The following is a 144,179-nucleotide window of genomic DNA, read 5'->3' on the forward strand; positions in this document are numbered from 1 at the left end:
TAGAATATGCATGTACTGTATGGGATCGTTACATCAAACATAACACTGACGCATTAGAAATGATACAACGCAAAGCAATAAGATTCATTTTCTCCAAATACCGTTCAACTGATTCCCCATCAACCCTAATGCTAACTAATAGCATTCCAACATCACAACTACGGCGTAAAATTCTCAGACTAAAATTTATCTTCTTGCTGAAAAATAACCGTTTATCCCTTAACCCGCAGCCTTTCATAACTCCGCTCGAAGCACGCCGGACAAGACATCGCCACGCTGAATCCCTAACGCCTTATAGCACTAAAACCAATGTATTTAAGTATTCATTTTTTCCGCGTACAATAACTGACTGGAACAACTTGCCTTGTGAACAGCTGTCCAATATTGACACTATTGCTCAGTTAAGATGTTAAGTTTTTTATGCTTTGTATATGCCTTGTGTATGCCTTTTTGTTCTTGCCTTGTGTATGCTTTGCATATGCTTAGTTTATATGCCAACTTTTGTATTGTTTCTTTTCCCGTTCCATACTTACAATGTTGTTTCCCTCTGGTTATTATAATTTGTACTTCCCATGCCCCTCCTGCTTGGGCCCTTACCTGGGCCTGCAGTATGTCATAAATAAATAAATAAATAAATCTGGGTAAACTGGTGTGCGCAAATACAGACAAATGACAACAGAAAAGAAGAGACAGGGAAAAGCGCAAAATTACTCATAGTTAACAGAAGAGAGTGCCCAGCACTCGTGTTCCGAGTCCTCTTACCTTGACCTCCCCACCTTCAGTACGTTCAACATCAGTCACAGTGGTCATGGTCACTTTAGTTGGAGCATAATACAAAATCACTAGGCACGTGAGAATGTTCAAAAAGTTTGAATATTCAAATTACTATTGCAGTATTCGAATTCGCTTTGGCAAGAATCTAAGTTCTAGGAAGTTTTGAAGTATTCGAAATGAACGAATAGGTGGTGCATGTTACACTTTATGTAACTGACTGAAAGGTGTTTTCACTGCAGCTTGGAAGTGCTATGTTGTGAAAATGTCTTTCCAGGAAAAATTGCATTGCCACAGTTTTATTTTAGCGTTGAATGAACATTTTTTTGGTCACATTGATAAATGTTTTTTTTTTTTTAAGTATAAAAGCTTTTTATAGTGCTTATATGCTCGAATTATTGTAAATTTTAAAACCTAACGTATTTTACCGGTTATCACTTGCATCCTATTGAAATTGAAATCCTGCTATTCAAATTCGCTTCCACTTCACTTTGAAGAAAAAAGAAAGAAATTCAATTATTCCCTATTTCAATATTTAATAATATTGTGCAAGTTAGTTTTGTCATGACAGATATGATAATTTTTAATAACATGTGGAATACAAATCATTGGATTTGTAATTATTTGACCAGGTCAGTATTCACTTTGAATTTGCTTCGAAACTAAAATTTACTATGTGCATATGCCTCTGAAACACTCTTGATTTAAATACGCATTAAAAAAATCTCGGAAGGCCCCTTCATTGCGGCATGCATCGTAATTATAACACAGTTCTGACACATAATACCCCAGAATTCATTTAATGCAATGAACTTCATCAACTTTCAATTTGACTCACTTTATCATGTGTTTCTGAATCTGCTTACAGGAAGAGCGAATCAGATGTTGCATCCGAAGTACCAGACAAGTTCATCTGTCTTCTCGGGAATGCAGCCATTCGTGTGCGGCCAGATAAAAACCAGATGCAAGCAAACATTGTCAGGACACTTGGGTGCATACTGCAGTTCATTTCAGCTAAAAATTTAGGTAATTTTTTAGTTGTACAAATAATTTAAATTTCTACATTGTAGTGGTTTTCACAATGCATCACTTTCAGCTGTGTGGCATGTATGACGTACAATTCTCGGCTATTTGCAAGTGTTGCATAGTATTTGATGTTTTACAGACCTTTCAGAAGTGTTTTCCTTGATTAACTAGTTGGTTTTGAAAGAATACAGCTTTATTAAAGGAACGAAGGGGGTAACCTTTCTACTAAGCTTGTGCGAATAGTGAATTTTCGGTTCGAAGCGAATTCGAAGTGAATAGGGATCTTGACCGAATAATTTGGAATCGAATTCGAATGGTATGTATGACATATAAAAAAAACAAAGGAATATTTATCATGACTTAACTCACCTGCACAAAATTTCTTTCGAATTGAAATAGGGGCTCTATGCAAACGCTGTTGTTTTTTTTTTTTTTTTTTTCGTTCAGATGAAGACGAAACAACCTTGAGTAGTAATTTGGGTAAGATTCGAGCGATAAGATACTTACCGTTCTAAAATTTATTATACTTGGATCACATAAGCCATCATAACAAGCTTAATAAAATGAAGAATTGATTTGAAAGTAACATGTTCTTCTAAAGGGGCCCTGCAACACTTTTTCAAGTAGCCATGCAACCAGTAAACATGCTTCTTGCCTCACAAATTTACTGCCGCAAAGTTTCTAGAATCTGTTCAGTACGAGCGGAGTTCCAAAAATTTGTCACATGCTGCAATTGCATTCCCTCTTCTCGTCCCGACAAAATAGCTGGAAGGTATGCAGGAAGGAATGGCACGGCGAAAGAAAATACTTCACACGCACCTCGTGGCCTTGAGCACCTCTTTTTTTTTTTTTTTTTTTTCTTCAAACACGCAGTTTTTTAGTGCGATCGCGCACATACTCATGGACAAGCGGCGGCCCCGGTAAGGACGAGCGTGCCATACTCAAATCGGCCAACGCCTGCGACCAGAGCCGTATATTCCTTCGTGACTGTGACAAGCGATTTCTCAGCTTGTAGTGTCATTTGCCGATGAAAGAAAGCAATTTTTAGCTTTGAAAATCAATTGCAAATTACAGGCTACGTGCTGTGCTACAATATTTGCTTCGCGTGTTCTCGGTAGCCTCGACTACCGATCGGCGGCGTTTTCTGACCATGTTCAGCAAGTGTTGCAGGGCCCCTTTAAATTTGAAGGAAGGGCTTCACGGCAAAGCAAATTTTTTAGATAGGTGTTTTTACTGTTTAGCACTTCTACATAGCAGTGAAATTACTTTTACAGGTGTTGACATGCGGACTAATATACACCTATTCGTTCATTGCAAATACTTTGAAAATATTCGGTAATTTAAATTCGAATTGAAGTGAATCCAAATACTCAACTATTCGTTCGAATATTCGAAGCATTCGAATATTCGCACAAGCCTACTTTCTACAGTAGCAAACAAAATCTAGAACATCATGGCATTGTATGGTATGACACATATTTAATAGAAACAGTAGGATTTAATGTTTTGTTCATTTTGCACCAAAAGTAAAGACCATTACTCCATCTATATAGTTGTATATGGTTCCAAATGTAATCACTTCTTGATTGGCTCAGTGTCGTGATTTTCTGGGGGAATTCACGCTAATGTTAACACCTCTGTTTCTCTCCCAAATCTTCCAACTCAGAAAATGAGAACATCAGAAAGCTTGTCATCAGTTCAACGTCATGTTTGATCCAGAGCCTCAGTGCAGGACTGATGAAAGTGCGCTGGAATGCCTGCTACTCATTGGGCTGCCTATTGGGGAGCAGAGATGTTGTCTCTGCGGACTACATTGATGTGGTATGTACTGTAGAGAGTGAAAAAAAAAAACATCTTCAAACGAACTTTCCGCTTTGACACTGTTGTGGAGAGTTATAACTAGGGCTTCGTGTTTTCGGGCAAATTTGAAAAAAAAAAAATTATAAACACTTGCAAGTAAAATTTTTGGCTATTCATATTTATTCGATAAACTCTGATTTTAACCACCCATACTGTTCCATTCTTTAACCAAAGAGCAGGTTCAAAGCATATATTGGTTTTTCGGCCCGTTTGGCCGATATAAATTTTACCTCACAACCTGTGGCATAGTCAACAATGGGCTCATTGTGCACAGAGGGAGAGATTTCGATGTGTTGGGCCTTCATGGAGCATAGTGGCACTGGGGCTTGCCTGACGACATCGAATGTACGCACCTCATAAAGTAAGTATGCTTGTATCTATTACGACAGGCTCAAAGATTGTAATGCGCGCAAACATAATTTTTTTGTATACCAGTAATTTTGCTTGTGTGTATTATCTGAATTCGTGCACTTTAACCTTTCAGATGACTAAAATACACTTACTGTGTTCTGAAGCATTTGTGTTCAGATATCATTTCATCAAACATATTGTGGTTTTGAGAGTAATGCAAAATAAAATTCCAAGTTTCTGCCAACAAATAAACCCTGAAGAATAACTTTGAATTTCAAGAAAAATAAACTCGGGAAAACACAGAGCCCTAGTTACGACTCGTAAAGCTTGACCACTCTTGAGTTATTAATGTTTGCAGAAGTCTGATTGCTTTGGCATTATATACGTTATTTGAGGTTCAAGTTAAATAAGGATGCGGTCAAATATTTTTGAATCGAGCTTGGATAGTATGTATTACATATTATAAGGAAAAATGGGCACATTTTTTATGACCCAACTAACCTGCACAATATTTTTTTTAATTGAAATGCATGTGCAAAGGCAATTGTTTTTAGTTCAAGGGAAGCGTAAACAACTTTGAATAGTAGTATGATTTTAATTTTAGTGGAATGCAAGTGATAACCTGTAAAATATGTTCAATTTTAAAATTTACTATACTTAGAGCACATAGGTCGATATATCGAGCTTTCGAACTAAAAAAAAAAATAATGAATAGATGCAAGGGTAACGTGTTCATTAAACCTTGAAGTGGGGCTTAGCGGCAGTGTGGATTTTTTTTTTAGTAGGTGTTTTCACGGCATGCACTTATTACTGCAGTGAAACCACCGTTACAGGAGGTTACACGCAGACTGATATACATCTATTTGTTCATTTCGAATACTTCGAAATTTTCAATAACTAAACTTCAAATCGATGCGAATTCAAATACTGTAATATATGTTCGGATATTCGAGGTCCTCCAACATCTGAACAAGCCTAACGATCAGCACAGCCGGGATGGCAGCCCTGGCAGAAACTCGAGACAGGTGCTGAGTGTATCTTTAACTGTGAAGAGCACCCAGCCTTTACATCATGGACTGGACAATGCGAATCTCCCAGTTGTTACATGCAGCCGAATTTCAGTGTATAAAAAATTTCATCCAAATACATTTTTCGTGTTGCTTCGTCACACAGTTTATAGCAGTGATAAAGAATCTATAAGGACAGATAGTTTTCACATGGAAAAAGAAAATTTTTGCATCTGAACTAGAATAGATCCAACGTCAGTCGTAATCACTCTTGAACACTTGCTTGGTACCAGTGGCTTAAATACCCTGTGAAGTTCAAAGTTACAGGAACTATGCTAGTTTGAACCTTTCAGAGCACCTTAACTCTGTCACTGTCACTGGCATTTGAAATAATCCACTTTTTTTTTATGGCTTGTCCACCACAGCGGCAACTAGGATTGAACGTATACTAACCAAGTCTAAAGGGGTGCCAAAATTACAATGTTATAAAGCATTTATTCACTATATACTATCTCTTATTGCCCTTTATGACTGCATATTGCCAATAAAAGGTGCAACTTCGTAAATACAAGCAAAATAGAAGTACTACAGCCCACTGAACTAAGGGAATATTCAAGGACCAGCACACACACACACCTGTGCTCTCAAAATTTTTGTGTACAATGAAAGACGTAGTAGGAAATGGATTTTTGTAATACCTGCCTGCCTAGCACCCACTTCAGAGTCAAGGGCGTCCCCCTCCCCAAAAAAGTTCCTGGCTTGCAGCATTTGCTGTTTCACTGAGTTCCTGTACACTGCCTCGTGCTGTTGGTAATTAAGGCTGATTCTGTGCTCTAGTGTGGCACCCTCTTGTGTAGTAAAAGCGAAAATGTGTGAGGTACTTTGCTGCTTGTATGTTGCTCAGGTTTCCGTCTTCAGTGCCCTGCTTTCGAGCCTCAACAGCTGCAGCAACTTCAAGGTGCGCATACAAGCAGCCGCTGCTCTGGCTGTGCCGAAAGTGCGCAACACTTACGGAGACCAAATGCAGACTGTGTGGTGCGGTACCCTCACCGCTATAGAAGGCACAAAGCAGTCAGTGGACTATCGAGAACTGCAGCACCAGGAACAGCTTAGGGAGCAGGTGCGTTCAATTTCACTTTGTGGGGCATAGGTCAGTGATTTGGTTTTTAGCACATGGTCACTCTAACACAATGCATTGACCGTCCTGCTGGTGCTCGTCCGTAACGTCGTTTAGCTCAACAAAACACTATAAGAAAGACCACAGAACACAGCACTACTCTCAACTGACATAATTTTATTGCATCATGCACCTTGGTTTGCAGTGTATCAGCACTGCACTTTAAATTTTCCAGCATGTAATTTACTTTTCTGGTTGCTGCCCATTGACAGTGCTGTTTGACCATGGTAATGGTCACATGAACAACTGACACTTACGATACTATGTATACATGTTTTGTTGGTTTGGGTATGAAAATCTGTTCAATCAGAATGCTCCATTGTTAATGTGTCATGTCAGTTTTCAAGGATAGTACTTACTGCACACGGTCTTCACATCTGTGCTTTCTCATAAAGATATACACTCCAATAAAATTATGTTAGTTGAGAGTAGCGCAGTGTCTTGTCATTTTTCTTGTTTTGTTGCACTTATAGTTACTATGACATCAGTGCTCATTTGTTTTGAATCTGAACAACACAATATTTATATATGGTACCGGTGTCGCACGTGTACATTTGATCGCAATCAGGTAAGATCCGGATCGGGCTTCATCCAGATTAGTTCATGCTCCGCCACTTTCAATTGCAAGCATGCCCCATCATGATCAAGCATATTGCGATCTGACTTTCAGATTGCGATTTGACAGATGTCTGCGCCAAACTCCTTATACCAGGCACTTTCAATCATGATCAAGGCTAATCTGGATCTGATTTCTTGATTGTGATCAACAACAGTTGCTCCTACACGGTCCAAACTTATTCATATTGAGTTTGTCACCGACACCAGTTAAACCACCATTCGGGAGCAAGATCATGATCTTGATCAGGCCTGATTGTGATTAAAAGCGAGGTTGTAGCAGCACCTGATCCTAGATTTAGTGCGGATCGGACCCGACTGCGATTGAAAGTGTCCGTGTGACGTCAGCCTTTTCCATCATTGCCCAATTACTCTGATGCCTTTGAAGTAGGGCCAACTACTCACGAACCCAATCTCTAAAATGTGGAATGCTTAAACTTTATATTGTTTGATTTTTTTTAACGTTTTGGTGCGATTGCAGGTACATAAACGCATTATTTGACACCTCTGCTGCCTCTACGTTTATTATGGATATTAAAGCACAGTTGGAACCTTATACCTGTGTCACACGGGCGCGCAAAAAGTCTTTTAAGTAAGCGATCTTTTACGAAGTTGAAAGACTTTTAACAAAGAGGTGTTTGCGGCGCAGACACACGGCAGCAACGATCTCCTTTTAGTGTTTTCGTTCGAAGACGCTAGCGAAAGCGTGGCGCTAGCAGTTAAAAGAGAAGCAATGAAAATTAAATGATGTATCACGATGTACAAATTAAAGACTTGTTGCACTGCTCGTTTCTTCAAATAAATTTAAGAATAAGCGATGAAGAAACACCAATGTGAAAGTTTTTTGCACTAGATAAGGAAGCATTCCCATAACTAGCGACGTGCACAAGTCCGTCTGGCACCACTGTGCTTTTATTTACCGTGTTTGTTTTTCGCTGCTCTCGACTGCTCTCGACACGTTATGGGCGACCGTACGGGAGAAAAAGCGAGGATCGCAAGCCTCACGGCTTGCCTTCTCGTTCTGGAAAGCGAGGCAAACGCTGCAAAAGCCGCCAAGGAGAGGATAAAGCAGCGCAAGACCGAGCGTGACCACGTGATATTGCCGACGCGTTGTAGCTGTTTACGAGAGTAGAAAAGGAAATAACCATTAAAAGAGTTCATTACACCTTCTGCAGGATAAGAAATTTGTTTTTACAAAGAGTTTTGGTAACAGAAAAATAAGCATTCGCTCTTTTTTTCCCACCACTCGAAAATTGCTGGTGCCCACTGGTTTCGAAGCTACTCATTCGGAGCCGTAAAAGAGATCGACGAACGCCGTTTACGAAAAAGACCGCTTCTGAAAAGGAGTTCGCTCTGTGCCGTGTGTCTGCTGTCAGGAACTCCTTTTCGGAAAAAGACCGCTTGCTTAAAAGACTTTTAGGTGCCCGTGTGACAGGGGTATTATTTATCTAGGAATCTAAAAGTCTAGTCCTTTTTTATGAGTACACATGTTGACTACATGCTGATGTCTGAAAAATGTGTAATGTTCATTACATCATAGCAACAAATCTTATATTCTGTTCATTTTATTGACGTTTGATTGGCGTAAACAGTTTAAGAGTATAGCAGTCGAAAGGTTAGGACATACTGAAGACTCTGTAAAGCTGAAGCAGCAAACATGAAGAATTTGTGTTAGCAATACGTCAGCTGCATTGTGCATTGCCACTTGTAAAGTGGCTGGGGCAGTTTTGAGTGCATGCCATTTTCAGTATCTGGAATTCGTCATACATATACGGCGCATTTCATCAACTAATGTGCAAGCAATCATCAGAGTAGACACTGTCTGTTTCAGATCTATCTGGCTATCTTTTCGCACTAGTATTTAACCTATTGCAGACAGGTGCATGTTAAAGAACCTCAGGTGGTCGAAATTTCCGGAGTCCCCCACTACGGTGTCTCTCATAATCATATGGCGGTTTCGGGATGTTCAACCCCACATGTCAAATAACTTATTACAGACGAAACCCTTTATAAGAGACACTGATATAAGAGACAAATTGGTATATGAGACACCAGTTTGCCTACAGTAAAATACAGGTGGATAAAATGCTTACGAGGTACCCTGCTTATAAGAGACATCTCGTATAGAAGACGGGAATAGCTGCCCGGAGAATGCCTTTTATAAAGGGGTTCATCTATATTACCCAACTAATACTTGTAATTTTCTAAGATACATCTCATGATAAGTCGACAACAAAGTATTTTTTAGAACTAAGGATTACTTCATATATTTGTTGTCCTAGTTTTTTTTTTCCACATATCTGATTTGAGGAAGTCGTATGTACCTTCTACAGAAGTCCAAGCCTTTGACATCCCACCTAATCAGACTGCATTATATAGGAGCTTTACAACTTGTCATTTTTGGTGCAGTCTTATTAGCCCAAGATTTTTCAGGCATTTTAAATTGGCGTTTAAAAAGAAAATTTTTTCCAAAGGTAACACACATGCTGTTTCAGCTGCCCCCTTTACGGTCTCACTCTCTCCTTTCATTTGTACAGTCTGCAGCCTTTCAGTTATTATTTAACTTTTTTCTTTTAAGAGGGAGCTTTAGATGAAAGAAATTGTAAGTAGCACTGATTATCGTTTGTGTGCCTTCACCGATGTGTGCAATTTCTTTGTCCTTTCTAGTTGTGTGCCACAATATGTCACCTCCTCTCGCTGGCAGAGCCTGCAGACTTGCCTGGCATGGCACGAGCTGCATTGGAACATGAGTGCAATATATCTGGTGCCTTTAAGAGGACACAAGGAAAGCTATCACTTATAGGTATGCTCTTCAGGACTGCAGTAATACAAAATGCAGGTCAAAGGCAGTCGTAGTTGAGCCTGAACTGCAACACCCCTCAGAGTCATGATGCCGACTGTGAGGTTGTATTGCCTAGCGATTCTACGGCCACAAAAATTTTTCAAATATGTCATGTAAAGGTAGAGTTGCAGGTAGTTATTGCAGGCAGCGAGTGCTTTTTTTCTGTTTTCATCGTAATCTGTGAAAGCTAGATGTCAATATGACAAGGTCTCCACAAGAGTTAAGATCAATGCTTGTTATAGCCTTGACCATTTTCATCTTTTTTGACCAGTTGGCCATTACCTCTAGGTCATGCCGTATTTTATTGCATATAACCAGCACGAAATCTACAGAAAGGTAAAGCTGGAGTTGGCTTGCATTGTATGTTCGAATTTTGGTGTGCAAGTTGTCTTCACCTCACTTCTTTCCAGTAATGCAAAAAAGGCTATTTCACAGCTGTACAGATGATTTTTTTATTAGTGTATATAATTTTTTTCGTGGTTTGTGGGTGGGGTGCGAGTTTCATGCAAGGGCAAGTTATACAATAGAAGGTACAGTATAAGCACAGTGTCAGCTATATATCGCAACCGTGGCAGCCGAAGACAATGTCACAGTTGATTGTGGGCTTGTGCGCGGCATTCTGGTCAAGCTGCATGAGAACTCGGTGTGGACCAGCTTTGCCAACTGAGAGTAGCCAAATCCCAATTGCAAATTTTAAAGCACTTTGAGTTGGCTAAATACGATGTTGGTCAAGGCAGCGCATGTAAAACTAGTGAAGCATTTATAAGGCAGGTAGCATGCATTGGCAGGCGTGCCAGTAGTTTTGGATGTGAGAATTACGTCATGTTGTTCTCAGGATAAAGAACCGTGCAGTGAAACCAAATTGATTTGCTTATTATGTGAACCTGTGCCCAGAATAAGGAACACCTTAAATGAGAGCAAGGAACATTCAGCTAATAACAGTGAGCGAGTGCTTAATCATTGATAATCTGATCAACAGTGAACGACATTGGGCTTTATAGATTCGTCATTGAACAATCCAGCAATACTCGTGTTTCTTCCAAAATTAACTCAGCTACTGGTGTTGTGCGCTGAATTCCCCGGCGGTCTAGTGTAACCTGTGCCAAGCAGTAGCACTTGTTTAGTCTGTGATACGCAATCAAAATGAAAACTAAGTTTGCACGTGTAACAGTATGCACAGCAAGTTCAGTATGAGGCAATCAACAGACTTGAAAACATGGTGTTTCGAAATGCATGCCTGTAGGGTACCAGGTCGTACCTTGCACGAATGTAGCAAATTACAAAATATTAAGCAGACGACCATCAATCAAGGCTTCAAGTTTGAGTATGAAATACTTTTATGATGTTTTGGGGGCTGGGGACATATTTTTTGCTCATTTAACTCGTGAAACGAGTGGTATAGGTATTACTCAAAACGGTTTTACACTCGTGAGATCAGCTAATGCCTGCATCGCCCATTCTGCTGTGCCATGTATGACAACATTTCGGATAAGAATGAATAATCTATCTATTATTATGGTTCTTGATTTGAAATTGTAAGTTCTCTGGTGCATGCAGTGCGATAATATTTGGCTCAATTTTTCACGGGAGTCTTGATTAGAGACTACAGATGGGTAATGTTTTCTTACCAAGCTAGAGAGTTGTTGCAGGACTTTTAAAGAAATATCATGTTTAGCTTATTTACTTGTAGAAAGTGGCTTTGTCAGCAAACAGAACTTCATTTGAAATCAAGTCAGTCTGATATCACAATCCTTGTCATTATTTTTATTGTGCTCAACTCCTTTATGCTTGGTATGCAAAGGTTGCTATGCCGAAGTTTCTTGTTCCCTAATTCAGTGATAACTACGGTTTTGTAATTGACAGCTGTCTGGTCTCATTCGGTAACAGTTACAGTATATTTTTTGTGTTTACATTTTTTTATTTATATAGTGTCTCTGCTTTAAAAAATGACAAATTCATTGTTGACTGCAGTTTGCTAAACCAGCTTTACTAAGTGTTAATCGAGCTAATAAGATTGCCTTTGAATGAATACGGTTTCGAGGCTTTGATATACAGTAATAGTTTGTTAATTCGAATTCGGTTAATTCAAACTTGGAGTTAATACAAACTGACTCCCTGGTCCTGGCACAGCCCTTTGTGTTTCTACGGAGGAGAACACTTGATAATTTGGAACGCGTTTGTATTGCAACGGTGAATTCGAACTGGGAGCCCCTGCTTTCCATCTCATATCGCAGAAGTCGCCCAGAGTGACCACAATGTGCTGCAAAACCAAACCAAATTTACTAGATATGCACAACAACGAAACAGCAGCATGTCTCAACAGATGAGAATTTGAGCGCTGAACTGGATCCCGTGATGGGCAAGCTGCAAGTGATTCTCATAGAGTTGCGACTGAAGGAACCCAAGTAAACGCAAATTACTGAAAATTTTCAATTTTATTCCGTTTACTCTGCCATGTAAATAAACGTGTCTTGAAGTATAAACAGCATCATTGAGGCTCTCTGCTCATATTAATGCATGTCAGTGCTTTTTTCTGTTCACTGTTAGAGCTCTATGAACTCAGTTAACAAAATCACTTTCCACAAACGTGTTGTATAGTATCCTATTTGCAATAAGGAATCCAGAGGTGGCTTCCTTGGGTTGTGCCCACGTAGGGTTGTGCCCACGTACGGTTGTGCAGCGTTCATTGCTTCTAGTGTCTGCCCGCTAATTCGTACTCCACTTAATTTGAACGATCTTATAGCCCCTTCAAGCTCAAATTTACGAGCTTTTACTGTGTTACAATATAGTATTCCACGCTACTTTATTTTATTTATTTATTTACAAGAACTGCTGTCCCATGCCTGGGACATTGCAGGAGCGGGTACAGAAAAATCAATGAAAGCACAGAAACAAACAATAGTGTGCACAAATTTATGTGACTAACACATAAATTTTTTCCCGAACTCTACAGTGTTCAGTCTACGCAATGCACCATCAAGCTTGTTCCAAATTTCCACCACACGCGGAAAAAAAGAGAATTTGAAACAATCCAAACGAGACCTGAAGGGTACAAGGTTCAAAGCGTCTGTACTACGTGTTGTACGCGCTGGTATATCAGCGAAAGATAAGGGCGCGTGAATGCGGGTCATTTTGTGTACAATCTTGTGCAACAAGATAATACTCTCATGTGTACGGCGGTGTTCCAGTGAATGAAGTGACAACAAATGAGCATGTGAAGACGGGGAGAAGTCCCGATCATAACGGTTAAAAACGAACCGTATAGCCTTATTCTGCACAAATTCTAACCTGTTTTTATCTTGCTCAAGATGAGGCAACCAAACCACAGAGGCATACTCGAGCATCGGTCTCACTAGTGTCTTGTTGGCAGTTAACTTACAATCTTTTGTCGAGTTTTTCAATCTTCGCTTTAAGTAACCAAGTTTCCTTAGAGCTTGACAAGTTATCTGATCAACATGTTTGCCCCATTTAAGGTCATGTGTAAAGGTGATGCCTAGGTATTTGAATTCACTCACATGTGCTAGGGTGGACCCATTGTAGTTATAACTGAAACTGAGAGGCTGTTTTTTATTTGAGAAAGTCATAACTACAGTTTTCTTGTAATTTATGGGCATTTGCCACGTTGAGCTCCAATCACAGAATAACGAGAATACGTTGTTGAGGACTGACTGGTCTTGAAAGGCAGTAATGCAGTTATACAGTACACAATCATCAGCATACAGACGTATGTTCACAGGGGTTCCAGAGATGACATTAACAACATCATTAATAAATATAATAAACAAGAGAGGCCCTAGCACAGAGCCTTGCGGCACACCGGATGGGATTTCAACAGGGGATGACTGCACCTGGTTGAAAGTAACGAACTGAGATCGAGAATGCAAGTAATCCGCAATCCAACCGAGTAATTTAGAATCTTTAAGAAAGGAACTAGGTTTTAGAAGAAGTTTTTTATGGCATACGTTGTCGAAAGCTTTCGAGTAGTCTATGAAAATTGCGTCTGTCTGACCCCTTTTGTTAAGTGATAGGGCAATGTCATGGGTGAATTCTAGGAGCTGCGTTGTTGTAGAAAATCCAGCTCGGAAGCCATGCTGACACCGGGACAGAAGGTTGTTTGCGTCCAAATACTCAACAATATGTTTATGAATGATATGTTCCAGTAGTTTACAGCTTGTTGAAATTAGGGAAATTGGCCTATAATTTGGAATGAGCTGCTTATTGCCAGATTTAAATAACGGGACAACATTAGCTGTCTTCCAAAGTATGGGAACAGTGGCCGACGCAAACGATTTATTAAAAATGACAGTCAAGTAACGAGCGCACCATTAGGAGTACCGCCTCAAGAGCGTATTAGGAATGCCATCAGGACCGGAACTTTTAGTCACATCTAATTTTAGTATCAAATTGTGAACACCTGAACAAGAGATTGTGATGTCTGGAATTGTAGACTGAACAAAGTTGCAAGCATAATCTGGGATAGTGCCATCATCACGAGAGAAAACGGACTTGAAATAGTTGTTGAAGCTTTCTGCAATAGTGTTAGAATCGGAGCATGATTGGTCATTTATAAGGAAGCAAGACTGAACAGATGACTTCGGGTTAATAGACTTCCAGAATTTGGTCGGGTTTTCTACCATAAACCGTGACAATGTATTGTTGAAATAGAAATTTTTCGCTTCCTGCATTTTCGCCTTCAAAGTACACTTCAAAGAATTTAGCAGTGGTGATCGCGCAACTGACAAAAGAGGACGACCTTTGCGAAGTCGCTTTATACGGCGAGTTGAATAATTTTTCGTGTGTACCACGGATGTTTTGGATTGCGTTTAATGCACTTTTGAGGCACAAACTTTGATATGCACTCCTGCACAATACCGTGAAAATGACCAAGGAGTACATTTACATCACTGTGTTCACTGCTAGGAAAAAAATCTTCAAAACTAGATGCCAGCGTATCCATAATAGAGTTGTCATCGGCACGACTAAAATCAAGCACACGCTTAAATTCAGGTCGTTTTGGCGGGCACACTATGTTGAGGCACGCAATTACAGCATTGTGGTCAGACAAACCTGTGACAACCTCACTGTGGTATCCCTTTTTGCAAAATTCGTCGCTTATGAAGACAAGGTCAAGTATTGAATTTTCACGGGTAGGGGAAGTGACAATTTGAGTGAGGTCAAATGACAGTGCTATGTTTACGAGCGAGTCACAAAGCTTTTTGTCACGACCGTGGGATGTAAAATTGTTCCAGTCAATGCACGGGGCATTGAAATCGCCAGTCAAAATTAATTTGCCTAGGTGAAGCTTGCGATCTATAATATAGTTGGTAATATCAGAAAAAACGTCGGAAGTTTCGTTTGGAGGGCGATAAATAGCTCCTACAGCAATAGCCTGGCCAGAAATTTTTAACTTGCACCAGATAGATTCTGTGTTTGGCAGATCAGGAAGCAAAGAAAAGTCAATGTGATTTTTGATAAAAAGTGCTACACCCTCTCCACGACCACTTAAGTCTGTCTTTGCATAAAATTACATAACACGGGGGCAAGATTTCAACATCTAAAACTGAATCATTTAACCAGCTTTCGGCGACGCAAATAATTGAGGGCTGGTGACACTCAATGAGCCAATTGAAGCTATCAATCTTGTTTGCTAAGCTACGTGCATTAATATTTAAAATGACCAAATTTTGATCAATACGCAGTCACTCTGGAAGTCGTGGTTGACGTGAATGTAAAGGCGCATGCGCGGGCGGCCGCTCAGGCGCGTGTTGAGAATGTTTGACAAGGGTGCCGCTGGCTTCGTCCCAGCTATAACGGACGCTGTCCACGATAAGAGCATCGTGGCGAAGTCGGACTTTATCTGCATTTTTTCTGATGTCAACCGAGTGCTGCCACAAAGACTTGCGTATTTGTCGAACACGTGCCGAGAAGTCTTCATTTATGTATATTTTTGATCCTTTAAGTTTTCTTGTGTTTCCTAAAATTTGTGTCTTGGTACGAAAATCAATGAGCTTAATAATAACAGGTCGTGCACTACTATTCTTTCTTTGCGTTCCTAGCCTGTGCCACCGCTCAATGTTTTCACATTTGACGCCTAATTTGACATTTATGAGTTCATGCACAGTTTCCAGTAGCTGATCCGGAGTCTCTTTCTCCGTTTCCGTCAATCCGTAAATGATCAGGTTGTTCCTGCGAAGGCGGTTTTCCAAGTCGTCGTTACGGTGGTCAAGAATTTCAACCGTGTTTTTTAGGTCCCTCAGAGTGCTTTCGAGCTCGTTCAATCGAGGAACCAGCTCCGCAGCCGCAGCTGTCCTTGCCTCTACGGTATTTAGCCTACTATCGAGAGCCGCTACTGTAGTAGTGAGGCTGGCTATGTCCTGGCTAATTTTTTGCTGACCGGCAAGCAACTCCTTCAGCATATCTTCGATTTGGGGACCAGGATTAGACTCGACGTCTCCAGAAATCAAGAGTAGCATTCTTAGCCAACACAAAAATGAATTCACAGCGCATGCGCAAGGCAGGGGGTCCGGCAGCAGCAACAAGAAACGGTCATCGCTTCTGTAACACTTGAAATGGTAGCGTACCTGTAAAATCAAGCAAACTAGCTTGTAGCGATCGGACGCCATGCCGCCGCCGGACCCACTGAAGAAGAGCTGTCGGGATGTCGTTCTTATATCCACCGCTGATGCCGTAGACGTCACTGCTGCGCCGTGCCATGCGCCGTAGAAACAGTCCCATTCAAGTCCGTAACCGGTGCCCGTGATAAACGCCGATGATAAATTGGAAACTTGAAAAGCAGGATCGGTCGAGGCGTACACGGCCCAGGAATCGGGAAACTGTGATGGGAGCACGCGCACATCGGACGACGACGAACTGTATCTGCTGGTAACTGCGGCCACCTGTAAAATCAAGCAAACTAGCTTGTAGCGATCGGACGCCATGCCGCCGCCGGACCCACTGAAGAAGAGCTGTCGGGATGTCGTTCTTATATCCACCGCTGATGCCGTAGACGTCACTGCTGCGCCGTGCCATGCGCCGTAGAAACAGTCCCATTCAAGTCCGTAACCGGTGCCCGTGATAAACGCCGATGATAAATTGGAAACTTGAAAAGCAGGATCGGTCGAGGCGTACACGGCCCAGGAATCGGGAAACTGTGATGGGAGCACGCGCACATCGGACGACGACGAACTGCATCTGCTGGTAACTGCGGCCACCTGTAAAATCAAGCAAACTAGCTTGTAGCGATCGGACGCCATGCCGCCGCCGAACCCACTCAAAAAAAAAAAACTTTAAAATGAAGTACATTTTTCTTGGAAACTGATCGAAGTTGCAGTGCATGGGATTCGCGTGAACTCCGTGGAACAAAGTGATATCGTGTTAAGCACTCTTATTTTACTTCAGTGTTTAGCAGTTACTGCAGCTGTGCATATCATGCTGCACTTTTTTGTCTCATTTGTTCTTGTTTTTCTTTTTCAGAACTGTTAAACAAATCTCATGAAAATGTTGCAAAAATATACAAGGAGTCCTCCGATAGCTCAACCGCCAAGCTGCTAAAGCTGCTGGACAGCCTGCTCAAGGACAAAGAATTTAGTGACTTGTTATCACTGAAGGGGCTAGATATTTGTTAACTTTTTGTTGTTGATATATTGTGCTAGGATTGTTTACTTGTTAGAAACTATTCAAATTTAGTGGATTCTTGATGCACTTTTGCGTCCAGGAACCAAGAGCAGATTCACTGTGTTGGCCGTGTTGGTCTGGACTCTTCAATATAGGCTAGCTAAATTTATTGTATAAAATCGTGTGCTACAATTGTTCTTCAAAAGCGCGAGCGGAGCCTCCTTTTTGGGGCCATTTTTATCTACATTCACGTGCTCTATTGCACATATATTGCATTTCATGAATAAAACATTTTCATATTTACATATTTTGTCTTATCGATGCCCTGCTCTCCTTTAAAAAGTAAGCCAAGCTACTTACAAAGGTAATTGCTCACAGAATTAAGAACATTGGAATTCAATCAACCAAAGGAACAGCAGGATTTCGAACAGGTTCCAGCACCAAGGCATTCATAAATCAGGAGATCCGCTATCCCCACTGCCGCCACCAGTCCACCATCCTTATCAATGCCTATGACCTACCAGATTGCGTTTACATAAACGACAAGATCATATTTTGAGCCTGCCTGACTATATGTCATGAGAATAAGAAGTTTGCGAGTATAAAGTGGCAGCAGCAATCACAGGACCGAGTTGACTGGCAAAACATGAGAGGCCTTTGCCCTGCAGTGAATGTAGTCAGGCTGCTGCTGATGATGATGACTATACACCTGGATAACATCAATGCACAGCATAGCTAAGGCATGCATTACAATAAAAAGAAAACGTGCTGCAAAAAAAAAAAGTCCGCAGTTTTTGCGCGAACGTTACAAGAGGAGCTGAAGACTGTAACGAAGAACGCGAATAACACATCGGCGTGAAAGATTAACGTCTCCACTTCCTCTCCCTTTTCTCATTTTTTTGTTTACATAAGTGTCCAAGACCATCAAACAAGTTCATGGCCACAGTGTATTACGGCCAGCACACGAATACTATGCTGGCTCTAGCTTAGATAGGCACGCAGAGGGAAAGGGGTCACCAGCAGCACCTCCCCCTTTCAACTGAGAAGGTAGAGTGCAAAGTCAGTCCCATATATTCACACGATAAGGGGAGGAGGCGCTGTGACGAACCTTTGCCCACCCTAAAAGGGCACCCTCCGCACTCTTATGAGTTCTGATAACATAGGATAGGCTTCGCATCATGCACTACTGCATGTTTTATTTAAAATGCAAACTGCTATGCAGACTGCTACGTATGTTCAGAGTTAACAACGGCGCAAAAAACACAGGACACAAAACGGTGAGAACACAAGGACGGACACTGTTTCTCACCTTCTTGTGTCCCGTGTTTTTTTTTGCCGCCCATGAACCTACACCACCTCGCCCAACTGTTATTGGTACTATATATGTGCCAGAACCGCAAAACTTCCTGCCAGTGACGCCAACAGTCTTTTTGGTACAACGTGTGTTTATTGAATTACCAGCACGTAATTGAACAAGGCAACAACATACAAGTGATAGAATAGCGATATTTCATTTTTTTTTGTAGTAATCACAATACATGAGTCATTTACAGTCATACACGTATAGTGCATGTATTATTAAATATAAAACTATACTTCATTTAAAACTGTCACTTCATACACAAGAATGTGAATTGAAAGGCGATGCACAGCTATATGACTGGGAACAAAACAAGCAAGTCTGGACAACAAGCGCATCAGATGCTTTCAGTGGTTTCGACGCTTTCGGTGGTTGTTAAATTGGAGATGAATTAATCGCAAGAACAAGCAGGTCAGAACCACAATGCAATAAATAATAAAAAACGTTATACAAAGCATGAAAAACATTTCAGACAAATTTTCAACATATTTTGAAGAAGTATACATCACATTGTGAACAAAGTAATTATGCTGTGCATGAAACAAAACATGAAAATCTTGCTTTTCATAACACTTTCACGCTCAACCCTATTCCAAAATATGCAATCAGTGCTGCGATTTTCGCAGCACTGATTGGAAAGACACATACCAAAACATTAAACTGCTTGTGTGCAAAAAAAAAGCTGCAACACAGCATACATAGGTGCTCAAAAAGGGCAAAATGGCTGCGAGTGCGCACTGCGTCTGTTTCGGTACCCAGCTTTCATTCGCAATGAATGTATAATTCATAAACAAGCAACAGGGAACATCATAAAAAAAAAAGACCTGTTCAAAAGAAGAGCATTGAGCGAAAGGAATTTCCACCAGCTACATTTCGCGGCATATACCTGACACAAATATATAAGCAAAATAAACACATGAGAAGCATACGCAAAATCTGAGAACTCAATATTCTACAGCATTTGCACTATCTGTGGTCTTGGCACTCTTGTGTTTCAACTTTTTAAGCTTTTCACGCAGCTGTACACAGATTTGGTGGTTGCATTCACACCCAGCGCCCGAAGTTGTGCGCAACTCTGCCCTGTTTGTTTTCTACACTAAGAGGCACTTCTGTTTCACTGTCTTCATCAGCACAGCGGCGTCTTTTGGCCCGAGTTTCTTGAATGAGGCCCTCATACCAGTACTTAGCACCCAGTTTTCGATATGCTCGACTGATAAGGACGTAATCGGCTACCTCTAGCCTCTTGGCTAGTTTCAAAGCATCTTGAGCTGTATTCCACTTGTTCGTTTTCGTGTGGTGCAAGTGTTTCAATGTGTCATTTTTTTTCTCCATTCCCTGACTAGAAAACCATCCCAAGCATTTACACGTCTCATGCTTGCTTGTGGCATGGTGCACAAGTATGTACACGTAAGGAGTAACACGCTCGGGGCCGTACCCTTTGCACTCTTTTCCCAATTCTAGGAAAGTTTCAAAGAACTGATAAGCTTTGTTTTGTACACTGAGTCCGTCTACATTTTGTTCGAAGTGGTCTAGCACTTCCTCGAAGAGTTTCCAAAGGCGGACAGTCTTGGCTTCTGTTTGAGCGGGGAGACTGCCAGGAAGCTTGTCCGGTAAGAGCTTCAGAGGGCGCTTCATTTCGCCACCTGTCAAACTGGTAAACGTCATTCCTATGCGTTCATCGTGCCAAACGTCAAACTTGACGCCGCAGTTGTTGATCTCGTGGATTATTCTCTTCAGTGCTGCTCGGGGCTTTCGGATTAAGCACCTTTGCTCTATTCTCGTGGTCTTCCGCATCCACCAACAAACCGCCGATTAAGCGGTTCATAATACGGATTACCATGTGCATGACATCAGCTATGAGGAAACTCTGTTCTTTGTTGAATAAAGGAACGTTTTTCATGCCATTGGCTTCGTTTAAAGGATCTTCTCTCATGTTTTTTGCCGTACAAAGAAGTGGAGGAGTATTGAACTCCGTGATGCTAGCACCACTTTCAACATGCTTTTTTGGATTGGCCCTACAAAATGGACATGGAAACTTCGACGATGCTGACATGAGCCCTTCAACAACAAGCAGAAATTTCATATCTTATCCGATACAGATGCGTACGGAAATCTCATGATCACCTACAAGGATGCTACCCCTTTCGGCTACCACGTTTATATCACGTATTAGCTTACCAAAGGGTTCTCTAATGCTAAAATAACTTTCTTGTATTTCCGCTATAGCCAGGAGACGATGCAGTCTATGGCTCTGCAAGTTCTTGTCACTCTGAATAATGACAAACGACAGCGTTGTCCACGTCTTGTGTCTGTTCACTACGCAACCATCCCCTCCACCTTGACTAACAGGTGTTTTTGCCAATATCTTCTAAAGTAGGCCCTTTAGAGGCAGACCTGAGCACCAGCGGACTGCCCAGACGTCCTGAAAATTCTAACGAGCCCGTCGAGTTTCTTCCTGTTGGAGTTTATAATCCCAAGTGTTGGCAATCGAACTTCAAGTACGGCTAAAAGCTGATCCCAGAAAACATTGCTAACGTAATGATTATCTAAGAGCGCCGCAACGCTGCGTACACACCATTGGTCAGAAGAAGTGAGGGTATCATACTTCGGCACGCAGCCACCAGAAAAGCCGCGTTTGACGTTTCGCTTGATGTAGATCTGTCCATTTTCACCAGCTGTGATGTTGTTAACGAGGCCTTTGAGGTCAGCGACGAGAAGTTGACAAATGTTAAGGCCATAGGTCTCAAGCACGCTCTCTAGAGCTTCCGCTATAGAACTTCCTGCAGCGAGGAGGAGGAGGTAAAACTTTATTAGACCAAGGGATTTGGGCACTTACGTCCCAGGGTCCCCGCACGACCCCACTGCGCCATGCGTTCATGAGTTCGTGCAGTTCCATGACGTGGGCGGCCCGGTCAGTGGCGATTTTCTGCTTGGCCGGGTCCGTCGAGCGCAGCAAGGTCTCCCATTCCTCCCATGTGGTCAGTGGCTCCGGGCCCCGCGGGGGAGGGTCCGCCGGGCATTCCATGAGAATGTGGGTAAGGGTAGCGTGGGGGTGAGTGCATTGAGCACAGGACGGGGCGTACGCTCTCGGGTAAATGCGGGAAAGAAAATAGGGGGAGGGAAGGGTGCGGGTCTGAAGGCGACGCCATAATATTTGGTGAAAATTTTTGAGGGATCGGTGGGGTGGTGGGTATAGCTGGCGTTCGGCGCGATATGACTGGGTGATCTCGTTGAACGAATGCATCCGCTCCCTGGAAGAGCCCGACTCCGATTCCGCCGCCGCCCGGTTGATGAGACCTCGCAGCGAGGATTTTTCTTAGATCGGTCTTCCAACACCATTCAGTCACCAGTTTCCCTTTGTTGAGAGGCATGGGTGACGGGCTATAGCTTGCAGTTTTCTCTAAATGTGCACACTTCTCTTCAAAATATGTTATTTTTTGTCAGAGTGACTCAATAGTTTCCGTTGACGCAGTCTCGACTTGGTCTCGACACGACCTAACTCTTCTTCCAAAGCACTGATGATGATTTACACTGCGTCCTGCCGATGCGCACCTTATATTAATCCGCACTGTTCTCTCAATCTTTAAAAAGCTCGGCTTTGCGCGACCTGCGAGACCCTTGTAACACCTCTCAGCACATCTGCTCAAAACTTCAAAGCGGCTCTCTAAATGGTCGTTGTCAACCGGAATGACAGATCCGACTGGTAAATAGCGCTTAACGAGATCCGAGTATGGCCTCTGCAGAAGCATGGCAGAAGCTCATTTTCGTGGTGAAGTTTGATGGCTATTTCATTAGTTAATTTTAAGGTCACGCCTGAACTCTCAGACCTCCTCAGAAGCAGCTTCCAGTCGCCGTGGCAATGGCTTGCTTGGGTGCTTGATTTCTCGCAGGCGGGCTTCATTCAGGAGCGTCTTAGGTTCCAAGGTGCAGTGCCATTTGGAGTAGCCTTTCCATTTGATGAGGTACCCCTTGCTCTGAAAAAAAAAATATATGGAAAGCTATGATGACGGTGGTACAAGCAACAAAACACATATACGTGCAAAAGCGAGAGAATAAGCTTCATACATGCACGCCAAAAAAAAAAAAAAAAAGCCAAAGGCACTTTTAAAAATCTACCTCCTAAATATCCGGCCACAAACAATGAATGGTAACTGATGCCATCAAACTAACAAAAAGGGCTTGACTGTGTCGTTATGTCGCATATGTCTGCTCACTGCTTAGTAGTACCCAAAGATATATGCCAAGAAAAAAAAAAAGATTTTATACAAGGGCTAGTGTGAAAATCACTTGCCCGAAAATCGCGATCTTTCAGGAAACGTTATTTCCTCCACTACAAACGGCAGTTTTTTTTTTTTTATTCTGTCATGCCTTTGTGCAGAAAACAGTGCTAAAACATGTGGCTTTTCATTTTGCTCATTCAACAAAATTTTATGGATGACAGCACACTCTGAGAAGACTCGATAACGAAAAATGTCAGGTAGACATACCTTTGTTTGTCGAATAGTGAATGTAAATGATATTATTTTGTACTTGTTTCAGCATTAAGGTTGTCGCCATATGTCCATTGTGTGCAACCAATCTGGTAAATGGTGGGGATATATAAGTTTGCTTAGTTTTTATTCGCTAACCTTAGCGACAACATTTCGATGTAAACGCCACAGGGTTAGTCTAATTAGGAATACCATTTTCTGTTGTTTTCCTACGAGAGTAAACGATGCAGAAGTTCACGCGAGAAGAATTTGGAAAATATCTGTATTTGAACAATTACGAACGTCATAGCCAAACACATAGCTTCAGTTTGAAAACATGAGTTAATATACATATATGTATGTAAAATACTTAAGAGATACTTAAGATATAAAATACTTTAGAGATAAACACTTTAGAAATAATGAGAATGTTATTCTCTGTTAACGCTCCACTAGTCAAAATTTTGCAGACTACGTGCATCCTTTGTTTAAAGCTAAAAAAAGTTGAAGTGCCCTGCATGACTTTGAATTAGTACCTACTTCTGCAACACTTAGTTTATTTAGTGTTCATAGTCAGATTTTCTTATTGACATGCTAAAATTAGGCTGCACAGTGCCAGCCAGCACTGGTATCATCTGATCTTAAGCGACAATTAAATTTAAGTGGTTCCCGAAGTCAAACTGGAACGGGACAGAAATCATTCTCTCGCAATGATACGAAAAAGAGATTCCTTCTTTCTTTATAGTTAACCAATTTTATGCTTACAATAGCACATCGAATGTATAAGAAAAAAAAATAACACTGTAGAGGCTATATACGTGGCATAATCAGAGCATGCACGCAAACCTCCCGGTACCTCAGAGAAAAAGACGTATATGTATGGTATCTTGCCATTTTGGTGATGACTCTCTCAGCCCGATCGAACATCAGAAGGCTTGCAGAAACAGCACGGCGGACTTGGAGAAGTTGCCAGCCAGATGCAGTGGATGAGGCTGCAGCATTGGTCGATGGTGCCAGGACGCGCGGTATTAAAGATGTTCAGGAGGTGTTGAGGGCAAGGGGGATTCGTATGCAGTACATTGTGAAGAATATTTGTGGTGGTGGTGGTTAGAAGATGAGAAAAGGCACCTAATTTCTGCAACCCGGTCTGGAGCACGGCGCAGTGCCTAAATATTTGTAGCAAGGCACTCTCCTATGCATCATCATCACGGCGCAGTGCATAGGAGAATGCCTTGAATATTTGTAGCAAGGCACTCTCCTATGCACTGCGCCGTGATGATGATGATGATGATGATGATGATGACCTATGATGGATGGCGCTCACCCACAGAGGAGGATGGGCCAAGACCCGGGTGGCAGGATACTTAAATGAAACTAAAATGAAAATAAAGCCAATCTGAAAAAGTAGTTTAGAAATAATACTACCAGTAAACAAAAATGTTTGCTGGGCAAACGGTCAAACCATCTCTTGTTTTTGACATACATAGCGACGAATTATAAACCAAAGATCTGAAAAGGTTAGTGTTAGCACTAGCACGGTAATCTTTTAGTTGCGTTGATGTAATCAAACACAGTGGAGCCTATATCCCTGTGGCAGTAACCAAATGAAGTTCCGCCAAGTGATAAAATTAGTGGTAGATTTACTTGTATTCCTAGCTTTTGTAATGGGGCTACCAAAATATTTTTCTCTGATAAGAATAACGATGACAGAATAAAAAGAAATTTTCAATTGTTTCCATTTTGTTGAACCAATTGCATAACGGTGACGCCCTGAGTCGAGCTCTGTTAAGGTAATAATTTAGTTGTGGAACTGCACAGCGCAATCTGGTATAAGTGACCTCTAACTGGCGAGATACACACCACTGTTTATTCCAGCAATACCTCAAATGCTCGAAATCTTTTAATTTATCCAAATTACCTTTTCCCCATTGCAAACAAGCATGCATTTCGGAACCTTAGCCCTGTCACGTAAGCCGTATCGGGCAAAACTGGGATGGTGGGCCCACTCAGGGATACTGCTGCTAAAGAGTCCGCCATTTCGTTCAAATATAATCCGCGGTGGCCCGGTACTCATAGCAAATGCAGTTTTCTTACGTTTTTCGGTACTAAATGCCGAAACGTATTCATCAGCTCTGCATTTACTGCCGCAGAAAGTGCATTACATACTGATAACGAATATCTGTAATGATAACTGCTAATGATTCACTTGAGGGCAATATGCGTAGGGCAAGAACAATAGCCAATAATTCTGCAATGAATACAGGGGTATAATCTGGGAGTCGAATCGAAAAGGACCAGTCCAAAGAAGGAGAGAAGATGCCAACCCCAGCCTTTTCTTTTGACACAGATGCATCAGTCGCAATGATATTGCTTATCTCTAGGTGAGCTAGATAATCTGCTAACTGGTCATTTAAGTACCTATGTGCCAATTGTTTCGTGTTATGAGGAAATTTATCATCGAATTGTATGCTAAGAATTAACTTCAGGTTGTGTATTGGACCAATATGTTTCCTACTGGGCAGTGAAATTAGGCGCCTTCTTCCTTTTATAACAACTACCACTCTCAAAGTTTTAGAAGACTAAAAACTTGTTTTACACATTCCATCTGTAAATGCGCACCAGCCGCCCAAGAAAGTCAGTTTGTATCTTTTCGAGAACTTTCGCGTTTTTGGAAAGGTTTTTCAGCTTGTCTTAGCAATTGTCTGTTTAAAGCCTCACGTTTAGCCATGACGTACAACACTTCAACAAGGCTACTTCGTTGAAGTTCGTTCCAATCATCCTTCTCGCTGGGTTGTTGCAAACATACCTTTTCCCTTCCACCTCCGGAACTGTAGAGCACAAGCATTTTGACAAAATACGCTGCAGCAACGCAGTGGCAATTACGTCCATGAGCATTCCTTTCCTGATTTCTAGTTTTTAGGGGCGAAGCTCCTTAGGGCGTGGGCTGTGCGTCCCCTGTAGCCTGTATGTAGCCACCTCTAGTTTAGTTCTTGCAGTGTTCACTAGATGGCGGTACCGTCCCCTGTATGGTACCGTCCCCTGTAGGAGAACTTCAGAACGGATTTCGAGTCGACAGGCGGTTAGACGATAACCTGTTTGTTCTCACTCAGTGTATAGAAATATCTAAAATAGAGAATAGGCCCTTGTACGTGGCTTTTCTAGACATCACTGGGGCATACGACAACGTTAATCAGGAAATTTTGTGGGATATATTGAAAGGAATCCCAGTCAAAAAAAGTGAATGGGTCCAACTGGTCATACCAGTTCCCATGAATTGGTCCCAAATGGCATTAATTGGAAGCCAACTGGAATGCTGAACTTCAATAGGAAAGACCAATTGGACCTTATAGTTCCAATTGGCCAGTCCAATTGGTTCACCGCTGACCATTTGATCTCCAATTGGAATGCTTGTTAGTCCAATTGGCTGCCCACATTCCAATTGGAAAACCATTGGAACAGTGCATTCCAATTGGCCTCCCAATTGGCATCCCAAATGGTGTGCTTGTTGGTCCAATTGGTTGTACAACTACAATTTGGGAGAGTGTTGGAACATTGTTCTTTCAATTAAAATTTGTTTCATATACATAAAAGTTGATATTTGTTATTTACATGGCAACTTAATTTGCTATAGGCCAGGGCAGAATTCCAGGCTCAAGTAATTGTCATGATTCTTATATATTGGAGTCAATTGAGCCATGTATACATATTTTGAATTGAAAACTTCATTGTAGTGTGCATTAGGTTATGTTCTTCAGTCATTTATGTTCCTTATAAGCAACTTTTTTTTCTAGAGCTGTGGCGTTTACTATAAGGTACATTTTAACTCAAAACAGTGGGACAGTTATAGCATTAACAGTTAACATGAGTTTGAATATGGTACAATTAAAAATGCAGCTAGTTCTGCTGGTTTGTGACCTATAGCTGTGCTCATAGAAGCAGTACTTTCAGTCTCCTGCTGGGTGATTGCCTGGACAAAAATAGGCCCATTGCTACATGCAAGCTTCATCACTTGTTTTTGTCATTTTTTTTTCTTGGATATTTTGTGTAGACGAAGTAATAGTCACTGATGTGGGTATAAAATTAAAGGTTGAAGTTGGTGCACGAAAGCTGTAGTGCAAACGGAGTGTAAAAATCCAGCACAGCACACATGTTGTGGGAATTAGTCATATGCGAAGCAGTCAGCATGCGTCAGCCAATGCTGGAAATTTCATTTTGAGCCTTCAGCGTTACGAGGTGGATAGACATCTTTGTCCCAATTGATTAGCTCTGTGCATATTGTAGACTTTCCAGGCACATCAAGTACACTGACGCGTGAAAGGTAGCTTATGGCACAACATAACATCAGTGTTCCCATTGGAGCTTGCACTTCAGTTATATTACCATGAAGTGCATGCTATCGAGTGATGATGTGCTTATATACAGACAAGTGCAACCCTTGAATATTGCTCGCACAGTCCTAAGTGCACATATGTAAAGCTTATCACATTGATATAAAACAGGAAAGCCAACTCTGCAACTACTTTGTCCTGACAAGGTATTTTTCATTGTACAAGGTATCTTTCTAAAGTAGTTTGAAGCAGTGACTGAGTGGAGGCTGCCATGCAGAATTCCAGGGTTTGATTCTGGCTTCACCCACGATTTTTATTTTTTGCTGCCATCTGGATATTTCGCGACATGAGCTCATTCACACTGTTGTGTTAAGATTTCCAATGTCTGGGCTGATATAGCCTGTGAATCACTCACAGCTAGTGGTGTGTGAATAGTGAAATTTCATCTTTGATTCTAATGACGCCGAATAGTGGCCAAAATATAGAATACGTAACATTTTATTGAAAATTGAAAGGAAGAACAAATTAATGAAGTCAGCTTGTATCCTCAAGCACATAACGCAGTAAGTGAATGCTGCCGAATGACAACAAATTGTCCTATAATAATACTGTTGTCCTTCATCGTTCCAAGTGCTTCATGCCCAAAAATGGCAGCATTTCTTGCCTAATTATAGGTCTTGATATATCTTAATGGATAGACTATGCAACCTCTTTCTGCACAGTAGTGCTTTTGAAATTAATGAAATCACAGCAGTATAACCTTGGTGCTGTTTGTACAACAGAAGACAACCACGCATTTCCGAGAAAAGCTCGTGGCATTCCACCACAATATGTTTATTAAAATGGGCAAAAATACAACAAGTCCAGGCATAAGAACACTCAAACAAAACACAAAAATAATAATATGCATGAAATATATGTACATATGTAAAAAATAATACACAAATGCACAAAATTTGCACATAGTTGCATCTGAAATTAAATTACAAATTAACAGTGCACATAAAATTTCACAAGGTATAGCAACTTGAATGACATATGCCACTCTGACAAAACTGAGTGCCGAATACCCACTGCACACTGGCCATGACGTGCTTGCATTTAGGCAACTCAGACAATTTTAAGAGGTCAATGGATTTCCGTAAAATTTGCTGGTTAGCAATTTCCTTTACGTGACCTGCAGTTTCTGAGCATGCATGATCTTAGTTTTTCCTACGTTTAATTTAGTTTCAATAAAGTTCAATTGTTAGGCGGCGCTCATACTGTGTCCTCGTCCTGCGAGATGTCGTGTTCGCACCAAGTTTCAATGTACGGTCACTCACACCAGTGTCACTAGAGCTGCAATGCTGCTCATGTGCACAAACCCAGCTTGTAGTGCTATTATTTCACATAATGATGCCACAGAAGCATGGCTTTCATTATATATGTATCAAGAGTACAATGAGCAGCCACTGTACCTGCTTATGCAAACAAATGCACCAGTTGTTTTGCACTATCACTAGCACTCTTCCAAGGAAAATGAGCAAATGGAGAAAGCAGTGCCCCATAATCTCTTAGTGATTACACCTATGGCTTACTCAAAAAGGGCTAAAACACCTAAAATAGCTTGCTTAATTTTGAATGGCCTGGCAAAACAGAAAGAATTTACGATCGAAAACGATACATTCGAGAGTACACAAGAATATGTATACCTAGGACAACTACTCATGGGAGAACCTAACCACAAAAAAGAAATTCACTGAAGAATAAGAATGGGCTGGAGCACATTCGTCAGGCACTCTCAAATAATGTCAGGAAATCTGCCACTATCATTAAAGAGAAAAGTATACAACCATGGCATACTGCCAATTCGGATGTATGGTGATAAACCATGGAGAATAATGAAACAGCTAGAGCGAAAGCTGAGGACCACGCAGCGTGCAATGAAACGTAGAATGGTAGGAATAACAATGAGAGACCGGAGGATGGTAGCATGGCTAAGAGAACAGACAGGAGTTGCAGATGTCCTAGCTGACATCAAGCGAAAAAAATGGACCTGGGCTGGTCTTGTAATGGGCTGGAGCACATTCGTCAGGCACTCTCAAATAATGTCAGGAAATCTGCCACTATCATTAAAGAGAAAAGTGTTCACCAGACAACTGGTGAACAATAAGAGCAACAGAATGGTTACCAAGCGATGGTCAACACAGTTGGGGAAGGCAGGGAGTTAGACAGAGCGACATAATTCGGAGGTTCCCAGGAATAAAATGGAATTAGCTCGCACAGGATATGGTAAACTGGAGATCATTGGGAGAGGCCTTCAACCTGCAGTGGACTAACACAGGCTGAGAATGATGATGATGCCCCGCCGCGGTGGTCTAGTGACTAAGGTACTCAGCTGCTGACCCGCAGGTCGCGGGATCAAATCCCGGCTGCGGCGGCTGCATTTTCGATGGAGGCGAAAATGCTGTAGGCCCGTGTGCTCAGATTTGGGTGCACGTTCAAGAACCCCAGGTGGTCGAAATTTCCGGAGCCCTCCACTACGGCGTCTCATAATCATATGGTGGTTTTGGGACGTTGAACCCCAAATATCAATCAATGATGATGATGATGATGATGAATTAGGGAACATAGAATTGTCGAAGAAGACTACAGAGAAAGAGTGCTGGGAGGTGCACATACATATGAAACATTTTCCACATTGATTAATACACTAACACTTCTTATTTCTAGAGGCTGAATAATTACTGTAGGAGACTGTTTGAATAACACTTTGTGCACATGGTTAACGGTCACCAAGTCATACTTTACTGGTCGGCACCGAAGTTTCCAGACACATATGCATGTGTTATCACCACTTGAAATGATCTTTTCAATAATGGCAAATGATCCATCCAAGAGTTGAACAACTGAAGTATTAGTCTTTTTCTTTGACGCGTACAAGCAGTCTGTCAGGATTGAACCGTTTACCATCATTCTTCTGTACTTTACAGAGGGTGGCAGAATTTCTTGCTCAGGTGATGAACAGGCTGGTGGAATACAAGAACCACTTCCAAAAAAACGGGTGCCATCACTGCTGCTTTTGCTTTTGTGAGTGACCTTGGCATCAAAAGAATTGCAATACAGCACCACGCTAGGGCTGGCAGTCAGATCCTGCAGCTCCATTACAGTGTTTTCAATCTGCAGAACTCTACACAGCTGGTGTGGAATTCCATTTGCAGCTTTGATGGCCTCTTTGAGGCTCCCATTTCCCGATTCAAATGGAAATGCGGAATGTGCCCACAGGGGTCCCCAGTCGTGGATACTCTTGACAATATGTGTCAGCTGGTGCATGTTATATGTCATGAAAGCTTTTCCAAAAAGCATTTCTGAGCGCACATGAAACTCTAACAAGAGTTTCTCTGCTCTGTTAACTTCAGCAGTTTCGATACTGCGCTGCAGCATAATATGTAAAGCTTCCACCAAGCATGCCCAATGCTCAAGGTATCTTCTCTCCAGAATACCATGGAGCACTGGGATGCTGTAATATAGTATCCAATTCTCCAGCTCTTTAGCTTTCCACCATCTCCGCTCTTTTGTTGCTCGCGGCAATCTTTTCACGTCTCTCGGTGGCCTGATAGCCAAAAGCCTCTCATCGACCATGTTTTGCTTGCGACTGAGGGAGTAGGCATAACCTGATGACTCAAACCACAAGTCTAAAAACTGCCGTGCTACACCGAGTAAAATACAGTGCATGTAGTCAGGGACAAAGCCTGATACGATATTAAAATAGGGCAGGCCGATCAACGGAGATGCTGTTTTAACACCATTAACAGTCACACCTTCCCTAACTGCAGTCATCATATCTTCGACCATCTGGCTTTCAGTGCGCTCAGTGGGGTTCAATGGTTGAACAGGGTACTTAGTAGAACCACCAGCTCGTTCACCTTTCTGCAGACACCAGTTACATCCGAAATAACCATTAAATTGTGTGACACCTTGCATAGGTGCCCTGGCAACAGAGTCAACTGCACAACAAATGCAATAAGCTTTGTATGTCTGCAGTTGACCCTTCCGCTCCAACACAAAGCCATTTTCACTGAGGTGGCTCATTTCCTTTACAAATGTGTTCTGAAAAAGCTCCATATTTGGTTTCTCCTTCCAAAACCACAATGCCGCAAGGACGAGTTTTGACATTCTCTGTTCAGCTGGGATCTCATTAACAATTAACTGAATAGGCCAAATGGACGTGCCACTTGATTTGAACAGCGGTGTGCCATCGGCATTTAGGGTGAAGGTGATTCTGGGCCCACACTGCTGTGTTGAAGCTGCGAATTTGTGGTACATTTCACCATCACATAGATCACCCAGTGAGCCATCATGGTGAAGTGGCTTTGTTAGGTCAAGGAGTGCACAGTCTTTCAACAATCTTTGCAACTGTGATTCCACATCAAGAGTCACAAAAAAAGGCATATCAGATAGACTGGAAACACTCGTTCTGTGCCCACACTGTATGCACTGAAAAGAGGCATTTGTTTCAGCATTTTCTATATGTGTGAAGCATTTGGGGCAAAAACAATAATATGTCATGGTTGTGCCAGTTTTGCTCAAAAGTTTGGAGAGCTGGTACCGTGAATCAGGCAATATTGGATGTTCGAAAATTCTGTTAATAAGGTCCAACATGCTGGTCAGCCCAGTGAATGACAAATTATTTTTCACAGCGTGCTTCAGCACCATGAGGAGAATGTCACCTCTGGACAAAACCACTCTTTCAGTGATAACATCAGTAAATAACTCTCCAAACTGCGACTTGCCACCATGACTCGGCCCCGTGGGACTGTTAGGCATTTGCTGCTGAAAGGAGAAAAGAAATAATTGTTCAAAATGGCAGCACTCGACTGAGACTTCACAATTAATTATCCAAGTCAGCTAGAAATCGATCCCTCTTTTCTCGACAAATGATGCCATATATCCCAATTTCTGTGCCACATACCCACGTCCATGACGGTTGGCTGATTTGCTGCATATAGTTACCGTGGCCGCCGCGGGATGCCGCCATGTACCCCCCTCCCTCCGTGCACTTGTGATTACACTGACAGTAAGCCACGCATTTGAAGAAAAACAAGAAGGTGCTCAAGGTCATGATGCACAATGATAAAGGGGCACATGTTCTTGCCCCCTTGTCATCCCCCTCCCTGCACTGCTTTCACAAACATAGCGCTGTGTGTGTGTGAGCCTTCATTGTGTCTTCGTTTTCAGTGAGCTCTTACCGTTCATAAATTCTGCATTTCCAATGCCTAAACAAGCTAAGTGATCCCCCAGCAGTTAATGACATCAGCCATGTTTGTGTAATTTTTGCAACTTCCGATGGACCTACCATGTCATCTTCTGAAGGCAGCTCTCCAGGATCATGTTGCTCTGAACCATCCTCATCAGACATGGACAGCTGCAAAACAAATAGAGCAGAGAAAACACAAAAACGATGAAACCAAGAGAAAAGGGAACTCGTCAGAGATCGGCACCACCTCGACGTGTGACAAAGCCATGTTCGATTTTTAGTGCAAAATCTGCAATGACACCACATATGGAGACACAACAGGCACAAGTGCTGTCATGCCTCTGCGATGTCACCGCATATTACTAAATACTCCGAACAACCACTTCTGTTATACAAAAAAATACCCACATAAATATAGATATGTGTGCATACCTCTTCATCATTTAGCAATGTGTCATGGGAAACCATCGGGTTGGCATGCTGTGGCCTATCATTGGTTGCTTGCAGTTCTGGAGTAGTGGGACTGACCGGAGCAGATGTCACCCTGGAGGCTGCTGTGCTACAAGCATCGCTTGAAGTTTCCTGCAAGAAAACAGCTTATTAATAAAAATGCACTTAACGTCTCGAACATACTACCTCACCTGTTCATCCTCACTACTCAACGTATCAGTTCGAAGTATGCCATTTATATCTGTCGAGACTGAAGCTTGTCCTGCTGCTTCATCATCAGACGAGGATGTGTCCATAGGCACCTCCTGAATGCGAAGAAGTATCTTAGACATATGTGCACGCCTTAAGTCGAAGCTTTACTGTGTAAGCTCCTATCTAATGTATCGTAATAGAGAAAGGTTTTTGTTTGTTTTTGAGAATGACAGCATCAGTTCTCATTGGGTTTGTTGCATTTAAACCCAATGCTAATAATAATATTGGGTTTACTTAGACAAAAACTTAACTCAATGACTGACTCAGCAATGACAAGTGACATCACAATTTTGCTAATAACAAACCCAAGGCACGCAAAATCGATTAATTACGCATTAATGTAAAATATAACTAACCTGTAGGCAAGATATTCGCAAAACTCCTGCGAACATTGTTACCATTTTACGTAAGCCGTGAATTCAGACAGAAAAGTCCGCTTTAAATGTTCTAACAGATGCAATGTACTGAACTGCTACAACTGCTTTCAATGCCCTATTAGAGATTTGTTAAAAAAAATTTTAAGTCAATGTTAAAATCGGTTACAATGACCCGCTCAAATAGCGGCTGCCATTCACAGCCGCTTTATTTGTACTCAAATGTCGCAGCAATACCAGTTTGCTCACTACCAGTTGTTCACTAAACAGTAATTTACAGCGTGGTTCGGTACCGCCAAGCGAGCGATATCTGCCGTCAATATTTACGTTCACCCTCGGCAACTACATGTGCGGACAAACGCAGGTTGTTCGCCCACACAAACTGTTGTTAATACGCTAGGCGTGTTATGCGAACCAAGACATGCAGTCTCGTGTGAGTCTTGAACACCAGCGCCAATTGAAGGCGTTAGAACAAAAACAAAGGTAAACTTACACGCTGTTGGCAACCCCTCTCAGTACTTCTCGGTAGCACAAAGTCCGATCCATGGTTGATATATCGTTTATATGGGCCTCTCTTCTTTCTCTTTGGAAGTTGATACATTATGACCGCATTAGACGATTTGTTGGTGCACGTGTGGATGCTCCTCAGATTGTTGTTGAGCGCACAACCGAACACCACTTCAGCACAACGGCAACCATGGCACATCCTGACTGGTCAGCGTCACAAAAGATGTCCAGTTTCGTATTTCAATATTTCATTTATTACTGTAATATCTGTACATCTGGTAAACCAATATATACTCATAAAACCTAAATAAAATGGACATATTAATATTGAAGTCATATGCGTCTATGTAGCACGATGTGTTTACGTGGAAACCTGTATCTGCCAGTCGGCTTGAAGTACGAGCTCGCGGCTCGCGCGTACGTTTACATTCAGCACGTGCAACGGCAGTCTGACCGCTGGCCGCAGATTTGCGTGCGATCCTGCGAAGTGATCATTCGGCTGCGTATCCTCTTTGTGTTTTTTTCGTGCACTAACGGCACAGTGTACTGCAGAATGATCACGCACGCTAAAGTACGTTACGAAGACGATCGGAAACTTGCGATTGTGGATGTTGGCGACATCGAAAACTTCAAACCAGAGCACGCGAAGGACTTCAAGTCCAAGTTCTTCTATTCTGTAAAGTGGACCGATCCGGACGGGACCTCTGATTACTACCGGGCTCGGATCCTAGCTTTGGGAGGTAAGCTCTTCGTTTGCGACCCTGGCACACATTTATTTTGCCTTGTCAAGTTCAACATTAAGTGCATTTTTGTGTTCCGCGGTGCGCATATGCCTATCGTTGATGCTATCCGGTGCGTGCGGTCGGTCGGCAGGTATAATTTGATTAATGAAACATAATTTTGTCTTGAAATGAGCGTAGTTCAAATATAGTCTTGCAACTTCCGTTATTTATAAATAGGCCTAATGAAGCTAGTGTATAAAAATTACTATATATACTCAACTGTCTTTTGCGCTCTTGCAAATGCAATTAATATGCCTAAAACTTGTTGCTAAGTGAGATGGATATCTAAGGGATCGCCTTTCTTTCTATTCTTCATGCGGTACAGCACAACTCGATAATATTCCTTAAAATGTATGCACTGATCCAGATCATAGACCCCTCTCCTCCAACTTTTGACGCTATTGTCTGCGAAGCTTCCAGCGTACGGCACGTGGCAAACTTGTTGAGTCCTTCCCAGCTGCCTTTATGTTTTCAGAATACAGTAAAAGCTCGTTAATTCGAACTCGAATGGGACTATAAAATTGTTCGTATTAAGTGGAGTTGAAAAATTGCGCAGGCGCTAGAATGAAGACATTGTTCCACACTGTGTGGAGAACCCAGAGAAGCCACCTCTGGACTCGTTCCCGCAAACTAGGTGATACTACATGTTTGTGGCAGGTAATTTCATAAATTAAATTCAGGCTGTGACAGCAAGAGAATTTATTGATCAGTCAGTGATACACCAGAAACAAGCATAGACTACAAAGAACAGACTACAAAGAACACAGGACAGAGTTTAACAGAACGAGTGCAACCGTCAAGTGGTCTTATTTTCATGCGTAGTGAATAATAAGGCTAGTTGATGCTTGCGCTCAGTCTGTAAAACTGCGTTCTTTGTAGTAGTCTTCATAGCGGCGCCCTTCCATAAGTGCATTCAACTATTATGTAGGTCAAATAAAATAATTATTTTTGATCATCTGTGTTCATGCAATAATCATTAATTCATTATCTTCACCATAGCAGTCAGATCCCCCCTCCCCGAAATAAAAAAAAAAAAGGAACCAGGATTTGCGTGTATATATATATGTATATATTGCGTATTTGACCTCTCCTTACACAAATGCATATACGCAAACATCTAGAGCTCAGTTATACAGTATATACAGTAGTCTTATGCAAAGACAGTTAATGAGCACATGTTTTATGGTTGTGATACTACGCACATATATATTCTCCCTGCTTCTGTTTAAGGCTTACATGCATATAGAGCATGAACTTTTTTAATATTGAAACAAAGACTACCGGAAATTTCAAGGATCCTTTCATATAAGTAGAAGGCTTATTTAAGTGTACACTTAGCATAATATTCCTTCCCACTTAATCTGTTGTCACTCTTCTGTGTTTTTCTTTATACTTGCAGTGCAGCCTAGTCGCACATCCATGGCTTATAATGAAATTATTTCCTCGTAACATTTTTCAATGTGTACGACCTCAATATTTTCCAGAATCTGAAGACGACTTGGAGGGGGAGGGAGGAAGCCGGCAGAGGCCTAGGTTTGAAAAAATGGCTTATTCACCTGACGGCGGAAGTGAGGATGAAGATGATGTCCAGCCAGAGGTACTTGTTTATGCAGTGCCATATCATTCTTTATGCATTGCACAACTTAAACAGCCTCATAAGACATTTTTTTGTTTGTGTACAGCGTCCCGTGAAAAAGCCCTCTGGCCCAAAACAGGAGCTCTTGGACATGCTGAAGAGAAAAAAGGATGACATCTGCCGAAAGGAGGAAACAGCTACAAAGAAACAAAAAAAGAGGGAGACCTATGACGATAGGGGCAGCCTAGTCAGTGAGCTCAAGAACAAGCTACAGAGGCTTGAACAACTGATGGATAGAAAGAGCAAAAAAATAGAGCAGCTCCAAAACAAGAATAACACATTAGAAAAGGAGGCCATGGAGCTGAGGCGGCTTAATGTGAGGCTGCAGGAAAAAATTCTGACAGCCTTAGATGAAGGCAAAGGTATGGAATTCGGCTTTTCGTAGTTTTGTGGCTTCTGTGGCTGCTATGTACGTAGACTTATTTGTAATTTGTATGCCAGTAGCATGGTCACACATTTTTTTTTTTTTTTTTCAGGTTTGGGGGGGAGGGGGCACTCAGCTATGCTTTATGTATGTTTATGCATGCATTTGTATGCGCGTTTATACACATGCCAAACTGAAATTTCAGGGGGGGGGAATTATGGGCTTCCTTAAATTTAAAGCTATTCCTTACAATTTCAAACCACAAAATCGAACGAAGTGATGTTTGTGCATACTACCATGTTTACACATTCTTACGATAAGGAGCGAGTTTGCTTATTTAAGAAAATTACAAAAAAATATAGGGTATTGCAGTTATAACATGAGCTCGCCATCCTATGTTGGAGAGCTTCTCTTCTGACCAGTGGTGACGACCTTGCATAGGACCACAAAAGGCTTTTCAAGTCAGCGGAGCATGAAAGAATTTGTCGCACTTCTTCATCACCCAACAACTATATGCTCATTTACGCCTTGATGCCACTGCCTATGATTTTCGAATATCTTTGGACAGTTTATTGTTTTATTGTTAAGCAAATCCTTTTGCATTTTCTTCATGTTTTACCAGGCAGTGGTTGCATGTGCAAAACATTGCATAGATCCAACACGTCCATTGTCACTTAGAATGCTCTTTGAAGGTGCTTTGAAACAAAATAATAAAATTGCTGTTTTATGTGTAGCCTGGTTTCACATCTAATATGAGGTGCATTCTCAAATTGTTAGTTACAAAAAAAAAAAAAAAAGAAAAAAACTCAAGTTAATACAATACTTGCATTTGGTACAATTTCTTTGATGTAGCTATATTTTGGGTGAGAGCCTTGATATTGAAACTCATATGTTTTGAATGTTGATTGCTGACAATGCTGTCTTCTTAAAGTGACTTGAGTTCTGCTGTTTGTAGTGAGCCTCGCTTCATGTTGATGGTGCAGGCAACAGTAGAGCTGCGTGCTCAATTAAGAGCAAACCGGAGCACTCAAGGATGGAGCTCATAGATATTGACATGGATGTGATTCCAAGGGAGACAACACCGCCACCAGATGATTGCCCAAGAAAAGAGAATGCCACGGTAATGTGCATATCTAAAGGGCAGCTTCAGGAATTTTTAGTTTTGCATACAGTTGTCGTTGTAGGTGAAATTTTTTTTGTGCTTGCTTAACTGTAAATGCTGCTTTTTCAGATGGTTGTTATGATTTTTTTTTTGCAATACATTCCTCTGATGCAGGTGGACATTGGCAGTGGCCTTCGAATAAATTCTTGTGCGTGGAGTCACATCCAGGGCCATCAAAAGGATTCTCTTTTTGTGAAAGACCTGCTTCTTGGAATTTGGCCAAAGGAGCAGCTGAAAAACCGCTCTTTGCAAGGTATGTTGCTGTTCTATAGATTTTTTTTTTTATAACGACAAAGCTCTTTAGGCTAGCCTTATTCTGTTCAAGGCAAAGAAATTCCTAGGTGGGTATGTGCCACAGGAATTGGCCAATCCCCAATGCAAGTTCAGCAGGTGCAAGTGTTAAATGAAAACTGCTTGACGGAGTGGAGCATGTCAAACATGGGAGAGGAAGAAAGAGAACTAAGAGGAGTAAAGGCATAAAATGATCGAAAGACTAGACTCGGAGAAAGAGATAGAAAAGCAGAGAGCAAGACAAAGAGAAACAGGAAGAGAGTGAGAGACATAGATAGAGGAAGTAATCAGTAGAGAGAGAAAGGAAGGGAAGAAAGAGCAAGAAAGAAACCGAGAAATTAAAAGGAGCAACAAGGAAGGCTGCCCCGCTCCGCTGTTTCTTCAGGCTTGGCACCACTAATGCGAAGCTGCCATAATTTTTTTTAGCGCTGTGAACTAGAAGTAGCAGTATTATAGTTAACCACTGTTCATTTGTGTCTTGCAGGAAAGCGGTGTCCACGATTTCCGGATCGGCCTGCAAAAACTCCACTGACGCCTTGGAAAGTGGAAGTGATGCGGGGTAAGTGTCCATGCTTTTTAAGATATTTTGGTGTAGACTGTCTTTGTTCATTCTGCCTCAGACCATATTCTTATAGACTCCATTTTTGTTTAAGAACTGTTTCTTCTTGCCAGTTAGTGATGCCCTGTGAACCTTTTGTTTTAGATTGTTACAGACGGCGACTGCAGCGCCAAGGTATTCCTGAAAACCTTGTGCCTGCTGCACTCAAGCAGCTAAACCATTTTGTGGTGGAGAAGCTGGCAGACCTTGAGAGGATGGCAAAACGGTGAGATGCAGTTGTAAATGTGTTTTGATGAATTTCAGGAAGGTTCTTGTATGTAGTTTTAAATGACATGCAGCCTTGTAAAAAAAAGTGTTCAAAGCATCATACTGATTAAATGCCATGCCAGTGCATTTACTCACACCTGTGAAGTATGTGTGAGATCATGTGGTAAAAACTAGTCTTGAGCTCCTAGCACATCAAGTTAGCACTTTACTCACATCTGAGCAGGCCCAAATTCTAGGCTGACCCCCTAAGGTTTGAAGCCAGAAAAAAGAAAAGAAAATGTTACCTCAAATGTAGACCCAGCAGGAAAACGTTTACAGTATGCAAAAAACTCAAAACACATACAGTAGAACCCAGATATATATATAGAGCCATAAAGGAGATTGCAAAATAGTTTGATATGGCAGCAAAGCAGACAACTCGTCCAGCTTTCTCCTGTGTGTGTTTGTGTGTACAATGATTCTCTGCTGAACAGTGCTGTTCTCTTGAAACCCGGCGCCTGCTACAATGTGTAGCCTGCTATGTATGGTCACAATATTACTGCACTGGGACCCCTTTCCGTGCTTGTTTACTATGTCAGTGTCTGTGCAGTAACATTTTCTTGTGCGTAAGCGTTCACTTCTGACAATAAGCGGGTGTTGCGTGCATCATTTTGGGCCAATGTGGCGGCTATGCTTTTTTGTGCAGTTAAGGCGGTTTTAGCTATTCCACCATGGCACCAACGCATTTGGGTTGTTGCATATTAGCAGTATGCAGTAAGTTTAAATGGCGCTGTGCCTTACATGCTGCTAAACAGGTAGTCGAAAATGCCTAGTGCAATAGGGCTGTCGGCAATCCGTTGCACTCTCATGTTTGTCAGTGGCTGCTATCACATTTGCAGCCATCGCCACATGTGCTTAAGTCTTAATCGATGGCCAGCCGGTGCGTCCAAATGAAAATGTGAAATATTTTGCACAGTACAGCATGCTACTGGCCACACCTAGAGTTGCGGGGTGCACCTTGAATCAACAAGCTTATGAGCCTTGATGGCATGATCAATCCATGGTTATTATGCTGGTGGAAACAATTACTGCTATCACTCAACTGTAACAATTTTTTAAGTACTCAAATATAAACCAACCCGACAGTATTTGAGTTTGAGAAAGACTATTGGCCTAGATTTGCGTAAATATGATACACACTCTGCCTACAGCAATAAGCAATGTCATTACCTATCCCTAATATTCTGACAGGTCCATTTCTAAGGATAGTTCTGCAGCAGGCTACCATTGAAAATGTTGCAAAGGGCCAGCTCTCATGCCTTGAAGTCGTAGTGTGGTTCAAGCACCACAATGTCGTTGCATCATGTGTATATGTAACATTAGCGATGTGAACTTGTAACTTTCATGCACTTGTGTATTTTTCAACACTTTCAGGGAGAAGGACAACCTTAAGCCACAGGAAAGCTGTGAATAAGGCCAGCAAATTCCAAGGTCAAGAGTAAGCCGTGCCTGCAAATTTGGTCTAGTCATTTTCCAGTCAACTTTTGCAATACTTGTACAAGTAATAAATTATTGTAAATCAAGTACCTTCATTTTATGGTTTTTATTTTATGCATGTGCAATACACATCACTCACGACCAAGCATACCGGATCATTTTGGTCAGGATGAACATTTTTGCTTTAACAATTTGGTGTGCTCTTTGCCCATGTATTTCAGCCAAACACCAATTTGTAATGGAAGAATGTTAGGTTCAAGCTAGACCAAGCTAGAAGTTCACTTCAAATGGTTGACCAGTTGCACACCAGCCAGCTCTAACTGGATGACCATGTACATTCAACTGGCTGACCAATGGCGCACCAATCAGCTTCAATTGGATGACCTGTTGGCACCAGTTGGCTTGAACTGGATCACCACATGTTTTCAACTGGTTAACCATTTGGGCACCAGTCAGCTTCTATTGGATGACCTGTTGGGTGCCAGTTCACTCTAACTGGGGGACCATACGTTTTCAACTGGTTAACCAGTTGGACACCAATTCACGTGAGCTGGTTAACCGGTTGGCTTTAACTGGATCATTATGTGTTTGACTGGCTGACCAATGGCGCACCAATCAGCTTCAATTGGATGACCTGTTGGCACCAGTTGGCATGAACTGGATCACCACATGTTTTCAACTGGTTAACCATTTGAACACCAATTGTCATTGACTGGTTGACCAATTGCACTCCAGTATCTTTAATTGGATGACCATATGTGTTCAACTGGCTAAACAGTTGAGCACCAGTTGGCTTTAACTGGATCACCATACGTGTTCAACTGGTTAACCAATTGGGCGCCAATCAGCTTCTATTGGATAACCAGTTGGCTTTAACTGGATAACCATTTGGACGCCAATTTACATTGACTGGTTGAATAGGTGGACACCAGTTATCTAGAATTGGTTGACCAATTGGACACCAGTTAGCTTTAACTGGTTGCAGTGAAAAGAAAGCTGGGCACCAATTAAGATTCGGTTACGTCCAGTTAAATATAATTGGAAAACCAATTGGCCACCGGCACTGTCCAAATGGTTCACCAATTGGACGTAAACTGGTCTACCAATTGGATATAATTGGTACGCTCCCAACTGGTGGCGAAATTCCAATTGGTCGAGAACCAATTCGTAGCAATTGGTATTTGTCCAATTGGACCCATTGATTTTTTTTGACTGGGTGGTAAATACTTAGAAACTAGCAGGTGGTCAAACCAAAAAGAACTATTGGTTAAGAAGAAATTGAAGGAAACGGAGACTGACATGTGGAGAATTGGCGTGATTAACAAGTCCGCACTAGAGATCTATCAAACTTTTAAGCAGGAAATTGCCAAGGAAAGGATATATGAGAATACCCGATGTAGTTCTCTTCTGTTTGAGGCCAGGACAGGAGTATTGCGAACCAAGACATATCGGGCCAAATACAAAGGGGTAGACATGGTATGCAGTGCATGTGGAGAGGAGGAGGAAACTGCCGAACACTTGATAATGTTCTGTAAAGGGCATCACCCTATAGTTCAGGATGATGGTACGGAGTTTTTCAAAGCACTGGTGTTTAGGGACAGGGAGGGCAAAATAGACTTCAAGCGGGTAGAATTAACTAAAAGAAGGTTGTCTGATAGTCAAGGCACGAGTGAAAATTAAACCCTTCACTGCAAAGTACCAGTCCTCAACTTTACTATTTAAAGGGGAAAAAAGATAAATCTAGTGGTTAGTTCACTAAGTATAATGGCTAGGAGGCGTTAGCCGCTGCCTTATCTATAGGGTACAGCCACATCCATCCATCCACTCCAGAGCAAGGAGGAAGGAAAAAAAAACTTAGGAGCACGGAGGAAGGACCTTTCCTTCCTCCGTGCTTAGGAGAGGGCCTGACGTCACTCATTGTGAAGCCGGAAGTCAGCCATATTGACTGGGCAAATTCTTCTCTCTTGTTTACATCCGAATGTAAAGCAGAAGGCGCGACTCTCTCTCCGGCTCGGCAAGCACGTGGGCTGCGCAGCGCCCGTGTCGTGACGATCCGAAACTAAAGGAACGGCGCTCAACACTCTGGGCCAGCGTGACACCTTCGGCGAAATCATTTCGTCCGAGTATTAACAGCGAGTAACAGCTCGACGACAACGAAGCAAGTACAAGAGAACACGCGCTAGATGCACTGGCAACGGCGAGTGTTCTCAAGTCATTAATTCACGCACTGTACAGACATCACGATTGGTCGTGCACCTTCTTCTAAGGTTGCATTCCGACACGAGGCCGACGCAGCGCCCGGCCACTGTGCCCGTGTTCCGCGTGATACTCACCGGCGTCAGTATTCTATGACCGTGGTGACTTTGAGCACGGCAGAAGTGGCACTTGAACGTGGTTGCTCTAACGTTGAGATTATAATGCTGGGGGCGAGTATAACAAGCGGAACAGAAAAAGTGTTTTATTACGCACATGCAAGTTCATGGAGGAAGGAAAAACTTTCTTCCTCCATGACTAAAAGTGTTGAGTGGCGTGACCACGCGACCACATCTCACCGCCTGATCCCTTCCGCGTTGCCCAAAGCGGCGGAACTGCAGTCGAATATTACTGAAAGAGCCGCGCACCTCGTGCAGGAACTGCTATGCGCTTGGGCTCCTCCGTGGCGCTTTCTTGATTCATATTTCTTCGTACCTGCCCATCATTCATGTCTAGTACATGATGCCATAGCATTTGAAGTATGACAGGCCAATCTACCGAACTTGAGCTCCATAAAAGCCCTTGTAGAGATCAAAATAATTCAGAAAGGAGGTGTCTTATACTGATTTCTTCTGTATAAGACACAGAAGAAATCATCGTTGGTTAGGCATCTACAATATACAGAATAACTGAGCCGATTTATTGGAAGTTAGCTGCACTCAGAAAGCTGTGAGAATAAAAAAAATTCCGTTTCAAACGCACGCAGAACCAGGAGGCAGTTAGCAGAGAGGGGAGAGGGAGAGAACCTGAACCCTTTTCACCACGAAATGTTTTCGTAATGTAACTTTTTAGGGTATACTTAAACATCCTTAGACATTTGTTAAACCCGGACGGGAACAAGTTGGCAGAAAGGCACAATATTTATCGGTTAATACAAGCGTATCAAGGTACAGAGCTGGATTTCCTGAATGAAATCAAGTAAACATAGATCTCTCGAGCGCTTCCCGTTACACACCCTTATTACACAGGGGTGACAAATTATGATTTAGACAACGGGATCGGTGAGGCAGGAGTGAGGGCCGCCTTGCAAAAACTCAATACTAGATCAGCACCTGGACTAGATGGCATAACTAACAGAACGCTACGCAACTTGGATGACGAGTCCATAACTAAGTTAACTGAATTCATTAAGAAATCATGGAAGGCAGGACAGATTCCGCAACAATGGAAGACGGTGAAAATTGTGTTAGTACCTAAGCCAGGCAAGCGACAGCAGATTGCGGACTTGAGACCCATATCTCTCACATCTTGCGTCGGGAAACTCATGAAGCACGTAATTCTGGAGAGGATAACTACCTATCTCGAGGACCGGGATGCGCTCCCACTGACAATGATATAAGGGTTCAGGAGGAACCTCTCAAAGCAAGGCACAATGCTACAGTTAAAACATCAGATTATAGATCATACGGGAACAGCGACAAAGGCCATTCTAGGGTTAGACCTTAAGAAGGCCTTTGATAATGAAACACATGCAACGGTGCTAAAAACGGTAAATGATCTAGGTCTGCGACAACGGACAATTACGTGCGTAATTTCCTGACGGGAAGGAAGGCAAAGATCATGATAGGGGGTCAACATATTTGCACAGCGCAAGACTACGAATAGTTACGACGTAACTACAGAAGAAGAGAAGGACAGAAAGAGCGCTTCTGTAGTTACCTCGTAGTCTTGCGCAGTGCTACTCGTAGTCTTGCGCTCGTAGTCTTGCGCAGTGCAAATATGTTGACTCCCAATCACCAACTAGCACAAGCATCTGTCTTATGATAGGGGGCCTAGTTTCGGAGGAAATTGAGATGGGCAGTGCAGGTACGCCGCAAGGCTCGGTATTATCACCTATGTTATCCAATCTGGCCCGAATTGGACTGCCGACAAAGCTCCAAGCAATCGAAGGACTGAATCATACATTATATGCAGACGACATCACCGTATATGAGTGAGAAATGGGAATGACGGGCAAATAGAGTAAACACTTCAAACAGCAGTCGAAACGGTCGAGCGGTATCTGGAAGGTACTGGGCTAGCCTGTTCTGCGGAAAAATCGGAGCTGTTGATGTACAGACCTACTGGTAGAGGTCGCAAACCAGGCAACTGCCTGTAAGATCTCGCTCATAGAGAAGAAATACAGATAAGAACAGCCAATGGAAAAACCATACCCATAGTCGACAGGATCAGGGTACTGGGTCTGCCCATCGAAGCCAAGGGCAACAAAGGAGAAACCCTCAGACGACTGAATGCAACTGTAGCCCAACTAATGAGACTCATAAAAAGGATAGCAACTAAGCCCAGTGGCATGAGGGAAGAAAACACGATAAGGTTCATACAGGCATTCGTGATAAACAGAATATTATACGTAGCGCCGTTCATAAAATGGCAAGTCGCGGAAAAGATCAAGTTAGACTGCCTCATCAGAAAAATATTCAAACTAGCCATAGGGCTACCGATTAGCACAAGCACGAACAAACTGCTACAACTAGGCCTGCACAATGCCATAGATGAGCTCATTGAGGCGCAGCGTACAACACAATATGAACGTCTTTCTTGGACGTCTCTCTAAGAACGTCTCTCTAAGCAGGAAGACATATCCTACGGCGACATAGGCATAGCGTATCACTCACAACACGGCGCCAAGGTGGACTTCTCAAGAGAAACCAGGGAAACAATGATGATACCCCTCTTGCCAATACATGTACCCAGAACACAATAAGGCCAGACGAGACTCCAGAGCAAAGCAAATACAAAAAAGTTCGGTAATGACAAGGACGCAGTTTTCGTAGATGCTGCTCGATACAAGCGCAGACGGGGGTTTACGGCAGCCTTAATCAATAGCAACAAACGCTGTACGACATGCGCGACGATACGCACCACAAGTACCGAGAGAGCGGAAGAGGTAGCCATAGCGCTCGCAGTAGCTCAAACGCAACCGTGATAGTCAGCGACTTTTAAACGGCAGTGAGAACTTTGCCAACGGCTGCATCTCTCAGGAGGCACTATATACGTATTCTACTTGGAGGGTGTCGAACAAGCCCGAGAAATACATACATTATATGAAATTATATGTTAATTATATATGGACACCTCACACCATCGCGGGGGACAGCAACAACGGGGCTGTATATGATGCCGCTCGAGGGCTCACCGACCGAGCTGCCCTCTCAAGTGCCGCCCCAGCATCTTCCGGTGATGACGGCGCTGCAGACGAGTGGGAAGATAGAATGACCAGATACAATAACATTACAAAACATTATAGATTACAGAGGGGCATATTACCGCCCACTCACCCAAAATTAACAAAAAGACAGTCTGTCGAAGGGCGGCAGTTACCAACTATGACGTATCCGAATCCTGCACTCTCGCACATTATATATCCCGATATATAAAAAACGGACAGGGGCAAGTGCTGTGACTCCAGAGCCACGTCGGAGCATATGCTATTGGAATGTACTTAGTGGATGGATGGATGGATGGATGGATGGATGGATGGATGGATGGATGGATGGATGGATGGATGGATGGATGGATGGATGGATGGATGGATGTGGCTGTACCCTTAGATCGGGCGGCGGCTAACGCCACCTAGCCGTAATACTTATTGAACTAACCATTAGATTTATCTTTTTTTTCTTTAAATAGTGAGGCTGAGGATTCGTACTTTGCAGTGAAGGGTTTATTTTCACTCGTGCCTTGAGTTTAGCCACCAATCAAATAACCTCCTTCTAGTTAAGTCTACCCGCTTAAAGTCTATTTTGCCCTCCCTGTCCCTAAACCCCAGTGCTTTGAAACACTCTGCGCCATCATCCTGAACTATAGGGTGAAGCCCTTTACAGAACATTATCAAGTGTTCGGCAGTTTCTTTTTCCTCTCCACACGCACTGCATACTGTGTCTACCCCTTCGTATTTGGCACGATATGTCTTGGTTCGCAATACTCCTGTCCTGGCCTCAAACAGAAGAGAACTACATCGGGTATTCTCATATATCCTTTCCTTGGCAATTTCCTGCTTAAAAGTTTGATAGATCTCTAGTGCGGACTTGTTAATCACGCCAATTCTCCACATGTCAGTCTCCGTTTCCTTCAATTTCTTCTTAACCAATAGTTCTTTTTGGTTTGACCACCTGCTAGTTTCTAAGTATTTACCAGTCAATTTCCTGGTTCGCTTCCTCCATTTTGTATCAACATTCTTCATGTAGAAGTAGCTGAAAACCTTCCTAGCCCAACGCTCCTCCCCCATTTCTCTCAATCACTTCTCAAATTTTATCTTGCTGCTAGCTTCCCTGCCCTCAAATGATGTCCATCCCATATCACCTTGTACTCCCTGATTTGGTGTATTCCCGTGAGCTCCTAAAGCAAGCCTACCTATTCCACGTTGCTTAATTTCTAATCTTGCTTGAACTTCTGATCTCATGCACAAGACCGCATTGCCGAACGTCAGCCCAGGAACCATGACCCCTTTCCGTATTCCTCTCACAACAACATACCTATTGTAATTCCACAGTGCCCTATTTTTCATCACTGCTACATTCCTGTTACTTTTAGTCGTCACGTATATTTCTAGTTCCCTTAGGTACTCGGTCCCATTGCTTGTCCATACGCCCAGATATTTGTATTTATCTGTTATCTCTAGCGTGACCTCCTGTATTCTAAGCTCACTACCTTCGCTATCATTGAAAATCATGACTGTTGATTTTTTTGTTACTGAATCTAAAATCTAACCTATCTCTCTCATTACCGCAGATGTGCATCAATCTCTGCAAATCTTCCTTGTTGTCGGCCATTAGCACTATATCATCTGCGTACATTAATGCTGGTCGTGCCTGATCAATGAGTTTTCCTTGTTTGACTAAAGAGAGGTTGAAGCCCAGTCCAATTCCCTCTAATTTGGCCTCTAATACTTGAAGGTACATCATGAATAAAAGGGTGACATGGGACACCCCCGCCTAAGCCCCCGTTTTACCTCTGCAGGCTTGGATACCCGCTTTTCCCACTTTGTAACTACCTTGTTACCTTTATAGATATCCGTTAAAAGATTAGTGACTACATGTTCCACGCCTAGTGTCCAGTATTCCCCACAATTCCTCTTGAACCACGCTATCGTACGCTCCCTTGATATCCAAAAATGCTAGCCACAGGGGCCTGTGTTCTTTTTCTGCTATTTCGATGCACTGCGTCAGTGAGAACAGATTGTCTTCCAACCTCCAGTGTTTGCGCAACCCATTCTGCAGTTTCACCAGCACCCCCTCATCCTCTATCCATGCCTGCAGTCTTTCCTTTATAATCTGCATCGCCAGCCTGTAGACCACTCATTAGTGCCTATAACGAGTATGTGGCCTCTGGTGACAGCGTTCGCGCGCGCTGGGAAGCCGCGCGATGCTCAGCCCCGTCCTCGAAGATGAGATGTAGGCCATCCAGCGGGCCGAGGAAGCCACCAGGATTCAAGAACTCCTGGCCGTAATGAAGGCGGGGCCATTGGCCCACCCCACCAACTTGCCGGACTCTGAATAAAGTTCCTTACTCCTCCTTCTCAACACGAAATAAGCCAGAAAATACGTCTGTTCTATTTGTTCATTGTGGCTCTTTTTTCTCCACGCGAGGTGGCGCCTCATCGCGTAAAAGCCACCCAGAAGTGTTCCAGGACAGCATGGGCTCGGTGCTGTCTTCTAAGTATTCTGCGTAGACAGTCTACGTGCTGTCTAAGAATTTGAACACAGCCATAGTATAGAACATCCTTGTTCTTTCCTCCGTGGTAGGGACCATATGCTACGTTGGATGAATGGATGGATTGATATGACTGTACCATTTAGATGGATGGATGAATGTATTCGGCTGTGCCCTTTAGATTGGGTGGTGGCTCACGCCACCTAGCCATAAAGTTAAGTACTATCACTGTACATGTGTTTAATGATTGAATTTCACTCGCGCCTCGATTGTAGCCACCAATCAGTTAGCGTCCTCCTGGTTATTTCTGCCCGTTTAAAATGAATGTATTTTGCCTTCACTGTCCCTTAACCCCAATGCTTTGAAAAACTCGGTTCCATTATCTTCGACTATAGGGCGGAGCCCTTTACAGAACATTATAAAAAATCAGCCATTTCCTCCTCCTCTCCACACGCACTACATACCATGTGTGTGCCTTCGTGTTTTGCTCGGTACGTCTTGTTCCGCAATACTGTCGTTTTAGCCTCGAAGAGCAGATAACTACCCCGAGAATTATCGTAGATCTTTTCTCTTGCAATTTCCTGCTCAAAAGTTCGGTAGGTCTCCAGTAATGATTTCATAAGCATTCCCATCTTCCACATGTCCCTCTCTGTTTCCCATACCTTCTTCTTAACCAATGTTCACTTTTGGCTTGGTATTCTGCTGTTGTCTAAATACTTGTTTGACAGTTTTCGAGTTCGCTTCCTCCATTTAGTATCAACATTCTTTATGTGCAAGTAGCTGAAAACTTACCAAGCTCAATGCTCCTCTGCCACTTTTCTCAATCGCTGCTCCAATTCTAACTTGCTGCTAGCTTCCCTGCACTCAAACGATGCCCATCCCATGTCACGCTGTACACCCCGATTCGGGGTATTCGCGTGTGCTCCCAAAGCAAGCCTACATATGCAACGTTGTTTAATTTCCAATGTTGCTTGAACTTCTGATTTCATGCACAAGACCGCATTGCCGAACGTCAAACGCGGGACCATGACACCTTTTCAAATCGCCTCTCACAACATCATACCTATTGTAGTTCAACAGTGCCCTATTTTTCATTAGAGTTGCATTCCTGGTTCCCTTAGTCATTACGTATATTTCGTGCTCCCTTAGATACTCAGCCCTGTTATTTATCCATACGTCCAAATATTTGTATTTATTCACTATTTCTAGCGTGACTTCCTGTATCCTATGCTCACTGCCTTTGTTATGATTGAAAATCATGATTGCCGATTTTTAGCTGCTGAACTTCAAATTTAACCTATCTCCCTCATTATCACAGATGTATATCAATCCCAGCAGATCGTCCTTGTTGTCGGCTAATAATACTAATATTTGTAGGGTTTAACGTCCGAAAACCATCATATGATTATGCGAGGCGTCGTAGTGGAGGGCTCCGGAAATTTCGACCAGGCTATTAATACTAGATCATCTCCATACATCAATGCTGGTAATGACTGTTTAATGTGTTTTCCTTGCTTGGCAAAAGAAAGGCTGGAGCCAAGTCGACTCCCCTCTAATTTGGCTTATAGTCCCTGGAGATACAACATAAATAACAAAAGTGACAAGGGACATACCTGTCGAAGCCCACGTTGTATCTCTATAGGTTCAGATACCTGTTCTTCCCATTTGATAACTACCTGTTACTTTTATAGATATCCTTTAGAAAATTAGTTATTCTATCTTCCACATCTAGTGTGTCCAGTATCCCCTCCCCCTCCCCTCCCCCTCCCAATTCTACTTGAATCACGCTATCGTAAGCTCCCTCGATATCTAGAAATTCCAGCCCCAGGGCCTGTGTTTTTTTCCACTATTTCAGTACACTGCATCAATGAAAAACAGATTATCCTCCAAACTCCTTCGTTTACGGAACCCATTTTGTAGTTCTCCCAGCAGCCCCTCATTCCCCACCCCTGTCTGTAGTCTTTCTTTTACTATCTGCATCACCAGCCTGTAAACTACTGCTGTCCCTGTTATGGGACGGTAGTTGTTTATATTGGCTTTGTCTCCCTTTCCTTTATAGATCATGCTCATTCTGCTTAGTTTCCACCCATTGGGAGCTTCGCCATCCATTATTGCTTTGCTCGCTGCCTCTCTTAATGCTTGCTTGGAGTTTGGTCCTAGTTTCTTTATTAGCATGATTGGTGTGCTGTCAGGGCCTGTTGATGTGCTATTAGTAACCCTTTTTTCTGCCCTTTCCCACTCCCGTTGTCCCGGTGGAGCCACTGAGCTAATTGGCTCATCCTCATCCGGTACGGTGCATGCAGTGTTTCTTTTGTGTTTAAATTTTTCTGTCATCATTGTTTTTATATATTCCGTTGCCTCATCCCCTTCTAGTCTGTCCCCTTGAACTGTAGTTGTAAACCTCTGATTCATGCTTGTCTTATTACTCAGAGAATTGAGATGGTTCCAAAACTCTGCAGCTGCCTTTCTATCCTTTTCGTTTACTTCCGCCATCCATTTGGCCGCCTTTCTTCTAATCTTGTCACTGATAAAATCGGACGCTTCCCTTCTGCAGCTCAAAAAGTTATCCCATTTTCTTTTGACATCATCTTCCGGTTCACCCCTCTGTTTAGCATACCTGAGTTCTCTGAAGGCTTCCTGACGTCTTACTATGGCTCTCTTAACTTCCTCATCCCACCAGCTCTTGGGTTTGTGTCTACCTTTCCCGGTTGATTTGACTCGTACCTTAGCAAGCTCTAACTCAAACAATCGAGTTAGATTTGTGTACATCCACTCTGTTTTAGTATACTCGGTGATTATTTTCTCAATCTCTTTAGTTGCTATTTCAATTTGCCTTTCTGAATGAATATCACTGTGTGGTTGCTCGTAATGCTACCTTTCCAATTTCATTTCTCTTCCAAAACTCAACTTGATGCGTTTGTGATCACTACCTAAGCTTCTGGACCCATATTCATCTATGTTCATCACCCTTATAGCCGATCATACATCCTATGTGACATTATTACGTAATCTATCGTCGACTGCAGCCTTCCCACCTCCCATGTTATCTGCACTTCGCATTTCTCGGTGCTGCTGCAAATGATTAAATCATGCCTTTCACACATATCCGTTAACATTCTACCTGTTGGGTCAGTATATCCATCCATATCTTCTATGTGCGCATTCATGTCTCTTCATATAATTACCTCGCACTCTTCTCCTAGTTCGTCAATGTCATTTTCTATGCACTGCCCCATTTGTTGGTTTTCCTCTCCGGCTTTTGCCCCTGTCCACAAGTATACAAACCCCAGGGACGTAATTTGCCCTGCCACTTTTCCTTTTAGCCATAAATTTTCCTTGCGCTCCTGCTTGACCCTTTGCCAGTTTGTACTTTTATGAATGAATGCCCCAATACCACCCCCGTTTCTGCTGTCTTCTGTTCCATTACAATATTCCCACGCGTAGTCCAGATTGTTAGATGGTGGTTCCATGTCCCTAAGATGTGTTTCTACAAAACCAAATACCATCGGCCTCTCCTCCCTTAGCTGTTTTTCTATCTCTTCCCACTTCAGCATATTCCTGCCACCCTGCATGTTAATAAACCTTACGTCTGAATTGGCTCGGCCCTCGTGGCTACGTCGATTTCTGCCCCGGACTCTACCTGTCTTAGATATTGGTGCCACTTTAGAATCGTATCTGTCTATAACACCTGTCAAAGAGTCCTCCTCTTTGTTTTCCTCGTTACTAGCTATCCTGGACGCCGAAGGGCCCGCGTGCCCCCAAAAAAGCTAATGCATGTCCTGCAAGTCGCCAACCCTCCTCATGACATAGCCTCCCATCGAAGTGAATTCGGTCTCATTGAAAACCACCCCACCTATGCACCTCTCTGTTTATTTCCACCACCTCAAAGCCTTTCTCTCGACTCATCCGCCATATCTCTTGGTTTGCATTGATAACCACTCTTTGCAGGTTACTGCCACGCACCGATACATCCGGTATCGTGAATATCACTACCTGTACCTGAGGAGAAATGGCGCGCATGTCATCGACCCCTTTCGCCAGTGTGGTCGCTAGTCCTGCCGTATCTTCATTGAAGACATCGTTTAAGCCACCTGCAATTATCACGATGTTTCGTCCATCAGCTGTCGTTTTGAGTTTTGCGCTAGCTTGCCTCATGACTGCTTCCAGCTTGCGCCGTGGGAACGTCCATACTGCAACCCTCTTGTCACCTCTTACCCTCTATTTGATTGCTTCTGAGCACCGATTCAAATTCGAGTCCACGGCGATTATCGCGTGTGGTGACTTTTCAGCTTGAGCGTCCTGCACCTGGGGGTTACTTTCCCCTGTTACGCAGGCTGCTTTGTCCCCTCCAACCCCACCACTACTTCACTGAAGCTGGGTCTTGCGACCATTGAACCGACTGAACCTGTTTTTTCCGAACTTGCTCTTTCTTCTCCACCGTTCTGGTTGCCAGTGCCCTACCGTTGTCTCCGTCCGCCACTCTTTTGTTCACCTTCACTAGTGCCTCCTCGGCGGACCTGAGCCTTTCTCCTATAGCCATTGTTTTTTCTTGCTGTGTCGCCAACACAGTCTCCAGCTGGGTGATTCTCATCAGCAGTTCACTCTGGGCAACCATCATTTTCTCCATTTTTTCCTCGACCTCACAATGCCTACACTTGGCGTCAGCCTTGTCTCCATTCGCGTCTGCACTTGCGTTCATTTTCAAACCCAACCCGCATCCTGAACATTTTACAGTTTTTTAACCATGCATTTTTGACACCAATTGAATTGTTCCATTCGATAATTACGAAACACGGCGTACGACGAATCCTGCCCAAAGGAAATGAAAGTCTAAGCTCTACTACAAAAATTTGCGTGTTTGGTGTACGCGCACCTCCCCCACGGGGTGTCAAGAGAAAAAAATCGGGCGGCCGCTAACGCCACCACGCAAAAGTGCTTAATAAACGATAGTTATAGCGCGAGAACAGAACGACGACAAAGAGACAAGGACACGACAATCATCTTTGTCGTCGTTCTTTTCTCGCGCTATAACTATCGTTTATTCAGCACTTTCGCGTTTTCTCAGCTGAGATGCTTTGCAATTAATTTTTTAGACACTTGACAATAGACGCTCATAGTTTTTATTTGCTCAAAATGTATCAAAGAAACATAATTTGAATATTTTTCGTGTTAACCGGTACACGGTAGTGTGCCGAAAATAATTAGGTTTCAAACGCTGTGTTACCACATATGTAATTTAGGTATGAGCACCTGGGTAGCGGGGAACAGGCAGATTAGAGAAGAGGACGTTCGGCTAGCGAGTTGTCTTGGAGCGAGAAGCACTGCGAATGTGTCTGGGACTCCCTAGATTTGTGGCTATCAACGTACTGTACCAGGAAGCGCGCCTGCCTACACTGCTTTGTCGATTTCGAATTTTGACCGTACAAGCATTTTTAAAATTTTATAGCTTACCGGCAAGAAGATCTCAATATGCTTTTATCGCAAACCCAGACGCCTTCTTTCTTGCTCATTGGCCACGGTTTCACACACCTCAGATAATGTTTGTACAAAAAATCTACAAAGTATAAATGTGAACATTAGAAATGTAATTGAGACTAATGACTCGAATTGTCATGTTATTATTGAGTATGATGATATATTCCCGCAAAACGCCAAATTACAATCCCTCAAATTTTTAAATAGCATATTATTAGATTACTTGGAGCATGCAAAAACTAAAAATATAATAGCCACAGATGCTTCCGTAAATAATCAAAAGGCAGGTGTAGGCATTGCCTCTGATTTGCTTGACTGGTCCTTTTCAGTGAGACTGCCTGATTTTACTCCAGTTTTTGAAGCGGAGCTCTTGGCGATTATTTTAGCTCCTCGAAAACTTCCATCAAATCAAAACAATGCAGTAATAATGACGGATTCTCTTTCAGTTTGTGCAGCTCTGACAGCTTCAGAGAACTCTCGAATTCTAAGCACATTCAAAACATTAGTACCGCCGCAGTTGAGACTCCTGAGATTACTATGGGTTCCGGGTCACTGTGCATTAAGATTAAATGAATTGGCCGATTCCTTAGCACGAGCCGCACTTGATGGGCCAGTTTTGTCCATACTGCCAGATGTAGAATATATCACGGCTATAAGATATCGAAAATCAGCAATCTCCACTGATACGATAGAAAAAGTAATTACATGGACAGACTATAACCACCTCATGTTTCCATGGCAACCCCACTGGAGTCAGTCCAGAAAGATCGAAGTCTTAATCACTAAATTTCGATGTCGTGTCCCCACCCTAAACCTATATCTACACAGAGCTGGTCAGACAACATCACCCCTCTGCGCATTCTGCGGAGAAATGGAATCACTAGATCATTATTTTTTGTATTGTCGCCGCTACGAGATACTTAGGAAAAGGTTACTAGTTATGCCATTTCGGAAAATAGGCCTTACATTGACGGCGGAAACGGCGCTAAGCTTTGGCGCCTCAGCTTTGGGACATTGCCACAGGGATGCTTTCAATGCCGTTTGCGATTATATTCAGGCAACCAAGCGTATACCTTTGTGATCTTCAATCAAAAACAAAAAAAATTATTTATTACTCCCAAGGGCAGAGTGAAGTAAACGCAGCTAAGTGGTAAACATAACACCTCAAATCTCAAAATTGCTGATTTTTTTTCGTTTGCTCTTTTTATGTTGTTTTTATTTTTACATTAGTCTTATTATAATACCAATTCATTACACATAGTTAAAATGATTACAGAAAAACTGCACTACACTTTCTTGGCCAATCCCCCTGAGTGGGTATGAGCCAACCTCCCAGGGAAACAAAACAAAACAAAACAAAAGATAGGCCTCCGGTGCACGACCCCTTGAAGTCTACCAGTACGCCACAGCGTAATAAACACATTACTAAACGTAACACGCTGGATAAAAGTGGTTTCTACAAACATGGTGACGCGCTCCTCGTAACTTTATTGAAGAGGCTGCGAAGTATACATCAATCGTAACTCAATCGAAGTATGCTCAATCGTAACTACCGCAAGCGCGCCGCGCATGCGATTCTATAAGCGCTCGCGAAAACTGCCCCCCCCCCCCCCCCAGTGGCACCGCCGCTGTTCGGGAACTAGACCTGTCACGCCGGTTTTGGAGCACGCGGCGGTAGGTAGGTAGGTAGGTAGTAAACTTTATTCACTCAGTTGACAGGAGAGAGTTGGGGACGGCTTGGCCGTACCCGTGCGCTCCTTCATCCAGCGGCCGTGATAGCATAATGGTAGCGTGGAGAAAAGAACCGTGAGTGGTAGTATATAGGTGTTCTGTGCTAGTATTGGCCGAGAGCCGTCACTTCATTCGGTGGCAGGCTTTGGGACTCCCGCTAAATTCGAGAAATAGCTTCCCCGAAAAACCCGAACACTGTTTGGGTCTCACGCATGCGCAGTGGCCTCGACGTTATTTCTCTGGGGTCGCTCTATCCAAAACGGTTGGGCCCCCCTATTCGATAACTCCCCTAATTATATGCTGCGTTAGAGCATTCACAATTCAATTTCGAGATTGTACCAGACGCAAAGTTGCAAATTACTGTTAGATGTCGCAAACAAAACTTTCGCTATCAGGGTTCCTTTAATAGATTTTGAAGGTTTATTTATTTTTATAATATTATTTTTGCATGAGCGCTTGCTGCTACATCATAAACCTCTGTAATAAGAAATTTCGTGAATGTATCGAAATTGGAAAGTAAGATATCGGATGTAGTATGTGTGAAGGTATCTTCGTTTCGCGTTTCAAAAGGCTTTTGTCCAGTCTTGTGTCAAAAATAACTGCCGATTGCAAGTAGCACAGATTGCGGGACAATAAATTGCTTTTGGAACATATTATGCATGGCAAGTGGCGTACGTGGCACTGCTTTTGTTTGAGTTTTCATCAGGCTTCACAGCATTCCGTATGTGAGGATTCGAGAAAAACGACAATGACGAAGGTGCGGGACAAGGCACGTGCGATTACGAGGCAACTGTGCGCCAATCAGCTGATGACTAGCGGTGGCCCATAGAAGTGGCGTGCCACGATTGGGCCACGTGTGATCATGACGTGGCGGTAAGCTTTGTGGCTGGGGACGAGCCGAAGCAGCGGCAGACGGAAGACAGCGAGCCGAAGCGTCGGACGCAGGCGATCCAGGTTCCGGCCAGGGAACGCGGCTGTCTACGCTACTGCCGTCCAACTACCAGCTGGGGTGGCGTTGCCGGCACGCGTACTGCATCTCGGGGCGCGGCCTGGCCTGCTGTTCTTTTCCTTGCCGAGGGCATCGCGCATCTCGGCGAGGCGTCTCCATGGTCAGCCGTTCGGCACAGCGATGAACGTGGCCTGGCTAATGGTCACGGTTGCGCCGAGCATCGCGTCTCGGCGCACGCTCTTCGCTGGACGGGCTGGCCATTCCCCGCATTGAGCATCGCGTCTCCGATGCGGGTTGACTTCTCCGTAGTCGCACCCATGCCATCAAGCGCCGGTGTCACCAGAGCGTCGCACATCGGCAAGTGACGAGAGAGACGTTCTGCCGGGCGAGACACGGGCGTGTGTACGGAGGGTTGAGGCCACGAAGGCGGATGAAGCGGTGCGCCGCTCGAGAGGACGAGTTCCTGGCAGCGTTCCTGGGCCGGACGTGGGACCCGTACGTGTCGGGCAGGTCGAGCTCCGGTGTGTCTGTTCGGGGTCGAGTCCGTCGGCCTGTACAAGGTCCAAGGACGGGGCCTGCTGAACGGCTCCTGCCTGGGTGCAGTGGCCGGGAGCAGGTTCGTGGGCGAGGCCTACCGGCTGTGGTCCTCGTTAGCCGTGGCCTGATCCTGGACCTCAGGAGTTGCGACCCTGACTTTTGGGTTGGCCGCGACGTCCGACTCGACGGCGCTGCACACGGTAGCGCATCCGTGTGCCGTCAGCCGTTCCAGCCGTGCCACCTTTGCCCTCGCGCACGTCGACGACCGCATCATGTCGGGACGACGGGGACCCAAACTGTGAGACAGCGGTTTCTTCTTACGAACCGAGAACTATACGCGCTGGACACTGAGTTAGCGTAGCCGCGAACTCTGCGCATATTAATGGCGGTCTGACTCTCGTGCATGTTGCGTGATGCTTGGCGTATAGGATTGGACATATAGTTTTATTTTCTCCTGTCACTTCCTTCTCTAGTGTACAATATAAAGCTTCTTTTGTTCGCTTAAATTGTTCATGTTAATCCTTTCTCATTCGCTATAAACAAACATAGTGACGAACGTCCTTAACCATCACACCCTATAACGAACTAGGTGCTGGAATTCGTTAGAGGCAAATTCGGCTATATCGAATACCAAACGAACTCTGGAAAATCGCACCGTTTGTTACAACTAGCCGAGAGTGCAGAGCACAGACGCATCTGCTTACGTGCTATCGTAATGAATTTGGGCAACGCGAAAAAGCTCGATTGCGGGGATTTTGTGCGTGTGTGTGGTGATTCTGCTGGCGACCACTATACACGGGATCCCCCCCTCCCCCCCCAAAAAACTAATTTGCAGTCTGAATAAGACTTGAGACGCTGCATTTCAAAGCTTGCGGATGTGTCAGCAGACAATGGTGGTGTCGAGTGAACGTGTATTGAATGAAATATTATTCATATGCATTTCCCGCCTGCAGTCAACAGCAGGCGTGCCCTGAGACGCGCGCATCATTTTCCACTGAGTTGGAGTTGCGTGCGTCACGTGCTGACACATGATCGTCCTCCCTGCTATGGTGTGTCCTATCGCAGTGCTTCTCAAATGGGGGTCCGCGAAGCCATTGTTAGGGGTCCGCTAAACTCAAACTTAAACAAAAAGCGAGTTCTCTGTAGGCACTCGTAGTGTGTCGCATAACTGATCGCATTGCGGAGGAGCTGATTTATGCTGCCCATTCTCCGTGGAATGGCTGTTATGCTTTCCTTGCAGTTTTCTACGACATGAACACGCTCGGTTATTCCAGCGACGCAGGCGGCGCAATGTAGCCGTGCTCCTAAGCTGCCACACGGTGATTAACTGCAACGCAGTTCGGCCTCTCAGTAGTCATGAACCAATGAACGCGTCTTCACACCATGCGACACTGACGTGCACGCTCGCGACATCACAGTCTCGTACGCCAGTTCGGCCTACCGCTGTGCCACCTATAGTCGCAGGAATGATCGACGTATCTGAAGAGCGAGCAAAGCTGTAAATAGGTGTAATGTGCCTGAAAAAGTAACAACTTTATGACAAGCTGTTGAGATAACTACGGTGGCACTTTAGTTTGAACATTCATGGCGAGAGAGAAATAAATGGCATCTATTTCACGCTGCCTGTTGCCATATCTAAGCCCCCCCCCCCCTTCTCCCTTTGTTTTACTGCAAGGGTTCTTTCATTACTGGTACAGTTTCCGACCAGGTCGAAAAACGGAACGGGAGACGAGAAACGGAACGGTCGTAGCGTGGATAGGTCTTTCTCCACTACTCGATACACCATACATCATGCAAGGCACCTAAAGTTTCGATGCACCGAGCAGTTTGAAGGACCAACTGCCGGTAGGCTATTTTTTAATGTAGCTGCTGTTGTAAAGGAACTGAAACTCAATTGCTAGAGGTAGAAAAGAGTAGCCATTTTCTAGGGTCAAATGTGTAGCCAAACAGAAGAAAAGCGATATTATAGAGTTATAGTAATTTTGAATGAACAAAATGTATAAATAACATTCAAACATTTTTTTCTCTTGCTTGGTTTTCAAGCCACCGGTAAGTAGCAGTTAAACTGATATCAATTATAAATTCAGTCTGCATTCACAGTTTGTCCAAAACAGATAGAGTTCTTGAATTTTGGGCCAACTCAGTAAAAGCATTAAATGTTGAAGCTCACTCTCCTTGAACCCAGACTTAGTGTGCGACTGTATATGTAAATGGATTAGTATACCGAGTGTTACTAAAAATTGTTGTCCCAAATTTCCAAAAACCAGGCAAATGTAACAGTCGTTCATTGCCTCCACAAGTGTTCGATGCTTTTATACATTTGTCTACATGCATGGGCCACTCTTCGTAACACTGTGCTTGCACGAGCGCCACGCGTGTTGGTGCCTCTATGCACACCAGCCCGCTGGCAGAAAGACATCCACGCACATTGGCCAATACGACAAGAAAGCATTGAAACAATGGTCATTTCAAGCAGTAACAGTCCAGCCCGTTTAGGATTTCGACCTGGGACAACAAAAAAGCTCTTTTGGAGCTTCACGAAATTTGTGACCATTTGGAGCAGTAAAACAGTAAGTATAACTTGTTAATGTAAATTAACACTTATGAAAAACATATTTTACACTAAAAATATTGACGGACCACTGCTGGTTTCTAAACCTTATGAGGACGAAAATACCAAATTTCAGAACTTTATGCCTCAATGGACAGCAAACAGTTATTCTTACATGGGAACCTTTACCATTACATTTCTTGTTGAAACGAATAAAATTTTTGAAATGCACCACTGACAATGGGGAACGAGGAAGCAATAATACGACCAAATGATAAGATAGCCACCAATAAGGGCGATCTTGTAATGATAAAATTGCAATAAAAATTGTAATGATAAAACTTACCGTATTAGTACTGTTCATGTTTTCAATAGAGATATTAAGTGAATTTTTTTATTAGAGCACTACTTGGCGGGAATCATGTTTCAATGCCGATAAAAATGACAATTTTTCGAAATTCATAATTTTTATCTCGTGAGGTTTAGAAAGTTGAGAAAGCTCAAAATATTTTCAATGCAAAGTATACCTCTCGTAGAGTGAGTGTTTCGATATTCGTAGAAGGTACAATACTACTTGGGGAAAAACTCGTACAGCGTTTAGGTGAAATTTCTGGAGGTGCATATATGGTTGAAAAATTGTAGTAATAATACTGAGACTCCTCACACAAACATCTGTTTAGTATTGTGGGGTCTCGAGGTGCTAATCGCCACCACGCTCTTGGATTGAACGGACACAGCTGACGCGGTCGGTACAAACCAAACATATTTAACTGCTTTAGAACGACGATATCGCCAGCCGAATAATTATAACACCAATCGTGATAAACCCGCTAAGACATCCTTACACGACATTACTATACACTCCAAAACATCACAAACACAATAACACACCCGGCGGCGTCGCCAACGCTTGATATACCACAAGGGCCCCCGACGCACAAACCGCGGTACCACGCACCGGGGACCCACGCTTGAGACAACGTTCGCGGCAACCGCCACGCGCAGAAGAGAGCAGCTTATTTCTCGCTCGCCGCTACCAACTCTTGTCGCCAGCGGCGCTACACCATGATGATGATGATAGTGGTGATCACTGCTCGCGAACGCAACGCCACCTATCGCTCAATAGTTGTCATCCTTGAAATACATCTTCTGTGCGAGACACGGGCGCCACACACCGCAAACAACTTTACATGGGATGTCAGCACCTCCACAGTATATAAACCAAATTGGGTATTGAAATGAGAAACGATACTCTTGAAATAAACCATCTAACAAGCAGCACTCGGACAACAGAAGGCTCCCAGGTGACAGAAGAATTTTTTCGCTACCAAATATTCTAGCCATTCACTGTTCCCAATGCAATCAGTCAGCCCGATTTGTTTTTAAAACATCTCAAATGGTCACCAAAATGGCTGGGCCATTTAGTGTAGGATGATCCTTTTGAAAATATTTATATTACCAGATATTCTAAGCCTAGACTGCAGTTTCACAGCGCACACAAACACACACACAAAATGTACGCGGAATCAGGACTACATGAACAGGACAGGGATATGCGGACAAGCCGACAGGATAATTACAGAATCACAAATGCTATACAGTGCAGACCACTTATGACGTAACCGCTTTTTGCGCGGGACCGGTTATAACGTGGGTTTTTTTTACCACCGATATGTCGCCCATAGAACTCACCGACCGTTTATTGCGTAGGCGCGCGAAGGAGAATACCGGTTATAGCGCGGAGTTTTTAGGAGCGCGACCATAAAATCGGCGAACGGAGCACGGTCGGCACGGTTTCCCGGCGGCGTTCCCAGCGCGCCGGAACGTTGGGAGTGTGAGAGGGAGGGCGCACGTGGAGACCACCGCGAAAAGTCAAACATTGCGGAGGAGAAGAGAGGGTACAGTAGGGGGGGAGTCGGGAGACCTTGGAAGGAGGGAGCGTGTTTTCGTCACCGTGGCAGCGTCCAATCCTGGTGCGCGCTGCGCGGAGTGGGGGAGAGAAGCGGTATCATGCTTTTTTTTCGCAACCTCCTTCTTTTGCGTATACGTGCGTCAAAATACGAAGACGTGGACGCAGCGCTGTTCAGGTGGTTCCGCGAAGTTAGGGCTCAGAGCATCCCAGAAAGTGGCCCCGTGCTCCAACAAAAGGCCAAGTGTCTCGGAGCTCTTTTAGGCCACGACGACTTCAATCCACTCAACGGGTGGATCCAGCGTTTCAAAGATCGCCCTGGCATCAGCTGCAAAGCGGTGTGCGGAGAAAGCGGCGCTGTCGACGACGAGTCTATCGAAGTCTGGCTTCACTTGAACTTGGAGAGTATGCTGTCGACCTATACTGACAGAGACATTTATAATGCCGATGAAGCTGGTTTATTTTATAACTTTTTGCCCAACCGCACGCTTGTGCTGAAAGGCGAAGCCTGCTCCGGCCGCAAGGTATCAAAGGAGCGCATAACTGTATTGTTTTGCGCCAATTTTGATGGGAGCGACAAGCGCCGCCTCTTTGTCATAGGTAAATCGGCAAGGCCATGTTGCTTTAAAATGCGAGAGTGCCTGCCAGTGACCTACAAAGCCAATAAAAAGGCGTGGATGACGCAGGATTTGCTCACCAGCTGGCTTTGCAAGTTTGATGAGGATATGGTGGCAGAGAAGCGGTGGGTCGTGCTTATCCTCGACAACTGCACGGCCCACAACGTCAAGCCGAAGTTGACCACAGTCAACCTAAAGTTTTTGCCTGCCAGCACTACAGCAAAAAATCAACCTCTCGACCAGAGTGTCATCGCAACCGTAAAGGCGCTGTACAAAAAGCGCATTTGCGAGAGAGTTTTGCTGAGCATGCAGCAGCAGCAGCCTCTTAAAGTGAACTTAAGAGGCGCAATTGACATGGTGGTCGCTTCATGGTGGCAGGTAAAGGCCGATACCATAAGCAAGTGTTTCAAGAGAGCAGGCTTCGTGCGCAATGCAGAGGCTCTGGAAGACGATGAGCAGAGCGACACGTCACGCGCCGATGAGACCCTCAACACTGACGACGTGTGGTCCTGCCTCGTTGACAGCAACTTTGTAACCGCCACCGACACTTTCCAAGAATTTGTCGATGCCGGGGAGTCGGAGCTTTCTGTCTGCGAGGAAGCGAGCACAGATGACGCGATCGTCGCAGCGGTGCGCGGTAGTGCGGAGGTTGCAACGGACGACGAGTCGGACGGCGAAGACGATGTCGACCCGACGCCAGAACCAGATTTCCCGTGCAAAGACGCATTGGAATACCTCGCTAAAGTGAAAACGTACTGCGCGAAAAACAGTTTGAGCGAGAAATCGCTTCAGTGCTTAAGCTTTGTGGAGGACGAAATTGTTCGCAGCGCTGTTCGCAAGCATTGCCAGACGAAAATAACGGCGTTCTTCCGCTGATGCCTGACTTGAGAACTTTGTTTCCGTGCGGTGTTGTGATTGTGTTGAATGTGTCTGCGAGTGAAAAGTGTAGTAAATTGCTTTTGAAAGGTGGGTTGCCCTTTTGACATAGGCAAAGGCCGAAAAAAGCAGGCTTTGGTTATAACGCGGTACCGCTTATAGCGCGGATGTTTACAACTCCCGTGAGTTACGTTATAAGCGGTCTACACTGTAATTATAGCTTTACGTATGTGTGGGCTAAATTCAATAGAACAAGCTTAGGCATTTTCTCTGTGCAATGGCTCCACCATTTCGTAAAACGTAATCACAAAAGCGTACATCAAACAATTGTTTTTTTTTTTTTTACAGCGAAAGCTACATAAGGTTTGGAGAAAGGAAAAACTGTTCCGCATCGGTGCTACGAGTGGTCTCAAATGGCTAAGCTTTTCGTTACATTGTTCTCAGCAATGTACCCAAGCATGCGTGGCACTGGTATAGTGTACTAGAATATGGGCCATATTCTAGTACACTATAGCACTGGCTGCGGAGCGAGTGACGTCATCCATCCAGTCGCAGCTGTGGCGCCGAGAACATGCACATCAGTTTTACTGAAACCGCTCACATTGGTAAACTACGGGCAACTTCAGAAGAGTGCCGTCAGTGAAAGAGCTCGCATTTGCCGGACCGATGGTGCAGTACGGGCACAAAAGGCCTGGGAGGCCGGCAGCCACTGCGTACCGATGATCCAGCAACCTTCCAAGACGCGCTAAACTGCAAACTAGAATGCAAACGCCGGTGGCGGGCGGATCATGCAAACCGCACCACCGAGTTAACTCGCGATTTCAAATGCTCGTCATGGCACAACAGCATCAACGTGATGACTGCGGTAGCGCGTTCAAATGCCTGCTTTCAGCGGGAGTTTCTCCAGCAACACTTTTGCTTCCGCTGCAACGTCCGTGAGCGCCTCCGGTTGGGAACAACCACTGTTATTGACGCATAGAGAAATGCATTTAACGGCTCATTACACTCCTCCATGACAGTGGTCATACGAGGCACAATGTGCGGCATGTGAAATACACACTGTGGTAAACCCTAGCCAAACGTCTGTAACCTCTAAGCACGAACATGCAACCAATAATTGTGAAAGACTTCAGAGGAGTGTTGGGTTGAACCCACAGCTAAACACCGGGGCTGTACGTTTCAACTTTCGCTGGTTAACCATTTGTACAAAGTGCTTAGGGGGTGATTTTTTGAATGCAGCTCAAGGTGTCACAGCACTGCCAAATGGTAGGGCAAGGAGGTAGTCACAAATTTAATGAAGTGCACGTTGCAGGGTAATTGGAGGGTGAATAGTACACGGAACGCCAAAGGTTTCAACATACTGCCGGTATATAGTATACTCAAACCTCGTTATAACGAAGTTGAAGGGGAGCCACAATTACTTCCTTATATCGATTATAACAGTTTGTGGCAATGTATGCTTAGATGGGCGCACACCTATAATCATGCAAAGAAGGAAACCGCCTGAGGTACCGTCAAAGCTATGTGTATTCCAATGAGCGAAAACGCCCTGTGATTCGAACGCGCAAGCACTTGCGACGGTTGATTCGAACATACCGCGCTCCGCAAGTGCTCTCAGCATCATGCCCAATCCCGCGGCGGCACCTCTCAACGCTGCGCGCGAAGAAGGAAAAGAGAAAGAAAAGAGTGTCGCGGATTGCTTGCTCTCTCTCAAATGACATCTGCGACGCGCCTGTACCACGCTTCTCCCTTTCTCGTCTTTACACGTAGAGCCCCTTCTCCTTTCAAGGCCGCGGGCAGAGAGAAAGAGAGAGAGAAAAAAGAAAGGTGTCGCTGAGAGTCACGGAGGAAGGAAACGTGCGGAGAGCCGGAGAGCCCTCCTTTCTCGGTGCAGAGCACGGAGGAAGGAAAAAGGTGGTGCAGAGGGTAGCAGCCATGGTAGAAGCGGAGACGCAGCCGTTGCCGTCTTGAGAGCAGGCACTGCGCCGTGCTCCCGACCGGGTTGCAGAAATTAGGTGCCTTTTCTCATCTTCTAACCACTACCACCACCGTCTTGAGAAGGAAATCGCTTTTCACCGCGGCGCTGCTTCTCGGTCATGTGACCGGCTGAGCGCTTCCTCAATCCCCTCCACTGGCTGTGTGAGGACGGCTCTCTCGGCCGCGCGGGGCGTGACTGTAAGGTCGGCGCGGAATTTTTGAAAGAGTCGCGCCTAACGAGCGTCAAACTCCGCAGAAAACGATATACTTAACACACTACGGTCGGTTTTTTTTTGATAGACTATTTGATAGACTAATCTAGTTCGTTATATTCATTTACCGGTCAATTTTACTTCGTTACAATGAGGTTTAAAATGCATGGTTCTCAAGAGCTTTCAAGAATTATTTACTCCGTTATAAATATTACTTCATTATATCCCATTACGTTATAATGAGGTTTGAGTATAATGCGTCCCGTCTGTCACACATACACTTAAAACACCTGCTTGGGAACAGATGCTTTGTTTCATAACGCTAAACAGCCAGCTGCAGTCCCAAATGAGAGATGGCATTAGAAGTGCCAAAGACTGCAATAATGAGACCCACAATTTTTCTACAAAAAAGATGAAATGTTTCCCTCAACAATGCAGCCTATATGTCTGCCAGAGAAGTTGATTATGACCCATGATGGTTTCGGGGTGTGCAAACCTGCTTTATGGCATACTGGTATAGCATAGCATACTATATATAGCATAGCTATGACAGAGCTCACTGGTTTGAAAGGTCAAACAAATAAATAAGCAGCAAAGCACAATAACTGGAAGTCACATATACTCAACTTCTGCTATCAGCTAGCTTTGTATGAGCAGTGCTCAGAAAGCTATGTGCGAGAAAATGGACAACTATTAACCGATACAATTGTTTTTTTTTTATTTTCTCATCAATTATAGAGGTAAACTGCAAACAAAGTCTTGAGATCATTCTTGCCACTTCACATTTTTCACTAGCAGAGTTTCTCCTTTATGAAGTCATGCTCTAGGGCATCATCAGCTGTGATTCGAGTTGAAGGGTCGGGGTCAAGCAGCTTGTAGAGCAGGTCATAGGCAGAGTCTGGCACATGATGCCATGATTCATGGTATCTGGGGGGCACCTCTTCGAAACCATTGTCTGTCTCCTCAAATTTGACACGGGTGCCTCGTAGTCTTTCACATAAACATTTTAGATCTAGCGCTGGCTTTTCATGGCTAATGGTAAGCAGTTTTCCTGGAAACAACAAAAACCAGGTGATCAGGTATTGCATGCGGGAAAAAAGTACTTCTGGCCTCACATACTTTGACACTTGACAAATGCCACACGGCTTATCTAATACCTTCCTGAGCTATTGAATATTTAGCACCATTTGAAATTTGTAAAGCTATGTGCACCACCTTCAAAATAAAAACATTTTTTCAGGAGAGTATGGATGACATGGACAGAAACTACTCCCAAGATGAAAGCACAGTTGCTTAGTTTGGACGATATAGACAGCGTTACTCCTGAAGAGGAATTTGACAGGTTTAAACAGCACATGCAGGTGGTGCAAGAGTGTCAATGTACAGCAAGGACATGCAGTTTTTGTTGCACCCCAGAAGGTTATGTGCCTGGTGTGTTCCTACTGTTTACATGATTCTCTACGAACATAAAGCACAAAAATTGCGAAATCATCCAGCACAAGTATGGACCGCTTATAACGTATGTCATTGCAGCCGTGAATATCCACACTATAATCAAAACAACCACTTTCAAGGGACGCAGTTGCACAAAGCCTGTTGAGTATGCAGCCTCGCGTGCTCAGAGAATTGAAGCATGCAGCGGCGAGCTGTACACATTGTCGGTGCCGCGAGGTTCTCGAGGCGCAGGCAGCCGTCTGCTCACGGCTCCTCCTCACCGACAAATGGAGAGAGGTGGTGCGGATAAGATGATGCCTACGTGAGGAGTGGGCTCAAGCATTGCGAGCGATGGAGAGGGCTGACACACGGCGAGCTCGTGACAGGCGGGGGAGAGATGTCACCGCGCACTGCTAAGAGAGCGTGACCTACTTGGCACCGCTCCAACACCTGTGGCGAGGGGAGCGGTGCGGAGGGAGGGACAGCGTTACACAGGCTAGTCAAAAAGCTGCTTCAAATCTAAGTACAGCTACTTCTATCACCATATTCATAGATTTATTGCAGGAAAACGAGACCAGACGTGGATAACTGACTTCATTTCTTAATGATGGGTGTGGTGTAGCTTGAAATGTAAATACACACGAACAGATCTTCCAGCACTTCCCATTGACATGTTGACTCATTGCACGTGCGCCGCGGCAGGTAGGTCTTCAACTCAACGAGCTTTATTTCGAAAAAATTTTGTAACCCTTCGAGCTGGCATTAACGAGATTGAACTGCAAATCCATATTAGCAACTGTCTACTTCACCTTTAAGTCTGGATATGGAAAGGGTCATGTTAGGACTGCCAGAAAGGAGGGGCTTATAACATATATGCACACACACCCCAGTCCAAACTTCTCACTTTATTCAGTTTCAGCATATAGATGTGCTTCATAATGTATTCTGTTCAAAATAATGATCTATAACAATCAAATCTACATGTATGTAGTTACCCCGTATTACATTCTATAGAAAAATACACCATCATTAAATATTATTGCGCTCTGTTGTGATTGACATTTATATTCAAAATTCCAGTCAATTTTATCACCCAGTGTCTGGGTGATATCACCCAGTAAATGTTACATCCTTTTTCTTGTGACTGTAAGGTTGGCATGTCAGCAAAATGATGAGACTCACCGATTTTTTCAGCTGCTAACTTCACAGGAATGCTTCCAATAACTGTGATGATTTCTGCCAATGAAGTGAGGTCATCTTGGCCACGGAAAAATGGATAACGGCCACTCAGCAAGGACAGAAATATGACACCTGCTGACCACATATCTACAGCTGGAAACATACAAAACAATAAGGCACAGAGAAAAATAATTATGCCAAAATGTTTCATGTACAAAAACACACACAGCACTATTAGGGCCAAGCACCAGCACTGTAGATAGTGTGATATGAAATGAGGGACTAGGTGACCAGATCTACCCCATCAGAAATATGACACCTGCTGACCACATATCTACAGCTGGAAACATACAAAACAATAAGGCACAGAGAAAAATAATTATGCCAAAATGTTTCATGTACCAAAACACACACAGCACTATTAGGGCCAAGCACCAGCACTGTAGATAGTGTGATATGAAATGAGAGACTAGGTGACCAGATCTACCCCATCAGATATAGTGAAGCCAGCAGAGATTTTACCAATACCAAAGATACCTTAGCCATACTTTGGTGCACAGCACAATATAACTAACAAGACATCAAAAGGAAAAAAAAAATGCTAGTAAAGGCATGTTTCTATGGACAACCAAGTTTCAAATTGCACAGCAAAAACACTTCAGCAACTCCAACGTGTTTGCACAATGATATCTATTAGAATTTTGTATGCTTGTATGTGGCAAACTAAGTACCACAGGACAGTGCAGATATGTGCATTAGATACAGGTATGGCACATTTGTGATTAACAAAATCAGTACTAGAAATAAAACATAACACTGAGATTTTGTCCTGTTCTCCATTACAAAGCCATATAACAAGCTTCAATTCAGGTGTATCTGTAATATACTGCTTCATTCATATTCATTTAATTAGTCATAAATTGCATTGACAGAGCAAAAAGGCCCGTTCAAATAGGTTATCGCCAAAGATGTGAATACTTAGATGCTAAATTACAATGTAATTGTAGCCATAAATTGAAATCAATAAGTGTTCTAACTTTTTTACTTTATGTTACATGTTTAAATTGTTCAATTCGGTAGCTGTGAAGCCTGCTTAACCATAATCCCATGACAAATGACAATGTTAACATATGAATTACAAGATGTCACACACACAATGTTCCGTTTCTACTCTTGTATAAGCCACACTTTTTTCCACCAGAACCTTCTACTGTGCGGGTTATGCACGATGATGATGTTTGGTGTTTTGTGGCGCAAGGGCCATTTCATGGCCAAAGAGCGCCAGTTTATGGTACTAGAGATATGGACAATGATTGTGATAAGTGGTTGTATAAGGGCCTTGAAATTCCTCGCGCTAAGGTGCGTCACAACATACAAGTGATAAAATCATGACCATGCCGTGAAAAGTGTGTGGTGTTAATGGATGACAAAAGTTTGTGATGATAAAAACCATGGTGGACATCTATGGCATTAGCACAAGTGCCTCTATCGTTCACACCCTTGCGTCCAAGGGCCGTGAGGCAAGTGCTTTGTTCAGTGTGCCTTCGTGCCCCTCTAGTTGCCACTCTCCCCGGCCGCTTTTTCTTACGCACCCTTCCGTTTTTTGTCCACCCACTACTCTGAGCACCCTGCATCGCCAGACACGGGCCGTGTTTTCACACTGCCACCCATCTTTCAAAGAACGGTCGGCCATCTTTCCTGTTTTTGATCGCTGGTACTATCGTTGGTGTCGCCCGCCGGCTGTATCCGATCATCTACGTCTAGTGCATGCACTTACGCTACCCCACCAACTCTGATAATTTGCGATTCAATTAGTGTTTAGGACTTGTTCTTGCTCACTTCGCACTCGGCTCAGCATGCCCTCAACACGCGTGTGGAAGAGCGAAAACGGCTGTTGATTTGCGCGGAAAGAATCACGAAATATCGAAGTTAGTGATGCCCTGCAAACCTGCCAGCGCAACAAAGCGATTTTTTTTAACACTGCGGCGCGCACTGATACAGGCGGCCGTGCTTTGACTTTTGCGCGCGGAGGCACTCTCTCAAGTTTTTTTACATGCCAGTTGCACGTTTCACAGACCTTCAAGCAAGCTACCCAACCTGCCTCCTTCCCGTGTGTTCTGGTTTTCAAGGTCCCCTCCCGCCACATTCTTCCTACTCTTCTCTGTATCGACACTCCTTGCCATTATCTCGCAAATCTGCTCTCCTATCTTGATCACAACCCCTTCGCCTGTCTCCAACGCTCCGCGATGCCAGCCACGTAGGCTCGAATTAGTTTCCTTTTATTGACTAGAAATGGGCCCAGAGCTGTTCCACGCGTTCTGGCATCTGTGTCGCGTGTGCGCGTCTTGCTCACTCTCGGTGTGCGTGTGCACACTCTCGGTGTGCTCGGTTTGCGTGTGGTCAGGATGGCAGACGGGAGGACTTGCACCCTTTTTCCTGCCGCTCAACAAAACATCGAAAGTGTGACCGTTTGGCTTGAGCATAATCCACATGCTAGGTGCCGTGTTGCGAAGCGCTTGCTCATAGCTGTTGACTACCTGGCAGCCAACTTGCTGCTTCGGGCGTCCCGGTATTCAGCTGTGGAGATGGTGAATATTTCGTGGGCGGCGGTGACGGCTACATGCGTGCGAAACTGTTTTCGGGAGGCCGACTTTGTTGACGTTAGGCCCGATGCTGAGCCTGAAGCTTCCGAACTGCGGCGGTGATTTGTGGCACCGCGTCGTCGACTCCGACCTGGGAGTGCGGGTGGGACATCTGTGGCAGTGGTTTAATTATGGCTGATGATAATGCCGACACTGCGGAACCATGCAAGGATTAGGGCATTGTGAATGAAGTACGTGGCAAGAGCAATTTTGAGGAATCGGACTGCGAGAACGATGAAACTTTGGAGCCAGTGCCTTATGCTGCTTATGCCATGGGCCTCGGCGAACGAACACCCTGCCGTTTTAAATGAACTCGAGACCCCCTTTATCGTTTCTGCTTTTCAAAACACGTGTATCACAGACTTTTTGGGAAAAAAAAGTGTGTTTTCACTCGCACCTTTTTTAATAAAAGCTGGGTTTCATTTACTACGAACTTCGGGATACAGGGAACGTATGCCGTGTCAGGTTCAGGTTCGGTATAAGCCGGCTTGACTGTAGTTCTGGGAAGTATACCTGAATATGTGCAATCTGTGCACGCTTCATAACCTCCAAGAAGAACACGTCGCAATCTATTGCCTGCCACTGCCATGTTGGCGGGAGCATACTGCGGGAGCCATCAAACGGTGTTCAAGTGGCACACCGGTTTTCTTCACTAGGCCCCTCATACAGAGTGAGTAGGGCTGTCTCATAGAAGGCCGTTTCTCAAACACAGCAAGGCTTGACATGTCATTATGTGGAATGTGTTGGGCGATCCTTGTTTGAGTTTTCATTAAGATAATATTTAAAAAACATGTAACATCTCTAGGTGGAGCGACCATTCGTTTGATTCCACGTACAGGCTTTCCACGGGGCTAGTGCGAAAAGCACCCGCAAGAGAGGCGGATGCCTAGATGAACAGGATCAAGCATTTTAAGGGCAGTAGGCGTCGCAGACTGATATGCTATTGCCCCATAGTCTAGGCGGGTACGTACGAGGCTTTTATATCAATTTATTAGACACTTCTTGTCACTTTTTACGTAGTGCGTGACAACACCTTTAGAACGTTCATGGCTTTGACACCCTTGTTTTTTAAATACTTGATGTGTGGTATCAAGGTTAGCTTGGTGTCCAAGATTAGGCCTAAGAATTGGTGTTCAGCATTAACAGAAAGACGTTGCCCATGCAGTTGAATATTGGGTTCAAAACAAATACCTCTTTTCCTGGAGAACAAGGCACACGTGCTTTTCTGTGCATTCAGTCATAACCCGTTTTCTTCTGCCCAATTAGAGACTTAATTCAAACCAAGCTGAACCTGCCTCTAACACATGGCCAGATTGCAAGATCTAAAGCCAAGCTGGACGTCGTCGACATATGTACAATAACACATATTGCGAGGAATGGACAAGCGTAAAGAATTCGTTTTGATAATAAAGAGTGTGCAACTAAGTACACCACCTTGCAGCACGCCTGTTTCTTGGACAAATGTTTGGGAAAGAACGCTGCCTACTTGAACGCGGAATGTCCGGTTTGACAAGTAACTTCAGATTATAGCAAACATTCTGCCACGCACGCCAAAAGGGGGGCAGGTCTTGATTGATATGTGGGGTTTACCGTCCCAAAACCACCATGTGATTATGAGAGACGCCGTAGTGGGGGGCTCCAGAAATTTCAACCACCTGGGGTTCTTTAACGTGCACCCAAATCTGAGCACACGGGCCTACAACATTTCCGCCTCCATCAGAAATGCAGCCACCGCAGCCGGGATTTGAACCCGCGACCTGCGGGTCAGCAGCCGAGTACCTTAGCCACTAGACCACCGCGGTGGGGCAAGGGGGGCAGGTCTCTTAATATTCCAAAGCACCATGTTGTATTACAGTCAAGCCCGCTTATAACGAACCTGAGGATGACGCGGCATTCGTTCGCTGTATCCCGAAGTTCGTAGTAAATGAAACACAGCTTTTAAAAAAGTTGCGAGTGAAAACACAAACTTTTTTTGCCCAAAAAAGTCCGTGATGCACGTCTTTCCAAGAGCAGAAGCGACAAGGGCGGTCTCGAGTTCATTTAAAACAGCAGGGCGCTCGTTCACAGAGGCCTGTGGCATAAGCTGCATAAGGCACTGGCTCCAAAGTTTCGTCCTCACAATCAGATTCTTCCAAATCGCTCTCGCCTCGTACTTCATACGGTTCCGCATTGTTGGCATCATCATCGGCCGTAATTAAACCATCGCAACAGATGTCCCACCCGCTCCCCCAGGTCGTAGTCGACGACACACTGCCACAAATCGCTGCCGGAGTGATCCTGTTCGGAAGCTTCAGGCTCGGCATCGAGCCAGACGTCGACAAAGCCGGCCTCGCAAAAACAGTTTTGCGCGCATGTAGCCGTCACTGCCGCCCACGAAATATTCACCATCTCCACAGCTGAATACCAGGACCCCCAAAGCGGCAAGTTGGCTGCCAGGTGGTGAACAGCTATGAGCAAGCGCTCCGCAACGCGGCACCTAATGCGCGGATTACGCTCAAGCCAAGCGGTCACACTTTCGACGTTTTGTTAAGCGGCAGGAAAAAAACGTGCAAGTTCTCTCGTTGGCCATATAGACCACACATTCACACCTAGAGCGAACAAGACGCGCACACATGACACACATGCCAGAACGCGTGGAACAGCCCTGGGCCAGTTTCTAGTCGGAAAACGAAACTAATTCGAGCCAGCAGTGGAGATGGGCGAAGGCGTTGTGATCAAGATAGGAGAGCCGATTTGCAAGAGAAGAAGCGCAAGGAGTTGCGATGCGGCGGGAGGGAGACCTTGAAAACCAAAACACACGGGAAGGAGGCAGTTTCGTAACTTGCTTGAAAGGTCGACGAAACGCGCAACTCGCTCGTAGAAAAACTTGAAAGAGTGCCTGCGCGCGGCGGTGTTCAAAGAATCGGCGGCCGTGGTCAAAAAATCGTTTTGTTGTGCCGGCGGTTATGCGTGGCCTCACCAACTTCGATATTTCGTGATTCGTTCTGTGCAAACTAACAGCCGTTTTCGCGCTTCCGCATGCGTGCGGAGGGCATCCGAGTGCAAAGTGAGCGAGAACAGGTACTAAACACGAAACGAATCGCAAATTATCAGAAATGGTGGGGTAGCGTATGCGCGTGAACTAGACGCAGACGATCGGATAGAGCCGGTGGCTGATGATGTTGGCAAATGGTCTGGTCACTTCAGGCGGGCGACACCAACGACAGTACCAGCAATCAAAAACAGGGTAGATGGCCGTCCGGTCTTCGAATGATCGGTGGCAATGTGAAAACACTGTCCTCGCCTGGCGATGCGGGGTACTCAAAGTAGCGGAAGGGGGGGACAAAGGACAGCGGTGTGCGTAACAAAAAGTGGTCGAGGAGAGCGGCAAATAGAGTGGCGTGGAGGCAGGGTCGGCATTTAACAATAAGAATGTATAGGCCCCTCGCCGATGCCTGATCGGTGGTCGAAAGTGGTTTCCCGGGAAGTCAGCAGAGGGCCGACTCCGTTCGCTGTAACCGATCAGCAGCGCTCGGAGAAGTTCGTTGTAACTGCGATTTCGAGCCATTAAACCAATGTATATTTTCACGGTCACGCGGATATTCTTCGTTTTAAACGAAAGTTCATTTTAAGTGGGGCCATTGTATGTGGGCTCGACAGTATATGCTTTTTCGATATCGAGGAAAACAGAGAGAAAGTATTGCTTATGAACGAAAGCGTTTCCGATCAATGCCTCGATACGAACAACGTGGTCGGTGGTGGATCTACCCTCTCACAACCCGCACTGGAATTGGTCGAGCAAATTGTTTGTTTCAAGGAAATGTACAAGTTGGCACTCTACCATTTTTTTTGAAAAGTTTACACAGGCAGCTTGTAAGTGCAATAGGCCTATAACTCGAAACTGAAGAAGGGTCCTTGCCCAGTTTCAAAGTGGGAATAACAATAGCCTCTTTCCAGGAAGTAGGGATAGCGCCAGAGAACCAGATAGCATTGTACAAAGTAAGGCTTTTTCTGTTTCGATTGGTAGATTTTTTAACATTTCATACAACACAAGGTCAGAACCTGGGGCGGAATTACTGCAGGAATTTAGTGATCTTTGGAGCCCAGCTAAGCTGAAAGCTTGGTTATATGCCTCGTATCTAGTAAACTTGTGTTTGAGTTTCTGCTTTTCTATTCTAGTTCTGCATTTTTGGAAAGCGTCAGTATAGTGTGACGTGCTGGACACCCATTCGAAGTGTACACCGAGGAAGTTCACCTGATCTTCCAAGGTATCACCCTGTGTGTTTACGAACGGGAGTGAGTGTACTTGTCTTCCTGCTACCCTACCAACCATGTTCCAGACTTTAGCCTTCTATGTATATGAATTGATCCCTGACAAAAACTTGTGTCAACTTTCCCTTCTGGCCTGCCGACACATTCTTCTGCCTTGAGACTATTTTTTTAAAGCTGTCAAGATTTTACACTGTCGGTGAGTTTCGAAGCAACCTCCATGCTCTGTTTTGCTGTTTGCGCGCGTTTCAGCATTCACAGTTCAACCACGGCATACGTCGTTTTCCAGGATGTACATTCGTTTGTGGGATACATTTTGTTGCAGCATCAATCAAAAATGCTGTGAAGTAGTTGACAGCAGCATCAATGCTCAAAGTACATATGTCACTCCAACCTACACGAGCAATGGTAATAAACTGTTCCCAGTCAGCTCTGTTTATGAGCCATTTGAGAACCCGTGGTGGACACTCAGTTGCTGTAGATGTGCTCAAAACTATGGAAAAGTGGTCACTTCCGTAGGGATTACTGATGACTTTCCACTGGAGTAGAGGCACAAGAAACGGAGATACTATGCTTAGGCCTATGGAGGAGTAGGTATTATTAGCTAGATTGTAATAGTTTGGTTCTTTTCGATTCAGAAGACACGCACTCGACGAGAGAAGGAACTGTTCAATCAATCGACCTCGCGCGTCGCAACGAGAGTCTCACCATAGCCTGCTGTGCACGTTCAAGTCTCCGAGGAGAACATAACCCTCCGGAAGTTCGTCTATTAAGGACTCGAAGTCATGTTTTTGTACATGATAGCCCGGAGGTACGTAAAGAGTACAAATTGTGATCAGTTTGTTGAAAAGCATAGCTCGAACAGCCACTGCCTCAAGAGATGATCGGAGTTGAAACTGGGTGCATGATCCCTTGATTCACTATAATGGCAACACCTCCAGATGATGTCATAGCATCATCATGGTCCTTTCGAAAAATAACGTATTTACGGAGAAAGTAGGTGTGCTTTGAATTTAGGTGTGTTTCTTGTACACACGGCACTTTTGGTGAGTGTTTGTGTAAAAGTTCTTGGACGTCGTCAAGGTTTCTGAGAAAGCCCCTGACATTCCAATGTATAATTTGAGTGTTCATGGTGAATGTAAAGTAGTGCTGTGTGTACGAAAAGCGAGTGGCTGTTTAGGTGGGGAGTTTGAATTTGAGTAACAGGGCCGTCACCAGGCCCTATTATCTGCTTTTTTGTTTTCTTGGCACGCTCCAAGGAGCTGCACCACTCTTTCAGTACCAAGGGTACTGACGTATCCATTGCCTCCTCGGAGGCACTGGATGCCTGCACGTGCGAGCTGGTAGTTCGAATTCCGGGCCTCCGAAGCCTTGAGACCCGAGGACCCTGGAGTCTCTGCTCTCTGTTCGTGAGTAGGCGAAGTAGTCTGGACTACAGTCGCCTTGGGGGCAAATGCCACAACAGCCGGCTCGCTATGCACGGGCCACAGGAATGACGAGGGGTGGTGCGGCAGTGCCCCCTTGACACGCCGCATCAGCATATGTAGGTCCATAGAATGGCGAGACTATTCACCGTGCTTGCTTAAATGAAATGTTCTCCTTCACCTTCAATGTAATTTTCTTTTTCTTTCTTCCAGTATATGCAAGAGCATGAATATGAGACATGGTTTCCTTCACAGTTTACACAGTGTGGCGGTTGTTTGCAGTTCTCAGACACATAGCTTAGGACTCCACATCGTGCTCAAATCTGGCGACCACGACAGCTTTTAGAGCCATGGCCGTAACTCTGGCATTGGAAATTGGAGGCAACGACGAGAGTTTGGTATGTACGGCCTGAAAGAGGTCTTCGTGTACCCTATTGGATGGATTCCGGCAGTTTACTCGATCCAAACGTGAGTACTAAGTGTTTCGTTGGTGTTTCCTTGGTTATCTCTTCTGATGATGATTCGCTGTACATTAGTCACATTTTGGCTCTTTCACCCCTTCAAAAGTTCAGTTTCGGTCAGGTCAGGTAAGTCTGCGTCAGATACCACTCCGCTAGTTATGTTCATTGATCTGTGTGCTGTTACGGTGATCGGTACGTCACCGAAAGTTGAGAGGCCATCTAGCTTTTCAAATTGTTCTTTGTCCCAAATTTCGAGGAGGAGGTCTCCGCTAGCCGTTTTGGTTACCATGTCTACAGCCCCGAGCGGTAACACACCTGGCAACTACAAAAGGAGATACAGTCCCCTGGCTTGCTTTCCAGTTTTCTCACAGTGAATGACGTAGAAATGAGGAAATGTTTCTATTGGCTGGTTGAAAAAATTTATGTCATCGGTGCGTACCCGCTTTAAGCCGGTACGATCGGTAAGTAGCGGGAATTCTCTATGCATGCCGGTCTTATTTTTATTCAGCAGCGTTGGCGGCCCCCCACCACGCAGCCCAGCAAGGGGACGCTGCAAGTTTGCGGATGCTGAAAGCTTGCAGACGTCAGCCGTACAACACTGCCATAACCCAATGCGCCTAGACCAAGGTAGGCTACTTGCACAGGGAAGTAATTGGAAGTAAACAGAAGAGAGAAGTAGACAGCACAGACTAAAAGTGAGAGATAAAGACGAAGTTGTAGGGTAGAGGTACAGGAAAAGGCGATTGCCGATTTCCCCTGGGCCGGTCGGCCCAGGGGTGCCGTCTACGTGAAGCTGGCGCCAAAAAAAAGTGTTGCCTCTGCCGGGGGGCCTTAAAGGTCCGATTACCCGGCGTCGACTCAACCCCAAGGATCCCCTTTTCCCCGGACACGGCTCAGCTACGCACGACTAGGTGCGGAAGAGGTCGAAGCCCCCCAGTTAGCTCGAGTCCGTGGTGTCGCTACACACCAAACACCTGCTTGCGCAGAGGCCCCTACTGGGGGGTTATGCACGAATTGGGCCAATAGCTACACATTTACACGCTGAAGGAAAGAAGTGTACATATAAGGGCTCATTTTCATTGTTAGACAATAGAATTAATGAGGACTAACAGACAATAATGCCAAGAAAAGTATAGATGATATTACAATTAACATTACAATTACAATTATATTACAATTATATTAACATTACAATTACTTCTAAAAACGTACCCTATACTTTCCTTGGCAGGATTGTCTGTAAGATCTCATTAATATTAACACACTGTAGTGCCACGGTGATTCCTATGAAGAATAACGAAAAAAAGACATATCTGACTTTTTCATTTCACTATCTATGACGAATTATTGTCGAACAAGCTCACCCTAGCAGTGCGCTCGCAGAGCTTTATCAACCCCTGCTACAATGCTACAGTGACGCATCACTCGCAGCACAACCGACTCCACAAGCAGTCGACACACTGCCCAACAATGTGCAGGATGGCATCCAAGGAGTGTGACGCAGCAGCACGCCAATCTCTGGGCCCAATCTCAAAGGCCTAGGTTTTATTAAGTCCATAGTCCCCCCCTCTCCCCCAGTGGGGGGTGTGGACTATACACAGGGGAGGCTTACACACAAGTATATACGGTATATTGGCATTCTCATTTATATTTTTACAAGGGCCTGCCTATTCAAGTTTGGGATGGTTAACTGTAACACCAATGCATATTTTTGTTAGCGCATTTTGGGTAGGGATTCTTCACAAGATCTTAGCTTTGAAATTTCTGCAATAGAAAAGCCGCTTCGATTAAAAAATGTATATGGTGCTCGGCTGCTGAATTGACTATGGAAGGTTTAATCATGGCCACGGCGGTTGCACTTCATGGAGGTGAAATGCTAGAGGCCCGTGTACTGCGCAATGCGCGTGCACAATAAAAACACCAGATCGACGAAATTTCTGGAGCCCTCCACAATGGCATTCCTCATAATCATATTGTGGCTTTGGTATGTAAAATGTCATATTTATTTAGAAGGCTTTGCTGAACCTCAGTTTCGATTTTGCAATTCAAACATGCAAAAAATTCTAAAAACATTTGTTAGTGACAGCCATTTGAATTCGATATGCAAGTGTGTACACTTCTTTTTTATAGTACATCAAAACAGACCAAAATATGATTTTTTGCAAGCATCCTTAAAGGGCTAGTGACATCAAATTACAAGGCTATAAAAAGCCTGTAGTAGGTTTCCTCTGCATGCAAGAACACTTCTTTAAGGAGGCACATGGGTTTATAGCATATCTAATCTATTTTTGAATGGAATATGATAAGGGTTGGCATGCTTACTTAGTTTGTTCTCCTCATTCTAAAATGTGGTTACTTTTTCTGTAGCTCCATTAGTGCATCAAATAATCAAGATCACAATCTCTATTCTTCTTACCACAATAAAAAAATAACCACCAGTCAAAAGTTTACAAATGAGATAGGGATCAACAGTAGAAAGCATAAGACACAACATGGGAAGCACTTTTTTGATTCAGTCATCATTTCTTACATTACAGTACACTAAACTTCATATCTCTAAATGTGATGATGGTGTGGTCACACAAAAGACTAATTTTAAAAACTTGCATCAAGAGAAATTGAAATATGCTTCCTATGTTGTGTGCCCCGAACATACAGCTTCATGCTGCGAAAAGAATTATTCTGCTATCTTTAATAGTTTCGATATATTGCAGGAATTGTCAAGCAGGGTGTACAAATTGCCATTTTGAGAAAATCAAGAAAACAAAAAATTCTAACATTTTTAACTGTAAAAATGTATGTACTTTGAATTGCACAGTCACTAACATATATATAAATACTAGAATGCCTAAGGAGTGCGACGCTGCAAGCTGAGCGGATTGAACAAGTACTTCAAGAAGTACAGCACAGTAAAGTTCATTGAATGTAACCAAGAACAAAAAATTTTATATTAAAGTCTGCCGACAAGGCCGCTCTTCAGTTTGGTGATGGTACAGACGCCGATGTGCGACGAATCTGCACGCATCATCCGCGGTCCGTCGAATGACAGAGCGATGCATTCTGGCTTGTCCAGAATGAGTTACACATAAATGTTGCGAACTGGACTTGTGCACTCACTCATCAATTTCGAGGCTACATCAACACAGAGATGTTAGTTTCCTTTTCACGTAAGACTGCCGCATTTTCGAGTGGATACCGCAACATCGTTGTGAACACGTCGTTAAAAGCATTCTACCTTTTGCCGGTAGCACCCATTTCACGGGGGCAGTGAGCACGTTCACTGCGAACAAATTCATTTTCTGTTGTTCGTCGTCGCGCGGCATACTCCACTCTGACGACCCGTCATGCAGTTCACACACAAACAAGGTCCTTTCGTCAGGCGGGTAGAGAACTGCGGCATCAGCGCGTTTAGCGATAAGACTGCACTTCCGTTCCGTCGCTGCAAAGGTCGATATCTCTCGTAATTTCACTTCTGTTTTTTACTTCATCATCATCATCAGCCTGACTACGTCCACTGCAGGACAAAGGCCTCTCCCATGATCCGCCAGTTAACCCGGTCCTGTGCTTGCTGCTGCCAATTTATACCCGCAAACTTCTTGATCTCATCTGCCCACCTAACCTTCTGTCTCCCCCTAACCCGCTTCCCTTCTCTGGGAATCCAGTTAGTTACCCTTAATGACCAGCGGTTATCCGGTCTACGCGTTACATGCCTGGCCCATGTCCATTTCCTCTTCTTTATTTCAACTATGATATCCTTAACCCCCGTTTGTCCCCTAATCCACTCTGCTCTCTTGTCTCTTAAGGTTACACCTACCATTTTTCTTTCCATTGCTCGCTGCGTCGTCCTCAATTTAAGCTGAACCCTCTTTGTCTCCAGGTTTCTGCTCCGTAGCTAAGTACCGGCAAGATACAGCTGTTATATACCTTCCTCTTGAGGGATAGTGGCAATCTACCTGTCATAAATTGAGAGTGCTTGCCGAATGTGCTCCACCCCATTCTTATTCTTCTAGTTACTTCAATCTCGTGGTTAGGCTCTGTGGTTATTACCTGCCCTAAGTAGACATAGTCTTTTACAACTTCAAGTGCACTACTACCTATCTCGAAGCGCTGCTCCTTTCCGAGGTTGTTGTACATTACTTTCGTTACTAAGGTACTACATATGCTAAGCGCAGGTTACTAAGGTATTCTCCATTAACTCTTATCCCTAACTGTTCCCATTCTAGGCTTTTGAAAACCTCCTGTGAGCACGCGGTAAATAGCATTGGGGAGATTGTGTCCCCCTGCCTTACACCCTTTTTTACTTGTCGTCCTCTAACTGATGAGACAAAACACTGCTGCTTTCAGTGACATTGTCGGCAACCGACAGGCTGTACGTGAGCTAGTACTACACCGGTGACTCGGCGACCGCCGTTGACCGCCACGAATCCGTTATCTTTGTTGTCCTGAGTCATAGCGGAGCTCTTTTTGAAGTTCACGGTGAACGAACGATCGCCACAGCTTCACGAAGTAGTGTGGCGCGGAACTTCTTTACTGCAGCAGGCAGTCGACAGCACCATGAAAAAATGGCGCATATTCGTGCGCGTCACGATGGTGAAGCAGATGCCGGAAATGCCACTAGGCCAATCAGTTGCCTCTGTTTTGTCACATGCCCCAAGCAGCCAATAGAATCGTATGCTGGTGCTTCACGATGATGCGTTTTTGCTGAAAAACAAATGAGCAGGCGAACCAACGGTGGCGGGTAATTGAAGATGAAGAACGAGATCAAAATGACCACGATAGCTCGTGTGCACCAGCAACAGTTCGGCGCGGAAAAAGCGCGATTTTAGCATCTTTTTGCGCTCACATTCATCTCACAGGGGTGTCATAAATTGATTTTGCGCCAGAAACAATGACGCGAGAAGCTAAAAACTTCTAAGTGTAAAAATAGGTACAGATTCCGAAAATGTCAGCTTCAAAAAGTCTATTTTTTTCGCAATTTTCGGCCTTCTAAAACCCGTGTCTCCGCTTAACCCTTTGATGATTTTTGCCATACATGTACGGCATTGCTTGCATGTTTAAAATGTGCACCTTTTATGTTCATTTCTTTTGCTTGGCATGGCTGCCATGCTTCTAGAATACACGATATTTTATCAAGCGCAAGTGTCTTTTCGTTGTTTGTTTGCTTCGCAAAGCGGTGCTGGCTACCGTTTGTGCATTCATGGTGTGGCTGGTTTAAAACGTGCGCATTTTTCGATCAATTCTCTTGCTTGGCTTGTGTTTGCCACACTTCGGAAATAAGTGGAATTTTTTTCGTGTGCCGATGTCTCTCTCTTTCATTTTCTTTTTCTGTTTCAAAGCGACGCGGAGAATTTCGGCTGCGCACCCGAATGCACACGCGCTGCGGCTGGTTTCGTCCATTGGGTGGTTATTGCTTCTAGCGCCCCCAAAGCTGATGGCTGTCTGTTTTCTAATCTCTCAAAGGGTGGCCAGGACTCTCGTTTATTGCTCCCCGGGGCGCAACTAGATCAGTTTCCATGCAGTGCTAAATTAACCAACAATGCCACCGTGGTTGCATTTCGTATTTTGAGGACTGAAAAATTAACTCTGTCGCATTGGTGATAACAGGAAGGACTACTGCAGCTTTTTTACTCATCTTGCTTTGTGGACAGGTGCGCAACCACACAGTTTTCTTCCATGTATTCACTGATGCAGTCCGCATACGCTGCAAGAGTTCACCGGTTGCTCTAGTGCTAGAGAGCTGAGCGGCGATTCTTCTGATGGGAACAATTCTCTCAGTTCCAAATCAAAATTAGGTTCCTTGGATTTGAGTTCGTCAAACGAGTTCAGACTTGCATGATGAAAGAGCAACATCTCAAAAGCGTGCGTGGTGAGATCATCCAGATCAAATCAAAGATGACTATTCTCCAGTGTTAAGTGTTGGAGCAGAGACATTTTTTCCGGAAAGGTACTCTAGTATGCTGGTTTTTATATGTCTGTGAGCTATGTTTAATACAAAGCATAACTTTCATTGATAGACAATTCTATAAGTGTATTTTTTTTTAATTTTGATTCATGTTGCTACAAATAAACCATCTGTGCTAACAATAAAAATGATTTTTTTCTGTCACTTTACGGCCCCACAAATATTTTTTTGACAATTTTGTTTCTTAAGTAAAATTGTCGGAAGAATTTATTTTAGCAATAAAAAAACTACACAATTTTGGACTGCATCTCACAAAAAAAATTCGCCCCTCAAAGGAGTAAAGGATCTGTTGCAACTAAAAACAAAGAGAAAAAAAAAATGTGACTGGTAATACACGCTGTGAAATAAAAGAAACCGCACATGTGATCCCAGAAAAGCAGTGTAGTTGCTCCACACAGAGAAAATGGCTGCTGTATTACGAAGCATAAAAAACTGAAAAGCAGTTCAGCAAAATTCTTCTAAGTGATGACCACATACAGTGGCAGCACACATTTTATGAAGGCATGGCATTTGAAGAGCTCTCAGATTCAACACAAGAGAAGTTAAGAAGTTCCTTGTGTTGAAGGCACTCACAGAAATGTTTAAAAAGACAGCTGCCCACTGCTTTATTCAAGTATGCAAGAACCCGAGTCCTATTTATAGCTGTTTCAGCAGCTTTCTCAAATATAACAATACTGAACGTCCTCGTGCTCGATAGTGACTAGACCACGAACCTGTAGTTTGGTGTCTGTACTTCATAAGAACCTCCGGAGCACGAAAACCAGAAGTTCCAGCACGAGGGGCAACTTCAGCTGGCCTGCACATTGTATTACAAACAAATGCATAGGTGCACATAAGCTCTTACACAAAAGTCTCCAAAAGTCACAGTGCACTCAAAATAAGGGTAAATATGTGGGAGAAGCATAGGAGTTACTCAAGAAGCAAACTAGCCAAAACTGCCGCAAATGCAAGGGAGCAATAGAAGCCAATTGATGCAAAATGATATTTGTTGAAAAAGTTTTTGATGGTACTTGCAGAACATACATGAATGCATTCATTCAATATTTATGGACTATTATTTGTCGACAATGGTTTGCCCTGTGCTTGCTCTAAGAGTAAAGATTGGGAAAGGGCACAATACACCTCCATTTCAGACAACACTAATCTGTTAAGCTACAACATGTCAACCTTCTGACACACCAAAAAGAAAGCACTCAAATCTGATTGCCAAAAAATACAGCTCTATTAATACAGCACAGTGCAACAGTTCCTGCTGACGAGCTGAAACTCACCACAACACAAAATCATGTGTGCTTGCTGCTCTAGGCAAACTGGGCTTACTCATTGCAAGACCGATCGAATGTGGGTGCTCACTGCACTGGCTAATACAGTAGCAATCTGTCAAGCATAAGAAGAAGGAGTCAAAGGATCTATGTATGTAACATGACTGGTTGTTGGCATGCAAGTTTCTACAGTGCCAATACTGGTGAATGTGTGCACGAGATGAATTGATGCCAGAAGAGAAAAGCACAGCTGTGCAGGATTGTAGCTTCTGCATGATAGCCCCACCTGCAACATGCTGCCAATAGGGGCAGCAGGTCTTGCAAATTGAGCCGGCAAATAATTGTTGCTAAATGCAAACTCAAAAAATGAGGAGTTGGAAGGCACCTTGATCTCCACAAATATCAGACACCAACGCATGTCCCTACTAAAGAACCAAGTGCACGGACAGGTTAAGCAACAGTGGAAAGCACTAAAAGAAGCCACAAGTACATAACCCTAGGACTCTATGTCAACAATAAAAAGAAAGACTAAATAAAACAATGGTTGTTATTTACAGTCGACTAGCACGAGACTCACGATGATACAATAAATATATGAACACCATTGAGCTTTCATTTACCCAAGTTTTTTAAGGTCACCAACACATTTTTCTGCAGCCTGAAAGTTGTCCTTTACAGTATACTTGTGATAATTGACATTCTGATGATTTAAACCTTTGGTTAATTCAAACAAATTTCAAATTTTTGGTTAGCATTGCTGCTTAATTGAAGCAGCTGCACCACATTCACTTAATTCATACTTTTCTCTTGTCCGTACCAAAATATATGTGCACTAATCATTTCTTGTTGACAAACAAAATAAAAAGAAAAAACTTGAGCAGTGATTGGCTTAGTTCTAAATCCTGCACTAAATACAGCTTCACGAAGGTGAAACCAGAGGAAAAGTGTAGCACAGGCAACCCAGCAATTCTCGTCAGTAGAGTTCCCACTGTTCCATTTAACAAACTGCCGATGATGACCTCAATGTTTAAGGTAAGCATCTAGGTATTCCCTCGCATGAGTGGAATCTAGTTATGCAGATTTGCAAGCTCTGTGTGCCACGTGTATGCTACTTTTTGCTACATTTTACTGCAATTCTTGCTAGTTACAGCAGTTGAGATACATGAGATCTGCAGCGAGTTCCATCAGGTTGTATCCCCTTCAAACATGGCACAGGATAAGCTCTGGTGTCTCTCGCAGGAGCAATCGTACACATGGTGAAGTGGTGGCACCCACTCGTGCGGTGAGGGTGTCAGCTGGATGCTTCCAGAGTGTTTTTAGCAATTAAATGTTAATTATATAGTTATTGCAATTTCTTGGATGTCTGTGTTAATTATATTATTTTAGACCACATTCATTATATTGAACATAGTTTTGAGTATTGCTAGACTTATTTTAGGTCTTATTCACCACATGATTGCACGCGTGACAACGCCACATGATATTAGTAAATGGACGACAAGCAGGGCACCTAAAGTGCTATGCACTTAAAAATCGGGAGGGTGTAGTGTTGATACATCACATCCGAAGCGTTAGAGCAACTCTCGCCACAGTATAGTAGCGTCATCCAGAAAAGCACTATAAGATGGCTACCAGCCGTGATGGGACATAGCCTATTTTGTACTTAATTGCTTGCCGGTACCATATTATAACGAGTATCAGTATGACTGCACTGATGCCTAAAAACATTACTGGCAGTCGTTTCAGGCTATCTATCACCATGCTTCAGTGCCCCCCCCCCCTTCACCCCAACCCCCACACACACATTTTCAGAATCTCTCGAATTAAGAGGTACCTGTGTTGGTACGTACCACATTGTCTTGCGTTTAACCCACACAAAATATACAGTACTTTAGGAGCTTCAGTTGGGACGCCAGTTTATGCGAACTGTGGGGTGCAAATTGGCCTCATGACACTACTTTGCACTGATGCAAAAAAGGCGGCTTCATGGCAATGTGTACAGATTTTTTTTTATTAATCTTGTTTTTCCATGATTTGTAGTTAATAGTGCAGCTTATGCAGGCTGAGTTATATGCAAAAAAAAACTCCCAAGCATTTCCCGAGAATGAACATGGTTAAGTGCGAATGCACGGGGTGATGCTATGAGGGGGAGTAAAGTTGAAATCCGTCGGCATTCGCCAGTGAGTTAACGTGAACTCCCCAGTGTGATCACATTGCGATTCCCAGGAACCATTAGACCCTCTCGGGAAATCTTGGTGAGTTTACGCGTGTATGTGAGAGCAAATTCGCACTATAATGATGTTTATGTCCGTGGCCCGCTTCGCCCGCTTGCGCTCGGCATCACGGGCCCTTCGCCGCGCTGCCTTGTCTTCAACCGGCGCGACATTTTCAAAGACGTGTACAACGCTCGCATTCGATTGCGTTGTACTCATTGTTGGAGGTATCGCAGTCGAGGTTGATGCCTGCGATGGATCTATACCTATGACTTGCCGATCTCGAGCAAGCCTGCGCAGCCACGAAGCCGAGGACGGAGCGCGCGCAATCACGTGGTGTGCGACGTCACTGCGCCGTTGCTACATACGCTCCTCTCCGCTCCTTGCGCCGTTGCTAGGGGAGAGGAGGAGGCGCACCGCGGACGGCGGATTCAGGGTCACTTATAAAGTGCATTCGCGCTTAAAAATGTGGTATGTATGTACTTGTGAATGCTTCAGAACAAGGCGAATTGGTATGTTGCCCCATGTTTTATTTACAAGAACAAAATTCTACAGTCCCCTGAAGTATAAATCATCGAGAGCCTACTGCATACTCCTCGTGCACTGGTGACCTCCAACTTTGCTTACAGTGAACTCTTACTCCATTGAACCATAGCCTGCATGGCTTTCACAGAATAACGAAGTTCGAGACAGCTGCTTTGAGAGAAGATTCAGACTTACTTATTTTCACAAAATTAATTGATTTGGCCAGTCCACCGACTTCACAAAATTAATTGATTTGGCCAGTCCACCGACTTCCGCACACTTTATACCACCTCAAAAAATTATAGCTTCCTTTCGCACTTCCACAAGCTCCGCAGTTAGCACCCATGCATAAGGACTGGAAAAACTATAGCATTAGGTAGAGTTATATTAGCATTTAGCACCTATGCATAAGAACTAGAAAAACTATAGCATTAGCTAAAGTTATTTTAGTTTTAAGACCTAACGTTAATCTCCGTCTTTCATAATCTTTTGAATCCATCAATTGCTGCCTTACCTAGTACAATTTTTAGGTGAATTTTTTCAATAAAGGTAAAATTATCTGACAATGTATGAGCTGTAATGGGACCTTGCTTGTGCTGTACTGCGATGGAGACAGACACTGGACAAGCCTGGACCCTAAGGTGCTTTGCCCCTTTAAAAAAATACTTTTTATTTAAATATTATAAGACCTTAATAAAACAGATGACATGATGGCAGACGTCCTAGTTGACACTTTTCATCGAAGCAACACATTTTTCAATAAAATCTAAGGGCCCTTTGCAGACAGTTCCTTCCCCAACGCCATAAACATGAAGAAGACTGCTTTTACGAGAGCAAGTTGGCAATTATCTACACTTCTGTATTACCTTTCCTGATATTGCACAGTTCGTCTTCTGTTCTTGCTATTTTGTTGTCATACTGTTGTGGTAACGCTGTAAAAGTTTGACCTTAATTCCTTCATTTTTCTTCTGTTGCTGATATACCTTAGCTGCTTCACTTGAAGTTTGCATTCATGAAGAACAACGAGTAGAAATTCATTTCCTCTGGTCCAAGGGTGTCAGAGGTCGAAACATTCATCACAGACCCTCGCAATATAGGAGAAGTGCACTATCACGTAAAACTGCATTTTTGGGGTTCTGCAATTTGAAACAATCACAAGCGATACACCACAAACACCAAGATTTATTGTATCATGACAACGCATGGCCACACAGGGCTTTGTGAAACCATCAACAAGATAAAATTTGAGTTACTGGAACACACTTCATACAGCCCAGACCTAGCTCCATGCAACTTGCGTTTTTTGGACTCCTCAAGGATGCTTTTCATGGTCACCATTGCCTCAGATTTAGAGGGACAAAATGCGGTGTGAAAGTGGCTTACTGACCAACGGAAAACATTTTATTTTGAAACAATACATAAGCTCGTTGACCATTAGGCCAAGTGCATTGATAAAGAGATTACGTAGAAAAATGATGTGCATAGTACTGCTCTAACATGTTAATAAACTGTAGAATGAAAAGTGTAGACAATGTTTTACTTTCCCTCGTACCTTAAGATTTCTCTATGTGTTCAGTTCTGAGGAATCTATACAATAATGCGTGCTGCTCGTTCCACAAAGTTATTGCAAGGAGACCGAACAGCATGTCCTTACAGGATTGCGCACGTGGCCACTACTGGTGGTGGTCCTGAATGTCCTAGTGCTGCAGTGCTACCATATCGGCTGTCAAAGCCTATAGCAAAACTCTTCCCCACAATTATGTCCCATCAGGGCAAGTGTCCAATGCTTTGCAACACAGCACTCCTTTCTGTCAAATTTAGACATTCTCTTTATGCCACAACCAGCGCTGCAGTGTGCTGTGCATATGTCATAAATAGCAAGCACCTACAGTCTCTCCGTGCTCCTGTTTTTTTCTCGTAGTGTCAGGGCAGCCTCATATACTGCCCTGATGATGACGTCCACTTAGTTGCTCTGGCCTTATTTTTTAAAGGGTTTTTCTCTTGATATTCTCTTCCAACAGCATTTGATAGAGTTACATGATACCGTATCCAAAAGATTTAGCTGCCAGCCTTACTTCGTACATATAACATTACGATTTGCTGCTGTCGTTCGTGTTCACTGCTTTGCTCATGCGATGAAACTAATTTTTTTTTTCTCTATTGAACATTCATAGGACATCAATACAAGATTGTTCGATCTCCGTCAAGCCGTGGCCTTGGGAAGTGGCTCTGGCAATGCGATGATAATGTCTACAGTCTAGCGAACACGCGACCAGGTGCGTAACTGCTAAGTGTGTGTGATGAGTCTACCTTCAAAAATTTGTCGTCACTGTGGTCTAGGACAGTTTCTACCAGCACCAAACGAGCATCTCCTCGGCAGTGACGACACGATCGTCCACATATATATCACATATACCTCGACGATTTTTTTCAGCATGATCAGAGATGGTCGAAAATTGACTGGGTACACTTTACATGGAATCTCTCTCTCTCTCTCTCTCACACACACACACACACACACACACACACACACACACACACACACACACACACACACACACACACACACACACACACACACAACACACATTGAAAAAAATCGTGGAGGTATATGTGAGATGTAGTTATTGGGGCGTTACAATTTGCAGAAAAGTTTTGTGATGCCTAGAGGGCGCTTCAAACGTTGGGCGCCCAAGTGAAACTGTCAAGTTAAATGATTGATACGTGGGGTCTAACGCCCCAAAACCACCGTAGGGTGGTTTTGGGATGTTAAACGTCTTAAATCACCACATCAAACGTCCCAGCCATTTTGGTGACCATCCCAAATGTATACGAAAAAAACTCTGCTGATTTACTGCATTGAAAACAGTGAACTGCTAGAATATTTCTGAAAGAAAAAAAAATTTTTGGTCACATGGCTGCCTTCTGAACTTCCTGGAATGTCGTTTGGGTGTTGTTTGTAGAAAGATCCATGTTAATAGTACTGCTCCTCATTTGTGTACCAAATTTGGTCTACATGTTGAGTAAAGGTTGTCCTGTAAGGTGATTGAAGCCCAGTATCATTAGTGCAGTTTTACTGGCACAGACACTTCCAAGAGTTTAGCCAAAATGTATTATGTTTGCATTTTTTCTATTGCAATACTGCACTTTGTATGAATATCTGAGTAGTAAATACTTATTCCACAGAAGGTATACTTTAAGGAAAAAATATCTGTATACCTCTCAAGCTGCTAAAGTTGACATGAAAAAAATCACAAATGTCGCGAAATTGCCACTTTTATCTATAGAGACGCAATTCGCGCTATGTGGTGGTCCAATTAAAAATCACTTTAATACCTAAATCAAAATCAAGTAAGCAGTTCTTTTTATATAATTCTTATTACATTTTTGTTTTAGAAAGAAAATAATTTTTGAACTTTCCAATTGGCGCCTATCTTCCCATTTGCTCATACGACAGCTGCCGCCTGGAAATTCCTCATTGCTGTCAGTGAAAAAGTGAAAAAGGTGGTGAAAAAGCCAAGTGCATCGTGAGACATGGCATTCGTTTCGTGTCTTGTGTAAAAGGGGTGGTATACGAGACACCCTTTTCGTGCGGACACTTTTATGTGGGCCAATCTGGACGATGTCTCAATATCCGTTTACGCGAGCACCACAGCTCATCGAAAGGTATGCCGTCGTCCCACTTGGCATTACATTGCCGTCAGTGTAGGTGCACTCCACTGTTTGAACAAACAGCTGTGCTATTTCCTCACAGAGAGCAACTTATCCGAGAAATAGTCTTGGCTTGTATCATCCGAAAACATGGCACAAATGCATAAGTCAACCTTCTGTACTCCTTCACGATAAGAAATTTTCATTCTTACTGAGCATGTTTTTTCTAACCCGAGAAATAGTTGAGGCCTGTATCATCCGAAAACATGGCACTAAATGCGCGAGTCAACCTTCTGTACTTCTTCACGATAAGGAATTTTCATTCCTAATGAGCATGTTTTCTTAGTTTCACCGAGATAAGCCTGCGCAGTTAATGTTTCATTTTTCGTTTGTAGGGTTTTTTCGGGGATGATGATGATGATGTGTGGTGTTTTATGGCGCAAGGGCCAATTGATGGCCAAAGAGCGCCATTTCAATGAGTATAGAGATGCGGACAATGATATGTTGCGTGGCTGTATAGGGGCCTTAAAATTCCTCGCGATAATGCGGGTAAAAACATAAGTATTAAAGACATGACAGTGGCGTGATATGCATATTAAAAAGGGTGACAAAGGTTTTGATAATAAAAAAATGTAAAAATATTTCGCACTAGCACACTTGAGGCCCTTGTGTCCAAGGGCTGCGAGGCAAGTGCTTTTAAATGTAATCACAGCAGCAGCGACCTCTCTTGAGAGGTCACGCTACGCAATGCCTGGGTATAATACATGGTAAAAATTAACATCTCTTAAAAAAGCTAACAATGATTTATGGGTGAAAAGTGGTTCCCTACCGACAAACATTGCAGGGTGTAAAGGTATATGTTGTCGGTAGGGTAATGGGAAGTGTTGTCTTCTTAGAGTGTCTAACTGTTTACATTGGATTAAAACGTGAAGAACTGTTAAAGCCTCACCACATTTATCACACAATGGTGGATCACCACCGGATAAAAGATGTGAGTGTGTCGTGTATGTGTGCCCTATCCTGAGTCTTGTTAGTGTTACCTCTGTTAGACGTGATTTTGATACTGGTGGCCAATGGCCAAGGTGTGGCTTGATAACGTGTAGTTTGTTTTGTGTGTGTGTATCCCACTTGCTCTGCCAGTAGTCCCCGAGGTTTAGTTTGAGAGACGGCTTAAGATCAAGGGCCGGGATTGATATGGATGTAATGGCGGTGCTCTCATGGACGGATGCAGCGAGCTGATCCACCCTCACGTTGCCTTGGATCTCACGGTGCCCTGGCACCCAGCACACTACAACATGTTGTTTGTGCGTGTAGAGTGTGCACAAAATGGAGTAAAGTGAGATAAGGACTGGGTTTTTTTGTTTTTTAAGAATGTACAGAGCCGTTACCACACTGAGGGAGTCTGTATAAATTACTGCTTTTTGTATTTGTAATTGTTTGATGTGTTTAGCTGCCACCAGTATCGCGTAAGCTTCCGCTGTGAAGATACTTGTGCGTGGATGTAGAGGGCCAGCATCCGAAAAGGATGGGCCGACAGCAGCGTAGGACACAGAGGAGTTAGTCTTGGAGGCATCTGTGAAGAACTCAGGACATGTGTATTTGTGTTGAAGTTCCAGAAAGTATGTTCGGATATGGGCAATAGGTGCATGTTTTGTAACCTCTAGGAAAGACACATCGCAGTCTATAGTCTGCCACTGCCACGGTGGCGGGTATGCTACAGGAGCCATTAAACTGTGTTCAAGTGACACTTCAGTTTCTTCAGCTAGACACTTCAGGCGAATTGAGAAGGGCTGCCTCATCGAAGGCCTGTTTTGAAACAGAGTTGAGCTCGACAAATCATTAATTGTAGAGTATGAGGGGTGCTTCTTGTCTGCTTTCACCTTAAGGAAATAAACAAAGAACATGTAAGTTCTCTGCAGATGAAGCGACCACTCATTTGACTCAACATAAAGGCTTTCTACGGGGCTGGTGCGAAAAGCACCCGTAGAAAGGCGGATGCCCAAATGGTGCACGGGGTCAAGCACCTTCAAGGCACTTTGAGTGGCAGACTGATAGACAACGGCCCCATAATCTAAGTGGGTACGAATAAGGCTTCTATAGAGGTTCATGAGGCATTGCCTATCACTACCCCACGTAGTACGTGACAACACTTTTATAACATTCATGGCTTTTAAACATTTTGTTTTTAAATACTTGATGTGCGGTAGAAGGTCAACTTGTTGTCCAAGATTAAGCCTAAGAATTTATGCTCGGCTTTGACGGACAGACGTTGCCCGTTCAGCCGAACGTCGGGTTCCGAGTGCATGCCTCTCTTTCGAGAGAACAAGACACACGTGCTTTTTTGTGGGTTAAGTCGAAATCCGTTTTCGTCTGCCCATTTGGAGACCTTATTTAAACCCATCTGAACCTGTCGCTCACACATGGCTAAGTTGCATGACTTGAAGCCAAGCTGAACGTCGTCGACATATGTACAATAGAACATCATGCGGGGAATGGACAAGTGCAAAGAATTCATTTTGATAATAAAAAGTGTGCAACTAAGCACGCCACCTTGTGGCACGCCTGTTTCCTGGACAAATGTTTGGGAGAGCACACTGCCCAGACGGACACGGAATGTCCGGTTTGACAGGTAACTTTCGATTATATGAAACATTTTTCCGCGCACACCAAGGTGGGACAGGTCTCTTAGAATTCCGTAACGCCATGTAGTATCATAAGCCTTTTCGATATCGAGGAACACAGAGAGAAAATATTGTTTATGGACGAACGCGTCTCTGATCTGTGCCTCGATACGAACAAGGTGGTCTGTGGTGGATCTACTTTCTCGAAACCCGCACTGAAATGGGTCGAGCAAATTATTTGTTTCAAGAAAATGTACTAGTCGGCAGTTTATCATTTTTTCAAAGACTTTGCACAAGCAGCTTGTAAGTGCTATAGGCCTATAACTCGAGGGTAAAGAAGGGTCCTTGCCCTCTTTCAAAATGGGAATAACAATGGCCTCTTTCCAGGAGGTAGGAATTGTGCCAGAAGACCAAATAGCATTGTACAAACAAAGTAAGGTTTTTCGGGTTTCGTTTGGTAGGTTTTTTAACATTTCATACATCACACAGTCAGAACCTGGGGCAGAAGTACTGCAGGAGTTTAGAGATGTTCGGAGCTCAGCTAAACTGAAAGCTTGATTGTATGCTTCGTATCTAGTGGATTTGTGTTCGAGTTTCTGATTTTCTATTCTTGTTCTGTATTTTTGGAAAGTGTCTGTATAGTGGGACGAGCTGGATATCCGTTCAAAGTGTGCACCGAGGAAGTTTGCCTGATCTTCCAAGGTATCACCTTGAGTGTTTACGAGTGGAAGTGTGTGTACTTGTTTTCCTGCTATCCTACCAACCATGTTCCAGACTTTAGCCTTCTGTGTGTATGAATTGATCCCCGATAAAAACTTCTGCCAGCTTTCTCTTCTGGCCTTCCGACGCGTTCTCCTGCCTTGGGACTTTATTTTCTTGAAGGTGTCAAGATTTTCCGCTGTTGGCGAGTTGCGCAGCAATCTCCATGCCTTGTTCTGTTCCTTTCGCGCATTACGACACTCCGTGTTCCACCATGAGACGTGTCGTTTGCCGGGCATTCCAGATGTTTGCGGTATGCACCTGGCTGCTGCGTCAGAAAAGCTGTGAAGTACTTCACAGCTTCATCTATGTTTAACCTACATATGTCTGTCCAACTCAAACGTGTAGTGTTGTGGAACTGTTCCCAGTCAGCTTTGTTTATCAGCCATTTGGGAACATGTAGAGGACATTTATATGTTGTTTGTGAACTCAACACTACAGGAAAATGGTCACTTCCATATAGATTATTTATGATTTTCCATTTCAGTAGGGGTAGGAGTGAAGGTGATACGATGCTGAGGTCTATAGACGAGTAAGTTTTGTTGGCAACGTTATAGTATGTTGGCTCTTTCCTATTCAACAAACAGGCACCGGAAGAGAAGAGAAATTGTTCAATGAGACGACCTCGTGCATCACAGCGAGAATCGCCCCAGAGTCCACTATGTGCATTTAGGTCGCCAAGAAGCAAATAGGGTTCAGGCAGTTCGTCTATTAAAGACTGAAATTCACGTCTTTCAAGACGGTGGTGGGGAGGTACATACAAAGAGCAAATGGTGACGAGTTTGTTTAAAAGTACCGCTCGAACAGCCACTGCCTCAAGGGATGTTTGGAGTGGTAAATGTGTACACGCTACTCCTTGGTTAATAATAATGGCTACGCCACCGGATGACGCAACAGCATCATCTCGGTCTTTTCGGTATATGACGTAAGCACGTAAAAAATTTGTATTGGAGGATTTTAGGTGTGTTTCCTGTACACACAGCACTTGAGGTGAGTGTTTGTATAAAAACTCTTGAACGTTGTCGAGGTTCCTAAGCAGTCCTCTGACGTTCCACTGTATAATTTGTGTTTCCATATTGGAAGTAAAGTAGTGCTGTGTGTACGTTAAGGGAGTGACTTGTTTAAGCTGAAAGATCGAGCTCAAATAACAGGGCTATTATCAGGCCCTGTTATGAGCTTTTTAGTTCTCTTGGCGCGCTCCAAAGAGCCGCGCCGTTCTTTTGGCACAAGGGGTGCCGCCGTATCCATTGCCTCCTCGGAGGCACTGGATGCCCGCTCATGCGAGCTGGTTTTTCGAAGCTTGGGCCTCGCCTGGCGAGGTGAGGCCTTGAGACCCGAGGACCCTGGAGTCTCTGGTCTCTGTTCAATAGTAGGCGGAGTAGACTCAACTACTGCCGCCTTGGGGGCAGGCGCCACAGCCAATGGCTCGCTCTGCGCAGGCCGAAGGAGTGGCGAGGGCTGGTGCGACACTGCCCCCTGGCGCGCCGCATCAGCTTATGAGGGGCCATAAAATGGCGAGACTCTTTTTCTTGCTTCTTTAAATGTAATGTTTTCTTTCATCTTTAAAGTGATGATCTCTTTTTCTTTTTTCCAGAAAGAACAGGAACGTGAGTACGCAGCATGATTACCGCCACAGTTCACACAGTGTGCGGGTGCTTCGCAGTTGTCGGACGCATGGCCCACGACTCCACACAGAGCACAAGTTTTCCGGCCACGACAGCTTTGCGAGCCGTGGCCATATCTCTGACATTGGAAGCAACGGCGGGGGTTGGGAATATATGGTCTCACGGATGTCTTTGTGTACCCAGTCTGAATAGTTTCCGGCAAATCGCTCGAAGCAAAGGTCAGTACTAAGTGTTTGGTTGGGATTTCCTTTTGATCTCTTCTGATCTTAATACGCTGTACGTTTGTCACGTTCTGGCTCTTCCATCCTTCCAGAAGTTCAGCTTCCGTCAGCTCAAGCAAATCTACGTCCGATACGACCCCGCGAGATGAGTTCATGGACCTGTGTGGCGTAATACTGATGGGTGTGTCTCCAAACGTTGTGATGGTGTTCAGTTTATCGAATTGGTCTTTGTCACGTATTTCAAGGAGTAGATCTCCACTGGCCATTTTGGTAACCTTGTACCCGGCACCGAGAGTTTCGGTTAAGCATCTAGAAACTACGAAGGGGGATACAGTTCTGGCTTGCTTGTTAGTTTTTTCGCAGTGTATAACGTGGAAATGAGGAAACATTTGTCTTGGCCGGATGAAAAAATTGATGTCTTCGGTGCGTACCCGCTTTGAGGAGGCACGATCACTGAGTAAAGGGAATGCTTTCGGCATGCTAATTGTATGTTGTTCAGCAGCGTTGGCGGCCACCCACCACGGAGCCCAACGAGGGGACGCTACAAGTTTGCGGATGCTGAAACCTGCAGACGCCAGCCGTACAACGCCACTATAACCCAATGCGCCTAGACCAAGGTAGGCTATTTGCACAGGGTTAACCCTTGCCGCCAGGAAAATTGGAAGTAAACAGAAGAGAGAAGTAGACAGGAAAGCTAAAAAAGTAAGAAAGACGAAGATGTAGGGAGAGAGAGATAGGAAAAGGCGACTGCCGATTTCCCCTGAGTGGGTCAGCCCAGGGGTGCCGTCTACGTGAAGCCGGGGCCAAAGGGGTGTGTTGCCTCTGCTGGGGGGCCTTAAAGGTCCAATCACCCAGCGTCGGCTCAACCCCCAGGATCCCCTTTTCCCCGGACACGGCAAAGCCACGCACGGCTAGGCGTGGGAGGGAGTCAAAACTCCCCCGTTAGCTCGGGTCCGTGGTGTCGCTACACACCAAACGCCTACTTGCGCAGGCGCCCCTGCGGGCGGTTTTTTCGGGGAGCTGTTGAAAGTTTTTCTAAGGTTTCTTTGTCCCAGTTATGCATGCGCATTTACCTCTTTATTTCTTGTTTATACGTCTTGTTTTTGTATGATATTGGATTGTACTATATCTGTAAGAAAGGAATGCGTGACATGTCTGCGATTTGAGTTCATATATATTCATGTGTGTTTCCAAATAAACGTGGTTTGAAGTTAGCGCTCATGTTGTCTACATCTCTTTCTTTTGTCTCCGTTTTTTGGCGCTAAGACATTGAAGTCATCCACCTTCCACATCTAGTGTGTCCAGTATTCGCCACATGTCTTCTTGTGTCAAACTATCATAAACTCCCTTGAAGTCTATAAATGCCAGCTACAGGGACCTGCATTCTTTTTCCGCTATTTCAATACAATGCATCAATGAGAATAAATTGTCCTCTAACCTCTTTAGTTTACAAAACTCATTTTGTAGTTGTCCCAGCACCCCTCATTCTCTACCAATGTCTGTCCTTTACTATCTGTATCACCAGCCTATAAATTATTAATGTCACTATTACAGGGTGGTAATTGTTAAAAGAGTACTGACATCAAATTTCAAGATCGAGATGTGCACATCATTCGATCGCTTGGTATGCATAAGTCTTCTTGACTGAATTTGAACAGCATCTGTCGCGTTAAAGTTATTTTATTCAATGTCAAACAGCGTAGAAAAGCTAAGCAGAAAAAACGAAAAATAGACTGCCCTGCGACATCGACACTAGTGCTACGTGTTGGTGTGATACATTCCACAAATACCATCCCGAGTGACGATGGCCTAGTAGCGAAGACGTGTACGATCCGAGAGTTCTTATCCTGGTGCCGAAGGGCAGAAACGCGCTCGCTCGTCGCGTCTGATCTTCGTCGCACTGGCTTGAATGATTTTGTGAAATTGTCAAGATAAAAACCACCTTTAGAAGAACGATGAAAGAAAAGAGCATTATTAAACGTGTGCTTGTCGGTCAGCATGCCGAGGAATTGTTGCGAGTTGCAGACGTCGAGTTCGAAGCACGAAAAAAGCGCAATGAGGGTGTCTTTTCATATCACGTATGTGTTACACATCAACACGAACACAAGCTATCAAAAGTGGAACAGGGTATAGCCAGATATCACCGTTAACAAGTAACAGGCATGTATAGTTGAATTTTAGTTCATCTGTAGACATTGCATCCACGTAAAAGTGGTAGTACCGTATTAACTGCAAGAGGATGGATAAGTGGGGCCATCTGGAGGCGTAAAAAAGAACCTGGCATGCAGAAAACATTCTATTTATGCACTGATGCTCGTTCGCGATAGCTATATTGCATGGACCTCTCTGTGTATATCTGAATGCTTTGCACACCAAAACACACCAATATAGCAAACTCAGACACACGAGCAAACATGGCTGAAGCGTGCATCCTCGGGCACCTCTGCAGTGCTGCTTGGAACGGTGTCCATTTCGGGATCACTGTTCTGCAAAAGGTCGATCGCAGCAAAAATAATTTGAGACGTCGCAAGTCGCGGGGATTCCAAGCACCAGACTATCGTATTGAACCCGAGTGGACACTTTGTACGGTGACGACAGCAATGCAGGTGACAAGGCATGACTGAATGTGCCCGCCTGGCAGACGAAATGTTTGCAGAGCAACTGAGCCTCACGTTACTCTTTTCTGTAAAGAAGTGGTCAGCTGTGGCGTGATCTGGAGATTCTGCTCCCAGCGCTAGAAATGGCGGAATTGCCAGTCGTTTTGAATAGTGCTAGATACCCGTTATATAAATAAATAAAAGTGACAGTTATTCATTCGTCAGCTACGTTTTAGGTCGCGAATCGCTGCTACGGGGTCTATAGCTACTCGCTGATGCTAAAATCTTGGCATGAGTAAATTTGATGTCAGTGCTCCTTTAATATAAGCTTTGTCCCCCTTTCTTTTATAGATCATGCTCATCCTGCTTAGTTTCCACCCATTGGGGGCTTAAACATCCATTATTGCTTTGCTCGCTGTCTCTATTACTGTTTGCTGAGAGTTTGAACCTAGTTTTTTTATTAGCATAATTGGGATGCCATCAGGGCTTGTTGTGCAATTAGCTCTCCTCTCTGCCTTTCCCCACTCTCATTGTCCAAGTGGAGCCACTACGCTGATTGATCCATCTTCATCCGGTATGGTGCATGCTGCGTTTCTTTGGTGTTTAAATTTTTCCGTCATCATTGTTCTTATACATTCTATTGCCTCATTTACTTCTGGCCTAACCCCTTAAACTGTAGTTATGAACCTCTGTTCCATGCTTGTCTTAATACTCAGAGAATTGAGATGGTTCCGAAACTTTACAGCTGCCATTCAATGCTTTTTGTTTACTTCCACCATCCACTGGGCCCCATTTCTTCTATCTTTTCACTGATCAGATTGGATGTTTCCCTTCTGCAGCTCAAAAAGTTATCCCATTTTCTTTTGGCATCATATTTCGGTTCACCCCTCTGTTTGCAATACCTGTGTTCCCTGGAGGCTTCCTGGCGTCTTACTATAGCTCTCTTAACTTCCTCATCCCACCAGCTCTTGGGTTTGTGTCGCTTTTTCCCGGTTGATTTGACGCGTACCTTCACAAGCTCCAACTCAAACGATCGGGTTAGATTTGTGTACGTCCACTCAGTTATAGTATCATCGGTGATTATTTTCTCAATCTTTTTATATGCTTTTCTATTTGCCTTTCTGAATAAATATTACTGTGTGATTGCTCATAATGCTTCCTTCCCATTTCGTTTCTCTTCCAAAACTCAGTTTGATGCATTTGTGATCACTACCTAAGCTTCTGGACCCATATTCATCTATGTTTATCACCCTTAGCATATCATACATCCTATGTGACATCATTGCGTAATCTATCGTCGACTGCCGCCTTCCCACCTCCCATGTTATCTGCCCTTTGCACTTCTCGGTACTTATATATGTGGGGTTTAACGTCCCAAAACCACCATATGATTATGAGAGACGCCGCTGTGGAGGGCTCCGGAAATTTCGACCACCTGGGGTTCTTTAACGTGAACCCAAATCTGAGCACACGGGCCTACAACATTTCCGCCTTCATCGAACCCGCGACCTGCGGGTCAGCAGCTGAGTACCTTAGCGACTAGACCACCGCGGCGGGGCTTGCACTTCTCAGTACTGTTGCAAATGACTAAATCATGCCTTTCACACATATCCATTAGCATTCTGCCTATTGCGTCAGCATATCCATCCATATCTTCTATGTGTGCATTCATTATTATTACCTCGCACTCTTTTCCTAATTCTTCAATGCAATTTTCTATGCACTGCACCACTTGTTGGTTTTCCTCTCTGGCTTTTGCTCCTGTCCACATGTATGCAAAACCCAGGAGTGTCATCTGCCCTGCCACTTTTTCTTTTAGCCATAAACGTTCCCTGCACTCCTGCTTGACCCTTTGCCAGTCTGTACTTTTATGAATAAATGTGGCGATACTAACCACGTTTCTGCTACCTTCTCTTCTATTACAATATTCCCATGCATAGTCCAGATTGCTAGGTGGTTGTTTCATGTCAGTAAAATGTGTTTCTACGAACCCTTATACCATCAGCTTCTCCTACCTTAGCTATTCTTCTATCTCTTCCCACTTCAACCTATTCCTGCCTCCCTGCATGTTAATATGCCCTACATCTGAATTCGCTCTGCCCTCGTGCTTACGTCGACTTCTCCTCCAAACTCAATGTGTCTGAAGATATTGGTGCCACTTTATAATCTTATCTGTCTACACGAGTAGCCTCAGGGCACTGGGTACCCGTAAAAAAGCTGTGGCGTGATGACCTATCATATTACCTACCCTCCAGCCCGGCACCACTGTAATAAATGCCATCTTGTGCAAAAGGGCTAAAGCCGGGCTAGTACACGTCTTTGTTTACCTCCATTATGCTGTGGCTGAGCTTCTGGCTCATACTTATGACGACACACTTAGCCTCTATCACCCTCCTTTCCATCCTGTCAGATTGGCCCCAGACATCTGGGATGGTGCATATGGTGACGACTCAGAAGCTTCTCTAAGCCTTTACATCCCATCCTCTGTCTCTTAAGGCTCCGGCTCTTTCCCTTCGGGACATCATTGAGACCAGCATGAAGGATGACGAGGTTTTCACCTTCCATGCTGTCTCCCATCACTTCCTATGGTTTGGCCAGTGCCTCTATCATGCACTTTCCTCACTGATCCTCCACTTTCACTTTCCTGTTTGCCTTTACTGCCTTGAGGAAGCTCTGCTTGACTCTGGCTATATTGGAGTCCCCCACCACTAGCACCCTTCTAAGGCCCAGTCGTTCGCTTCCGGCTTGCGATTGCTGTGCTCCCGTTCCCCGAGTGCCCCTGACTCGCGATAACGAGCCCGCTGCTGGTGCTCCTTGCCCTGCCCCACCAGAAGACTGCCCCATCACATCGCTGTAGCTTTTTCTCTTTCTTATGTTGTCGCCTGTTTCTACCTGTGCCACTGACACCCCCAAGTCTCCTTTCTTGCCTGTGTCTGCCTCGGGTTCTGTGCTGGCCGCGCCTTTCGCCTCACACCGCTCAGGACCAGGATCAAGCGCCATAAGCGCCTTTACTCGATCTTCGAGCTCGACCCCGTACTCCCATTTCTTCCTTACATCGGCTTCCACTTGTTCTATTAGGTTGGCCGTAGCCTCCCAACGCTCATGAGCCTCTCCGAGCTGCGCTTGGAGCTCGATCCTCTGTTCTGTGTTCCACATTCTACTGCTCTTTCAACCCTTCAATGCAAGCTTCCATGCGCTGCACGGCCGCCTTCATTTTCTTGCACAGCTTGCAAACAAAGCTTGCCTCCTCAGCGTCAGCTACACTTGTGAAGGCTGTCTCATTAATGTAGCACCAGTGCACACATTCCCTGCACTGCACGAGATCACTCTTGCTGTGGTTTTGCCAGCCGGCTTGGCTATTGCCTGCCCGACTATCAAACAGAACACACAACCACGTGAAATTCAGTATAATACTAATATTATAGCTAAACAAGCGCACCCAAACAACCTACCAGTTAAAACTGCTGCCTAACCTATTCACCACTCGGTCACGTCACCGCAACGTTGCCCGAGACTCACGGTTTTCGTGTGTTACCAAAGATGCACCTAATCGTACAATAATTAGTTCTTATATTGGTTAGTTCTTATACAACTCGCAAAATAGAAAAAAAATAAAAGAAAAAGAAAAACAACTTATCCTTTTGTACGCTGCTCTGCCCTGCTGCCTACCCCGAGTGTGTTTGCTGCGGCCTCTGGCCTGAGCATGTTTGCTGCCCAATGTTTGAAGCGCACTGTAAGCAACACAAAATTTTCTGCAAAATATAATGCCCCAATAATTACTTCTCACATTCACATGTACCTCCAAGATTTCTTTGGCATGATCGGAGATGGTTGCCAAAAGATGGTTGCTCAGAGCATCCCAGTAAGTGGCCCCATGCTCCAACAAAAGGCCAAGTGTCTCGGAGCTCTTTTAGGCCACGACAACTCCAATCCACTCAATGGGTGGATTCAGCATTTCAAAGATCGCCATGGCATCAGCTGCAAAGCAGTGTGCGGAGAAAGCGGCGCTGTCGACGACGAGTCTATCGAAGTCTGGCTTCACTTGAACTTGGAGAGTATGCTGTCGACCTATACTGACAGAGACATTTATAATGCCGATGAAGCTGGTTTATTTTATAACCTTTTGCCCAACCGCACGCTTGCGCTGAAAGGCGAAGCCTGCTCCAGCCGCAAGGTCTCAATGGAGCGCATAACTGTATTGTTTTGCGCCAATTTGGACGGGAGCGACAAGCGCCGCCTCTTTGTCATAGGTAAATCGGCAAGGCCACGTTGCTTTAAAAAGCGAGAGTGCCTGCCAGTGACCTACAAAGCCAATAAAAAGGCGTGGATGACGCAGGATTTGTTCACCAGCTGGCTTTGCAAGTTTGATGAGGATATGGTGGCAGAAAAGCGGCGGGTCGTGCTTATCCTCGTCAACTGCAAGGCCCACAACGTCAAGCCAAAGTTGACCGCAGTCAACCTAAAGTTTTTGCCTGCTAACACTACAGCAAAAAGTCAACCTCTCGACCAGGGTGTCATCGCAACCGTAAAGGCGCTGTACAAAAAGCGCATTTGCGAGAGAGTTTTGCTGAGCATGCAGCAGCAGCAGCCTCTTAAAGTGAACTTAAGAGGCGCAATTGACATGGTGGTCGCTTCATGGTGGCAGGTAAAGGCCAATACCATAAGCAAGTGTTTCAAGAGAGCAGGCTTCGTGCGCAATGCAGAGGCTCTGGAAGACGATGAGCAGAGCGACACGTCACGCGCCGATGAGACCCTCAACACTGACGACGTGTGGTCCTGCCTCGTTGACCGCAACTTTATAACCGCCACCGACACTTTCCAAGAATTTGTCGATGCCGGGGAGTCGGAGCTTTCTGTCTGCGAGGAAGCGAGCACAGATGACGCGATCGTCGCAGCGGTGCACGGTAGTGCAGAGGTTGCAACGAACGACGAGTCGGATGACGAAGACAATGTCGACCCGACGCCAGAACCAGATTTCCCGTGCAAAGACGCATTGGAATACCTCGCTAAAGTGAAAACGTACTGCGCGAAAAATAGTTTGAGCGAGAAATCGCTTAAGTGCTTAAGCTTTGTGGAGGACGAAATTGTTCGCAGCGCTGTTCGCAAGCATCGCCAGACGAAAATAACGGCGTTCTTCCGCTGATGCCGGACTTGAGAACTTTGTTTCCGTGCGGTGTTGTGATTGTGTTGAATGTGTCTGCGAGTGAAAAGTGTAGTAAATTGCTTTTGAAAGGTTGATTGATTTGTGGGGTTTTAACGTCCCAAAACCACCATATGATTATGAGAGACGCCGTAGTGGAGGGCTCCGGAAATTTTGACCACCTGGGGTTCTTTAACGTGCACCCAAATCTGAGCACACGGGCCTACAACATTTCCGCCTCCATCGGAAATGCAGCCGGGAATCGAACCCGCGACCTGCGGGTCAGCAGCCGAGTACCTTAGCCACTAGACCACCGCGGCGGGGCTGCTTTTGAAAGGTGGGTTGCCCTTTTGACATAGGCAAAGGCCGAAAAAAGCAGGCTTTGGTTATAATGCGGTACCGCTTATAGCGCGGATTTGTATGTACAACTCCCGTGACTTACGTTATAAGCGGTCTACATTGTATTACCTATCTCGAAGCGCTGCTCTCTTCCGAGGTTGTTGTACATGTTGTACATCCTGCATCGTGCAGGATGTGGAAGTGGTTGTTAAGGTATGATGCAGTGACCATAGAATGGCACGGTCCCAAATTCACCTAGGCTTGACGAAGGAACGACAGAAAATGATACGCAAGAAGCCAATCGATGAGCTAGCACTGAGAGGGAAAGTACAGAAATTCAGAGCCTCGCTTCAGAACAGGTACTCGGCTCTTATTGAGGAAACCAACCTTAGCGTAGATACAATGAATGATAATCTGACGAGTATCATTACGGAGTGTGCAGTGGAAGTTGGAGAAACGGTAGTTAGACAGGACACTGACAAGTTTTCCCAGGAAACGAAGAATCTCATTAAGAAGCGTCAAAGCATGAAAGTCGCAAGTACAACAGACAAAATAGAACTGGCAGAGCTTTCGAAGTTGATTAGTAAGTGTAGCGTATCCAATGTAAGAAGGTATAACATTGAGAGAATTGAACATGCTCTGAAAAACGGAGGGAGCGTCAAAGCAGTGAAGAGGAAACTTGCAATAGGCAAAAATCGGATGTATGCACTAAGGGACAAAAAAGGCAGAATAACTACCATTATGGATAGGATAGTTAAAATAGCGGAGGAGTTTTACAGAGATCTGTACAGTAGCCGGGACAACCACGACCTGAATACCATAAGAAATAGCAGTAACCCAGATGACACCCCACCAGTAATGATAGAAGATGTCAGAAAAGCCTTCGAAAGCATGCAAAGAGGCAAAGCTCCTGGTGAGGATCAGGTAACATCAGATCTGCTGAAAGATGGAGGACAGATTATGTTAGAAAAACTAGCCACCCTGTTTACGAGGTGTCTCCTGACAGGAAGAGTACCACAGTCTTGGAAGAATGCTAACATTATCTTAATACATAAGAAAGGAGATGACAAGGACTTGAAGAATTACAGGTCGATCAGCTTGCTCTCCGTAGTATACAAGCTATTTACAAAGGTAATTGCTAACAGAGTGAAGAAAACATTAGAATTCAATCAACCAAAGGAACAAGCAGGATTTCGAACAGGCTACTCTATAATCAACCACATTGGTACTATCAATCAGGTATTAGAGAAATGCTCAGAATACAGCCAACCACTATACATAACCTTTATTGATTACGAGAAGGCATTTTATTCAGTAGAAATATCAGCAGTCATGCAGACACTGCGAAATCAGAGCGTCGATGAATCATATAAGACATCCTGGAAGAAATCTACAGGGGATCAACTGCTACCATAGTGCTTCATAAAGAAAGCAACAGAATACCAATCAAGAAGGGTGTAAGGCAGAGGGATACAATCTCCCCAAAGCTATTTACCGCGTGCTTACAGGAGGTTTTCAGAAGCCTAGAATGGGAACAGTTAGGGATAAGAGTTAATGGAGAATACCTTAGTAACCTGCGCTTCGCCGATGACATTGCATTGCTGAGTAACTCGGGGGACAAATTGCAACTCATCATTAGGGAGTTAGACAAGGAGAGCAGAAAGGTGGGTCTTCAAATTAATCTGCAGAAAACGAGAGAACAGAATAGAAAGCTGTAAATCCTTGGCACAAACAATCTAGAGTGTGTTTAAATAACACGCCCGGGCATCGGATGCATTACTCAAAGCGCGCGTGTTCGACCCCTGCCAGCGGCAAGTTATTTTTTCGTCCACTTTTCTTTCATCACATTAACAGTACAATTACTTTTTATGACATCCCTATACTTTTTTTGGCATCATTGTCTGTTCCTATTAATACTGTGTATAACGGAGAAAACGAGCCCTTAAATTTACCCTTCTTTCCTACAATCCAAAACTGGAAGATAGATGGGTCACCTGACAACCCATCAGTTACTCTATATGTACGAGTGGAAGCAGCTCTACTATCTACTGCACATACCAACCCACTCTTTTTTTTTTTTTTGGTGAAGCCCGATCATAACAATGGAGCTTGTATGGCCCTTTGCTGTTACTGTCATAAGTGAGCGTTTAACAGTTTTCAATAGTTTCCAGTTAAGAACACTACCTATCCTTTCCAAAGCCTATACATTTTTAGTCTCAATTTCAATGAAGCAATTTAAAATGAAGCAGCTTTGCTAAGTCAATGTCTTAAAATCATATGCAGTTTTCCATACCTGGCAACAGAGAAATTCGTAAAATGCCTGAGCGGTGAAGGAGGGGGGGGGGGGCGCAAGGGGGGTTACAGACTTGTTTTTTAATTGTAGATGTGATAGATTTGCCTTTAGCGATAAGCATATTCACGTTTTGCCACCATAAATCAAATTGACGAGCTGAATTCTTTTCCATTTTTGGCACAAAAAAAAAAAAACATCGCGAAAAATAGCAGGGGGGGGGGGGTCTCAAACGCAAGCGCAAATATCGGCACTGCGTTCTCATAATGGCTTGGATTGGCCGAACACACGAGTGAAGGGTTTCCCACTAAGGAGAGTCTCAAAGAGGGAGCGCAAATGCTTCCGAAATTTTGCGTCATCAAAACAACTAGCGAGAAAATCGATTTCCATCAAAAAAAACTCGCGTACGTCTTCACACGTGCTTGTACGGGACGGCGCAGCTGGCTGCCGCAAAAGCGTGGGTCAAAGCTTCGGCTATGCTAACTACTAGATTCTTTGGACAGAAACGGGAAAACACTTCTAGCCTTTTCTACATCTTTACTGCCTTTAATCCTACCACTGCGTCAGCCACGTGCCCTAGGTGCTTGTAGATCGCTATCGCATCGCCCCGACTGCAGTTTGGTGCGCAGCAGTTGCGGCCAACGGTAGCTTTGTTTTCAGTCCATGTGCCTTCAAAACTAAGTCGTTTTATGCTATCTGCAATCGCAACTGCCGCGGTTTTTTCCGCAGAGTTTGTGGAAAACAGCGTTGCTTTGACTGGTTGAACGTTGGCCACGCGCACACTTTAGGAGTTCTGTCAGTAATGTCGTCGCCATAACTGATCGTGTCGAACAACCGCGCTTTCGTCCACAGCGGTTGTGGCAACAAGAACCACACGCACTGTAGAAGACAGTGCATGTGGTGGTCACACGCGTACTTCCGAAGCTTCTTCATGCATTTCTGGTGTCATGCTCATTTTGTTTTGTTCTGTCGCTATCATGGTGGACATTACAAGCTGATTACTGTGTTCCTAAATTACAAGAACCCTAGTTGATTGCTGCCAGTAGTGAATTCCAGTAAATGCACAAAGTAATGTGAATGTCTTTTTAAACTGTATAAGTTTCAAATAATCTAAATATTTCACACAGCTCAAAAATAAATTATTTCATGTTCATGTTATACCCACATCATAAATGCATTTAGAAGAACTTTCAAGCGAAAGTCCATTGACTTAAGGGCTAAGTTTTACATCAGACACAGATGCGCTGTTGAAGGCCAACAAGTCATTAGTCTAACCAGTCAATGGAGCACCCTACAACTATTTTGAAATCCCAATGACCATTGAACAAATGAAGCGGAAATGGTGCAAGTTCGCCCTCTGATTCACAGTGTGCTTGCGCGCACAACTAAAAAAATAACCGGTGTGCTCAAAATATAATATATGTTAGTGTTACGAATCATTCATGAAAGTACTTTCGTCACTTTAAATGAACAAACTGCACATCAGACAATCAATGCCTTGCCAGTCTTACTGCTCACAAACTCAACTAAACATACATGTATAACAATGTATAAAATATTCATTATAATGTTTAACCATAAATAACAGACATACCAGTGTTAAACATGATTTTTTCAATTAAACTTTTGATGAAAATAAACCTAAGGTAAAGATCCACAGCACCACACAATTTTTCAGAGAGAATGGCCTGAACCCATGGCCTCAACGGTCTTACAAAACTGCCGTGTATCGGTGCCACAATTCTAATGAGTCAATAGAGTTGTGGCATTTTAAAGGCTATCAAGTGGAGGGCCTTTGAAGAGTGTTTGCATGAAACGGAAAATATTTTCGAAGATTGACAGACCGCACGAGCCCAACAGCTGGAGGAGAACCCTAGGGTAGTTTACGCAGACGCCTCGCTCAGAAAACACGATGACCGAGCAATCGCAGTAGCCACGTCTATCGACAAGCCGGTTGTCAGCGCGTTGCTGAGGACGACAGACCCAGCCATTATAGAAGTAGCTGTGGCCCTCGCACTCGTACAACCGAAAGTCGACACCGTGGTCACAGATTCGAAGTTACCTTACGAAAGCTTCCACAGGGAGGGAGGTGTGTGATATCTATCCTGCAACCTGCACTATTCTCTTCAAGTACAAGCCTCCAAAACATGCCATCGATCTCGTCTGGGTCCCAGCCCACTCGAAGATACTGGCCATCGCACCAGAGAATCATCCATCTGGGCTGAGGACGAGCTGGCTATGCTACCACATCCCATGACGAGCTTTAAAGAGATTACTCAGATGTGCAGAAATGCAAGGCGCAAACTTCCTGAAGTGCACCCGCAACTAACCAGGCAACAGCAAACGATCCTGCGGTGCACGCAGGCGGGATCGCTAGTGCATCCTGTTCTGTTACACCGAATGTACCCGGCTGAGCACGACAACTCTGCCCTTTCTGCTGAAGAAAAAGAGGCACTCTGGCACACATCAAACGGAAGTACCTCAAGAAGCGCCCACCTCCCCCTCCCCCAGCACCCCCAATTCATAACACCCCCCCCCCCTCCCTCCCGAGCGATGGGAGGCGTTGTCCACCACCCAGTCTGGTGCAAGCATGCACTATCGAATTTTCGAACTCAATAAAGTTGATTCTCTCTCTTTATATTCTATTAAAATTTATATTTTACTAAACATGATTAAAAAATTTCACTATTCACTCATATTGGAAAGTTTGCACAGCTTTAGGATACTTGCTGACCTGTTACACGCACTACTTTTCCTGAGAAATCTTACTCAAACTAACACACACTTATCCAAAGTGCGACAGCAAAGTGAAATTACATATGCAGCTGCACTTTGAAGAAATGTATTGTCAAATAGTAATGCAAGAGTAAAATTTCAAAAACTAGGCATGAGGGTAAAACATTTTACATGCTGCCTATATATTTAATTAGAAGAGTTCTAACCCATTTCAGTCACTCCCGCTGGCAAACTATTGTACCTGAACTGACCTGCTAAGACAGATGTTGCAAACTTCATTCCTTCCAAAGCAGCAGCACAGTTTTCTTCTTTCACGACGTGTTTGGTTTAGTACCCCTTTCGATGAATGCTTCGCAGAAGATCCAGTTGTCACCTGCACTTTGCCACCTGTTAAGACATTGTGCACATTGATTGTGTGAAGTGGAAAACCCATGTGAGGTGGCAGGCACTGGCGCTTCACTTGAGCTTTCTGAAATGAACACAGAAAACAAATTTTAATGAAAGCCATTCATAGGAATGACGGGAATTATAGGAATCAACATCATCATGACTATTTTAAGTATATTGTGAAACTCAATATTTGCCAATAATTTTTCAATTCATCTTCCGGAATACTGACTGAAAAACTAAAGACATTAAAGTCTTATACTTGGTTTTCTTGGTCAAGTGTTCTGGCTCGCTTTCTTGATGGAGGGTTTTGTGATGATGGCTCCAAATCCTTTGGCAATGGCTCTGGTTCTTTTGTCTCAGTCTTTCCAGACACACCATTAAGTCTCTGGGCAAGGCCAAAGTCAACTAAAGAAAATCTATGAGCAAAGAAAGGTAAAAAAAGGTGCATGACCATGTTGTTTTAATTTATTTACCTTACAGCATCAGATGTCAAATAAAACTTGAGAAACTTGTGAAAAAAAGAATGCAATTTACTCTCACCTTTTATGTTTACGATTATATAGAAAGTTGCTCGGTTTCACATCCCTGTGAATGATGTTGAATGAATGGACTCTTCTTAGTGCAATAAAGAGCTGCATCATGTACTCCTGCACTTCAGTGACTGTCAGCTTATACACATAGTCCTGCAAGTGCAACAGGTGAGGAGGGAGTTCAACAATAATGCATGGTCTGCTACTGCAATACTGACGAGTGGAAACTTACTTGAAACTTCTCATGAGGAAAGTATGGCATCACAATGGCAACATGGCCCTTGTGCAAAAAGCACATTTTCACATCCATGACATTGCTGCTGCCTCTAAATAAAAGAAAGCCATTTAGTGCATAATCTCTAGATAAGTGAAAAAAAGTGCTTCGGTGCTGCAGAGACATTGAAGGCAAAGTTCTAAGTAGGAACTATTGAACAAACAATGACAACCTCTCTAATAAGCCCATAAACTATACAATGCAACTGGCTGCCTGCAGCTTCTTTGTGGCAGAGATGCAACATCTGTGCTAGAAGCATAGAGCACTAGAGTGATGTGCACTGCAAACGTACCGTCCTGCGCTCTCAAATTTCTTACTGCCCATGCGAGCTTACGAAGGATTAGTGGACCAATGATGGCATTAATGCAAGCAATCTAGCTTATACTAGCATTGTTAATGCAAGATTACATTGCATTTCAAAAAGTAATCATTAGAACTGGGCCAAACAGAGCTAAAAAGAGCAATATTTCAAAGCATGAGGACAGATAAAACATTCTTTAACACGAGATTTCCACTCAAAGCTCATAAAAGGTTTTGTATTTCCACCATTTTCAGTGCACATAAATAAGTCTGCAAATACCCAGGTCGAATAGACAACTTTACCACACTGCCAGTAAAAAAAAGTCTTGTTCAATAACATCTAGATGTAGGGATTTGGCATATTTACAGGTGCATGCCAGACATATGCTAAGTTTACAATTATAATTTTTATAATTTTTATTTATTTTATTTTTTACACTTCATAAAACATTGTTTAGCAGTACAAATAACCAAAGCATACAAAGAGACAGTGAATGAAATTAAAAAATTAGCAATCTATTCCGAAAATCCAGCAGTTGAGGTAGCTTTTAATGACTGCATAATTAGAGGTAAAGTTCAACGAAAGGCACACATATGTGTTAGGTCACGGTTTCTCTTGAATGCATTCAAACTGCAAAAGATACAATTGAAAAACTATCATAGAAGCACTCAGTATGTTATAAATATGTATACAAGGATGGAAACAACCATGGGAGTCGCAGGGGGGGTGTGCAAATGCGGCACTTGCCCCCCTCATGCTTCACCATCATTTGCCCTCACTCATCCAAGCTACAGCAGTGCTTTCCCTTCCACCGGCCCCACTGCAACACTGATTTGCACCCCCAAGAAAAAATACTGTTGACAACCATGAAAACAACATCAGTGATGTATAAGCTGATAGTAACAAACTCGCAAGAGAGAATCTTTCACATGCTAATTTACACATTTGCTTGTATGTTGACATAGTTTGTTATATTTCCTTGTTCGAGCAAGTGGCAAACTCAAGAAAGGGCTCACACCAAAAAAGAAGGATAAACAACTTCCTATATTACACCGATATCCCAGTCACTATATCAACAACCGAGGAGAGCTTCAGAGAAACTACAGATGTAACATCAAAATGGTGTTTGTCAGACTGCAAGTCATAGCCCCTTTTTTCAGCCAGTGCCTGCACCCATAGCCAATCTCCCTTGAATGGAGGAACACTTAATACATTCTACACCAGCACACTTGCACTAGCATTACTAAAGGTAGCTCTAATGCAACCACTTCATTCTCTTACCCAATTTCTTTGAGACATTGCAGTTCACTTGCAATCCGTGAAGGGTGACTTGTGGGAATTAAAAACTTGATGGCGAATTCCATGTGCAAACCAGTTGACTTCAGCCTCGCTTTGTAGACATGACTGAAAGTACCTGCAAACAGCAGCCAGTTTATTTGGAAGGTTGCACCAAAATCATAGTCACTGCAGCACATACCTTCACCAATCTTGCCGTCCAGAATGAAATGTTTCTGAACTTGTGGAATGTAGGAGTACAAGCGAAGATTGTCTTTGCGTCTTTCTGCAGAAATTGAAGAGATTTTTTTTATCATACATGATCTCATAAATGGCGAAGGCAAACGTGTACAGGCTGCACGATTAACAATCTACTGCTCATACAACAATGAAGATATTCTAACAAATGTGATAATCGAGTATAGTGCCGTATGACTGGTTTTACTTTAGGTAGTGTTTATATAGCTGGCAACCAGCAGAGTATATCGGCCGGCCGGGTGACGGCAGTTCTTTTCTATGGGAGGGTTTCAAGTTACGTTCTCTGGGGAGTGCGGCGAGGCTGGTCTGGTGCTGCTGAACGGCGAGGCGTGGAATCGCCAACCTCAGAGAAGCTAGTCTCACGACATGAAGCACACTTGAAACAAGCGGCACAGCGAGCCAGCCGCATACTGCATCGTTTGGAAAGCTCAGGTTCTTGACTATCCTTAACAATGGTGATCAGTTTTGCGAACTGTCGGAGAGCAAAAATAGCTAAATGGCGGCTTAAAGCTAACAACTACAGTAAGCCGGCATGACGGGCTCACCAGAAATGTGCCGGCAGATAAGTCGCATGGTCATGGGCAGCCAATAAAAAAAAAAAATGCCGCCAACTTGTTTTCTGAGTAATACGCCTGCTGCCGGCAATATACGCGCGGCCTTTATACACCACCTGGGCCAACATTTCCGAAGCTTAGAATTTGGCGAACGTAATAGAGGTCCTAAACAAGCAGCACAAGGTGTTGAAATTCTACTGACGGTGTTTGAAACGTTACTCTAAACAACAGTTAAAATACCAAGCAACTCTACAAAAGATAGTGCCAAATAAGCTGCCCATTCTCGATGAACTTACTTGCGTTCCTTGCGGCCCTAGCGCGAACCGGGGCCATGGCGCTTGTTTTTTGCAACGCCTCTTTCGCCGACTGCGGCCTATTTGCCACATCGGGTTGTCTGAAGACCTCCTGCTTTGAGGGATTTGCCACATCGGGTTGTCCGAAGACCTCCTGCTTTGAGGGATTTGCCACATCGGGTTGTCTGAAGACCTCCTGCTTTGAGGGATCTATCTCTAAATTTTTTGGAACATCCATAGCCTCACTTTTCCCTTCAACCTGTTGAAGACGTGAATTAAGAAGCGGTCGTGAATACAGTGCAGCACGCGCCATTAACACAAAGCATTGCAAGACATCAAACGCGTGCCAACCAGTCATCTCTCTGGAGGAACTCCTAAGTATCGCACGAATTTTAGAGGAAAATAAAATCGCCCCTACGGTTGACCACGCACACTCCGAGTTTTAAGTTCTTTTTTTCAACACTTAGTTCTAATGACTTTCTTTTTATTGTGTTTTTTTTTTCATTTTCTGTTCTGTAAACGCACGCCATGTATACGTGCCTTGCATTCGGCTTTTCTCGGCTGCCGGTCGTTATGGCTACTCGTAACTCGCCAAGTTTGGTATAAGAACTCTTACCACTTTTACATTCCAGGGAAATAAAGGTCCAGGTTTCACCCGGGCGTCTACCGGTACGGCTGCCGTCAAACCGGCCTACCCAACCTCCACTGCCCGAACCAAACCGCCAAATGCCTACGGCTGCAGCACTGCCAGTAGCTGCAACTGCCGCAACGATAGCAATGACGCCAGACGACGCATCTGTATATTATTCCATGCATCGTGGCTCCATGCAACGCCTTCTAGATTTCTTGTGCCTGCTGGATGAGCGCGAAACACTGGTCATCTATGGCGGCGCTGCCTACGTAGGAAGTAAGAGTTTTGTACTTGGCCTTTGAGATGGACAATTTTGGCGTTTGCTGCTAATTTTAGAGGATGCCTTGTATAAAAAAAGTTGCTTGCTGAATGACGGCGTCACTTACGTAGGGTTACTTATAATTACCTTTTCGCCTTTTTAAATTTTTAACGTTATTTTTGTTGCATAGAAGCTTCAAAAACGTAAAAACTTATTTGAAGACACCCCTACTTGAGTGACGCCACCACCATAGTTGCGACGACCGCCGCATCCCAAGTGACTGCCGATCCGGCAGGCACAGGAAAACTAGGAGGCGTAATGAAAAACCACCACGGGTGCACTTGTACACTGAAATTACACCCGCCACTGAAAACAAATCGAGCACTTCTGCAGGCGTCAGGCTTGTGTCTACACCGCGGACTAATCCTTTCGAGCATGCGAGGTGTGCCGGAATAAATGGGCTTACCGGATGCGCTGCAAATTCGGAACACTGCAGGAGCTCACGAATGCATTCCTGATCTGCGGAACAGCACAGGATGCCTCCGCGACCAAACTGGTGGACCTCAGTGATCTCCTGGAGATGCGAAGTGGCTTTTCGAAGCTCCACTTGAATCGCCTTTGGGTTCTTCATCGGAATACTGCCCCCATCTGTAGGTACCAGCGCCACAGGGACACTTCTCGCTCCACTGCGTAACAAATAGTCTATCGGCCAATCCTTGACGGGAGTGGAAGCCAACCAAGGGGAGTGCCCTTGGCCGGGGGAAGAAAATGACATCAAGATTGAATGACTCGCTTCAGCTGAGAAAGACCAATACAGTTACCGGAAAATAACGAACTCTCAAAGAACAATAAGGATACTGCCGCCCGATCCTGAGCCCGGGCAGCTTCTTCACAGTCGAGCCTCATAGTCGAAAGCCCCTCGGAGCTCGATGCGACGCGCGCAGAGCCTAGTTCTTCTCTTCTTCTTCTTCAGCGTTCCATCGCACGAGAGAAGCCACGCGGAGTGCCTGCCAGAGCACGCGCTGCCCCAGAACATCGTCTTCCATTCTCGCGCATTCTCGCGGGCAGCTTGCGCTCGCCGTAACTAGCGGCCAAGTGTCAATATAAAGAACACGCTAAAACTACGACAAATGCTGCTAAATGAGTAATTGATGTGCTTTCTTCCTTTTAACCTACTAAATATACCAACTAATTTTGCCTGTCCCTTCAGGGCAGAATTCACTCAAGCAAACTATTAAAGAAAACTCTTTATTGCTGAATAATCTTCCAGAGATGTGCTTTAAACACTTGCTTCAAGCATTCCCGGTCACTGAAAAAAAAAGCCACAGTGATGGAAGCTTGGTTTGGGAATACTCCATTCTGAAAGTCAGAAGGCGTGCGCCCTAGAAGTGATGAAAGTGACATTTGACATTTCAAAAGATGAGTACTACTTTGGAGCAGCCGTAAATGTTTACGGAGCATAAAAATGCTAATCAATAGTAGTCACTGGTATTTTAGGAGCAAGAAATTTCCCACACTATAAAGAAGTTCAGAGCATTGTTGAAGCATCTCGTAAATGCTAATAGTAGATTCAAAAGACAAGAATCAATATAAATTTCATGAAGCAAACAATCGCAGGTTGTCGAAAATGTGCTCTGAAATAAGCTACAATTCAAAATACTAGTATTTGGGGCACAAATCAAAACTGGAAAAGCTGAGTGCCATATTTTAAAAGTAACCACAGTCCAATATAAGTATTAATTGTCAAATAAGCAGTAGATAATCGGTATGAGGTAAAAACAATCCTGCTAATTTTCACATTTCACCACACTAGCCTGCATGTCTAACAGAAGAAAAAAAAGAACAGCCAAATGAGATATATGCTTAATATGCCAGCTTTTGTCACGCAAATGAGATCAGAGCTGATAATGCTGCACACATGTAGCACACTGGTATGATAGTACACATATTCTTTTCAGTTTCTCTAGTCGGTCAAGCACAAAAATCGTCATTCTTATTCTCTAGGTGTCATTTCGGAGCAGGTTTGGAGCAATTCCTAAGAAAAATTACTGTTTGGAGCAGTTTGGAGGAGTCGGAGCAGCACTTCCATTATGGCCGCCAGATCTGTGCGGAACTCGCAACATATATCACGGCCAAGACTGAAAGAGAGGCCTGTCAGAGTCTTTTTTAAACACCCTTTCGGGTAAATACTAGAAGCACATTTGAATAGGTGCCCACTGTGCCACAAATGATCATAAATTTTGTGCAGTAGGCGGGCCCACGTTTTCGGCTGACCTTTATTATGCTATCCTTCGTCATTCTTCGGAGAAGCTTGGTATCCCCTTGACACTTGCAAAGAATTTTCTGCAAATTATTTATGCAGTGGCTGGTGATGACGAAGCGGGTATGCGCCACACTTAATAGGTGATCAAGAACGGGCTATTGTAACGAGTTGTAGCATTGAACAACGCACTCGTTATGCAATTCGCACGCTGTGACGCCTGGTTCATCCTTTGCTGTTCTAAAACGCTTTATTATTCATACTAATGCAATTACTTTCCCTACATCAAGCCTGCCTAAGGAGAGCTTGCAACAAAGTTACGGGCATGGGGTGGCTCTGCAGTAGAATGCTGGGCTGTGATGCAGGGTACCCGTGTTCGCATCTCGCTCTGTTCTCTGTATTTTTATTTCCATTTTTATTTATTATTTCCTGCAATAGTGGCTTAAAACACCGGCCGCGGAAAACTACGGCACCACACGCAACCCTTCTTGTGATTTCATAACAGCTTCCCCTGTGAAAAGGAATCATGCTACAATGTCACTAAATGTAAAAAGACAGCCTTTAAGAAATTAAGCAGAGAAACAATGTAAAAGTCAAGTAGGAGACGGTGACTTGCCACTGAACCATGGAGTGAGCCTAGCTAGACACTGCGAGTAAGTACTGCTCAAATATTTTTTTTTTTTGCTCTGCCAGAGTAGACAAGTCGGTCAAATGTGGCAATCAAATATGCCATGCCTCAGCGTACAGCCTGAAATCATCCAAAAGGAACATTATGAAATGCAGTGTACTTTCTTTGCTTACCGGCAAAATTTAAAGAGTTATATTCGCCATTCGCATTTCTTGAAGTTTCTCTCTTTCTGCAATGAGATAGAGATAATTCATTTCATTGTAAGAAGGCTACTGTGCTCATTTAGCAAAATAACAATTTTAACATCGATTACCGTTACAGAAAAAAGCTCATCAATACCAACCCGGTTAGTGAGAACTTGATGTCAGTTTGAATTGGCGCGCTGGTCCCGGCAACACCGTGTTTATTTCTTATGGGGGCGGGGGGGACTCCACAATTCAAATGCGTTGGTATGCACAATGGTGAATTCCACAATGGTACATACAGCCGCCCATTTCTTTTTTAGACCTGGGCCAATAAACGCCAATTTCCGGCATCCTGGTGTCCGGTTCTCTGAACAGCCACGCATAAAGCAGTTGCACATTACTGTTCATCAGGAACATGTGCGTATTGTCCTTCCTTTCGCCGTCATGCTTCTTTGTACGGCGCTTATCGACGGGATGGTCGACGCTCACGCGTTTAGGTTAGAAAAATGGCCGGCTGTACTTTGAACTGACACAACACATTCACTACTTGGCACAACACAACGTAGTACTTCACCAGCGGCACTCGTTACTGATCTATAGATGCAACAATCTCAGCAGCTTCACAAAGCTTTCCAGATATGTTTTGGTAGCCAGAACACAAAAAGGCGGCACTGGTATGTTCACCACCTTCGCCAGTGTCGGCAAGGGCGAATCGCAGCTCCAGAATACAGCTCAATAGAACTTTCTGCTTTATCACATTACCGTGCAGTAAAGGGTCACATTCAAGTTCGCAAGGTTCCTCATAACCGACGGTTGCTGGTTTGAACTACGGGGAAAGAAAAAAGGTTGTAACATTGACGTCGATGGCGTTAGAACTTTCGTTGCAACCATCTCTTCACCCTGAACTTGGCCATATCTGCTAATAAAAACATTCAGACCATGCGAGCACCAGTGATACTACAGCCAGCATACAAATTACAAAACGCGTACAGTAAATGCTTCAAACACGCTCAAAGCAAACAGAGACGCTCGTAGTGTGTGTTCGTCATGGAGAAAGAAAATAACTGCGGACATCGCAACGTTTGGGAAGGAAAAAAAAAAAACGCCTCACAATTTTCTTTCTTTCAAAAACTTATTTCGAGAAAAAAAGAGTGAACAGGAATATATACATTTAGCGTTAATGTTTGTTAGCTTATCAGTTTGTTTGTTTTTTTACCACACAGCCTCTCGAAATTCAAATTACCCGGATAGATTCTGTGAGAAAATAAAAAGCTGCGTTCATCAGGGGCTTAAAAGCGCAGGCAGTTACGTAACTTGTTTCACGCTGGGAATAATTATTAGGTATACTTGTAAATAAAGGTTTGCATTTTGTGACCAAGGCATTATTGCGAACTAAGAATGGATGTCACAGTAGCAGACAAAATTTGCCTGCATTTATTATTTTAAAAGAAAAAGCAGCACTACATTTGTGGACTTGGATGCAGACCATTTCGTTGAAGTTGTTACAGTCGATGTTTTAGCAGGAATTTCTTCCGTTAACACTAAGTTGAAGTTATTTCGTTACCCGGTGCAGCTGATATCGTCAAGAGACGGCTTTCAGCTCTCCCGTAGTACAGTACCAAGTACTGTAAATCGTCAACCACTTCTAAACACACATGTTCTTTTCTCCCATAGTAGAGTACCGAGTACTCTGAATCGTTAACCACATTTTCTAAACACATGTTCTTTTAGCCATTACACATTTTATGATCTGGTTGTCCATTGAATTCCCCATGAGTTGAGCGCTTTACTCTGGCTGGGCACGGGACGGCTTTATGCTCTCCCATAGTAGAGTACCTATAGTACTCAAAATCGTTAACCATTTTTCTAAACACATGTTCTCTAGCGTCATCTCATATCCATGTTCATGTAAATGACGTCTGTTTTGTCATCATCGTTGAAGTATGTCTAAGAAGAAAATGTTCTGTTGAGTGTTATTGACGTTTGTCACAATAATTTTTTTTTTAAACACATGTGGGATATCTGATAACGGCACGTAGGGACGGCTTACTGCTCTAGGCACGAAGAAATTTCTCGAAACCTGGCACCGACCGGCAGTGATCTATACATCGTGTGCACGGGCGTCACGCAGCGCCCCTTCGTCACTTCCGAATCGCGCCACCGACATGCCCGGGTACCTACCGACTCCGTCGCCTACCGCTGCCGTGTTGTCTCCTCGTGCTTGCGCCCGTTTAGGTTAGCCTCACGATGCAAGTTTGAGGGCTGCTAGCGAGGCAAGTTGATTTAGTAGTCCCCGAAGAGGGAGCAGAGCTTCGGGGTGTTTCTTCGCCGAAAGTTAATACCTAAAATTGAGAACGCACATTGCGATTTTCCGAAAAGTACCAGCATGTTTGGCTGGCGCAGATAAACAACAACAAAAAAAAAACTACTTGAAGAAACTTGGTGATTGTATGCGTCTTCAGGTGCAACTTTATTCCGGGTAAGTGCCATAGCCAAGCACTTACCTGCCAACAGAGATAGCTTACCAAAATACTGTACATACAAACTTGTTCGCGACCACTGCGTGCACAATCAGCGTGTCAGGGAGGCAGTTAAAATCGTTATGGCGATCGCGTAAATTCTGGTATTGCATTGAAACAAGCTGTGAAAATGGATGCGAAACAATATTACTTCACTTTGAAGTATAGCCGATGGGTTCGAGTTGAGGGGAATCACGATTTTGAAAAAAAAGGTCAATTAATTCCCTAACACGGTCTCGATCATTTTCAGGGACTCCACTGTACATTAAAGTACAAAAAAATAACATACAAGGTGAAAAGATGTCAACCATTTGCGAAAAAAAAAAGTGATTACCAGCATTACCGCGGCACGCGAAGTCTCTATCGGCCTCGCATAATATTTTCCTGGGCTGTTTCCACAAATTTCAATCAAAGAGGCTCAACATCAGCACTGGTTAAAATACTTGGAGGGGGGGGGGGGCGCTGCTACTTTGGTGGCGTGGGCCGCAGCAATATATTAATATTATATCGCTTGTAAACTTTCCTAGCTCTGCACGACTCGTTTTCGATTGGAGCTGCCGCGCTTCGCTCATCCACTCTTCAAATCGCGGCTCGAGAGACTTTGGGCTTTCACTTGTTTTTGCGCCATGCAATTTGTAGTGTTTGTAGTGAAAGCGGTATGCTGGGCCCTCGTAGGTCGTGGCGGGCAGCCGGTGTAAGCGGTGGCTGGTATACGTGTCGCACATCTTGATTTTCTGGTCTTGTATCGAGTGAACAAACCAGGACAACAAAAAACCACAATGCTTCCCTTTCAACATCGCACACAGCAACAGATGACGAGCCCCCTACAAACCGCGCTGCAGCACGCTAACTACCGTAGGTACCTAGGGAGGTACCCGGGCATGGCGGGAGAGGGCGACAACGGCGGAAGTGACATCACATGAACGCTATGTTTATTTCACAAAGGGCCCATAGCAGAGGGTTGAAAATTCATCATCACTCTCTCAGCATGCTTATTTACAAAACTGCCAAACCTTATAATAATATTACTTTTCTATAAAAAGGTATAATCGCGCTAACTTCAAAAAAAGAGCCTGTAAGGGAATCTTCTGACAACGATTAAAAAATCATTTTTGTATTGCACATCAGCTTTCACAATCAATAAAAAAACTTGTTACATTATACTACTTTGCTTGCATTTACGGCCCATCAAAAAATGCCCTTGTGCAAGGATGGGCAACGGCAGATGAAAGTGGTAGGTGTTCTCTGCATATTAACTCTATGGTTCTCTGGCCGCGTCGTATCACGGCTGATTCTCTGATGGGTGACAGTAGCGGCGGCGCTGTAGTCACATGGTGCTGAATATTGACACGTGCGGTTTTTTTGGTTTACGAAGAAAGCCGCTATCACTTTCTGTTAAGCGCAACGCAGGCCGCGTTTATCTTGTATGCCACTCTGGAACGCGTTATGACGCGTTCCAGAGTGGCATACAAGATAGAAGCTTATTACATAGAAGGTCACGGCTTATTACATAGAAGGTCATGGTAAGGACACAGTGCTCAGCATCGAAAATGAAAACAGGAACATCTTTTTATTTATTGTGATGGTTGGAAGAGTACAAAAAATACAAAATAACAAAATAAATTTCACTAGTTTAACAGCTTTTCAAAACTATTACGAGGATTCGCAAAAAAGAAGACACGTGAGATGGACATGTGCAGAACTTAACATCTACTGAGCTTTAGGTGCTTGGCTGATTCTCGTTTTTTAGCACTATTCTGGTTCACGCTTTTAGTTAGGAAATGCAGACGAGTAGTGATGTAAAAAACGATGACCTCAGCTGCAATGCCTTCAGAATGGTCACGACAACCAAGCCCATTTTTTTGCTTTGCCTTAACTTCGCTTAAAATGTCGAGTATGCTATCAGCGTGCAGCTCCAGCAAACTGAAACACGTTGTGAAGGCTTTTTCTAAATCATGAACAAACTTAAACAACAGGCTAGACGGATAAAGCAGGCCACCTCTGTCTTTCATGTGTGTCAATTGCGCAAGGTTTGAGACTTTCAGCAGACTCCTTTTGCATCAGAAGAAGTTTACGGCACTCTTCGCAGCCAGACTTCAGTAGGCATTTTCTAGCTACATATCCTGCTATATAAAATGTTAGCCGGTTGTCACTGGCAGATATAATGCTTGACGCATGGTCTGGCGCACTCTGTGGGAGCGAGCTCTGCACGGCAGCTACATTGTCACTGTTTATAAACTTGTCCATTAAGCGCTGTTTACCAGATGGAACATTTTCAGCACCTGAATTTGCGGGTAGAAGGGCATGGAGCACTGCAGGCTCACAGTTTCCCTTTGAAGCTGAGTGAGCAAGATTGTTGAAGCTCAAGCAGTTGATAGTGCTAATAAACTGCTGTGGTGTTGGGTGCGTGTTACATCCAGACGACTGCCTGACAATGCCAAAAACATGCTCAACAGGATCTTGGATGTGCGGTCAGCCGAGAGGAAAGCGGCTTGAATTCTTGTTTACACATTGCTCCCTTGCAGACAGGGCTTTCTCGAGCTTCTTCCAATACGGATGTGGCCTCAGCAAGGGATTGCACGGGTTTCTCTTGACACAAAACACCTTGATAGAAGACTTGGGCTACAATTTTTCCTTCTGTGTACATAAAGTACACAGCTTTTTCATGAAAAATATCCAGTTTTGTACGCTTGCTTATCACTGTCGTCACAAATATTAGATCGCAGTGGCCAACTGCTTCTATACGACACCAGTAGTTTGCAGGAACTTCAAGTGTGCGAATAGCTTCAATTGAAAGTCGCGCACTAGTGGCAGCATTAAAGTCCATGCCTTCGATTTCACCGCCGTCGCACACTTCGTCAGGTGCATCAGGCCTGCGCCGTTTTCTGCTTGCGCCTTCAGGAGGTTTGGCTGCTTTCCTTCTCTCGGGTCTTTGCTTGGGCGCAGCGACGGAAAGGTACGCTGGACAACCTGGCAAAAGCGTTGGCACGGCATCAGGCACCAATGACGGTTTTCCTCGGGGAGTGCGCACTTCACAGCCATTTATCACGTGCACATATTCGCGCAGAATATATCTTGGCTCGAAGTGATGTTCGCACACCGCTGATGTTTCGGTCAGAGGCTTGTCATCCCTCCGGAGGTTACGCTCCCACTTTCTGCGGAGATCGTCTTCTCTAGGAGCTGCAAACAACGATGCCTTCGGGGCGCCCGGGTAGCCGCTTCGGCAACCCGGAGCAAAACAGTGTGAATCCGTCCTCCGCTTCGACATGTCACGAGCTACATGTTTGTTGGTACGGAATACCTGAACAGGTAAAGACAGCTGCTCCACAACGGTCCGTGCGAGAAAATGCAGAGCAGAGTATACCGGTACACGTGCAGTACAGTAGCTGCAGACAAAGCGATGCGCAGGATACCGGCAGACGTGCTGAACTAACGCGCTGAATCACCAAGTGACCGCGCCTCGCCTAGGAAAAGGCGCAGTAGCGCCACGAGAAACCCTAGCGGCGGTCCGTGGTATTTCCGACCGCCAAGAGAGGCGGCGTGGCCTGGCGGTCGTGCCACTAGAGTTCACTATAGACGCGTGTATAAAAGACTGACACGTGCGGTTCTTTTGGTTTACGAAGGAAGCCGCTATCACTTTCTGTTAAGCGCAACGCAGGCCGCGTTTATCTTGTATGCCACTCTGGAACGCGTTACAACGCGTGTATAAAAGCCGGCGCAGTGCGCCACTGGGGAGTCTTTTTTTTCCGTCGGCCGACGACTGTTCACGCCGCTGTTGCTGTGAGTTGTGTTTGGCCCTGTTTTGCTGGGCACAAGTTCGCCCAATAAACAGTTCGCCTGACACCGCCCTGACTCCTGCGTGCTTCCTCTCAAGTGCTGCGTGTATCACAACCTCGTGACATCTGGTGGAGGTGCTTCTCGGTCCATGTACCGTACGCCCCCGTCCAGCCGTGAGCCAAGCCCAAGCCGCCAAGAGGACGACGCCGACCCGGTCGTTCGAGTGAGCCGAAGACAACAAGGACTACCGCCCGAATTTACGACATTTACTTGACATTTACGACCGCGTCGCAGCCCTCAATAAGTGGGACCCGGACGACAAGCTGCGTCATGTGTATTTTTACCTGGAAGACGCCGCAAGGACTTCGTTCGAGAACCGCGAGTCAACGCTTCGAACCTGGGACGACTTCCGCGTTGCTTTTCTGCGCACCTTTGCAAGCGTCGTGCGGAAGGAAAGAGCCGCATCACTGCTTGAAACTCGGGTGCAGCTCCCCAACGAAAACGTAACGATCTTCACGGAGGAGATGACGCGACTTTTCCGCCACGCCGACGCCGACATGTCTGAGGACAAGAAGGTTCGCCTGCTTATGCGAGGAGTGAAGCAGGAGGTCTTCGCCGGACTGATCAGAAACCCGCCAAAGACGGTACAAGAGTTCCTCTCCGAGGCTACCACCATCGAGAAGACTCTTGAAATGCGGACCAGCCAATACGATCGGCGCATGTCGCCAGACGTCGCAGAAGTCCGAGGACTCTGCCCCGACGACCTGCGCGAGACCATACGCGCTATTGTTCGTGAAGAACTGCGCCGCATGTTGCCATCGTCTCAGCCCCAAGTCGCCTCTCTCGAAGACGTAGTCCGCGAGGAACTACAGCGCTCACTGAGCGTTCCTGAACGGCCACAGCCCCAACCGGAGGCGATGACCTACGCCGCTACTGCACGACGACCTGTCGCCGCTCCTCGCCAACACCAGGACCCAACGTCTCCGCAGTTTCGTCGCCAGCCACCGCCGCCACCCCCGACGCCTTCCCGCTCGCCAGTAATCCAGCGCTCGCCGAGGAAAACTGACGTTTGGCGCACCCCGAACCACCGCCCACTATGCTACCACTGCGGCGAAGCCGGGCACACCTACCGCTATACTGCCAGTACCGTGAGATGGGACTGCGTGGCTTCGACGTGAACGCGCCGCGTCCGCGCCCAGGTGAGCGACCTCGCGACCTCGCGACATCGCCGACTACATCGCCGGATCGCAGTGGCAACAACGACGACCATCCCGTTCACCTTCGCCTGGCCGCTACGTCTCCCCGGATCGCCGCCAGTACACCGGCCCTAACCGGGGCCGATCCCCAAGCCCCTACCCGGGAAACTAAAGGCAGCAACCGATGGAGGTGCGGTTGCTGCACGACGCAATGCCGAAGATCCTCCTCCTCCGCCGCCGCCGCCGCTGCCGATGACGACGACCACGACGCACGAACTTTCCCGACGTAGTCGCAGTACGCCACCTGAGCAGAGTCTTTACGACAAAGCCTCGCCGCCGACGCGACATAGCAGCACCGGACCAAGCCGACGCAGCCGTGATCCGACGCCCCGACCTAACCGGAACGCCAGACGACGAACCACCGACTTCGACGTGATCATCGACGGCCACAGCGTCACCGCCCTAGTCGATACCGGCGCCGACTACTCTATCATCAGTGGTCTCTTCGCCGCTAAGCTCAAGAAGGTAAAGACTGCATGGGAAGGACCGGATATCCAAACAGCAGGGGGCCACCTTATAACACCGACTGGAACCTGCACGGCAAGAGTCACGATTCACAGCCAGACGTATTCTGAGAATTTTGTGGTCCTGCAGCAATGCTCGCGAGACGTCATTTTAGGCATGGATTTCCTGGACCAGCAAGGCGCAGTCATCGACCTAAGATCCAGGTCAATCACGCTGTCCACGGATAATGCAACGGCGTCAGACTGCAACGTCGTTCACAATGCCTTGAATGTGACAGAAGAGCAGGTAACCATCCCGCCACTGTCGAGCGTCATCATTTCCATCGGCACCAAAGCGCCTACCAACTTACAAGGTGTCATCGAAGGCGACCAGCACCTGCTCCTAAACCGTCAGATGTGCGTCGCAAGAGGCATAGCCAAGCTTCATAACGGCGAAGCCAAGGTAATGGTGACAACTTCAGCAACGAATATAGGCACTTGAATAGGGGCACGACGGTAGCACATCTAAGCGAATTTGTGGAAGCGAGCAATGCCTTCGCCCTCACCGATTCTCAGGGAGCCGCAACGTCGACAGCAGTGTCCGCGTCCGCCTTCGACGTCAATCAAACCCTTTCTAGGCAGCAACAAAAGGAGCTCAAAGCCTTACTCCACCAATACAAGGACTGCTTCTCGTCGTCATCGAGGCTTCGTCAGACCCCTCTCGCGAAACATCGCATCATAACCGACGAATATGCCCGTCCGCTCCGTCAGAGCCCCTACCGAGTTTCTGCACGGGAACGCGAGGCCATCAAGCAACAAGTCGACAAAATGCTGCGTGACGACATCATTCAGCCGTCTACGAGTCCGTGGGCATCACCCGTGGTGTTGGTGAAGAAGAAGGACGGAACCCTACGTTTTTGCGTCGATTATCGTCGCCTGAACAAGATCACGAAGAAAGACGTGTATCCCCTCCCACGGATAGACGATGCTCTGGACAGACTCTACAACGCCAAGTATTTTTCGTCGATGGATCTCAAAACCGGCTACTGGCAAATCGAAGTAGACGAGAGAGACCGAGAGAAGACTGCCTTCATAACACCAGACGGCCTATTCGAGTTTAAGGTCATGCCCTTTGGTCTTTGCTCGGCGCCTGCGACGTTCCAACGGGTTATGGACACAGTACTCGCAGGTTTGAAGTGGCAGACTTGCCTCGTCTACTTGGACGACGTAGTCGTATTTTCTTCCAACTTCGACGAGCACCTCCGGCGCCTTGAAGCTGTTCTTCGGGTAATCAAAGCCTCGGGACTTACCCTGAAGCCAGAAAAGTGCCGCTTCGCCTACGAGGAACTATTGTTCCTTGGCCACGTTATCAGCAAGTCGGGAGTGCTCCCTGATCCACAGAAAACAGCTGCGATCGCCGACTTTCCTGCACCCACCGACAAGAAAGCAGTACGCCGATTTCTTGGCCTCTGCGCTTATTACAGGCGCTTCGTGAAGAACTTTTCGCGGATCGCCGAGCCACTGACGTACCTCACGAAGGCCGACGTCGACTTCAAATGGGAAACGCCGCAAGTCGAGGCATTTCAAGAATTAAAGCGACGCCTGCAAACGCCGCCAATACTGGCGCACTTCGACGAAGAAGCTGACACCGAAATTCACACGGACGCAAGCAGCACAGGGCTCGGCGCCGTGATCGTGCAGAGGACCGACGGACTTGAAAGGGTCATCAGTTACGCTAGCCGGTCACTTTCGAAGGCAGAAGCCAATTATTCCACGACAGAAAAGGAATGCCTTGCCATCATCTGGGCTACATCAAAGTTCCGCCCCTACCTGTACGGCAGGCCTTTCAAAGTCGTGAGTGACCACCACGCCTTGTGTTGGCTAGCTAACTTGGAGGATCCATCAGGGCGCCTCGCACGGTGGAGTCTCAGACTACAAGAATTTGACATCACCGTCGTCTACAAGAGCGGACGAAAGCACTCCGACGCCGACTGCTTGTCTCGCGCCCCTGTCGATCCGCCGCCCCAGGATGACCAGGACGACGACTCTTTCCTGGGACCCATAAGTACCGACGACTTCGCGGAACGCCAACGAGCTGACCCAGAGCTCAAGATCCTCATGGACTACCTGCAAGGCAAGACCGCCGACGTGCCGAAAGTATTCCGCCGAGGACTGGCTTCGTTTTTCCTGCGAAACAACGTCCTCCTGAAGAAGAACTTCTCACCGCTCCGCGCCGACCACCTCCTCGTGGTGCCTTCAGCGTTACGTCCAGAGGTTCTGGAAGCATTACACGATGACCCGACAGCCGGACATCTTGGTGTTTCCCGCACACTGTCACGAATACAAGAGAAGTACTATTGGCCTCGCCTCACTGCCGACGTCGCCCACTACGTAAAAACATGCAGAGACTGTCAGCGACGCAAGACGCCGACAACTAGGCCAGCCGGACTTCTGCAACCCGTCGAACCACCTCAGCGGGCATTCCAACAAATCGGCATGGACTTACTGGGGCCGTTCCCGACGTCAACTTCTGGCAACAAATGGATTGTCGTAGCGACTGACTACCTCACCCGCTATGCCGAAACAAGGGCCTTGCCCAAGGGCACTGCCGCCGAGGTCGCCAAGTTCTTCATTGAAAACATCGTCCTCCGCCACGGAGCCCCCGAGGTCCTCATCACCGACAGAGGTACGGCCTTTACGGCTGACCTAACGCAAGCGATCTTGAGGTACAGTCAGACAAGCCACCGCCGAACCACCGCGTACCACCCACAGACGAATGGCCTCACCGAGCGTCTAAATAAGACCATCGCTGACATGCTGGCCATTTACGTGGACGTCGAGCACAAGACGTGGGACGCCATACTCCCGTATGTAACCTTCGCGTACAACACGGCCGTGCAGGAAACGACGCAGTTTGCTCCATACAAGCTCGTCTACGGACGGAGCCCAACAACGACGCTTGACGCCATGCTACCGGTCAGCACCGACGAAGAAGACCTCGACGTCGCCAGCTACCTGGATCGCGCTGAAGAAGCTCGACAGCTAGCCCGCCTGCGTATCGAGAGCCAACAGACGGTCGACAGGCGCCACTACAACCTTCGACGACACCACACCGAATACCAACCCGGCGACCTTGTCTGGGTCTGGACGCCGATACGACGACGGGGATTGTCTGAGAAGCTCCTGCGACGCTACTTTGTACCCTACAAGGTAGTCCGACGTCGTGGTGAACTGGACTATGAGGTCGTGCTCGATGGCTTAACGTCATCCCAACGACGCCGTGCACGACCCGAAGTCGTACACGTGGTGCGACTTAAACCTTATTACGCGCGAGGATTAGCTGTGACGCATTGTTAATGTAATTTATTGCATGTACTCTCTCTTATGTTCTGTCCTTAGCATCGGGACGATGCTTTTTCAGAGGGGGGTAGTGACACGTGCGGTTCTTTTGGTTTACGAAGAAAGCCGCTATCACTTTCTGTTAAGCGCAACGCAGGCCGCGTTTATCTTGTATGCCACTCTGGAACGCGTTATGACGCGTGTATAAAAGACTGACACGTACGGTTCTTTTGGTTTACGAAGGAAGCCGCTATCACTTTCTGTTAAGCGCAACGCAGGCCGCGTTTATCTTGTATGCCACTCTGGAACGCGTTACGACGCGTGTATAAAAGCCGGCGCAGTGCGCCACTGGGGAGTCTTTTTTTTCCGTCGGCCGACGACTGTTCACGCCGCTGTTCCTGTGAGTTGTGTTTGGCCCTGTTTTGCTGGGCACAAGTTCGCCCAATAAACAGTTCGCCTGACACCGCCCTGACTCCTGCGTGCTTCCTCTCAAGTGCTGCGTGTATCACAACCTCGTGACAATATCTCAGGAGCATCTGGATCGGGAGCGCGCGCGCCGTAGCCTGCGAATATGTTATAATTAGAGTGCCGAGACTTCTGATAAACCAGAAAAAAGATCGTTAAACTCTCTCCTGTAAAGTGTTTCACCAATCTACTTTATACATCAACTTCCATTTAAACGCGATAGCGTTAATGCGCTCGTTTCGCAAAAATGCTGGCGTCGATCTCGGCATCGACGTCGTTGGATGTGAGCGAAAAATCATTCTTTCATCTGGCACCAAAAAATTAAGAACGGCGTAAATAAAAAAATACCAAAACCTAGGTTAAAGTGGGAATCAAAACTGCGTTGTTTGCAGGGCAAGCTGATGGTCTACCACAAATGAGCATGATCTATAAAGGAAAGGGGGACAAATCTGACATAAACTACCATCTTATAACAGTGACATCAGTGCTCTACAGGCTGGCAATGCAGATTATAAAGACTTCAGGCATGGATAGAGGATTGGGGGGTGCTGGGGGAACTGCAGAATGGGTTTCGGAAGCACAGGAGGTTGGAAGACAATCTGTCCTCACTGACGCGGTGCATCAAATTAGCGGAAAAGAAACTCAGGCCCCTGTGGCTAGCATTTTTGGATATCAAGGGAGCGTACGATAGCGTGGTTCAAGAAGACTTGGGTTAGGGACAGGGAGGGCAAAATAGTACTTTAAGCGGGTAGAATAAAGCGTCAGCTGAACTGTGGTATTTCAAGTGGTGGAAGGTGCTTCCCGATCTCTTCGACCTTTCTTCATCCAAAGCCAGCTCCTGGAGCTCCGTTTGGGACGTCGCTTACGCCAGCAGAGCACCATGGCGCAAGAGCAAGCCCAACCGAACCACCCGCCGGCCCAACCACCCGCCGCCAACCCCAGCCCGGTCAACAACTCCCCTCGGAAGCCTCCCATCTTCTCCGGTCTGTCTGGCGAAGATGTCGAAGACTGGCTCGACAACTATATGACCGCGTAGGTGTCTACAACTGAAACGAGGCATCGAAATTATGTCGCGTCCAGTTTTATGTATCTCAGGTTCCAAGACATGGTTCCTAAATCATGAGAGCGACTTCCGCAATTGGTCTTCCTTCAAAAAGCAGCGCCGACGTATTTTCGGCACACCGACCATCCGTTCCGAAGTTGCTCGGAAGAAACTGACAGAACGCGTTCAACATTGCGGTGAGTCCTTCACTTCTTATATTGAGGATGTGCTTACTTTGCCACCGTATCGACGACGCCATGCCAGAAGCTGACCGTGTCCGCCTTCTTTTGAAGGGTATCGGACCTACCGCTTTCAACGCCCTCGCCGCGCACAACTCTTCGATGGTTTCCGACGTCGTCTCTGTATGCCAGCGGCTTGATACCTCGCAGTCAATCTGCCTGCGACCCGATCGACTTCTCTGAGAACCCCCTCGCAAACAGTATGGAGCTCTGATCCATCATTCGAGCCATAATTCATGAGGAGTTGCAAGCCTACAGTGTACCTCCTTCTAACAACCTTCCCGCTCAGCCCGTCTCTATCAATCTGCGTGGCATTATTAGAAAGAAATGTCAGCGTTTCAAAGCACCCACCATGCTCCACCTTGCCCCCAACACGGCGCCGCTTCATATGCACAGATTACTTCAATGCAATCCTCGCCGTCTCAAGTACCACCACCTGTGCATCATCACGAACATCTCGCCCCTCTAGTCGCCCGTCCACCGAACCCTACCTACCATTCTTCCTGCGGGCCCCACGGCCTATTTGCTACTACTGTGGAATTCAAGGACACATTTCCCAGTTCTTTCGACGTCGGCAGCAAGATGAACGTCGTGGTTATGTCGCTTTTGAACGTGACGACACATGTGCTCGAGGTTACTACCGTTACGCCGACAGTCCTTCCAACCACCGATCCCCGTCTCATGTGCGCATTTAAATCTCTCCAATGCTGGAGTTAAACTAAACACAAAGAAGTGTCATTTCGGCAACACAGGTATAAAATTTCTGGGAAACCTTGTTAGTAAAGGTGGCATCCAGCCCGATCCGGACAAAATTTTCGCAGTCCTCAATTTTCCGTGCCCCTTTCGTTCCAAAGAACTTCGCATTTTCCTTGGACTCGCCTCGTACTTTCGCCGCTTAATTCGCAACTTTGCCACCATTGCCGCTCCTCTCTGCAAGCTCCTTGCTAGTACCGATTCCTTCGATTGGAATGATCAATGCGAAACCTCATTTCAAGAACTCAAGCTGGGTTCCCGCTGTACCACGCGCACTATGCACTGAAGTTCTGCGCGCTTCCCACGACGACCCGACGTCAGGCCACTTGGGTTACTACAAAACCTACGAGCGCATCCGCAGTCAATTCATTTGGCCAGGTCTTTCCACGACGGTAGCTAAGTATACTGCCTCGTGCGCACTTTGCCAACACCGCAAGCGGCCTACTACTGCTCCAGTCGGGACCCTACAACCACTTCCTTGCCCAGCAGAGCCATTCTCTGTCGTCGGAATTGACCTCTTTGGGCCTCTCCCAACTACATCAGACGGCAAAAGATGGATCGTCACCGCGGTTGATCACTTGACCCGGTACGCTGAGATGGCCTCGATCACATCAGGAACTGCTTCCGAAGTAGCAACTTTCTTCTTGAATGCTATTTACATGCGTCACGGAGCCCCTCGTGTTCTTTTGAGCGACCGGGGCAAGGCATTTCTTTCAAGCACGCTCAGTGAAGTTCTTCAAGCATCAAAAACAGTTCACAAAACAACATCTAGCTGTCACCCACAAACCAATATGGCTTAACGGAAAGATTTCATCGCACGCTGTGCGACATGCTGTCCATGTATATCCGACCGGACCATCGCAATCGGGATGTCATACTTCCCTTTGTCACATATGCATATAATACATCAGTTCAACGAACCACAGGCTATTTTCCATTTTTCATAGCATACGGACGCCAACCGACATCACCACTCGACGTTTCATTCTTTCCTGGCCCTGTCAACTCTTCACTATTCGTTTGCGACCAGTTTCTGTCCTGTGTTGCTTTAATGCTGTCGTCTTGCCCGTGTAAACACCGAAGCTAGCCAAGAAGATCGTAGAATATCATTACGATGCCACTCACCGCGTCGTTCTCTACCACCCTGGCGACGATGTACTTCTGTGAACTCCTGCGCGAACGCCTGGCTTATGCGAGAAGCTTGAGTCGTGCTGTCTTGGCCCCTACAAAGTTGTCGAACAGACCTCACCGGTGAACTACCATGTCACACCTGTTCATGCTCCCACTGACCAATGCTGCCGCGGGACAGAGATTGTGCACGTTTTGCGTCTCAAGCCCTATCATATGCGTTCCACAGCGTGATTCGCGGCCAGGCTGGCCGCTTCCGTCGACGGGAAAAATTAGTGTAAGAATTCATTGGACCGTCAATAACCATCATCAGTCTTTGCTTCGTTCCTCTCCATCATCGGCGCCATCTTGCTGTTGCTTGAATAAAGCATCAGCTGAACCGTTATATTTCAATATAAATACTTAGCGTCATTTGATAACATGTCGTTCAATAAAAATACAACATGGTCACCCTCCCTCCGCATGCTTTGCACAACATTGATTACTAAGATACGTGGGATCTGCCGAATTTTTTTTTTGTAAAGTTTAGAAATAAGTATTTATTACTCACCTATTCCTACAATATTGAAATGGAAAAAAATGCAAACAGAACATTCAGGCAAAATTTCTGGAGGTGTATAGGGCAGTAAAATTGCACTAATCTTATTGAGTTTCAAACACCTTTATTATATAAACCTAATTTTGTATTGAAACAAGTGTAATGAGGGCAGTGGACATGAAGCTTGAGTAGAGAAAGAAGAAGATGTGCTGTGATACCTTGTCCACGCAGGACCCTCTCTAGATGACAACCAGAAACAAAGCAATGATATAAATGATAGAACTGGGGAGTCTGATGATATGGAGTTGGACCCTAGATCACACGCACTAGGTATCCTCTAAAAAATCTGCACCAAAGCATGCGAAAAACAAAAAATGCCTGAAATACAAAAGTCTCTCAAAGATAGATTTCTTAAAAGAAACCATTCTGGATAAGGCAGTCACGGAGACAATTCTTTCAGAAAAATAGGGTCAATTAAGATTCTCCATTGGAATTGCAGATCAATTCACTCTTCAACAACTGATCTAGTATATTTGTCTTCAAAATACATCCCAGATATAATCGCATTGCAGGAGACATGGCTCTCCGTAGATAAACCATTTCATCTAATCAGTTATTAGTTTAGGCTAGACCGCACATCCAAAGGTGGAGGACTAGCATTTTTCATCTCTAACAGAATCAGTTTAAAGGCGAAAATCTCGTACAGGTATATGTCCCCAGAATGTGAAACTTTTGCGATACACGTCATAGTACCCGGTTGCCAACCTTTCTCCGTAGTTAATGTGTACTTTCCGGACAGTGTACAAAACATTAGACGATTGGATATGGCAATCGAATCATGGTTTAAGAAGAAAATTGTAATCGGCGATTTTAACTCTCATCATACGTGTTGGGGTTTTAAAACTGATCAGTGCGGTAAATGTCTCTGGGAGTGGGCAACAGATAATGATCTATCATGCATAAACCGCAGAACCCCCACATTTATTCGTGATCGATGTCGATCAGCCCTAGATTTAAGTTTCGTAAGTTCGAGTATTTCAAGCTCGTCCTGGGCAGCGCTGCACAGTGCCACAAGTAGTGATCATTTTCCTATAAGTTTTGAAATTTCTTGCCCGAGAACCCTTCCTCGCCCTCAGGTCCGAGTCTCTGTGAATTACAAAAAATTTAGCGATAACCTAACATCACCTTTAGCGACTTCCTCCGACGAGAGTAATTTATTTATTTATTTATATTTATTTATAACATACTACAGACCAGAATTCGGTCCTTGCAGGAAGGGCACTCATAGTACACTAAAAAAATACAATACCAAAATATCAATACAGTTAGTACAAGATATGCACAAATATTTACACTCAACTTAGTAAAGACACTCAGACTGCATTCTATAAAAAAAAAATGCAGTACTGTAGTTCCAACAAAAGTAAGTAAAATGAAGTAAAACATACAAAATGGAAACACAACACCTAACGCGTGTATTACGGTAAAAAAGGGTCATTCATTATATGCCCAGAATTCCACTCCAACATACAAAATCATACAAAATCAAAACGCAACATACAAAAAACATACGAAATCAAAACACAACACCTAACGCGAGCATTGTGGTAACTTAAAGGTCATTCTTTTCATGCCTAGAGTTCCACTCCGACACTGTCCTGGGAAAAAAATGAGTGTTTGTAAATATCTGTCTTAGCGAAATGAGGGGTTAAAGCATGTGTGTGATCGTGATGTGTATGCCTTGTGGACAGAGATGTTACATATAATGCGGGGTCGATGGATAATTCACGTTTAATGAGTGATTGTAGGAAATTGAGGCGGAGAATCTGCCTACGCGTTTCGAGGAGGGGGATGTCATTTTCTGCAATCAACTGTGTGGGGGAATCGGTGTGCTTGAACTTAGAGTAAATGAAGCAAACAGCTTTTCTCTGAACTTTCTCTATTATTTTAATGTTGTGTTTAGTGTAGGGATCCCATGTAATGCAAGCATACTCTAACTTTGGTCTAATGAAAGTAATGTAACTCAGTAGTTTAATGTAGGCAGGTGAATTTTTAAGCTTGTGTTTCAGAAAACAAAGTTTACGGAAAGCTGAGGAACATATATTACTAATATATAAATTCCACGAAAGGTTGTTTGAAAATGTTACTCCCAGAAATTTGAAGTTTTCAACTTCTTTTAGTGGTGAGGCGGCCAGTGTGTAGGTGTATTTTAACGGGCTTTTTTTCCTTGTGATACGAAGACAGTTTTTTCTTTGTTTAAAGACATGCCTGATCTGTCACACCACGCCTGTATGTTATACAAACTAATCTCGAGGTCGGTTTGATTATGCACTGTAGTTATTTCCTGATATAAAATGCAATCGTCTGCAAATAATCTGATTTGTGTGCCAGGTGTTACAACTTTGACAATGTCATTTATATAGTCCAAAAACAACAATAGCCCCAGGACGCTACCCTGGGATACTCCGGATGTCACTGGAAGACAGCTCTAGTCGTTGCCCTCAGTAGTGACAAACTGCACGCGATCCGAAAGATAAGCTGCTATCCAGGATACTATAATGCTAGGAAGATTGTAATCTCTGAGTTTTTGTATAAGTTTACAGTGAACTACTCTATTGAACGCCTTGCTAAAGTCTATAAAAAGAGCATCGATTTGACCATTATTATCCAATGTTCTTGCAAAACTATGAATTACAGTTAACAGTTGTGTCGTAGTGGAGTAGCCTTTCCTAAAGCCATGCTGGCAGTTCGTTAACACTGAATTTCTGTCTAAAAATTTGGTCATCTGGTTGGCGATGATATGCTCGATTAGTTTACAACAGGATGAAGTTAAAGATATCGGTCGATAATTTTCTACAGATAAACGATTGCCCTTTTTAAAAATTGGCACTACCCGAGCTGTCCTCCAGTCTTTGGGTACCTGAGTAGACAACAAAGAAGCTCTGAACAGTATAAAAAGAAATCTACCGATACATTCCGCATAGCGCTTAAGAAACATATTTGGGATACCATCTGGGCCACATGATTTCGTTGTCTTCAAGTTTAAAAGCATTGACACAATACCATTGTATGAAATAAAGTCCACCTCGTGCGGCTCAAAGACAGTAGAATGAAACACGTTACCTAAACCTGTATGGGAATAAATGCTGTGGAAGTAAGTGTTAAAATGTTCGGCGAATTTATTCACATCTTTTGTAGTGGTTCCATCGACCATTATCTCACAGACAGGTCTCTTAGCTTCGCCTAAATATCCCCAAAATTTTTCAGGTGCACTTTTCATGAAACCAGGTAGCTGCACATTGAAGTAGTAATCCTTTGAACTTCGAACCGCTGATGACAATTTGCTTTTTATAACACTGATAAGTTGGGGTGGGTCACCTTTCTTTTTGCTTTTTTTTTTTAGTTTGCGCTTCAGTTGCAATATGTTACGCGTCATCCATGGCGTTTGTTTATTGACCGTCTTTGTTTTGTTAGGCACAAACCTATTTATGCAGTGGCGGCACATTTTGAGGAACATTTCCCAGAGCGTGAATACGTTGTTGTCAGTATCAGTGAATTCACCAAGGCACGTTTCCATGTAATCTATTATGCTTGCATCATCGGCTTTAGCAAAGTTTTCGAAGCAATGATTTTTTGTACGTTTAGAGACATCAGGCGTAAGTATGGGTAAGGAAACATTTACAAGCTTGTGATTGGACAGACCTTCATTAACTGAAGCGACGCATTCCGAAAAATCACGATTCACAATTAGCAGGTCAAGAATATCCCCCAAGGCGGGTACGTGCCATGTAACTAGGATAACAAAGCAAAGCAAAGCGATAGCAGGCTTGCATTCAGTCAGCCCTTGCGGTAAATAAATGTCTCGTTCGCCGAGTCAACTCCTGCTTGTTCAACACCCCGTTTCAAGTGGTGGAAGTGCTAGTATACATCTGGTCCTCACCCTGGAACTTCGCAGCTGTACACTCCGACAACCTTCTGCAATGACTGATCCGGGGCCGTCTCATGCCGCTACTCCAGATCTCGCACCTGTGCCTGTCTTCTGCGCTGACCCCCCCCCCCCCCACACACACACATTTGATGGCACAGAGGACCAAGATGTGGACAACTGGATTGCAGAGTATCAACTGATGAGCGCGTACAATAAGTGGAACGCAGCTGATAAGCTCACAAATGTGAGTTTTTACCTGACCGACGTGGCGAAACTATTGTACAGGAATCATCAAAGTGATTTCAGTACTTGGTCGGAATTGGCAAAAACCCTCTCGGAAGTCTTTGGCCGTTCTGCTGTCCATCGCCTTCGTGCTGAACAGCGCTTGCGGGCAGAGTACAGAGAACAGATGGAACTTTCATGAGCTACATCGAAGATGTGCTCTTTCTCTGCAAGCTCGTCAATTCGACTCTGGATGAGGCAAGCAAGATTAAGAACATCATGAAAGGAATCGACGACGATGGATTTCAAATGCTTGCTGCGAAGAGTCCCCAGACAGTCGCCGAGGTTATTCAGCTCTGCCAAAGCTATGATGAGCTGCGTAGGCAGCGCGCTTCCACACGTTGCGCTGCTCAAGACACCGCGGACATCTCATCCCTCGACTATGACACCGCCGATTACTCTGCATTGATGCCACTCATGAAGCAATACATACGCAAGGAGGTCGCCCGGCAGCTATCTATAATCACAAGAAATACCGAGCCGATGGCACCCTTGTCGCCTTCGCTTCGCCAGATCATTCAATCGCAAGATGTCGAAGCATTGCCACCAGCTCAGGCTCCACCATCTGTTACCGCACCACTAACGTATGCAGCCGCTGTTGCTCGGCCACGTGCGCCATCTTCTCCGGCTGTCTACGAAGCTACTCGCCACGTTTATTCATCGACGCCACCTGTCCGCCCGTTGACCGTCCCGTCTCTGGCTGTATACGAATAAACACCTTGGAACGTTTATATCACGAAGAGACCTGCCCGACTGTTAATGGTACCTTATTCAGCGAACAGTGCCCCTACCGTTAGACAATGGCGCACTCCGGATAATCGGCCGATATGTTTTTCATGTGACATCCCAGGCCACATATAGCTCGTCACTGCTGCCGTCGCAGCTTCCCTTCTCATGAACGACATTGCAAGGGCCTCACATTACATGCCCACCATGCCCACTCAGCCACGATATCCCGTTCCTGCCGACCCACATCTAGACGTACGTCCCGGTTGCCGACCATACGGCTCAAGCCGTTCGCCTTCTCCTCCTCATCGATCTATTTCTCCAATGTTACGTCGCAACAGCCCACCGCGAGGGGAAAACTGATGGGTGCAGTTCCGGAGGCAAAAACTGCATTGGCAGCAAAAATTTTAAGACCTAACTGCTGTCCCCCGAACGAAATCGAACTCTATATTGGTGGCATTAGGGTGCACGGACTTGTTGACACTGGAGCTGCGGTATCTGTAATTAGCGAGAAACTGTGTCGAAACTTGAAGAAAGTGACCACTCAACTTACCGACCTATCTTTGCAGACAGCTACGTCCCACCATGATCAGCCTTCAGCTTTGTGCACTGCACGAGTCGTCAGTCATCGCATTTGTAGTTTTATTTCGTTCTCCACATGACATCCTTGGGTGGGACTTTCTTTCGTCAAATTCTGCTTTGGTCGACTGTGCTCGTTCCGAACTCGCGTTATCTGTGACGTGCTATGACTCCGACAATGGCGCTTCGTGTAGAGTGTTTGCTGCTTCTGACGTTGACATTGCACCTTTCTTAGCTTTTGTTGTCTTGGTGTCGTGTGCCTCTCCTCCGAAATCGCCTGTGTTGTTTATGCCATCAGTCACATCTGCGTGCCGTAGAAAATTCATGCTTCCGTTTGCCGTCATCGTTTTTCGCAACGGTCACGCTGCCATTTATGTGTGCAATCCCTCGGACAGCCCGTCATACCTACTACGTGAAGAATGCCTGGGAAGCTACGAACCTTACGAGTGCATTCTTCTATCTACTATACCCGATTCTACGGTTTCGCTCCCAATTTGTGCACCTGTCACTCCTACCAATGCGCATGATGTTCTGGACGTCTTCTCAGATGCCATCGACTCTGAGCTCGCACCAACTCAGCACTAAGAGATTATAAATTTTCTACTCCGCTTTCGCTCTTCATTCGATCGTTACCAGTCAGACTTAGGCCGAACCTCTGCGGTCGTTCACCGTATTGGCACCGGTCAACAAGCCCCGCTAAGACAGCGTCCGTACTGTGTGTCATCTGCTGAACGCTGTGTCATCGACGAACAAGTGGACGACATGTTGAAACGTAGCATCATCGAGCCCTCCAACAGTCTCTGGGCTTCACCGGTTGTTCTCGTCAAGAAAAAAGACGGATCCTTCTGCGTTGACTACCGCCGACTCAACAAGATAACGCCCAAAGACGTATACCCTCTGCGGCGCATCGATGATGCTTTGAACTGCCTACAAGAAGCAGAGTTCTTTTCTTCGTTAGATTTACGCTCCAGCTACTGCCAGGTGCCCATGGCAGAGGGTGACCGCCCAAAGACAGCCTTTGTAACACCGGATGGACTATATGAATTCACCGTTATGCCCTTTGGCCTCTGCAATGCACCTGCCACTTTCGAAAGGATGATGGATACCATCCTGCAAGGTCCGAAATGGAAAACGTGCCTCTGTTATTTAGACGACATTGTGGTATTTTCAAGCGACTTTGCGACCCAACTCAGCCGCCTCGAGCAATTTTTCTTACGTGCCTTCCCACGGCGGGACTCAACTTAACATGAAGAAATGCCACTTCAGCGCTCGCAAGCTTGTAATCCTCGGCCATGTGGTTTATAAGGACAGCATTCTTCCGGACCCTACAATACTTAATGCCGTCGCGGCGTTCCCAAAATCAACCACCATCAAAGAGCTCCGAAGCTTCATCGGCCTATGTTCGTACTTCCAGCGCTACGTCCGCAATTTCGCCTCATCACCCCCTTGACCAATCTTCTTGCCGGAAGCTCTGATTTGTCAGCGTGGTCGCAGGCATGTGATGATGCATCTCAGGAACCCCAACGGCTCCTCACGGCGCCTTCCATACTCCGACATTTCGATCCGCCTGCTCCAACGGAGCTTCATACGGAGTGGTGTCGGGCTAGGGGCCATACTGGCCCAACGCAAGGATGGCTTTGACGAGTACGTCGTTGCCTATGCCAGCCGTACCCTCAGTAAAGCCAAGAAGAATTACAGTATAGCTGAAAAAGAGTGCCTCGCCATTATTTGGGCAATCGGAAAATTTCGGCCTTATTTATATGGACGTCCGTTCGAGACAGACCACTATGCACTTTGCTGGTTGTCTTCACTAAAAGATCTTAATGGTCGGCTCGCTCGTTGGGCATTGCGGTTACAGAAATTCGATATCCGTGTTATCTACCGTTCTGGACGGACGCATTCCAACGCCGATACCCTGTCACGTTCGCCGTTGGCTTCAGAGCCTGTCAGCTCGCCTATATCCACCAGTGCTGCCTCAATTGGCCATCAGCATTTCGGACATGCTTTCCGAGCAATGCAAAGACGCTTGGATTTCTTCCCCTTTAGACTTTCTCTCAAACCGGATGCCCGCTCTAGCTTCCAGGACGCTTCGCCGTCAAGCACGTGCACTTCGCTATTCGGGATAACCTGTTTTACCACCGAAACTACAGCTCCATTGGCCGTAAGTGGTTGCTTGTCATTCCCCGACATTTGCGCCACGTTCCACGATGATCCGCAATGTGGCCACGCTGGTGTGTTAAAAACATACACTCGCTTGCAGCTGCGGTACTACTGGCGCGGTATGTACCGTTTCGTTCGCCGTTGAGCAAGGTCTTGCCTTACGTGCCAGCAATGCAAAATGCCCGCTCAACATGCCACAGGTCCCTTGCAGCCGTTGCCATGTCCAACAGGAGCTTTCGATCATGTCAGAATCGACCTTTACGGTGCGCTACCCTATACTGCGAGTAGCAACCGCTGGGTCATTGTCGCTATAGATTACCTAACACGGTACGCTGAAACAGCTGCGTCACCTTCTGCTACCGCAAAAGACGTTGCATGTTTTATACTCCAAAACCTGATTTTAAGGCATGGAGCACCTCGAGAGTTATTAAGCGACTGCCGCCGCTTTTTTTCTCTCCGATGCCATCAAAGCATTGTTGAGCGAATGTCGCATCATACACCGCACTACCACAGACCATCACCTGCAAACTAATGGGATGACAGAGCGTTTTAATCGTACACTTCAGTTATGCTGGCCATGTACGCTTCATCCGACCAGACGAATTCAGATAGCATACTGCCTTTTCTGACAAATGCCTAGAACACTGCAACACAAAGCACCATTGGATTTTCGCCTTTCCTCCTTCTTTATGAACGCGAGCCATCATCAACAATGGATACCATTCTTCCTTATCGACCGGACCCTTAAGAGTTGACAACCGTTTCACGAGCAGCAGCACACGCTGAAGAATGTCGGAAGCTTGCTCGTGCATTCACGTTACACGACCAGACGCGCCAAAAACATCGCCACGACGCGTCAACCATGCCTATGAGCTTTGCTCCAAACTCACTGGTGTGGCTATGGATTCCTTCTACTCCTCCGGGACTCTCCCACAAGCTTTTGTCCAGGTACCATGATCCCTCAAGTTGTACACCAAACATCCCCTGCCAACTACCTTGTCGAGCCGCTGGACGCATCTCTGGACAAGCGCCGTCGGGGACAAGAAATTGTACACGTCTCTCGGCTCAAACCATACCATGACCCTTCTGTGTACACCTGTCCTTAGGTCGTCAGAATGGCTTCCTCGTCGCCCAGGGGTGATTGTAATGAGGGCGGTGGACATGGAGCTCGAGTAGAGAAAGAAGAAGACGTGCTGTGATAGCAGGCTCGCATTCAGTAAGCCCTTGCACTAAATAAATCTTTCGTTCGCCGAGTCAACTCCTGTTGTTCAACACCCCGTTGCACAATAAACAATACCTTTAAAATAAATCTTACAAACAACACCCCGACAACATTTTCGGGCAATTCGGAAGGCACCCAATAGACAAAAATTTTTTCTCTCCAAAATATTGTAGCTATTCACGCTTTAAATGCAATAATACAGCACGATTTTTGTCAAATACCTTTGAGAGTGTGACTAAAATGGCTGAAACATTTGACATTTTTAAAATGACCCCGCTGCGATTCGCAAGACAGTTGATGCGTTATGCTAGTTGTCTCATTCATATAACACACTTAGCGAAATGCCTGAATGGTGGTGTTCACCTCTATTGAAAAGGCATAAACATAGAAACAAAACACATTATTATGCCTTTTTCTGATGCAATGTAACACTTACCTTTAACCTTGCATTTATCCAATAGCCAGTGCTTGTTACAGTTGCAGCCATTGCCAAATTCCTACTTCTAAATGACCGACAGTGGTGAAAACTTGTAGCAGTTTTTCCTGTAACTAGTCATGAAACACATCACCAAGGAGTAGATGATTGGCATGAAGTTCTAACTTCCCGCATATTGCGACATTGGTAAACCTTACCACAGGTCGGCATATTGCTATGTTGGCAAACTTTACAAGTTTGCTCACGAAAGTTCATGGTCACGAAAGTTTTCTGCAGCCGGACTCACTCGGACTCAAACTCACCAAAACATTACTCACCCAGACTCAGACTCACGCCTAAATCTGAGCCTGAGTGAGTCGACTCACGATTTCGTCAGCCAAACATTAACTTCTTCGATTGTGATGTCAATTCTCTTTAACATGAATATCTCGCGTAATCTGTGCTCTTCTTGGTGTGGTTTGGCATAAAATCTTCGAAAAAGAGTTGTGAGGGCCTCCAGACAGGTAATGTCATTTTTCTTGGAAGAGATAACATCACGAGATATAATAATGAAGAAATTCCCTGGAAGAGTTGGTGGGGGGAGGTAAAGAAAGCCCCCTACGTAATTCATGCCTTTAATTATTAAATATTGAAATTGTGTATGAACGACACTGCTTTGGAATACCTGTGAGTAGACACGAGTATAAATGTGAATTCAGGTAAGGCTGATAGAAATGCTGAAGATCACTAGATAGAACTTTGAGTCGGCAAAAGAAAGTGAAACTCACTCAATAAATGTATTTTGCACTTTGGACACACTTGGACTCAGACTCACAAAAATATTACTCACTCGGACTCACTAAGACTCGCAGCTTGATCCAAATCTGAGTGAATCAGCTCATGTGCAAGTTTGCCGACCTATGGGCGAGAGTACTTAACATGCACTCCATGCTTGCTTGCATTATAAATGATCAATAGTCAGTTTTAGAAGAGGGTTTGTAGCCTTAGCATTTGTGGCATATAATACAGCATTATCGAAACGAACCGTAGGTACCCAAGAGGATGGAGTACGTGTACACAGTGGCAACACAGTGGCGACTGATGTGAATGCAAGACATTAAATACCTAGTTATAAAACTGCCAAATGACTAGCAAGTTATAGATACTCAAAGGTCTCCATACAAGAAAAGATACCACTGCATGCAAATGATTGACAGTATGCCACATGCATGCATAATGATGAAGCCCGAAAAGGGGCAGAATATGAGCAGCCGAGACAAACACAAGATGCCTGATACTCAGTCCAGAAGAACCAATCAAGCCAGAAGTGTGGTGTTCTATAAACATTGATATATAGTATGTACCCTCCCATTCAAAATGTATGTCAGAAAAGCTTTGTTTATATTGTCGCCAACTGAACTGCAACTATTCAGGTCCTTCAAAAATCATTTAGTATACGCCTAGGTAATGTTATCAAGCAATGAAATTAAATAGTGATTAGCATTCTTCAAGAAAAATAAAATTTATTGATTCTACTTAGTGGCTTGAGGTGCCTTTCAAATGAGAAAAAAATAACATGCTCATATCCCTGATCAGACAGATCGGGTATACAACTGTGACAAAGGCCTGCCCGCAAAACTGGCACAGAGAAGGCATCAAAGAAATAATGATAAATATGAACACTGGCATGATCACTTCCCGCAATTGACCATTTTCAAACTAATATTTATATTTCAAGAGCCCATTTGCAATGGGTTATGAAAACAAGGTACAATCCTGTTTGATAAAGTAGGTGATCACATTGATGCCTACACTTCATGTGTAAGTATTTTGAAATTAACAGTAATAAACTCCTAACAACACAAACTTTCAAGATGATGAATAGGGCTGCAAAGGGGCAGAATAAATGTGGATTTTCAGTGCATGCTGTCTACAGAGCAATTTTACAACAAACGCAAACCATGCAGAGCTTCATACAGGGCAGAAATTATATAGTTGAAGTCGTGAGCATTGTAAAAAAAAGTTATTTTAGCCAATCTTTTATAGCAATGTGTTCTGCTCCATTTTATGCTACTTTTCATTATTGCTCTTGGTCAGCAGATCCCAATAACATGTGGGTGGACTGTCACTCCAGCCACTAGTCTAGCACAAAAAGTACGAAAATGCATTAGCATTGAAAAAAGCTTCGCTACAGAACACTGCCAGCAGACCAGTTTTCATATACAGTAGACTCTCGGTAAACGGAAATCTGTTAAACGAAACTACTGCTTAAACAAAACTATTGACTCTGCAGTGCTTGGTTTTGGGCTTGTATTCTGCATCCATGTTCACCTCAGTAAATAGAACTCCTGTTAAATGGAACACATTTTCCCGGTCCCTTCAGGTTCCGTTTACTGAGAGTCTACTGTATCTTATGCAAGGTGTCTGACATTTCAGTTTCATTCCATTACAGCTGTCATGAATATGTCACCAAAAATAACTACTTACATGCTTCTTAATGTACTTGAACTGGTATAGCGCACTATGGGGAAGAAGAAACGGCTGAGCAGGCCGACACAAGAGGACAGAGCGCTAACTTCCAACTGAGCTTTATTGTCAAACTGCATCAAATATATAGACCGGCGCAAGCATACAAAACCACCCGAACGCAACGACAAGATAACACACAACATCACACCGTTACATA

At 44.7% G+C, this 144,179-nt stretch overlaps 6 protein-coding genes across 7 annotated transcripts; 4 read left to right on the forward strand and 2 right to left on the reverse strand.

The window, feature by feature from the left end:
• Nucleotides 1–1,604: 1,604 nt before the first annotated feature.
• LOC142776086 (HEAT repeat-containing protein 6-like) lies at nucleotides 1,605–17,566 on the forward strand. Its single transcript, XM_075879007.1, has 5 exons — nucleotides 1,605–1,797; nucleotides 3,464–3,618; nucleotides 5,920–6,135; nucleotides 9,475–9,610; nucleotides 17,123–17,566. Exons 1-5 carry the CDS (start codon nucleotides 1,734–1,736, stop codon nucleotides 17,272–17,274), a joined length of 723 nt encoding a protein of 240 aa, XP_075735122.1. The 5' UTR covers nucleotides 1,605–1,733; the 3' UTR covers nucleotides 17,275–17,566.
• A 12,032-nt stretch (nucleotides 17,567–29,598) lies between these two features.
• On the reverse strand, nucleotides 29,599–34,440 carry LOC142776087 (uncharacterized). 2 transcript variants are annotated; one of them, XM_075879009.1, is made up of 5 exons: nucleotides 34,226–34,440; nucleotides 33,298–33,411; nucleotides 33,089–33,238; nucleotides 32,756–32,824; nucleotides 29,599–32,229 (listed from the first exon to the last, which is right to left on the reverse strand). In XM_075879009.1, exons 1-5 carry the CDS (start codon nucleotides 34,436–34,438, stop codon nucleotides 30,049–30,051), a joined length of 2,727 nt encoding a protein of 908 aa, XP_075735124.1. In that variant the 5' UTR covers nucleotides 34,439–34,440; the 3' UTR covers nucleotides 29,599–30,048. The 2 variants fall into 2 exon arrangements, with proteins under 2 accessions (XP_075735124.1, XP_075735123.1); XM_075879008.1 differs by having other exon boundaries at nucleotides 29,599–32,232.
• Nucleotides 34,441–34,576: 136 nt separating this feature from the next.
• On the forward strand, nucleotides 34,577–40,871 carry LOC142776088 (uncharacterized). The gene is made up of 8 exons (XM_075879010.1): nucleotides 34,577–34,979; nucleotides 36,506–36,618; nucleotides 36,704–37,019; nucleotides 38,005–38,141; nucleotides 38,298–38,436; nucleotides 38,959–39,033; nucleotides 39,178–39,298; nucleotides 40,714–40,871. The coding sequence occupies exons 1-8, from the start codon at nucleotides 34,577–34,579 to the stop codon at nucleotides 40,751–40,753; spliced, it is 1,344 nt and encodes a 447-aa protein (XP_075735125.1). The 3' UTR covers nucleotides 40,754–40,871.
• A 21,591-nt stretch (nucleotides 40,872–62,462) lies between these two features.
• LOC119162247 (tigger transposable element-derived protein 6) lies at nucleotides 62,463–63,326 on the forward strand. Its single transcript, XM_037414707.2, has one exon. The coding sequence runs from the start codon at nucleotides 62,463–62,465 to the stop codon at nucleotides 63,324–63,326; it is 864 nt and encodes a 287-aa protein (XP_037270604.2).
• A 2,882-nt stretch (nucleotides 63,327–66,208) lies between these two features.
• LOC119161568 (cell division cycle 7-related protein kinase) lies at nucleotides 66,209–113,473 on the reverse strand. The gene is made up of 11 exons (XM_037414108.2): nucleotides 113,336–113,473; nucleotides 112,723–112,978; nucleotides 111,817–111,900; nucleotides 111,621–111,753; nucleotides 109,997–110,090; nucleotides 109,775–109,917; nucleotides 109,494–109,650; nucleotides 109,096–109,313; nucleotides 83,579–83,661; nucleotides 68,132–68,281; nucleotides 66,209–66,566 (listed from the first exon to the last, which is right to left on the reverse strand). Exons 2-11 carry the CDS (start codon nucleotides 112,955–112,957, stop codon nucleotides 66,307–66,309), a joined length of 1,557 nt encoding a protein of 518 aa, XP_037270005.1. The 5' UTR covers nucleotides 112,958–112,978; nucleotides 113,336–113,473; the 3' UTR covers nucleotides 66,209–66,306.
• Nucleotides 102,826–103,882, forward strand: LOC142776089 (uncharacterized). Its single transcript, XM_075879011.1, has 2 exons — nucleotides 102,826–103,572; nucleotides 103,817–103,882. The coding sequence occupies exon 1, from the start codon at nucleotides 102,913–102,915 to the stop codon at nucleotides 103,480–103,482; it is 570 nt and encodes a 189-aa protein (XP_075735126.1). The 5' UTR covers nucleotides 102,826–102,912; the 3' UTR covers nucleotides 103,483–103,572; nucleotides 103,817–103,882.
• Nucleotides 113,474–144,179: the final 30,706 nt, after the last annotated feature.

Source organism: Rhipicephalus microplus, chromosome X, assembly GCF_043290135.1.
Source record: "Rhipicephalus microplus isolate Deutch F79 chromosome X, USDA_Rmic, whole genome shotgun sequence".
Taxonomy (NCBI): domain Eukaryota; kingdom Metazoa; phylum Arthropoda; class Arachnida; order Ixodida; family Ixodidae; genus Rhipicephalus; species Rhipicephalus microplus.

Excerpts from the sequence above, each read along its gene's own strand:
- LOC119162247 (XM_037414707.2), top strand. The coding sequence starts at position 62,463 with ATGCGAGAGTGCCTGCCAGTGACCTACAAAGCCAATAAAAAGGCGTGG.
- LOC142776089 (XM_075879011.1), top strand. The coding sequence starts at position 102,913 with ATGCAGCAGCAGCAGCCTCTTAAAGTGAACTTAAGAGGCGCAATTGAC.
- LOC142776086 (XM_075879007.1), top strand. The coding sequence starts at position 1,734 with ATGCAAGCAAACATTGTCAGGACACTTGGGTGCATACTGCAGTTCATT. Across the intron at positions 6,136-9,474 it reads AGGAACAGCTTAGGGAGCAG|TTGTGTGCCACAATATGTCA; the intron begins GTGCGTTCAATT and ends TGTCCTTTCTAG. Across the intron at positions 9,611-17,122 it reads AGGAAAGCTATCACTTATAG|AACTGTTAAACAAATCTCAT; the intron begins GTATGCTCTTCA and ends TTTCTTTTTCAG.
- LOC119161568 (XM_037414108.2), bottom strand. The coding sequence starts at position 112,957 with ATGGATGTTCCAAAAAATTTAGAGATAGATCCCTCAAAGCAGGAGGTC. Across the intron at positions 109,918-109,996 it reads TTCCTCATGAGAAGTTTCAA|GACTATGTGTATAAGCTGAC; the intron begins GTAAGTTTCCAC and ends TTGCACTTGCAG. Across the intron at positions 109,651-109,774 it reads TATAATCGTAAACATAAAAG|ATTTTCTTTAGTTGACTTTG; the intron begins GTGAGAGTAAAT and ends CTTTGCTCATAG.
- LOC142776088 (XM_075879010.1), top strand. The coding sequence starts at position 34,577 with ATGCGTCTATGTAGCACGATGTGTTTACGTGGAAACCTGTATCTGCCA. Across the intron at positions 36,619-36,703 it reads AAGATGATGTCCAGCCAGAG|CGTCCCGTGAAAAAGCCCTC; the intron begins GTACTTGTTTAT and ends GTTTGTGTACAG. Across the intron at positions 39,299-40,713 it reads CTTGAGAGGATGGCAAAACG|GGAGAAGGACAACCTTAAGC; the intron begins GTGAGATGCAGT and ends CAACACTTTCAG.
- LOC142776087 (XM_075879008.1), bottom strand. The coding sequence starts at position 34,438 with ATGTGCCATGGTTGCCGTTGTGCTGAAGTGGTGTTCGGTTGTGCGCTC. Across the intron at positions 33,412-34,225 it reads AGAGGGGTTGCCAACAGCGT|GAGGTGCCTATGGACACATC; the intron begins GTAAGTTTACCT and ends CTTCGCATTCAG. Across the intron at positions 32,825-33,088 it reads CATTGCTAAATGATGAAGAG|CTGTCCATGTCTGATGAGGA; the intron begins GTATGCACACAT and ends TTTGTTTTGCAG.